The following is a 144,179-nucleotide window of genomic DNA, read 5'->3' as shown; positions in this document are numbered from 1 at the left end:
ACAGAAATTATTCAGCTTCTATACACTGTACACTGTACACTGTACACTGTAATTTGTAATTGTAATTGTAAGAATACATAACTTGAAATGTCAAGAGTTAATTTTTCTGTCACACTGATACTTCTTGACACACTAAGTTCCTCCAGTAGATTGCTTGTTGCTCCAGATTCCAGTATCTGTGGAAGAAACCAGCATAAAATAATCACCTATGTCACCAGTCCTCATATGTCACCAGTTCTGCACAACTTTCACGGGCAAGGTGGCAAAAAAGTATTGGCCGGTGAGATAACTCCTTGAGCTATTACTGTCTTCCTAATGAAGGTTCATTGTACCCACACAGGGTTGATAAGTCAGGGCTTCTGGGATTTTGCCCCAGCACATGCTGGAATAGCAACACAACATTACAGCACCCTTTAGCTCATGACATTGTGCTGACTTATATCTTTGGCTTGGCTTCGCGGACGAAGATTTATGGAGGGGGTAAATGTCCACGTCAGCTGCAGGCTCGTTTGTGGCTGACAAGTCCGATGCGGGACAGGCAGACACGGTTGCAGCGGTTGCAGGGGAAAATTGGTTGGTTGGGGTTGGGTGTTGGGTTTTTCCTCCTTTGTCTTTTGTCAGTGAGGTGGGCTCTGCGGTCTTCTTCAAAGGAGGTTGCTGCCCGCCGAACTGTGAGGCGCCAAGATGCACGGTTTGAGGTGAGATCAGCCCACTGGCGGTGGTCAATGTGGCAGGCACCAAGAGATTTCTTTAAACAGTCCTTGTACCTCTTCTTTGGTGCACCTCTGTCACGGTGGCCAGTGGAGAGCTCGCCATATAATACGATCTTGGGAAGGCGATGGTCCTCCATTCTGGAGATGTGACCTACCCAGCGCAGTTGGATCTTCAGCAGCGTGGATTCGATGCTGTCGGCCTCTGCCATCTCGAGTACTTCGATGTTAGGTATGAAGTCGCTCCAATGAATGTTGAGGATGGAGCGGAGACAACGCTGGTGGAAGCGTTCTTATATTTATCTACTCAAAAAACCTAAATCTCCTCTACCTCATTACCCTTTATGTTTTTCTCATCCTTGTGCCTGTCTGAGAGTCACTTAAATGCCCTTAATGTTCCATCCTCTGCCACCACCCCTGGCAATGAATTCCAGGCACCAACAACTCTCTGTGTAAAAGAACTTATCTCTGATGTCACCTCTAAACTTTCCTCCCTTCACTTTGTACAGATGGCAACTACATTAATTGGACTGGATGCCATCCATAATATGTTCGCTTTAAGGACTGGCAAAGTGTGCTGATAAGGGCTACTCTAACAAATGGCAAATTTCATTAATTTGACACTGTTCGCTAAATTTAGGCCAATTATTTTCCAATTAAAACAAATGCCAGTTGAACTGATTTCCTCCTGTGACCCTCACCCTTCCCAAATATGTTTGTGGTACACTTGTTCCTAATGTAGGGAGTATCTTTGAGAAAAAAAAATTCTGATATAAAGAGAGTGGCTTTTTTGCATTTTTGGTCATTGTTGCAGCAGGAGCCTCATTTGCAAGTCACACTTACCATCCTGTCCAATTCCATTGGTTTGATGAAAGTGGGAAGCTGCAGGTGGTGTGTGCCATTATTCAGCTGCGGTTCCTGTTCCTTCGACAATGCTCTGCAGCGGGGCTCGCAGAGGGATTTGTCCGCCCATTGGTTCCCTGTCACTGATCTGGGGCTTGTCGTATTAGATGAGAGCACTTTTTGCAACACCTCTCATGAAGCAGAAATATGGGGGAGTTTCAAAAGGGGGACCAGCACTTTGATAACAGGAGCAGCAGGGTATCGCAAGAAAGACTATGATAGCCAAGTGCAAGATTTCAACAGCTATGTGAGTGATTTCTGCTCTTTTTAAGTTGATTTCCACCAGGACCAAATAAAATGCCCTTGTTCTTCAGCCTCACCACACTGACACTCTCTCACATGCTTAGCTTTTTCATTATGCCCTGTTTTTATTTCAAATTTCTATCACCTATTGTATTTTGCTGTCATTTTGTGCATTTAGACCTCTGTGCCAGTGGTGAAAATGTCAGAAATAATGATGGAAGTTGCTGCAAACATGAGATGGAATCATTTAAGACTAATTTACCCGTATCACCTCACAAGCAGGTAAATGACTCGAGCATCAAGTTGAATCTCAAGCCTCAAAGCTCAATGGATAGAAAGTTGTCAGGGCATCCATGATAATAATCCTCCATTGAGATTCTCCACTTTCTAACCAAGGAACGAATGTGCCCAATAGACCAACGTGACTAGTCTTAACTGTGATATTTTATCAAAAGCTCTGTCATTTTTTTTCCATGAGCTCAAACTTGGAAAGATTTTCAATTATCAATTCTTGACGTCATTTCCTGTCTCTGATTCATTTCAATTCATCCTTACGCTTCTAAAATGCACTTACCATTGAATTCCTATATACAGCATTGCAGGTGAATGATGACAAACGCACCAAAAATCTTGCATTGGTGCATGGTTTATGTGAGGATTTGCCATTTCAATTCTTTTAGAGTGAAATTTTCTTTCCTCATGTTTTCCCTTCAACAAAGGTGTATTTGCAGGTAGGATGGGGGAATTCCACCTGGGCAATTCCCAATATGGATATAGAAGAGGGAATTTATATTGGAAATTTATAAAAGTCAGGAAAACATAGAAGAACTCAATTAAGTACTTTACTTATGTCCTTGATTCTGAATCTATTTTATTTGGTGATTTCAGTTTAACTGCCCAGCAGAAATACCAATTAAAAAAAAGATATAGTTTTCAAGTGTAAAACTGTACTTTGGATAAAAAGTGCTCACCAGATTTTGCTTTCTCCTCTATAACAGTCACAGTCTTGCAACGTCATGAAGTCATGCATTTATTTGCTATTCTCTGAAGCTGGTAGCCTTGAACCATTTCCTTCTTGGTTTGTGTATTTCTTTGGCAATAGCTTCCAGTTACTTGCAATTAGAGATGGCACCAAACGGCGGTTGCCTGTAGCACAGACAAGTTAATGGGTTGACTGCTCATCAGTGATATCATTGCAAAAGACAGTTTCACGAGGCAAGATAGCACACTTTAAACTGGGTTTGCAGATCAGCTGGAATAGTTCAGTTAAATAGGTGAATTTACTCCTTTAATTTTAATTTAGAGATTTTAATTTAGAAATACATCATGGTGACAGGCCTTTCAGACACACAAGACTGCCCTGCCCAAATAGACCCATGTAACCAATTAACCTACTAACCCTGTACTTCTTTGGAATGTGGGATGAAATGGAGCACCCAGAGGAAACCCAAGCAGACACAAAGAGAATGCAAAAATTCCTTACAGATAGCACCAGATTTGAACCCTGGTCACTGGTGCTGCAGTTGCTAACCATGCTCTTCCTTCGTTTCATCGCCCACCACCGACCACAACCCCCACCCCCACAACACACACACAGCCTGCTTATCAGTATAGCTAAGCTTCCGGGAGCAATGTGCTCAAAAAATCTTCCATCAGCTCATGTTGTTGCGTCAAAAGCAAATTCCAGATCCATGGCATTATTTTTCAAATTGCTAAACTTTCAGTACATTTTGCACTGGCAATGACAAATGAATCCCAGTGTCAATCAGACTGATAGTTCAAAAGCCACTTACATGTACAGTGTCTTTAACACCCTTTACTGCTCTAAATGCTTTATGGAAGGAAAGACTAACATAGACCTGCAGTAATGCCGAGACTTCAATGAACTCATTGAAAACACAGTAGAAGCGAGAAGGCTTTGGAGAGATACAGGAAGGCCGAGGTGAGCAAGAGGTTGCAGCTTGTGATGTCTGAATGCTTTGTTATCCAGGAGGTTGGGGGTTGTGAATGTGAAATAGCCGAGTAAGGGAATGAAAGAGACTGAAGTGTTGCAGTGAGATCGAGAAGGAAAGGGGAATGGGGTGGGGTGGGGGGGGGGGTGTGTGCGTCAGATGGAGGGGGGAAGTTTGTCAGCAGAGTGAATCTTGAAATCACAAGGTACACATTTATCACGTTGTAATTTTCTTTGAGATTGCAACAACAAATCATGCATCTGTGTCACAGTGAAAGTGTGTGTCGTTTAATTACAACTTATCAGCTCATATTAATCATGTGGGAATTCATGAGGCTTAGACTACCTCAGGAAGTTAAGAAATGCAAAACCCCAAAGTAAGTTAAAAATCTATGAACCGTGGAGTTAACTATGTGCAAGGTCATGACTCTTCCTCTTAAAGCCCAGTGCGACTGTATCCTAGTTTCCCTCAGCAGTCATTAGACAATTATAATGTTATAGAGTCAATATTTTACAACATGGCACAACGTGTCCGCATCGAACAAGTGATCTACCTAAGCTGGTCTAATTTGCCTGCGTTGGGCCCATTTCCCTCTAAACTTACCCTGCCTCATGCTCACCATCATGTGACTTCTTTTCCATTACGGTATGGTCTCAATTGCCCACCATGTTTGTAATTTTGAGCATGTCAGAGAGAGAGGGTGTCACACACCTGTACCACTTCATTAAGTCCTGGAATCTCCCCTTCACTGCCCAAGAAGTCTGGACCATGACTGAGTCCTGCAGAGTCTGCGTGGAGTGCAAACCATCCATGTAGTGAAGGTCACTTGACCCTTCAAGTGACTCAGTATCGATTTGTAGGGACCACTGCCTTCCACGAATAAGAATGTCTATTTCCTCTCAGTTATAGACGTATACTCCCGTTTTCCTTTCTCCATCCCTTAGCCTGACATCTCCACCACCTCTATTATCAAGGCATTGGTGCAGATCTTCACCATGTATGGATACCCAGTATTCATCCACAGTGATCAGGGGTCCAGCTTCATGAGTGAGGAGCTGAACCAGTACCTGGCAGTGAGAGACATTGTGTCTAGTCGCACGACTAGCTTCAACCCCAGTGGCAATGGGCAGGTCGAACATGAAAACGGGGTAATTTGGAAGGCTGTCCTCCTGGCCCTGAAGTCAAAAGGCTAGTCCATTGACTACTAGCAAGAGGCCCTCCTCGAGGCACTCCACGCCTCTGCTCTTGTGCACGGCTACCAATCGGACCCCTCACGAATGCCTTTTCTCCTTTCCTAGGAAATCGGCAACTAGCGTCTCCCTGCCAGTGTGACTGACATCTCCAGGACCAGTACTCCTCCATAAGCACATGAGAACCCATAAGTCCAAACCTCTGGTCGAGCAGATGCACCTCCTCCATGCAAATTCAAACTACGCCTACATCAGGTACACCAATGGATGGGAGGACACCATCTCGGCCAGGGATCTGGCACCAGCAGGGACTCAGCTCCCTTACCCTGGCCAACCCTGGTCCATCCAGGACACCCCTGGGTATGATGTCTACCTACTGCCTCTCCACTGGCCCCCACCCCCATTGATCCACCCCACACCTACACCCCTACTCCGTCAGGCACCACCCAGCTTGTGCCACTGGCCGCCCTGACCACCCCAGACCCATCCGACCTTCAAGCAGCCCTGCCCCCACTGACCATTGACTAGGAGCCTGACCTGCAATGGTCCCAGCGACAAAGGCAACCTCTGGACCATTTGAACTTGTAAATACCCTAGAACATCCCCCACCCCCAGGACTCTTTTAAGAAGGGGGTAAATGTGGTGATACTACCACTACTATAGCCACACTCCTGCTGGCCTACTGCAGGGGGCAACCACTGTACCTGCAGATAGGTGACCTGGGAGGCTGGCCCCACCTGGCCGGCTGTCAATCACCAGCCCATATAAAGACTTGAGCTGGCCCCTTCCTAAACTAATCAGGCACATGGAACCAGAAGCTACACAGACCTGGTGTCTTGATTTAAGCTGATGAGAGCCTATAATAGTCTTCTCGAGTTTTGTGCTTGTTTGCTGCAGTTAGTCTGTGGGATTTCATGAAGTGGAAAGGATATCAACTCTGCAGGGTTTCACAAGTTAAAATTAAAATTCCTGTCCATGCCCCCTGGTTCCATAGGATCTCAAAGAACATTTAGGAAGACATCTTGCCTATTTAGATGGGGTTTAACACACAAAAAAACACTAAAATAGAAAGTGAATATACCTATGATTGACAAGCTTGGTTTTGCCATGAGAACAGACAAAGTGGAATTGTTCTTTATGGAACAGGGGTGATTAAAACATGATTTAGCAGAGGTGTTTAAAATCAAGAAGGGTTCTGCTGGGGTAAATGGAACATAACTGTTGCTTTGTGGGGTCAGATGATAACCAGAGGATGTGGATTTAAGGTAATTGCCAAAATGCCAGTGGGAAAAGCCTAGGCTAGACCCGAAACATTGGTTATATATCTTTACCTCTTATAGATGCTGTGTTACCTGCCGAGTTTGCCCAGCATTTTTGTGTTTTTGCTATATCACAGCCTCTGCTATCTTCCGTGTTTCACTCCTCAGAATGGTTTTCACAGTTTGGACTGCAATGCCCAAAAGGCCGTTGAAGCTGATCCAATAATAAGATTCAAAAGAGAATTGGATAAGTATTTGTAAAGGAAAGATACTGTGAGCGATGGAAAAAGAGCAGGGCGTGGGATAATTGCATAGCAACTTTTGTAAGCTGGCACAGAAACAGTGGGCAGAATAGCCTCCTGTGTCGAGTGATTGCTGTTCCATTGTTCAAAACATCATGAGTCACATTCCCTATAAATTTGCCTTGCAATGAATGTGTGTGGCTAGTACTGTGCAGAAAAGAATGCTGCATGTTTAATTTTACATCGTATCTTTAAAAGGTTGGCTCTTTTCTCAATGGTACATTTATTTAAACCCAATAAACAGAAAAAAAAACAAAAATTCCATTCTGCTGTCTCATGTGTTAATGTATTCAAGGAGGAGTGTTGTCAATTAAAATTAATTTGAATTTATTTTCCTATTTCCTCAGGCTGGCTCAGAAAAGAAAATGTGTATTATTGTGTGTTTACTCATAACACACACATATCCTGTCACTGCCTGCTGTTTGTAACTACACACAGAAAATAATGATGGTTCACTGCTTTCACCACAAAGGCTGCTAACTTCAACGAGTCAGCGCTGATACCCTGCTAACGCCTCCAGTCTTGGCGTGGGCTGTACAAGTCAGTTTATGTATGTAAAGAGACAATGTACTTTCATCATCTCTCCAGCATCCACCCACCCGTAACAGAAATCAAAACTGTCACCAAATTAAATCAGGTTGTCAATCTGCGTCGATCAGCCAGTTAGAACAGTGGGGTAAGGAATTAGGGCGAGACAAGAGAGGTTTGGGGCTACCTATTTTCCAGAGCAGCAAAGTACAAATTTCAGACATCCCGTTGCTCAATCTCCAGCACTTCAGTGCGGAGACTGGTGAGGTTGTTCCCTTGGCTCTCCTTAACCTGAGAGTGGCTCTTTGGCTATTCTTGTGGAGGCTTTATGCCCCGAATAACTTCCCAGTGGACAGCACCAAATACTTTGTCTGGTTGCATCATCACACTCTATTCTATTGATTTCAGTGGTACCGCATCGATCACACCCCTACCAGTCAGGGTGGGATTTTGTAACCAAGACCTGGTGGTGTCATCTTCCCCTCCATCACACTTCAATAATTTGAACGGATGAGTTGGAGGTCGGACCAGCATCCTGCTCCTCTCATGGCTTTGGTGTCTCTGACAATCATTGAATTGGTCAGGGACCAGTGTTGGAAAGAAGAGTGAAATGAGGAAACAGACAGCAAGGTGGAGGTGGGGGAGAGCTCTAGAGAAAGCCGGGAAATAAAATGAGCCAAAGGACTTCCTCACAGGGAGAAGCTGAGGGAAGCCAGTCAGGAAGACTGTGTGTGCATTAAACTCCCTTCCTGTACTTATTGCCTGTAATAAGATTTTTTTCAGCCACTATTTGTGGGTTGTCAAGGTTAGTGCAATGTTATTACTACAGCATCAGTGACCCAGGTTCGAATCCAGTGCAGTCTCTCATGCATTTGCACATTATCCCCATGTCTGTGTGGGTTTTGTCCTGATGTTCTTGTTTCCTCCCACTCTCCAAAAGCGGAGGTTGTAAGTTAGTTGGTGTGTTTGGGGAGCATGGGGTCATGGGCCCAAAGGGCCTGTTACCATGCTGTATGCCTACATTTTAAAAGATGTGACAGATCAGATGCACAGCAAGAGACAAGAACCCACCTCATTGACTTCAGACTGAATGGGATCAGAATGGGTTATGGCAAAGTGAGATTTTAGTGGGAAGAGCTGAATGGATGGATCAGAGCTGAATGGAAATCGCAAGATGGGAAAAGTTTTGACAACTTCAGGATATTGAAGGGAGCACGCTAACTTTGATGAGTTTGGTAAAAGGAGAACAGTGGTCAGAATGAGGCTTATCACCAAAGTACAATGGGAAATTGGTTGGACCAGGTTACTGAAATAACTTGATAGATAAACCAATGGGCAGCAAAGAAAAATGAGGGGATGAGGTTGATCCAACTTCACAGAGATTAAGTTGAAGAGGACAGGTGTTTGATAGGGTTAACATGAGGAATCACAAGGAATTAAGATGCCCATGTAATGTACAGAGCTAACTCAAAAGCTTTTTTGGAGGGATGAGAATATCCATAAAGTTGTTACCTCAATACACAAACATGCTGGAGAAACTCGTCAGGTCACACACCATCTATAAGAAGGTGTGTATTGCACTCAACCTCAGCATTTGCAGACTCGTTGGTGACTGAAAAGTCCGATGCGGGACAGGCAGGCACGGTTGCAGCGGTTGCAAGGGAAAATTGGTGGGTTGGGGTTGGGTGTTGGGTTTTTCCTCCTTTGTCTTTTGTCAGTGAGGTGGGCTCTGTGGTCTTCTTCAAAGGAGGTTGCTGCCCGCCAAACTGTGAGGCGCCAAGATGCACAGTCTCTCAGCCTCAGGACTGGTTAATGGGAAACATCCTCATCTCCAAGTTACAAGTTTAAAGCCCACCCCACAGTGTTGAGCTGTAAACTCCAGTGCTGCCCAATCTCATGCGACATTGTCAGTTTGAGACCTTGTTGGCAGTGGATTGGTGTCTGAGAAGCCATGGAAGATTCTGAAGAAAAATCAGGTATTTATCTCCGATATATTAACTGAGGCATATACCACAACCAACATGGCTAAAATATTGAACATCCGGCCATTCTTAGGATGGTGTTTATGGGAGTGCACTGATTAAACTGGACAATAAATATTTATTTATTTATCACCAAAGCCTTCGACACCGTGAACAGGAAAGGGCTTTGGCAAATACAAGAGCATCTCGGATGCCCCCCCAAGTTCCTCAACATGGTTATCCAACTGCACGAAAACCAACAAAGTCGGGTCAGATATAGCAATGAGCTCTCCGAACCCTTCTCCATTGACAACGGCGTGAAGCAAGCCTGTGTCCTCGCGCCAACCCTCTTTACTATCTTCTTCAGCATGATGCTGAACCAAGCCATGAAAGACCTCAACAATGAAGATGCTGTTTACATCCGGTACCGCACAGATGGCAGTCTCTTCAATCTGAGGCGCCTGGAAGCTCACACCAAGACACAAGAGCAACTTGTCCGTGAACTACTCTTTGCAGACGATGCCGCTTTAGTTGCCCATTCAGAGCCAGCTCTCCAGCGCGTGACGTCCTGTTTTGCGGAAACTGCCAAAATGTTTGGCCTGGAAGTCAGCCTGAAGAAAACTGAGGTCCTCCATCAGCCAGCTCCCCACCATGACTACCAGCCCACATCTCCATCGGGCACACAGAACAAAATGGTCAACCAGTTTACCTACCTCGGCTGCACCATTTCATCTGATGCAATGATCGACAACGAGATAGACAACAGACTCACCAAGGCAAATAGCGCCTTTGGAAGACTACGCAAAAGAGTCTGGAAAAACAACCTCCTGAAGAAACACACAAAGATCAGCACGTACAGAGCCGTTGTCATACCCACGCTCTTGTTCGGCTCCGAGTCATGGATCCTCTACCGGCATCACCTACAGCTCCTAGAACGCTTCCATCAGCGCTATCTCCGCTCCATCCTCAACATTCATTGGAGTGACTTCATCACTAACATCGATGTACTCGAGCTGGCAGAGTCCAACAGCATCGAATCCATGCTGCTGAAGACCCAACTGCGCTGGGTGGGTCATGTCTCCAGAATGGAGGACCATCACCTTCCCAAGATCGTGTTATATGGCGAGCTCTCCACTGGCCACCGAGACAGAGGTGCACTAAAGAAGAGGTACAAAGACTGTTTAAAGAAATCTCTTGGTGCCTGCCACATTGACCACCGCCAGTGGGCTGATATCGCCTCCAACCGTGCATCTTGGCACCTCAGTTCGGCAGGCAGCAACCTCCTTTGAAGAAGACTGCAGAGCCCACCTCACTGACAAAAGACAAAGGAGGAAAAACCCAACACCCAATCCCAACCAACCAATTTTCCCTTGCAACCGCTGCAACCGTGACTGCCTGTCCCGCATCGGACTTGTCAGTCACCAACAAGCCTGCAGCAGACGTGGACATACCCCTCCATAAATCTTTGTCCGTGAAGCCAAGCCAAAGAAGAAAGAAAGAAATATTTTCAATAGGTTTGCTTCCTGACAAAAATTCATTGGGGATTACGATAGACAACCTTAAATTGAACACAAAGGTCATTCCAGATTTGCTGTATCATGTAGGAAGTTCACTTTTATTGAATTCAGCATGTTTAATGGCATAATGACGCTGACACATTGCGTTAGTTCAACTGACCTAAAAATGTTTTGCCGCTGATTTTCATTTGTTCTCAGCATCTGACACTTCTCAATAGTCGGCCAACATTGATGGATTCCAGTTGCCCTGATACTACTTTTCCATGGTCACAATATCCTGGTGAAAAATTTTACCGTGTTCATCACTGTCTGCACCAAGATCAGCAGGGAAGACGTCCAAGTGCAAATGCAGAAAATTAATTTTCAATGACTTGTTGCGCTTCAGTTTTGAATACTTGAAGCATGTTGTCAATCAGCTGGATATAGTTTGGTAAATAGGTTATATAAAAAAAACAGTAAGTGATAGGAACATTTTAAGGTAATTTTCGTGATCAGTAGCATAAAATACACCCAAAGGTGTTCAGGGAGCATATCTTTGTTGTCAAAAGTGCTCCATTGTCTATAAAATACAATGGGAAATCATGGTAATTGCTCTACAAGTCAAGCCTTTCCTTTGATTTGATTGATAAACTTAGTAACTTTGACCAAAAAAAGTTTACAATAGTTTAATCATTAAATTTACTGCTGTTTACCTATTCCACGACACTATTAACAACTAAATATCAAATATTTTGCTTCCATTCCAGTAATTCGTAGAATCTTAGAATTGGAAAGTGGCAAAGGACCTGCATTCAGCTCATGGAGCCTGTCAGCTATTTTGAAGTTTCATCTAGTTATTTCCATTCCCCAATACTTGCTCCTACTTGTCCTTCAGTCAAAGAGGACAGCTAATTAATAGGATAACATAAAAGTCATTGTGTCAGTCAATTCCTAATTTTGTTTTATAGACATAGATAATAAAGTGTGGTGTAGTGTCTTACCTTTAGGTGCCATGTACAGTATCATAGAGTTGTTAGAATTTATGTGGATCAAATGGAGATCATTTGGCCATTAATTAGGGTGATTCCATTCATCCCTTTCTCCTGTTCTTCCACTGGAATCCAGCAAATTATTCTCAATTTATGTCCAATTAATTCCTTTGTGAAATTCCTGATTAATTTTGCTTAATTACCCTTACAGGCTGTTAATTCCAAATTACATCCATACTCCATGTAAGATGGTCACCTTTTCATCCTCCTCCTGTATTTTCCCTAAGAGTTTTAAATCTGTGCACCATCGGCCCTTGAACCATCTGCTAATGGAACTACCTTACTTCCATCCTACTCAAACCTTGATTTGATTTCCTATCATCCATCTTGGCTCGCAGGAGAATAATTCCAGATTTTCCTGTCCACATGAGCACCTGAAGTATTTTCTGCACCCTCTCCAATATCTTTTAATCCTTCCTCATATCTGGTGGACAGAATTGGATGCATTACCCCATTTCTGGCATAACCAGGAGTTTGCACAGGTTGCACATAAACTTCTCTGATTTAATTCTCTGTGCATCAATTTATAAATATTCAGAATTCCATGCTCTACGTTGTCGAGAAATTATAGTTCATGAAACCTATTTTTTTTTGTTGCTACCTGTTCCAAAATTTATTTCAACTTGGAGAAGATCACTTCAGTAGCCAAAATCTGACAAAAATTGTATTTGTCACAGTTGCTGTTGTATACTTTGTTCAGGTGTTGTGTATTTGTTTATGTGTTTTGTGTTTTTTGTGTTTATACATGTGTATTGTGTGTGTATGCTTTGTGTGGGTTCTTGTGGGTTTTGAGTGTGTGCATGCCGTGCATTTGTGTGTGTGTTGTGTTGTGTTTGTTCATGTTGTGTGTTTGTTAGTGTTTTTTGTTTGTGGGTATATTGTGTGTGTGTGTGTGTGTGTGTGTGTGTGTGTGTGTGTGTGTGTGTGTGTGTGTGTGTGTGTGTGTGTGTGTGTGTGTGTGTGTGTGTGTGTGTGTGTGTTGCATAATGTGTGAATACATGAACTACATGTTGTTTCACTCTTCCATTTGCTGGAGGAGCAGTGGCATATAGCTAGGGTAGTTTTTCAAAAGTGGCGCCTTCCTCCCTCCTCCTCCTCTGCCCCTTAGTCTGATGCAACCACTGCCCACCCTGTCCGATGCTGCCGTCATCCCCCCTGCTCTGATCCCACTGCCACCTCCCCGCCCTGATGTTGCTGCCACTCCCTGCTACACCTTCTCCCACTCCGATCTGCCCCCCGCTCTAACATTATCACTCCCGCACTGATGTCATTGCCCCCCACCCGCTCTCACAGGGCCACTGCCACCCCCCTCTCCTCAACTCTGACGCTGCTGAGAAATAAGTGTGGCCCTCCATTCAACCACCGACTCACCATCTGGCATGTGTCAGTATGTGTCGTGGCGCCCGTTTTACGTGCTCACTCCTGTGGAGGAGACTTCTAAAGCCATCTTCCCCAGATTATTTTCTTGCAGATCCTATCTGTCTTGTCATGCAGGAAGTTTCTCCTCTTGTGTATCTTGCTGACCAAATCTTCCATGACCCTTTGAAAGTCTCAGTGACTCAATTTAGGACCTCTCCCTCTCTCACTGCAACCATTTGATGTGTTTCTGGACCCCAGCTGCTTTAGGGCTGATGCTCTTCACAACTGTCCGACAAAGTAGCAGAGTCTGTATTCAATTGATTCCAGTGACATCAGGGAATTTGTATCCTATTTTATCATTTATTTCTCGATGTAAGCCACCCTAATTATGTCTTTATGATCGACCTTATGATTTTTTTTCAAAGTCACCCAGTTTGGTGATATTGCCAAACACATCAATAATTTTGTGCACCAATTAAGGATCAAATTTATCCTCTATCAAAGGTTAAGCACATGTGCTCCCAAGTCTCCCTGCTCCTGCACACTTTTGGAAATGTGCCATACATTCTTTCTCTTTATTCTTTCTGCCAAAGGGGTTCCCTTCACCCTTACCTACTTGAACCTTCATCTACGACTTGCTTGTCCATTCAGCCAGCCTCTCTTTGCCTTGCAGTCTATCACCTGTACCTCCAAAATGTACATCATCTGCAAATGAGAAAATCTTACCCTGAAGATTCTTGTCTGTCTTGCAATCCAGGCTGGATAATTCTGTGGATTTCTACCAGCAGACTTGTCTGATTTTTACAACTAGTTTTAGGCAACTTTTAATGATATCAGGTTTTTATTTACAATTTTTTGTTAATTTATTTTAAATTGTAAGACCTTTGGTGGATTTCTGAATTCATAGTTAATTCTCTGTCTGATTATACTAGGTAACACATCTGGTAGCACAACCACAGCACAAATTTACCTGTTAACATGCTTGCTTCAGAATAGAATGGAGTGTGAACCATGCTGAACATGACAAAATCCTGGCTGGATAAAGAAAGCACAAAATCAGATATAAATTTGTTCTCTGCTAATGTGCTAAAGATGTAATATCTGTAACACATCTGTAACAGATGTATGATGTAACACATCTATTATAACATCCATACATTTTGTGCATTCAATCCAGGCTAACACATTTCCAGTCCTTTTGCAGCCTCTGACTGTGACCTCTAAAAACATATGAACCCAGCAGCCTTATCAAGGAATTTCCTAGTTATTTACTGTAATATTGTTGGAATTATTGGCAGAACACCCATTTATGCAGGTTTACGGGGTGTTTTGTTGAGATTAGAATGATCAGTTAAGGTAAATCTCAGTGAAGTTCTGAGCAACTGAACCTCTTCCCACCAAAGGCATTAGGAACGGAGAATATCTGAACTTCCACAGCAGAGCTTCAACTGTTCCATTGAGCACCTCTAGCTTTCTGGCTGCAGACTGAAATGGAGAGCAGACAGATCATTTCCCTGGAGAAACATCTATCCTTTGTGATACCATGTCCTTTCCAGATTCAGGAATATGATGCAGACGGTAGGTTTGGCAGGATGGTGAACACCACTTTCTTTCAAACTCACAGAAGATTCAGGGGTCATTTGTAGGATGACATGAGATGGAAGGCAAACTAGAAAAAAAATGTACACCTTCAGAACAAATTGCGGGTATCTTCTGACCACTTGTTATCCATTAATACTTGATTGCCTATTTGTTGAGAAGAATGTTGCAGTTCTTCAGTTCACCACATGATGTCTCTCTCCCCCTAGTTTTAACCTTGTGCCTTTCTCCTTTGCCCACCACCTTCCCTGGAGCCTGCCACTCACGGCCCAGACCCATTCATCATCCTGAGAGTCATTGGTCTTTCCACAGACAATGAGTTAAAATCAGGCTTTTGAGGAAAGACAGTTTGTTGTTTACACAAAAGAGTTTGGCTGTTAACACATGTAAGGTAATAGGATCCCCCACTGGTTCCTTACAGGGTCTGCACAGGCTTAGTTGACGGATTACCAGGCCATTTGTCTAAATCATGTCACAAGCAATAAGCAAACTCCTTAATCTGCACAAATGAAGGCTTGAGTTTTACTGCCGACACTTGTCTGGGCTGCTCATCGCCACAATTACTGGCCACTCAAGGCGATGATAAACTCGGTGCCCACCTTTGACCTGTTCTGGCACATGGCAGGAAGCTGACTGCAGGCTGCAGCTGCAACCCAGTGGGAGTTTGTTGCATTTGGCAGGCAGGCAGTCTGAGGCAAAGCCTGGGGCAGTGAGAGCTGCTAGGCTAGGTTGGAGCCAGCTCTGTGGTTGTCAGTCAGCATGGAGTGGCGAGTGCTTCAGAGGGGCACCTCACTGATCTCTTGCTCTGCAACTCACCTCAGTGCCAGGCTGCTCCAGCTTCTGGCACACTCTCACAGAAGCCTCTGATGGTGGTAGAAGCTGTCAGCATTCGGGAAATTCCTCAGGAGCTATCTGGCTCCTCAAGAGGCCACTGAGTGGCTTGGAGTCCTCCAGCAGAGCTAGGAAATGAGAGGGAAGGTTTTGAGAAACAAAAGGCCCAGAGATAAGAGAAAGAAACATTGATCTGCAAAGCTCCACGTATGCAGATACACAAATTGTAACAACAGCCACATCCTTCTCCACCTCTTCAAAGTCTTTGGGTCAGTAACCTATAACTATGTGCCCACTTGACTGCCAAAAATGCTACAATTGTTCAGGTGAACAAGGAAATCTGTAGATGCTGGGGTCTAGTGCAGTACACACAACTGCAGGAGAAACTTACCAGGTTACACAGCATCCATAGGATTTCCAATGAAGGGTTCAGGCCTGAAGTGTTGATGGCCTCTTACTGCATGACCTGCTGACATTCTCAGCTCCTTCGTGTATTGCACTCGATCCCAGCATCTGCAGACTTTGTTGTTTACGTGCCAGTAGTTCAGCTGTGTCATTTTGAGTGCCGGCTACCATTCGCTCCCTCCGCACTCGGTCAGATGAAGTTCTTGGTTATTCCTGATCAGAAAGGGGTACAAGGGTAGGGAGAGGATGGGAAAAAGCAAGGGACATATCCTACCACAAAGAAAGGAAGTGGATTGTGAAGAGGAGGATTAGGTCTGATCACAGTCACAGCTTCAATGATGTTGGACCCCCCAGGGGTCATGCACTCCAGGCTGATGCGCCAGTAATAGCTGTCACTTTCACCTCTAGATGGATATGTGCTTGTTTCACCACTGTTGCAATAGGGTTGCTTCCAGGCAACTTTTCAGACATTGTTTTCAGACATTGTACCCCCTCTAACAGAGGGAAGTGTGTTAGTGCGTGGGAGTGCTGGAGGTGACTCTGAGGGGATACTCTTTTGTGTTTCCTTCTCTGACTATAAGTGGCACTTCAGGCAATTTCTGCCAATGGGAAATCTGCCTGCCTTACAGCAGGCAAAAGCAATTCCATGTAATATAACATTGTTTTATTACATGATGATAAATTGAAGCTTGAATCTTGAGACAAACTTGGATTGTTTCTCTGGAGCATTAAAGGTTGAGGAGTGATCTCAGGGAAGTATCTAAAATTATGAACGGTGTAGAGGGGTTGACACTCAGTCTTTAGGAATTTTTATGGAGAGAAAAAGTGAATGTAAATACAGAGATTTTCCCACTTTACCATCGCTGCACTTAACCTCCATAAAAGGTCCGAAGGCGGATGGACTGCTGGAATATGCTCCAGCTTCCATCCGCCTAAGGAGGTACACTTAGAGGTGAAGTTGCGTAAAATGAATGCCGATCAAAGCAGCTGCAAAGGACAGGGATGATGATGTCGTCAGCCTGTGACCCAAGCACGAATTGTTAAGCTCTCAGTGTGTTCAGGGCAATAGATTTGTCTCTAAGGGTTCATTACTCTATTCATATGAGTGATGGCTAAAGCATTTTTGGGAGGGAAGGAATGTCTATATTAATTTTTCACTTGCTGGCACATATGTTTGATGGCACGGTGACAGGCAGCACTACTCCACCACTCGCCCCACCTCTCTCAGCTCCAGAGATGACTCCTGCCTCTGCTCTCCATAAAGGCAATGCTGGATCTGCTTTATAGGTCATCACCTAAAAGATAAATTCACCTTTTTTACTTGAGCCGGCATTAATGGGGAGTGGGGGTTGCACCATAAGAAAGGCTTTTGTTCCCAGCCTGGAAATATCATAAGTTTGAGGTGAAGAGAAGGGGAAACTTAAAGGAGGTGTGTGAGGCAAACTTTTTACATGGAAGGTGATGGGTGCCTGGAATGTGCAATCAGGGATGGTGGGGGATGCAGATGCAGTAGCCACATTTAAGAGATGTTTAGACATTGAATAATGGGGTATGATCATGAAAGTGAGTTTATTGTCATATATATCTGTGTATATCTGCATGAAAATTCTCAACTGCTACAGCCGAACAGGTACTTCATCATAATTGAGCTAAAAAGAGACAATAAATACAAAAGATAGCTAATAAATATTCACAGTTAGCTGAGCGCAAAAAAAAAATGACTTTGCAATTATGCTGGCAGGCTATTTGTGTTGTCGGAGCAGACCATTAGTGTAATAAGGGAAGTTCAAGAGTCTGATAGCTGTTGGAAAGAAACTGTTCTCGAATCTAGAGGTGCTGGAATTCAGGCTTCTCTACATCCTGGCAAAAGGTAGCAGTGAGAAGAGGTTGTGACCAGGGTGATGTCCGTCTTTTATGATGTCGACTACCTACTTGAGGCAGAGCTTCACATAGATACATTGAATTCTTGGGAGGTCAGAACCTCTGAGGGACTACCTTCTGGAGCCTTCTGTGTTCCTGGGCACTCAAATTACCAAGCAAGTCCGTGTTGCAACCAGTCAGTGAACTTTCCACAGTGCACCTGTTAAAGTTTGATAGAGTATTTGAAGACATGCCAAATCTCCTCAAATTCCTTAGAAGGTAGAGGCATTGTTGTGCCTTCTTCCCATTTGTCTTAATGTGCTTCTCCCAGGAGACATGTTCTGAAACATGGACAGATGCGATTGGTTTTATGGTTGACACAGATATGATGGTCCAAAAGGCCTGTTCCTGTGCTATGCTGTTCTGTGTTCAATGCTCTATAATATCCACCTCCCTAAGGGTTATTACAGCAGACAACTTCCTCTGACGAAAGATTCCTGTCCCATCAGTCCTCTGATCCAGATATTACTGGTGCATCACCTATCCCTGATGATCAGTGTTCCATTATTTAGCTGAACCGTGCAAGAGCATTGACCACCCACCAAGCCCCCTCCTATCCCCTACCCCAACACCCAAATGTGGCTCTGGGATGTATCTTGCATATTCCAGTGGTATGTTGCCCTGATATAGGAACATAGGAACATAGGAAGTAGGAACAGGAGTAGGCCAAAAATGGCCCATCGAGCCTGCTCCGACATTCAATACGATCATGGCTGATCTAATTTATGACCTAACTCCACCTACCTGCCTTCTCCCCATATCCCCTAATTCCTCTATCATGTAAAAATTTATCTAACCGAATTTTAAATATGTTTAATGAGGCAGCCTCAACCACTTCCCTGGTTAGAGAATTCCAAACATTCACTACTCTCTGGGAAAAACTATTTTTCCTCATCTCTGTCCTAAATCTACTCCCCCGAATCTTGAGACTGTGTCCTCTCGTTTTAGTTTCCCCGGCCAGCTCAAAAACCCTTCCTACATCTATCCTATCCATACCCTTCATATGTTTCTATAAGATCTCCTCTCATTCTTCTGAACTCGAGTGAATACTTCATTTCAATGACCAATCCCACATAACATCACTATAATCACTAAATATTACTGCTATTTTGTCCAAATATTTCTTCATGAAAACATTACGCTGTGAACCTCCTGCCTGAAAACACTCCAGCAATATCAGCAAGTCCTCCTCAGTGAAATGTTACCATAGTGCTGAACCATCCTTGCATTACCGATCCCTGCAACTGCAACATTAGCTGTATTCCATACTGAAACATGACTGCATTAGCCAACTGCCACTCAAACAATACAACCAGTTTGGCATGCAATATCCAACACCTGATGCAAAATGTACCACACTTTACGAAAGCAGTAAAATCAAATCCCTCACCCAAAAACTTTGATATTGTCGGCCTTTCTCACTGCATTTCATTCGATGCCTGATGAAATTATTCAACCTCTTCTCCAAAATGTTGCAATTAAATCTTACCCCACTGCAAATCCCCATCAGGAACCATATTAACAAATTAATCCCCAGCAAACAATCACCGTATCACATTGATTATCTATTAAGAAACTGAAATAATTCCAACAACCTTCAATGACCTAAAGTGAAGCTGATCGTATACATTGCACTTCCACTCACCTGGAAATGAGTCTTTCAGTGCTATTAGAATTGTTGAGCATTATTAAACATGCTTGTTAACTTTACTGCTTCTCAGATCTGTGATAAAATGTGGAACACACTATTCGATAAAACCACAGAATCAATGATACTGAGTAGCACCCACGGCAGGTGCCAGACTATTTTGCGGCCTGGGCAAGGCCAACAACTTGCACCCTCCCAAAATAAATGGCCAACTTCCATTTTCAAAAGCAGATGTTTTGTCGAAAAAATGAAAAGCACAAAACTTGAAACTGCTAAATTCATTTTAGATTGCAAGAATAAGTAATATCTTTGATTATCTTTTTCAAATACAAACAAAACATTTTGGCACACAAATCATTGTGAACTAAAGGGAACTCAGTAAAATGCATATCTCTGCCAAGGGCAACACAACATTAAAACCTTTTACTTCAAGCATCTTTAAGTCTACATACCTTTTAAGGTTACTTGGCGTAACCAACCTGTTATGTTACGACAATATTTTGCTTACAGTCAGACAGAGAAACAAACAAAAATAAAACAAACAGGATTAAAAACATCACCTCCTTGTCAGAGGCAATAATCTTGTGAATTGTGCTGTTAAAATATAAGTCTCATAGAAGTTTAAATTTCAGGCACATCAAAATCTCAACTTGCCAGCCTTTTCCTTTGCAAATTTTTGTCACTAGTTCAATCAGATCAAGTGTTGATGCCTGGGCATAATCAATTGATATAGTTGCCAAGCCATCTAGTCTCTGTGGCAACATTGTTGAGCATATGAACGTTTTTATAGGTTTGCGCTTTGAAAATCATTTAGCAATGCTCGCAGATGCTAAACGTATACCCCCGTACAAAATTCCTACTGTGAAGACTTAAAACCTCAGGTTCTCATCTCAGAGTGGGGTATTTTCCCTGCATATTTTTAATACATATTCCAAAATATTGATCATTATCAGCTGATCTTTCAGCAATGGTTATACTAGCAAAAATGCCAAACAGAAATAAAACCTACTTTTTCTGTTTGGTTATTTTAGTTCAGCAAATGCAAGGCAGGAGACTGTCATTCTGAAGCTTACTTACTTTGTGGCTTCAACACCAGTTGTTCTCTGGTGTCTGATCTAGATGCCGTGTGTGATAGTATGGGATCCTATCACCTCTCTATATAATTGTATACATTTGTATATCGTGCTAATAATTGGCTGAGAGCTGTAGCCACACCTACTGGCCAGGTCATAAGGAGCTGCACCTAACCAGATCCAGGTCAGTCTGGGCTGGTTGACCTCGATGTACTATGCTCTAGTCTTTTGGTAATAAAAGCCTTGGTTTGAATCTGCAAGTCTTTGAGTCATTCGACACACTACACTGTGGAACTGGGGAGCCTCCGAAATCACACCCTTAACTATCCCGCATGTGCCAACCGACCTACCATACGTAAATCTATCGCACATACGTCAATCGATACCAGAAGGCCAAGCTACTGCACATATGCCAGCAGGCACTCATGCAAGCACACAAGAATAAAAATGGCTGCACCCAACCAACGGACCTCAAGACGCCAACTTATGTCAGGTAAGTATGCTTTTGCACATATGGGCCCTGCACCGGATGTCTGACGACCCTGATAGTGTCCCTCTGAGGTCTGTGCCCAGGGTGGTTGCCTAATTGGCCTAGTGGTAGCAACTTGTAACCACACTGGGAAACTACTTAAACCCAGAGAAATGCAGACTCAGCGATTTACATCAGTGTTGGTGCCTTCTGGACCACAGAACAGAACAATCAAGTCCTAATACTCAGTTAAATATTCTTTTTATTATTCATTCATGAGCTGTGAACCTGACCTGTGAAGATTGATTGTCCATCGCCAATTGCCCTTGAGAAAATGATAACGACACCCTTTTTGATAATTGATAATTCTCAGTCAACTGAAAGGACGGCCATTGCGAGTCTGTAGATGATCTTGCCACAAGGGGTTTGTAGTAAGTTTGGTAGTTTCGTGAGCACTGTGAACAATTTTTGCTTCTTCTTGCATATTTAAAGTGTATGTATTCTAGGTGTGGTGGTGAGATTTGATTTATGTTCAAAGATTTTTAATCTAGGTGAGAATGAAGAGGAAGAATGAGAATATGGAGTGGATGACCCTCACTCATGTGCATCCACCGTAACCACTTGGCAAAGATCAAAGCCAAAATTACTGTTATGTGTGACAAGTCCCCATTACACGAAAGCATATAAAACTCTCGTCCTGGAGAACTTGAAACCCTTGTCTGATGAACCATGTTAATGAGTATTTGAAGGTTAAACAGTTCAGTACATCACTGAAAAACAAGAACAAAGAATGGTGATAGCTGGGCAGAGAAAACACATAAAGAGAAGTGCAAATGGGAGTCATGTTTCGGCAACAGGATTTCTCAGAGTCAATTCCACCATCAGACTATTAAGTCAAGTTAGTCAATTCAGTGTGTATTTGTATAACCTTAAAGACTGACACCATAGTCCATATTCTTTTTTGAAGTATTTCATCTGTTGTTTGGTATTTAGAAATATTAATCATTCATAAACATTCTCCATGAAAAAAAAATTCATTATTTCTAAAATATACTAAATACTTTTATGTTTAAATTTTAAATGTTATTTATAACACAGGAAAATCTAATTCCAGTCGTTCAAACCTGCGTTGCCCAATTACAACCAAATTTAGCTATCACCCTGTATGTCAGTGGTTCTCAACCTTTTTCTTTCCACTCACAAACCACCTTAAGTGTTCCCTATGCTATAGATTGCTTAAGGAGGTATGTGGGTGGAAAGAAAAAAGTTTGAAAACCACTGTTTTAATTGTACCTAATTGACTCGTTATGTACACGATTTCATAACTCCAAAGGAAGTGGCCCAATGACAATTTTTCTCAAAGTATTTCAGTAACAATTGGATCTGGAGCAGTGATTCTCAACCTTCCCTTCCCACTCACATCCCACCTTAAGCAATCCCTTACTAATCACAGAGCACCAATGACATAGGGAATACTTAAGGTGGTGTGTGAGTGGAAAGAAAAAGTTTTAAAACCACTGTGGTACATCATGAAGAGTGGGAGGAAGCTGGAACAATCAGAGAAATCCTATGCAGACACAAGGATAACGTATAAACTCCTTACAGACAGGGCCGGATTCTGGTGCTGCATTGAGTCATGCCAACTGCTACGTTAACAGAGCTGCAGTGGGTAAATGCAAGAAGCAAACCGGAGCAGTGGTGCTCCAAGCAACTGAAGCTATCAGAGGGAATAATTTTATCACTAATTGGTGGGAGCGCCATGTTATGAGGACAGTGAAGTTAGAGGCTTCTGCGTTGGTAGCATTTTATTTTGTCACAGAGTCCATTCTCAAAATGCTGACTCACCATTTCTACCTGCGGAATCTGCCTGACCCTTTGAGTTCCTCCAGCATCTCAATGTTTGTACGGAGATTGTGTGTCTGACATTCATCATTGACTTTCCAGAGACTGGATAAATACCCACTTCTCCAAAGTCTTTTAGCTTCATTGAGACATGACGGATTGATGGAAAGATGATTGGTGCTCCAATGATATACGGGAGGCTTCCCATCCAGGACAAGACAGCTTGTTTGTTTGGTGCCCCACCAACGATTAATTTCATCCACCATTAGAGTAATGCTACTGCAGTGATAGCATTTATGGGAAGAGTTATAGCAGTTTGACAACATTTCCCAAAGTCATACCCTCTACTGGCTATTAGAACAAAGGCTATAGGTAGGCACTCAAGATTACAACCTCTTTTAAGTTCCCCTCCAAGTCACACATCATCCAAGCTGGAAACAGATCATATTCCCTTGTCATTGCTGAGTTAACAAAAATCTTTGATAGCATTGTGAGAAAGTCTTCAGTAAATGACGTGCAAGAGTTCAAGAAGTCACCTAATCTTCCCAAAGGCAATTACGGAGGAGTCATAAATGCTGACCTTTGCCAGCATCACTGACATCCCAGCGATAAAATATCTATAATGCTTGCCTGATTCTATCGTGTTCTATTCAATAATTACCATACACCAATCCCAGTCCCAATCCCAATCCCAGTAATACCAGGGATAGCGAGTCTAAAGAGGTGGATCAGGATCAATATTGATACATAGCTTAGATCCAGACGGTCTGAGGTAGAGGATGTGCAGGACAGAGCTCTGAATCAGTTCTTGCCTCTGTTGCAGGATCTGGGGAGAAGATCTCAACTCTCCAGATAGAAGGGGGATGTTTGAAGGCTGCGGCTATGATTATTTTTTTTTACCATTTGCTGTGTTTCGCACAAATCTACAAGCATTAACATTCCATCAGTTCTTTCCCACTATCAATGCCAGCCATTGAATCATCAAGCCATAGAGATGTGCAGCACATAAGCAGGTCCTCTCCCCACCATCTCCATGTCAACCGTTGTACATGTATACCAATCCTATATGTCTATATTTAGCCTTTAGATTTTGGGGTATTTATTCAGTTTTATTTATTCTCATCAACTGCACTGAAATTGCATCTGCAAAGATTTCTGCAGCCTATTTTTTCCTCTTTGTTTCTTTTGCATTCTCTTCCACCAAACTGGCACTTGATTCTTGCTGAGTTATCTGATAAAATAAGGGGACATTAGAAGAGAATATAATCTTCCTTTTGTTAAGCAGTGAACTTCCCACATCTCCACCCACTTGTCTGCACATAGACCCATGTTCTCCTCTTGGTCTCCAGGGAAGCTGGACAATGATAACACAGGCTGTCTATTGATTATATGAAAATCAATAACATGAGCAAGCAATTCAAACTGGAAGAATATTTGACCCCATTTTGATCAGTCTTTATACTTGCGATCTCTGACTAGAGTCATCGTAAGTCGTCTTCTTGAGTGAGAATGAAGCAACATTTTATAAACCGAACTTAAGGTTCATAAAATACTGCATGGTCTTAATTGAGAGGGACTCTATCTTTGAAATATCTCTATCATTTTTTTTATTGAGGGCAGGATGTTATGATATGTTCATTGATTGATCCCAGGTCACCACAGCCACAGAAAGAGAAAAAGGCTTTATGGGCATTTACTGGTCACATTGGCGATTTATTTGTTCAGATCCAATTTAGAACTATGCTTGACCTTTCTGATCAATGAGAGCCTTTAGGTCTTGAATTATTTTCTTCTTTCAGACTCTGTTTTCAGTCCAGGTTTTATTCCATTCATTGTCACTGTTCAAAGTGATGAGGTGGGGTCGAAGTTGCAGGGTAGATGCAGCAAGTTGGAATGTCAGAGTCCCAGCGGATTGATGGATTCTAATGGGTCACAGACCTCTCTGTGTGTTACAGCACCTCAACAGCCTAAAAAGGAAAGTCCATGTCAAGAAGATCTGTGCTTGAGTTGAGCTGAGTTAGTGTGATGCAAGATGGCAGCCTTTTCATAGCCTTAACTAATGTAGCAAGTAATTTCAGTAAATCAGTGACCAAATGTTAAAGAAAGATCCCAGTCAATGGAACAACTGTTGACATCGACCAATAATTCCATTCTCTTGATTTTGAAGCTGCATTGATCGTATTGTCCTTCTGACGGTTTCTGGTCTCCGTTTTTGGGCCCTAGGCCCTTCCAGCTCAATGGGAGCCAATCTGTAAAGCTGTATGCTTGATACAGAACTTCATGCTATCATTTTTAATTAATTCTGAGGAAGGCAGAGTGAATAGTCCAGGGAACAAACACAAAACTATTTGGAGTATTACGACACTGCTAATAATTTTAAATTACTCTTCATCTGACAAGGAAATTGGATTTATCATAATTGGATTTGATTTAATGTGAGTAAATGACAAGGTGTAAACCCCGTGTAATTATTCAATGCACTCCTGAATAGCCCCGGGCCGTTACCCAATCATGGCTCCTTGTTTGCTTTAACAGGGAAACCCCACAATTAAAAGAGAAAAAATAAAATTGTTGAATAATTTGGTTCTCATTTCTCCAACATTATTTCCTCTGTATTATGTTTCAATACAAAGCATATTGTATTTTATCGCCCTTAATTACACTTACATGATTCATAAAGCCTTTTGTCGCTTGACAGTTTTCTCTGATGGCTAACCTATAGCTTGTCAGCTTCGGGAATGAAGTCAAATAATTAGCTCCATGGCTGGTAATGTCTCAGAAAAAATATTCAACATATTAATTATTTGTCCATTATTTGACCTTTAACCGATCACATGGTCCATAACAACCATCATCCCCTTCTCCGAGGGGATGATTGGATAGGTTGCAGCACTGACTAATTCTTACCTCGTCGAGAGGCGCACGTGAAGGTGATAAAATAATTACATTCCCGTTTGAACTTTCCACGTTCTTAGAAACACTCCCAGTCACTCACTCCTTAATCCAGCAAGTGGCTCTGAGCTGTGCACATCAGTGAATCTCCCAGCTTCCATCTCTGTTCCTCACATTGGCCTTCGGGTTTTGCAAGAGATCTTGGACTCTGCAAACTAATGTCCTCCCGCCACTGAACACTGAAGGACTGGGTCATGTGTAACAGCCTCTCAAATACTTGCTGAGTGAATTGTTCAAAGAGGCCCCAAGAATGGCACTGGTGCTTTGCAACCACAATACAATGGTTCCTGGACACAATGAATGTATCGATCTGAAAGGTATGCATTGTATTTCCTGCACATATTTTTTAATGGATAGAGGTTTCTTTTTTAAATAAAAAAGAAAGCTTTGTGGCTTAGAGAAGAAATGAATGTGAACCAGTGTCCTCCACAATTTTAATTACTGTGTGGAGGACAGTACACAACGCAGCTGGTTGAGTTGCTACCTCATGGTTCATGCAGTGCTACATCAGTGGATTAGAATATTCTCACTGCAACTGTGTGGATTTCCTCCAGTTGCTCTTAGGTCTTGAAAGTGTGCGGGAGGGTAGGTTAATTGACAGCTACAAGTTGCCCCGAGAGTGGAGATAAGTGGAAGAATCTGGGGGCAAAGTGCTAGGAAGGTAAAGAGCATAATGTAGGATCAGAACAAGGTTAGTGTAAAAAAAAGTGATTGAAGATTTGCACAATGGATTTCCTTTCATGCTGCATCTCTCTATGACAAATTGCTATCCATTGTAGCTACCCGTGAATCAAGATGATGCAGCAGGTAGTACTGCTAAAGCATGGCTCTAGCAATCCTGGTAAGAACTACCACTATCTGTGTGGAGTTTGTATATTCTCTGTTACCCAGGGGTTTTCTCCAGTGTACCAAACACATGCTGATTGGTAGGTGAATTGACGGGTGAGATTTGTTCCCACTAGAGGTAAATGGTATGAGATCTGGGGAAGGGGGGAAACTGCTGGACATGTAAGACTCAAATGGATTAGAGGGAATTAAGTCGACGATGGGATTGATGGGGTGGTATAGGCTGGGTGGGGAATGGCCTCCTTCAAAGTCAGTGATGGATCATAAAGTCAGCATCGAGGAGCTGCCGAGTTCTGCATGGTCCTGTGAGATAAACCTATATCCAAGGAGAATATTTGTCCTATCTTTAGTAAGTCTGCCGTGTGTGGAACTGTGCTCTAGCTTAAAGTGAAAAAAGGGGAGGGGAGTAGATGGAAGAAGATTGCTACTCGTTACATTAAACCTGTGCACAACTCAAGAGAAAGCTGAGGAAATATGAATCGACTTAGACGGCAGGATAATGGCCAATTAAAAGAGCTTTACTGTCAACTGTTCAAATAGAACAATGGGCAACACATATGACAGATCAAAAACAGGCCCATTGTTACATTGTGATAAAACATGGGAATACAGGTAGGGGACCTCATTGGTTTGCTCAGGCTGGCCCGCCTCTAATCTGGTAACTCCTCCTCGAAGTTTCCCATTAAAGCCTTTGACTATGTGCTTCATGTCTGTGTGTGGTTATTGATTGTGCTGCAATTTAATGTCCTGAAACCTCCAGCATGCAACAACATGCTTCTGGCCCAGATCCAAGGCTGGTACTGAGGGAGGAGATTCAGGTTCTCAGCCTTTATTGGGAAACTATAGGGAGGAGTTACCAGGTCAGAGTGAGGACCCCACCTGCATTACCGTGTTCCACCATATACATTGTACCCTGATATCACTGCTGGAGACCAATTAATTTATTAGGCACCTGTATATCATCGATTTATTGTGCATTTAAAGGCAGGTTTCTTAATCTCCATCATTAACTTTAAATGTCTCACACAGACTCAATGGAATGTGACATTTTTGGAACTCTGTCCTTGAAAGTACATTGGAACCCAGATGACCACCTTATTACAAGAAGTGATTGTTTGCAGAAAGATTTTTTTTGCATGAAAACAGAATGGTATCAATTAGAAGACAATGCTTGCTATACAAAGCCCAGAATTCTCATTGACTAGGCAGTGCAAAGGAAAGTCAATGGGCAGCAATTTGAGAGTAAAATTCTATATATAAGGGGTGAATGGAGTAAGGATTGACCTTCCTGAGATTCAATATTATGGCAGTGAATGGAAGGAATTTGATCCATTGGGACTCTATACAATGGGATAAATTGGAAAGGATTTGTAAAGCTGTATTATAAAATGTGAAAATGCTTTGCTGCATTTGGATACCAGACAGACAATAAACAGGAAATGTCTGGGTGTTACACAATATATTTATATTCTGAATCTACTCCCTTCAGCTCCATAAATTAGTTGGTGAAATTTAGTGATTTAAATTTTGATAGTGACTAGTTTTATTGCCAGAATATAAAAAGCATTTCTGGAAATGCCAGGAAATATTTAAATAAAGCCCCGAGGATCTTTGCTTTCAAGGGTTCTGCAGATCAGTTTAAGTGTAGATTTCCACAAATGGCAGAGTTCTGCTATGAAATTTTATCTGATATTTATTTCTGAAAATTTAAAAATGACTCTCAGATATCGCTACGTGTCACTTTGACATACAGGATGAGTTAAATTGTCACTTTGAGATGCTGTGTCTGAAATTCATTTAAGGATGCCCGAGAATGATTCCAAGATATCTGTCTGTGACAATTGCACTTAAGTGCCACATCACCCTGTCATTTAGCACTGTCTGAAAATGATGGTGTGTATCTCAACGTCACATTTTGTTGACACCGGAAATTAACCATTTGATGATCCTTTAAGACCGTTTTCACACCTTGAAGGATCTGCGTCACGGTCCTAAAATGCATCAGAAGCCAGGACAAAATTGTGGTTGCTTGGATACTAATCCTAGACTACGTGTTCTCTGGGTAGTACCCTGGAGGTAATCAAGTTTTCACTGGAATGGAAAAAAAAATCAATTGTGGGGTGATTGCCAGGAGTTGCACAACAAATTAGGGCTAATCCTAAAGAAGTTGACCGTCACTTTGTTGAACTCTTCCCACGCCTGCCTTACTTCTCGTCGTTTTCAACATGGTCAAAAGGAATTCTAAGAATGGAACTGCAAGGATGCAAGACATAGTGACTTGCAAATATCTGTGAACCTCAAACACAACTCTGTTAATTTGGGATGAAATGTGAAGCTCTCGCATTGGGAAAATTGTGAAGTGGTGAAAATGCATCCACTGACCTCTCGCTCCACCCCACCCTCATGCCTGGTTTACAACACTAATAGATGTTTTCAGCAGAAACTGGGGATTGATACTAATCACTGCATTGCCTTTAGCTGGGAAAGATCAGAAGGACTTATCCCTTGCATTTCCTTGAGTATGCAAATCATTAGGGCAGAGCAATTAGTATAGTGGTTCCTTCTATGCTATTACAGTGCCAGCCTCTCAGGGTTTGAGTCCAGGGCTTTATTTAAGGGGCTTGTATGTTCTTCCCATTTCCTCCTGGGTCTCCAGTTTCCTCCCACCTTTCAAAACGTAGAGTGTTGTAGGTTAATTGGGATACTTGGGCAGCACGGGCTCATGGGCCGAAAGGCCCTGTTCCCCTGCTGTATATCTACATTTTTTTTTAAATTAAGACCTGACGCTAAATTACATAGCATTCGCCTCATCTTCACCTTTCACAATCTCTCTGCTTGCAGATCAATCTGCAATCAAACATCTAGTCCCAGACGAGCCAAAATTGACACCATTAAGCATTGGGGGGGTCCAAAGCCATTATTTTCACTCCCATGATACATTCTCTTCTGTTGTCACCAATTCCATCCCTCGGGTCTCTGCAGCCTTAAGCTGTTATCATATTCCGTTCATCTCGAAGGCTGCCATCTCCATAATATCGTCATGTTTACCTCTACTGTCAAACCCATCATCATGTTTTTATTACATCAGTTGAGTATTCCCATTGTCCTCGACTGTACTTTCAGTTCTCATATTCCAGAGCCTTCAACACGTTCAAATCGTTTTGAACACATCCTAATTCACACTAACTCCTGTTCTCACTGACTGCACTGTCTAAGCAATATCTGGATTTTAAGAGTTCTCCATCTTTTCAAAATCCTTTTGTGACTCACCTTTCCAAAGTTGTTCACCATTTCTTTCTGTTTTCCTCCTATTCTGGCGTCCCACGCACATTGAGTTCCTTCTATATTATTTCTAGAGGTTTGTGTATTAACTTCATCAAAATTCCCTGCAAAGTGTTTTGGGTATTCAAGGGACAAAGTGACAAAGGGTAAATTGGAGAATAATGGAAGAGGGCAAGTGAAGCTTTATCTTGAGAGTTCTATGCACATCTCAGTCCGTGCACAGTAAAGGAAGGATGTACTTCAAATTAATACAGGAAATAAATGAAATAAATCATATTATTCCTGTTAGGGATACGCTAACCAGAGGATTATCAAGCAGGTCGGACAGGAAACTGGTCCAAACAAAGGAATATCCATATGCTTGCTCTGGGACGGACACCTGACCAGCCAGGCAGTAGGCAGGTCAAAGGTCATTTCCCATGTCAATCAAGGTTAGATCCATCCATAGGTGAGGCTGCCATGCAATTGGTTCTCCTAGGTCACGTGGTCGCAACTGTACCGGCACCTCCAGATGCCATTTGTCCTCGCAATTTACGTGGGTGTACCTGAGCCAGCCCATCTAGCCAGCTACGTGGACCAGACCATTCTCTTTTGGCCTCGAGACAATCCCTGAGTTCCACTCCAGGTTGAGAGCTACAGGCGACGCTGTGAGAGGTCCAATCCAGGTTGCGGGCAGTGGGTGATGCTGAATGACCAATTGTAAGGTGCATGCCGGTGCAGGGTGGGGGCTATATGTGGCATGCACCCGGGGGAGACTGGTATCTCACCCGTTGTAGATTGTAACCAGATTTATACCTTTTAGTTACTCAGTCTGCCATGCCTGCTGGTGAGAGAGGGGTGGTGGTTGGTAGGTACTGTTTGTTTAACCCTTGTTTCATAATCAGGAGATTCAATTATCAGTAAGTTATGTGATTATTAGTAATTAACCTGAATCCAATAACTTGGGCTTTGTGTATTATTGCTGGAATGTGTTCCCTGTTGCAAATTCCCCCATGAGCAAATATAGGTCTCCTCAACTTACGATGGATTGTATTCTGGCAAACCCATTGTAAGTCGAAAAATCGTAAGTCAGAAAAGAATACTGCACCTACCATTTTTTATACAGTAATTAATTTTGAATACCTCTATTCTACACTGAGGAAAAAAAACAACATACGCAGCTGAAAGCACACTGGGCATGAAGAATGTTTGATGCATTGAACTAAAATTAATTGCTGGATGGTGAGGAGACACACGTTGGTGTTTAGTGGACATGTTTACAGTGCACTCGGTCACGTGATCACTACAAAGACTGCAAACTTGGTTGAGTCTGCATCGCAAGAGTGTATGCCATATGATACTCAAGATTCAAGATTCAATTCATTAACTTAGTAATAAAGCAATGTCGTAGAACATGAATTTTTTTTTCTGCCTGCTGCAAAGCAGATAGATTCGCCACCAGCAGGAATTGCTTAAGCCCCTCTTACAGTCAGAGAGAGAGAAGCAAAATAGAGTTCCCTCAGTCACTTAGTGTCCATAGATTCACCTCCAGTGCTTCCACGGCCCCCATAACCACACAGGGTCCAGTCCAAACCTCTTGCGTGATGCTGCCATCGCCCAGGTCGAGAGAGAGTAGTGTACCATATCTCACAAACATGGGAACAGATTGGAATTCAAAATCGAAAGTATAGATTAGAACCATCGTTACTTCGAAAAACTGTAAGTCGGACCATTGAAGATGGGGGAGCACCTGTAATGATCAGTTTTCTACCTCTCCAGGACTTGTTACTCTTTGAACCCGTCGAACCTATTCTCATCATCACAGGATATGATGCACATCAGAGAATATTAAAGGGAGCAATCAGGCACAAAGTGATAGTCAAAAAGAGATGAACCCCTTCAGCCCACTGAGCCGATGTTGACTACCACCTGCCCATTTACTTAAATCCTACATGAATCTCATTTTAATTCTCCCATCATTCTCATCAAATTCACTCACATTCTTAGAGCAATTTATAGTGCCTGATTAACCCACCCATAGGAACAGCATACAAACCAAGGTGTGTGGTGCCGTGAGGCAGTGGCTCTACCAGCTGCCCCACTGTGGTGCTCATAATGTCTTCATGTCCTGTAGTATTGCTAAACTACTGCCTTGGAGCTAGAATAATTGGAGCAGGTGTTGCAGCTTCACCCTTTAGATCGTGCACATTGAAAAACAAATGTCACAAGTTCAAAGTACTGGGCAGTGGAAGAAAATGTTGAAGTGAGGGGATATATTAGAAAACATACAGGGAGGGGAGAAGAATGGTGAGATATTTTCACAAACGAAACATACGACAGCAAGCCTCAAAAAAGGTCCCACACCCGAAACAATGACCAGTTATCGCAATTAATGCTGCTTGACCTGCTGACTTCCTCAACCTGTTTATATCCCAGAAAGTGACTGGAAAGGATGTGGGCAAAATGACTGTGTTACATGGAAGAGTGTGGACTGTATCAGAATATCACAAAGAGGGTGGAAGAGTCATGCAAGGGAATTATTGTGTATTGTGTGAAGAATACAAGAGAGTGATGCATTCCAGCATACCCTCATCCCAGATTGTGACATCCCCAAACCATTCACTGAGACAGTGAATTATGTCAGGGATTATTACTGTCAAGGTGTACTTTGTCTGAAGTTTCTCTCCAAAAAGCTTACTTATTCTTTTTTGGATAGACTTGACAATGTAAGACCTTGAAAGCATCAGTTCAAAGAATGAATGTGAAATTTTGTTCCTTCCTCTATTGACTTTCACTGGATGAGATGAAAAGGATAAGATCTCCTTATTAAACACCCTTTCATGTCTTTCTAAAACTTTGAAAAGTGAAGTCCCAAATCTCCTCACGGTTCAATCACACAGTCACCCCTCTCATGTGCTGATTATTTTATAAATCTATAAAATATTGATGTGTTGCCAGAGGTGCTATTGAGTGACACATTTAGGGCATTGTTTCATGGTGTCTAGGCAAACTGTCGCCAATTTGTGATGGCACCGTCACTGTCTGTTGGGGGTATTCTGGTATTTCAAATCTTAGCTTATTTTTGCATGGAGATTTCCATGATGTTCAAATGCAGTCAAAATTTGTTTGAAGATACTTGGAAACTTACGCTCTGTGATTCTGAACCTCCATTTTACCCATTGAGTTTCTCAACTCTAAATCTCTGTTCAGTTATGTGTATTTTTTTTTGCTGGGGAAAGCATTGCATGATCGTAGTTCACCTTAGATTACAAGGTAAAGGAGCAGAAGTAGGTCCATTGGCCAATCAAGTCTGCTACACCATCCTAATCATGAGCTGATCCACCTCCCACTCAGCCTCACTCCCTGACTTTCACTCTGTATCCCTTGATGCCCTGACTAATCAAATACCTGTCAATCTCTGTCTTAAATACACCCAAGGACCTCATTCCCACAGCTGCCTGTGGCAACAGGTTCCTCAGACTTGCAACCCTCTGACTAAATAACTTTTCCTGTATCTGTTTTACATTGACATCCTTTTATCCTGAAGTTATACCCACTTGTCCTAGAATCCCCTACCATGAGAGACATCCTTGTCAGGCCTTTCAGCATTTGAAATGCCTCTAGCAGGTCCCCCTCAACCTTCTGCACTCCAATGAGTACAGTCCAAGAGCCAAAAATCATTCCTCATATGCTAACCCATTCATTCCTGGTATCATTCTGGTAAATCTTCTCTGAACCCTCTCCAATGCCAACATGTCTTTTCTCAAATAAGGTGCCTTAAACTGTTCACAGTACTCCAAGTGAGGTCTAACCAGTGCTTTATATAGTCTCAACACTACATCCCTGCTCTACATCCCTGCTTTTCCTCTGAAAATGAATGACAACATTGTATTTGCCTTCTTCAACACCGACTCAACATGGAGATCAATATTTAAGGTATCCATTGGCAGCTCAGAATTTTTGAATTTCCTTCCCATCGAAATAATAGTCTGCCTGTCTATTTCTTCTACCAAAGAGCATGACCGTACATTTTCCAACATTGTATTTCATCTGCCACCTCCTAATCTATCCAAGTCTCTCTACAGTCTTTTGGTATCCTCACTACCACTTCCCCTACCACCTATTTTGGTATCACCTGCAAATTTAGCCACAAAGCCAGAATCCAAACCATTTATATACAATGTAAAAAGAAGGGTCCCAACGGCAACCCCTGCAGAACACCAATTATAACCGGTAGCCAACCAGAATAAGATCCCTTTATTTATTCCTACTCTGCTTCCCGTCAAACAGCCAGTGCTCTACCCATGCTAATTTCCATAAACTATCATCTTGTTTAGCAGCCTTAATTCTGGCACCTTGTTGAAGGCCATTTGAAAGTGCAAATACACAACATCCACTGCACCTCCCTTTGTGATCTCTTCAAAAAATTGTATTAGGTTGGTCAGGTATAATTTTCCTTTAAGGAAGCTATACTTCAGCCTATCTTTTCATACACCCCCAGGTATTCTGTAACCTCATCATTGCACGGTTACAAGGCAATACTGTAGAGTTATGGTCTCTTTACCAAAGGAAGAATATATATGAACAAGCATTCACCAAACACATTTCTATTATCAACTCATGGTGTCTGTGATAAATGACTGAGTAGGTTTGATTTATATTCTCTCGTGTAAAAATGGCTAAATAGATGGTCAGAGGAATATCCACGAATGTTATTTATTTGCAATTTCCAATGCATTTGTTCAGGTTCCTCGTAACAAACTGACAGGTGGAGCAAGAGCATGTGGAATTCCTAGTCTGGATGGGATGATGATCAAGTGGTAGAAGACCTCCTCAACTAATGTCTAAGTAGTGATGATAGGCTGACTAGAATCAGTGAGATTGCCGAAGAATCTGTTACAGATCAGTGACTAATTGCTATATTTATGAAGATTATGATGATGAGAGGAAATCTATTCATCCAAATGTGCCAAAATTAGAGGACAATGTAAGCAGTACTATGGAAGGAAAGGGTGATAAGTGGTAAGCAATGGCCATGCACATCTTCTGGCTCTCCATCCTATAGAACGATGATAGTTCCTTTCAGTCCATTTGTGGGGTTTGATATGTGCATCCTAGAGTGGCTGTACAGGCCAAACCTTGACAGGCCCTGCTTACACATACTTGGCAGATGAGGCCTGGAGGGGCAGCAGGAGCAGAAGCTCTGTTGTGGTGCTTCGTGTACCACAAACGATGTAGTCAATGACCATCTTCAACAGAGAGAATCTGTTCCCCACCTACCTTCGACATTTAATGGCATTATCATCATTAAATTCACACGTCAAAGACCAGAAACGGAACTTAATCAGTCTTTTGAAATTTCCAGGTTTTTGCTGTGACTACATGAGTTTCCTTTGGGTGGTCTGGTTTTCTTCCACTTTCTAAGGTTGTGCGGGCCAGTAGGCTAATTGGCGATTGTAAATTAACCTGAGTGTGTAGGTGAATTATGATAATCTGGGGGGAGTTGATGGGAAGTTGAGAAAAAATTGTGAGAGGGAAAATTTGCAAGCTGGCATGTATTTAATGTGTTGAAATAGCTTCCTTCTGTGTCATAAGAACATCTAGTAATGCATACAAATATCATAGCAACAAGAGTAGGTCAGAAAGGCTGGAGATACTGTGGTAAATGATTCACTACTCAACACCCCAGTGATTTTCCACCATCTCTAAGACACAAAGTAGTAGTGTGGTGGAACGCCTTGACTCAGGTCAAAGCATCCTGCCTGATTGGCACTCCACCAACATCTGATGTTGTCTGAAGTGTGGACCATATACAAAGTGCCATGCAGTTACTCACCCAAGTTGCTCTGATAATACCTCCGAAACCCATCATTTTTATCACCAAAGGGTGTCAGGTGAATAGGAACACCACCACCACCTGTCAGTTCCCCTCAAGGCTATGGACCATCCTGACTTGAAAATTACTGCTATCCTTCATTATTGCCTGATCTAAATCCTGGAACTCCATTCCAAACAGCACTGGGAGGTTCCTTCACAAGGTATAATCCTGGATTCTGAGACTGTGGCTCATTAGCTACTTCTCAATGATAATTAGGGATAAGCAAGTAATATTAGTCTTACTGGTGATACCCAACCCAAATCAACATGGAAAATAATAATGGATTGAACATATATAATGGATTGAAACAAATGAGATATGAATGTACCTGGCAGGGTACTTGAAAGGGTACAGGAGGACCTGGCAGGGAACTGAAAATCTGCGCCAACCATCTATCCAGAGCATTCATGGACATTTTCAACCTCTCATTGCTGCAGTTAGTGTTTCCCACCTGCTTCAAAATGGCATCAATTGTCCTGGTACCCAAGAAGAGTAGTGTGAGCTGCCTCAAAGACTACCGCCTAATAGCATTATCTTCTACTGTGATGAAATGCTTTGAGAGGCAGGTCATGGCCAGAATTAACATGTACCTCAGCAAAGATCTCGACCCACTGCGATTTGAATATCGTCACAATCGCTCCACAGCAGTTGCAATATCGCTGGCTCTCCACTCAACTCTTCATCAACTACAGCTCGGCCTTCACTACCACTATTCCCTAAGTGCTGGTCAACAAGCTACAAACATTAGGCCTCGGTACCCCACTCTACAACTGGATCCTTGACGTACTCATTGGAAGACCACAGTCAGTATGAATTTGAAACGTCTCCTCCTCACTGATTATCAACACAAGTACATCCCAAGGATGCATGCTTAGCCCACTGCTCTTCTCATTATATATCCATGACTGTGTGGCCAGGCACAATTCCAATGCTATCTACAAGTTTTCTGATGACACCACAATTGTCAAAAGAATCACAAACGGCAATGAGGAAGTGTACAGGAGGGAGATAGAGCAGTTCATTGAATGGTGTAACGACAAAAACTTTGTGCTCCACATCAGCCAAACCAAAGAGGTGATTGTGGACTTCAGGAGGAAGTCAAGGGAATATAACCCAGTCCTCACTGAGGGCTCAGTAGTGGAGAAGGATCCAAATTCCTGGATGACAACATCTCCAGGAATCTGTCCTGGAGCCTGCATGTTGATGCAATCACAAAGAAGGGTTGCCAGCAGCTATATTTTGTGAGATGTCTGAGGCGATTCAGTATATCACCAAAGACTCTCATAAACATCTACAGGTGTACCATGGAGAACATTCTGGCTGGTTGCATCACTGCTTGGTATGGAGGCACCGAATCTCTGGACAAGAATAAATTCCATCGTATTGTTAACTTGGCCTGCGACATCACAGGCACCAGACTTCACTCCATTGAGGACATCGACATGAGGGTGTGTCTTTAGAAAGCAACCTCTACCCTCAAAGATCCCCCATCACCCAGGCCATGCCCTCTTCACTCTGCTACCATCGGGGGAAAAAGGTACAGGAGCCTAAAGATGAGGACTCAATGGCACAAGGACAGCTTCTTCCCCACTGCCATCAGCTTCCTGAATAATCAATTAACCAAAGACACTGCCTTACTTTTTGGGCACTATTATTTTTATTAATTTATAGTAATGTTGTAAGATAGTTAAAATATGAATGTTTGCACTACAATGCTACCACATAACACTGACTTTCATGACAATAAAATTCTGATTTTGATTCTGATGTAGGCAGCTTTGGACTGAAGAGGATGGAATAGAATACTGTGCTCTAGTAAAAAAAAAACTAGAAACTTCCAAAAAGCCCAATAAAATATAATTTGGATTCAAGAGAGAGTTTGGTATATTCTTGGATGCAAATATGAATAAGAGCAAAGGCAATGAAGTGGCAAAAATAGTTTTGAAATTCAGCCATGGTCTTCAGAAATGGTAGAGCAGGTTTAACTGATCAAATGACGCTCTCCCACTATTATTTGTAACGATTTTGAGTTGTCAAACTGAGATGGCACCTTGAATCTACGAAATGTGAACAGAGGAGGTGAACTCTTCCTGACTTTTGCACTGAAACCAGGCCTGTGCTCAGTGGGAAGAAAGGGGCCACACAAGGACATCACCATTGAGCCATAGTGTGAATGGGGATGGCAGTAAGACACAGCACTGAATTAATACCACAAAGATTGAACAAGGACAATTGGAGTAGGAAAGTCAAGCCTCCATATATGTTTAAATGAATGGGAATTCTTGGAATTCACTAAGAAGTAAAAGGTTTGTGATGAGGTTGGTGTTCTCCAGAACTCTAGGAAATGTGTCCACTTAATCATGGTGGCCGAAGGATGTAGACCCTGACTACAAAACTCAAGTAGTATAAAGACCCATGTGGCTGCCAGGATATATTCACTCTATTCCACAATGAAACTAGATGTGTCTGATACCCCCTTTCTCCTCCAGTTTGATGCACACTTGCTGCTGCTGGTCCTTCTGTTTCTGATACATCTCCTTGGGTGTGCAGAACAAACCAGCAGTACTGCATTTGCCATTTTGAATTCCCTTCTCTCACTCCTGTTGCAACACTCATCAGGTTTGGTTCAGGGGGTATTTGCAGTGGTGGTTTACCAGTTTGTGTGTCACCTGTCAACCTCTCTACCAATTCACCTCCTTCTCTTTCTTCGAGATGCTCTGAAATCTACTTCTGTGATGAAGCTGTTGTTCATCCTTCCTAATTACTTGGCTCATTGTGCAGTTTTTGATTACACTTTTGCAAAGTGCTTTCCCACATTAAAGATACTGTAATAATTAATGTTTTTGTTCATCTTGTTGTTGCGTGGTAACTAGATGCATTATAACCTTATCTCATTAACCACGTTCTACATGATTTGTATCAAAATATTTAATAACGTGGCAGTCTGGCATATCTGTGACGAGAATACAGACCACAAAAAAATAATCCTCCATTCTGCTAATGCCACCCTGAATACACCCTGCTAAATGCATGGAAATGAGAGAATCATTGTTTGGGTCTGTACAATTCTCCCATCCTCTCAAAAAAAACTAGCTATGCACAAATTGTATCAACATGCTACACAAATAAACAAAAGTACAATTTGATGTTCTAATATACACCTTTTGCCTTATCTGTATAACTGTTCAACATGTGTAAAATAGCAAGAATATGATCAAATCCTGCATGTTAGTAAATAAAGTGTACATGATTTCAATCTTCCTGTGCATTTTATTTCATGTGTAATGCTTTCCTTCATGGGAATTCTTTATGCTATTATTGCTAATTCTTTCTGATAAGCTTTGATTATCAAGGATTGCTAAGTTTTGGCCTCTTTAAGTAAATTTCCAAATTGTGGCAAATTAGGAACAATATTCAGATTTCAGATTTATTGACAGAGTACATACATGACAACACTGAGATTCTTTTTCCTTCAGCCGAGGCAGAATTGCCTCTTACTGGTTGTACAAAAAAAAACTATATTCAACGTACACATGTAAACAAATAAAGAATTGTAAACAAACTTACTGTGCAATACAGAGAGAGAGAGAGAGAGAGAGAAAAAAATCATCTCATCCATCATTCCAATATTGTCCCATCCGTAAGAGTTTGGGTTATTATATTAATGATTTTAAGGAATAAAGCTTGTTGGCGAGTCTTCCAACATACATTTTTCACAGTCTAAGGAGCAAACATAGCCAAGTCACAGAGATTAAAAGAACAAGTCCACCATCACTAGACCTACTGGTATATTCACCACTGAGAGAAATTTCACTTTCTTTGGAAATTAGACAGAGCTATTTGAACACATGAGAGCTAATTGTTTCTGAGGTCTAATGGCAATAATTTTGTCATCCATGATGATAAATTAATTGTCATACACATTCTACAATGTACATATTCACTGAAATTCTTACTTTCTGCAGCCAGATACTTGTAAAGAAAAAAAAAACAGTAAGAGTGATCTGATTGAATTCAATTAAGATAATAAATATAAGAAACTGATAATTATTCACCGTAATCCTTCTACAAAAGAATTGACTTGCAGACAGTCCTTTTGTGCTGTTGAAGCAGTCCCTGATTAACGTCGCAAGGGGAGGTTCGGGTGTTTGCTAGCTGTGGGGAAGAAACTGTTCTTGAACCTAGAGCACTTGTTTTCCGACATCTGCACCTTCTGACTGAAGATAGAAGTGAGAAGAGGTTGTGACCAAAGTGGTGAGTCAATGCTGAGTAGGCTTCTGCAGAATGGTTACTGGAAGGGTTGAAGGGAAATTTGGACAGAGTGGCAGTGGTTTAAAAGTTTAGAGGGATATAGATGGAATACAAGCAAATGGGAATAGCTTGGGATGACAAAATGGTCAGCATGGACAAGTTGGGGTCAAGGACTTGTTTCCCTGCTGTAAAACTACGAATTTGATGTTTTAACTGGTTGAGACCTCGGCATTTTTCTGTTTCGAGGCTTTAATGTGAAGAACCACAGAATATCAAATGGTGCAGTTCAGGAACAAGCCCTTTGGCCCACCTTATCTGCACTGATTATGATGCCAGTCGAAACTTACCTCATTTGCTGGGATAAGTATCCTTCAATTTCCTGTGTGTTCACATGTGTATCTCAAACATGGCTATGGTATCTGTCTCTACCATCTTCCTGGCAATGTGTCCCAAGCATCTATTATTCTCGATGTAAAAAAAATGCATTTCACATCTCTTTTAAACTTTCCTGCTCTCCATACCATCTGATATTGCCACTTCCAAGCTGGGGAAAAGAGTTTGGTGATTCACCATATTTATACCTCTCATCATTTTATATACTTCTATCTGTTCACCCTCAATATCCAACAAATAAAGGAAAAGTTTGTTTCCTTGGAGCTAAAACATTTTAATCCAGCAACATCTGAGTAAACCTCTTCTGCATCCTCTCCTAAGTCCAAATATGGAATAACCAAAGTTGTGTACAAATGCAACATGAATTGCTAACTTTTGGATTCAATGGCTTGACCAATATAGACAAGAATGCTGTACGCCCTCTTTACCACTCCATACACCTGTGTTTCCCCTTTTTGGGAGCTATAGACCTGTTCTCAATGACCCTTTGACTATCAGTCCTCCTAAAAGTCTTGCCAATTACTACATACTTTCCTCCAGCATTTGATCTGTCAAAATGCATCATCTCACACTTGTGCAGTGTAAATTTTGTCTGCCATTTCTCTGTCGTATTTCCAACTGATCTTCATTCTGCTGTATCCTTTGATGTCCTTCCTTGCTATTCACATCTCCACCAATTTTAACATCAGATGAACCTTGAGCTCTTGGTGAAAACATGCAAAAACTTTAACTTTTACATTTAAGAAATTATAATTAGACTTTTAAGAATGAAAGCATTCAATCTTAAAAACATTTGACCTCTGGAAGATAAAAATTTCCTAGCTGACAGACGGTGGTATTTAAAAAGGGTGTTTTTTTTGTGCAAATTGAATAGTTGGAAATGAAAGTTACCTTGAAGTCCTCTGCCCTTTTTGATCTGTGTTTTGTTGTAAAGGTTTTAGTTGAGACTTCTACTTACCCCATTTTTCTTCTGATATTCTGACAAGATTTAACCACTTATTTGTCACTGGCATTCTGTTGAGCTTATGTTCCTCCTGCCTTTAAACTCACTTGTCTCCCATTCTGCATTAAACCACCAGGCCTCTGTGTCCTTCAGCAGCTTCAGACCCTATGTGAGAAGGTTGATTGTAGATTGCCAGAGTCAATCATCTCCAACTTCAGACCACCTGTCCTCCAAGAAACGAGCAGCAATAACCTGCGGAACATTGACTGAGCCAGATAGAGGCAATATTAGAGGCAGAAAGCTGAAAGATTCCCAGTGAAAGGATGCTTGGTCATCCAGAAACCTGTGTCTGGCAAGAGAAGAGGTGGACCAGGTTAAGAGGCTTTTAAGAAAATTCAAGGCAGGCTATGGCATCAGATAGCTGTATGGGATTTCATACTGCCCCAGGAGTTGCACTGGGCATCGGGTTTTCATTCCTGCTTCACTAATCCTGATTTACAGGGGAGAGGCTGCAGGTTGGGGCCTCTTAACTGAGCTGTCCAGGCAGCTGATTTGCCATCACTGAAGACGATGGTGCCCTCGAGACGGGACTCTACTGAATTATTCAAATGAGCAGCCACAATGAGAGAAGAGCCACTTGCTTCACATAAATAGCTTTTACCAGATTCATTAGCATGCAAAGAGCTGTTTCCAAGCTCCTCCCGGCTTCAAAGAGGTCAAACATCACTCGTGGATATGGAAACAATGTTGATAATTTGTAAGCACCTCAGCACTTTAATAGAGGATCCAAAATGACATTCTTACCTTCCTCTCCCTGAAGGGAGAATTTGACAAACAGTGCAGGAGAAGAGCAAGACAAGGTGATGACAACCCATGGGGAGAGAGAGAGAGAGTGTGTGTGTGTGTGTGTGTGTGTGTGTGTGTGTGTGTGTGTGTGTGTGTGTGTGTGTGTGTGTGTGTGTGTGTGTGTGTGTGTGTATGAAGCATGTGTATATAACATGTCTGTGTACATGTGTATGTATACAATACCATCAATGTGTGTATATATACATGTATGTGTGTGTATACAATACATGTGTCTGTATATACGTGAGAGAGAGAGATGTATGAGATGAGTGAGAGCCCATGATCAACTGTTTATTAACTCTCTCTGCTGCTGGGTTTGATTGGAACCAAAGACCTTGTGAGAGAAAGGACCTATTTAATGCTTTGGAATGTCCCTAAATACTTTATTGCCATTTCAGTGACTTTTCAAGGTTAGCCACTGTTTTAAATTAGGAAACCCAGCAGCCAATTTCTACACAGTAAGATCCCATGAGCAGTAATAAATACCAGATAATCCATTATTGCAACTTTAACTGAGGAAAAATTTTGATCAGGACCAATAACAAGGGAGGCCAGAAGGCCCTTCAGGTAGCCTATTTAGGTAAAACATAGAACAGTATAGCACAGGAACAGGCCCTTTGCCCGGTAATGGCTATGTTAACCATGATGTCAATTTAAACTAATCCCTTTTGCTTGTGAATGATGCACTTCCGTCTATTCATTGCTTTTTCATGTATCTATCTAAATGTCTGTCACCTTTCCTGGCAGCATGTTCCAGAAACCTCCTACTTTCTGTGTATAACCTTGCTTTGCAAATCTGCTTTAAACCATCTCCTTAATCCTATGCTCTCTAGTAATTGACATGATCATCCTTGGAAAAATGCACTCATAATTTTATATACTTCTTTCAATTCACCCCTTAGTCTTTGGCGGTCCAGAGAAAACAATCTAAGTTTGTCCAACCACTCTTTCGAGCTAAAAAAAATTACAAACCACTTTCTCCAAAGCCTCCACATCCTTTATACAGCATGGCAAGCAGAACTGCACACAACACTTCAAAGTGGCCTAACTCAAGTTTTATATGGCTACAACATGCCAATTTTTATACTTACTACCCTGACTGCTAAAGGCAAGCATGTCATCTGCCTTCTTTACCAACCTATGCACTTTTGTTTTAATATCAGGAAGCTATGGAATTGACCATAGCCAGTGGGCTGATATCGCTTCAAGACCCTTCTGTACATCAGTGCTGCCATTTATTTCATATTTTTGGATTAAAGTAAAAACACAAAGCTGGAGAAACTCAGCAGATCAAGCAGTGTCCTTTATATAGCAAAGGTAAAAATACATAACTGACATTTTGGGCTAGAGCCCTTCATCAAGATATGGAAAAGTGTCAGTGGGCATCTGAACAAACGAGTATGGGGAAGGGATTATTGCAAAGGCAGAAGGTGATAAGTGGTGATGGGAGGGACAACAGTGATCAAGCGGAGGAGGGATGGCGAGGTGAAGGGAGGGAGGAGAATTGGAGAGGGAAAGGGGGAGGGGGGAAGAGGAAACCAGGTTATCAGGAATCAGAAAGATCGATGCTAATGTCATCTGGCTGAAAAGTGCCACACAGAAAATCACATATCCAATTTGCGGGTGTTCTTGGTTGGGAGAGTGCACAAGGCCATGGACAGACATGTGAGTATGAGAGTGTGACACAGAAATTAAATGGTTGGCTATTTGGAAGGTCTCTGTCATTGGTGTGGATGGAGCAAAGGTGCTCAGCGAAGCGACCTCCCAACCTGCACCCAAATTTCCAATCAACATATAGAGTATCTTGCTGATTCCTTTGACAACTGTCCACATTATCCACAACTCTGCTATTTTCTAATCACACTTTCTCTAAGTCAAAGAGGTAGCTTTGGGTACCTGCATGGGTCCCAGATATGCCTGTCTTTTTGTTACCTATGTGGAACAATCCATCCAACAAGCCTACACAGCCAAGGCTGCTCAACTCTTCTGCCACTATATTGATGACTACATTGGTGACACCTCATGCACTCCTGATAAGTTTGTTGACTTTATCCGCTTTGCCTGCTGACTTTTACGTTGGTCTCCAATTCACTTAGTCCATCTCTGGATTCCCTCTCACTTTTCCCAAACTCGCTGTCTCCATTTTGGGAGACAAACTTTCTACAGACATTTTTCTACAAACCCACGAGCTCCCACAATTACCTCAACTATACCCCTTCACACCCTGTCCCCTGGAATGATTCAATTCCTTTCTCTTGATTCCTTTGTCCCTGTTGCATCTGCTCCCAGGATGAGGTCTTCCAGTCCAGATTATCCAAGATGTCCTCCTTCACAAAAACGTGGCTTCCCCTCTACCATCATCAACTCAACCCTTAACCCATCACCTCCATTTCTAGTGGGCCTCTAGATGCAACAAGAACAGGATTCCACTGCCCTCACCTACCACCCCACCAGGTTCAGCATCCTAAAGCCTTCTCCAGGGACTGCTCCCTCTTCCACACATCACTTCCCATTAATTGCCTCCCTTTGTACCTACACCTGTGACTGCAGGAAGTAACACACTTGCGCCCATACCTCCTCCGTCACCATCTTTTGGGGTCCCAAACAAAGTTTCTAGGTGAAGTAACAGAATCAGAATTTATTGTCATGAACGTGTGACAAAATTCATTGTTTTGCAGCAGCCACACATTGCAAATATATATATATATATATATATATACATATATCTTTTCTCTTTGGCTTGGCTTCGCAGACGAAGATTTATGGAGGGGGTAAATGTCCACGTCAGCTGCAAGTTCGTTTGTGGCTGACAAGTCCGATGCGGGACAGGCAGACACGGTTGCAGCGGCTGCAGGGGAAAATTGGTTGGTTGGGGTTGGTTGTTGGGTTTTTCCTCCTTTGCCTTTTGTCAGTGAGGTGGGCTCTGCGGTCTTCTACAAAGGAGGTTGCTGCCCGCCGAACTGTGAGGCGCCAAGATGCACGGTTTGAGGCGATATCAGCCCACTGGCAGTGGTCAATGTGGCAGGCACCAAGAGATTTCTTTAGGCAGTCCTTGTACCTTTTCTTTGGTGCACCTCTGTCACGGTGGCCAGTGGAGAGCTCGCCATATAACACGATCTTGGGAAGGCGATGGTCCTCCATTCTGGAGACGTGACCCACCCAGCGCAGCTGGATCTTCAGCAGCGTGGACTCGATGCTGTCGACCTCTGCCATCTCGAGTACTTCGACGTTAGGGATGAAAGCGCTCCAATGAATGTTGAGGATGGAGCGGAGACGACGCTGGTGGAAGCGTTCTAGGAGCCGTAGGTGATGCCGGTAGAGGACCCATGATTCGGAGCCGAACAGGAGTGTGGGTATGACAACGGCTCTGTATACGCTTATCTTTGTGAGGTTTTTCAGTTGGTTGTTTTTCCAGACTCTTTTGTGTAGTCTTCCAAAGGCGCTATTTGCCTTGGCGAGTCTGTTGTCTATCTCGTTGTCGATCCTTGCATCTGATGAAATGGTGCAGCCGAGATAGGTAAACTGGTTGACCGTTTTGAGTTTTGTGTGCCCGATGGAGATGTGGGGGGGCTGGTAGTCATGGTGGGGAGCTGGCTGATGGAGGACCTCAGTTTTCTTCAGGCTGACTTCCAGGCCAAACATTTTGGTAGTTTCCGCAAAACAGGACGTCAAGCGCTGAAGAGCTGGCTCTGAATGGGCAACTAAAGCGGCATCATCTTCAGCATGATGCTGAACCAAGCCATGAAAGACCTCAACAATGAAGACGCTGTTTACATCCGGTACCGCACGGATGGCAGTCTCTTCAATCTGAGGCGCCTGCAAGCCCACACCAAGACACAAGAGAAACTTGTCCGTGAACGACTCTATATATTTATATATATATAATATATATATATATATATAGCCCAGCTTACAAATTTTTATTTATTTTTAAAGTGCAAGAAAAATTCAAAGTGAGGCAGTTTCTCCAATTCATTAGCCACTCAGGAATCTGATGGCCGAGGGGAAGAAGCTGTCCTTGTGCCACTGAGTGTTTGACTTCAGGCTCCTGTACCTTTTTTCCCAATGGTAGCAGATTGAAGAGGGTATGGCCTGGGTCGTGGAGGTCTGTGAGGGTAGAGGCTGCTTTCTAAAGACACCGCCTCTTGCAGATGTCCTAAGTGAAGTGAAGACTGGTACTTGTGATGTTGCTGGCTGAGGTAACAACCCTCTGAAGTATTTTTCTTGTCCTGATGGTTGGCAACTCCATACCAGACAGTGATGCAACTGCCACAATGCTCTCCACGGTACACCTGTAGAAGTTTCTGGGAGTCTTTGGTGACTTACCGAATCTCCTCAAACTCTTCACAAATTATAGCCGCTGGCGAGCCTTCCTCATGACTGCATTGACGTGTCCGCCCATGAGATGGCATTGAGTTTCGAAATGGATTGTTATACATGGTGAGCGCGCAGTGAAGGGAATGGACTATTGAGAATGTTTCCACTGTGGGAGAAATAACCACAGCCCTGATAACTGTTATTACAAAAAGGCTAATTGTTATTTGTGTGACAATGTGGGACACATGGAGTCAAAGTGTCCCAGAGAGAAAGAAAAGAGGGAGAAAGAGGGTCACAGGAGGAAGAAAAACAGAAATTTAAGTATAAAAAACAATCTTCCAAAGTTAAAAACATCATGGGAAAGGATGGCAGTGAGCCAGAATACAAAATTGACTCCAAGGATAACGGGGCATTAGCATTAATGTACATCTGTTGTGTTTTTGATCTCAGATCAGAAATTCTTGTTCGTATTAAAGATAACAACAAACCTGTCCAGATGAAACTCGACTCAGGGGGCGGCTGTGTCATTAATGCCGAAAGATCTGAAACTGCCCAAACTTAAAATGAAAGAGTCGGGCATAAAGACAGCTAGAGGAGAGAAAGTTAAAGGAAAGGTGAAGTGGACATCGAGTATAAGGGACAGACAAGGAAAGGACTACCTCTCAACATAGTAAATACTAAAGGACCCACCTTGTTTAAAAGGGATTGGTTGTCGCACATCTGTGATAGTACAGATCTATCACCAATGTATATAGTTACAGTATCTAGACTGTGCTTACAGCGATTGGCTGAGAGCTTAGCCACGCCTACTGTCTGGGCCTTAAAGTGTTGTCTCCCTAGCCAGGTCGGATCATTCCAGACTGGTCGGCCACCTGTGAAGAGCTCCTGTCTTTTGCTAATAAAAGCCTTGGTTTGGATCAACAAGTCTTTGATTCTTTTGACGAGCTCTACAACATCCAACTTGATTGCAAGGTGATTGGTGCCATGAAGAACGTACGAGCTACTGATGATGACAAAAAAATCAAAGCTGAAGTTGGTGCTTCAGAAGTACGAGTGTTTGGGAAGAACCTGGGAAAAGTTCAACGAGTCTAGGTCAAATTGCAATTGAAACCGGAAACCAAACCTAAGTCCTTTAAGCCAAGGGTGGTACCTTGCGCTATATATAAAAAAGGAATTGAGACTGAACTCTTAGAAAGTGAAGGAGTAATGGAGTACCTTCAGTACAGTGACTGGGCAGCTCCAGTCAGAAAACCCAGTGGTGACATTCAAATGTATGCTGTCTATAAGGTCACAATTAACCAAGCCTTGCAAGTCCCTGTCCATCAAGTTCCTAGAATGGAGGAATTTTTCAAGCTCTGAATGGGGGGAAAAAAAATTCATGAAACTAGATTTATCATAAGCTTTATCAACAAGTCAACTTGGATCCTGAATCGAGAAAGTATGTTGCTATCAACACTCATCTGCGGTTGTTCACTTATACCAGGATGCCGTACGGAATATCATCAGTCCTAGCGATGTTTCAAGCTGTTATGGACAAATTATTGCAAGGACTGAATGTTGCCTGTCCCCTGAATGTTATCATCATTATGGGTCATGACAATGCAAAGCATCTAACAAACTTGGAAAAGGTCCTGTCCCGGCTAGAACAAGCTGAAGTTCAACTGCTTCAAGACAAGTGCGTGTTTATGATACCCTCAGTAACATATTTGAGATTTACAATTGATCATGAAGGAGTCAGGATGGATGCAGCTGGCACTGAAACTGTTTGCAGTGCACCCTGTCCATCAAATGGAGCTGAGTTGCAATCGTCCTTAGGTTTGGTTAACCATTATAGAAAACAAGTCCCCAGCATGTCAATACGCTGCAGCCCGCTCAACCAATTATTGAAAAAAAATGGAAATAGTGTTGGAATGCTGAGACCGACAAAGCTTTCAATCGTTTAAAGTAACTGCTGACCTCATGGGAAACAATGTTCTCATTCACTATGACCCAGACAAGGAAGAGACCCTGGCTGTTGATGCTTCACCTTTTGGTTTAGGTGGCATCTTGTCACAAACCACAGAAATGGGAGAACAACCAGTTGCATACGCTTCCTGCTCTTTGACGGAATGAAGCTATGCGCAACTAAAGAAGGAAGGACTGGTCATAATCTTTGGTCTTAAGTGATTCCACCATGGTAGGAGGTTCACCTTAGTGACTGACAATAAACCACTGAGTTTGATCTTAGGCCCCAAGAAAGATATTCCAGTGCAAGCAGCTGTAGGAATTTAATGATGGGCGATGGAGCTCACGGCATATGATGATGATCTAAAGCATCGCCCTGCAGTCAAGAACATTCATGCTGATGCATTATCACACTTACCTCTGTCTGGATCAGAATAGCTAGAAGGGAACATTAATTGGTCGGCAGAAGCCACAGCTCTCAACCAGGAAGAACTTCACCACTTGCCCATTACAGCTAAGGCAATCAGTAAAGAGGCAAGAAAAGAAGCCACACTATCAAAGATTTTGTACTTCACCTTGAATGGGTGGCCTGAGGCCAACAGTATTATCCCTGACTTGAAAGCTATTTATACTCATTGAAACAAAATCTCAATTGAAGACAGATGTGGGGGACAAGAATGATTATCCCCAAGAAATGGCAAGAGGCCATTTTAAAGGTGCTCCACACTAATCATCTAGGAATGATCCGGATGAAGGCTCTGGCATGCATGCACATCTGGTGGCCATCGATTGACGTAGACATTTAACAGATGGTGCGGAGATGCCACACCTGCCAAGAAATTCAACCGATGGCACTCCAAGCAGAAGCTAACCCATGGAAATGGCCATCACAATCAGGGCACCAAATTCATATGGATTTCGCTAGTCCATTTATGGGGAAAACATTCTGATTATTATCGATGCACACTCCAAATGGCTGATTGTGTAATGAGGGCAGTCAACAACAATGGAAAGGACAATTGAGAGACTACAACGTGTGTCTGCAGGTTATGAGCTGGTTTCAGACAATGGACCTCACATGGCTTTCATGTAGTTCCTGTGAAACAACAATGGATGGCACATATTATCTGCACCCTACCATCTGAGTACGAATGGGGAAGTGGAGCGCTTCATTCAGACCTTTAAACAGGCGATGAAAACAAAAAGTCATTAAAAACATCATAGAGTCATAAAATCGCAGCATTTCTCTCATCATGCAGAACAACACCGCTCTCCACTACAAAACGCATGCTGGCAGAACTGATGTTTGGATGCAAATTGAGAACCCAACTTGCAGCGGTGCACCAAAACATCAGACTTAGTATTCAGCAGTCAACATCCCCAAGTAAGTCAACAAGATCTCTGGAGATCAGAGTACACATATTGGTGCAAGATTACAGGGAAAATAAAGAAACATGATTAAGAGGTGTGCTTCTCAAGAAACTAAGTCCATATTCATTATCTGTTCTAGTGGGTGACAAGAAATGAAACAACACATCAACCTGTTAAGAGCAATAGAGGATCCTATTTCAGTGCCAATTTTGGATGATCCTCCTGATGTTCCACCTTTAGGACAACCTGACTCTACTGCTCCATAGATGGCCCTGCTACCAGTTACCAAGACATCATCCTTAGTGGCTGCACAGGGGTAAGGTACCAGCCAAGCACCTGACACACAGCCAGTAGTGTCAGACAGCAATGAGAGGCTATCTGCTGCAACAGAAGTTCATACTCCTGTTCTTTGAACTTCATTCCTGAGAAGATCCAAGAGAGAAAACACCCTTCAGCACATCTCAAAGACTATGTGCAGTGTCTTAAAGACTTTATGCATCTTCTCAGTTTAATGCATTTTCAAGTTTGATTGTTTGGTACTTCTAGCTAAAATAATTAGTAGAAATGGAGCTTAAGTTTCACTGCATTGACCACAAATGTTAACATATTTAAGTTAAACTGTCTATTTATTTACAAGAAAGCACAATTTTATTTGTTTGTGGGGGAGGAGGGTTACAGGAACACGCATGTCTGAGTGACATCATGTATAAGTTACATTCAATAAGCTTGTCCAATTAGACCAATTCTTGATCAGAATAAAGGGTGATCACACTTCCTATCATGTGAGATACCCAACAGAAATTACAATCGCAGCATGTACAGACTTTCTTGTTTAACTCTATCTGCTATTTTTGTGTTGTTTTCAAACTTACTGATCAGACCACCTACGCCTTCATTCAAATCATCCGTATTTTGCAAACAACAGTGACCCCTGCACTGATCCTTGCAGAACACCACTGACTGTCACAGTCAGAAGAACACCCCTCTGCCACATTCCTGAACTTTCTACATTCTCTTCATGGACCAATCTCATGTTTCCTTCCTCCAGAAAGCCAATTCATTATCTCTTGACTCTTTTGTATACCCTGGAGTTGTGGCTTTGGGCATAATCAGGTGCAAATTATGCTCAAATTTATAGTCTAATTCTCCTCAAGCTATTTTGCAAAATGTTGAATATAAATTCTGCTGTGAATAATCATCACTGGGCAGCATTTTCCAACTTGATTTACAAACGAAGAACCTTTAAATACTTCACTGATATATTTAAGACTGAGCAGTTTCATTAACATGGCTAAAAATAAGCACATCACAAAGAGGAAACATTTTAATCATGGTTTCTTATCCACCACTCAAGAGTGACTAATTTTAAATAAATGAAAATTAGGTTTTAAAATCTATACAGAAACATTCAACAATTACATCATTATTTACCATAAATGTTAATGCTTTTGAAATGTTCCTATTAGCATATTCAGATCAAAAGAATCACCTTAACATTTGAAACCTCCTGAAACTAAAACAATTAACATAGACACACATTAATATTAAATCACTGTGAGAGTGTGATCAGTTTTATGGGCAGGGATCACTTCCAATGTGATAGTTTCTGAAGCAGCATGAAATATTATTGAGCCTTAATTTATCGTGATCATAACATGCACTTATCAATCTGTGCGACGTTAGTTGTTTTCTGGTTTTCTTTCCCCTTCCATCCATTGAAGAGGTCAGAGATTGCACATGCATGGCAAGGTGAGGTGAGAAGGGGATAGAAATGGTTTGAAATGGAACAGTGCACCCAGGAAGTGACAGAGGAAATGATCACAACAAAAAGCTGAAAAGGACAGAGAGGAGATGATGTGGCAACTACAGGGAATGATTCTTTTAAAGTGGAGGCCAATCTTTACCAACAATATCTTTGCTCTGAATTTCTCACACTGCACCAGCTGGGGATTTAAATTTTAAATTTAAATATTCAGCGTGGTAACATGCCCTTCTGGGTCACAAATTACACCCAATTCACCTACAACTCCCCCATTCATTTTAGGGATGGAAGGAGACCAGAGCTTCCAGAGGGAACCCACACAGACAGAAAAACAAACTCCTTGCAGAGAGCGGAGAATCTGAACCCAGGTCGTTGACGCTGTAACAATGTTGCGCTAACCACTACGTTAACCGCGCCACCCCAAACGATGCAAAGAAAGCAAAAGAATCTCTTTATTTGGTTGTTGAAAATAGTGAAGAACTATTGTTCTCTAATGGAATTATCTATAGTCAGTGCATTGATTACTCCCAGTAATGGTTATATCCCTGAGTACACAGAATGAAGATCAAGCTCAAATCCTTGGGGCAATCTGAGAAGGTTAGCAGAGTATCACATAAGCACTGATATTAGTAAACCTAATGAGAAGGCTGTGAAATTATGACCAAAACTCAACAAATTTGTAAATGCCCTTTAGGGAAGGAAAACTTTGTCCTTTTCCAGTCCAATTCTATCAGTTACTCCAGTCCAAATCCTTACTATAGTTAATTAATTCTCTATAGAAATGGCATCAAGCAATTTTATTAGCACCTTTCCTAGACAACAACAGAAGCAACAACAGACTACAGCCTTGAGTGCAATGCCAAGAAGCAAATCTGAATAGTAAGGAGTGATGGTTTCACGTAAGGAATAAATGCAGCATCCCTGACAATGTATGGGAGATTTGGATTATTGACCGACTTCTGCTTATATGGAGAACAGCACTCATTCACAGATGGTGTTATGTGACTTATGATGGACATCGAAAACTGAGCACAACTTGCATCAGGAAGATTTCAAAACTGACAAACTTTGCCTTTGATGTGCAGTTTATAACAAAACAAAATGTGGCAAATAGGTCCAACTTTTGTTCCAAACGTTCTCTGGGAAAAAGTAAGAGAATGGGAAATTAAAAGGGAATATCATTCCAGGACCTGGATGGGGAGCCTCTAACTCAGTCCAGGCTGGTGAGATCATTAACCTTTTCTGACCCTGATCGAAAAGGAGGGGGGGGGGGGGGGACAGGGGTGGATATTAAGGAAACAATGGAAAGTTGGCTTTACATTTTGAATGAGCAAGATGAATAAGATTTAACATGAATAAAGATTAATAAAGATTAATCAGGAATTGAAGCATGCAGCAATGAGGGACAGACTATCCTCAATTAAAGTAATCACATTTTCAAGATTGTTATAGTACAATAATGAGAATACAATAAACGTTTTACATCTGAACTTCCAAAAAAAATCTTAATTTGATCATGTGGAATGTAAGAGATTTATTATAAAATTTAAGACCTGATGTTAAGACATATTCCAGGTTTAAGAATAGAAGGTGGAGAACAACTAACTAATTCTCAGATGCCTCAAGAGATTAGTGTGGAATTATTCTCCAGTAACTTCAGCACTGACATTGATTTTGCCAAATTAAAGAAGGCTGCGTTTAGAGAGAACAAAGTTCGGAGATTGCAAAAGATGAGTTATGAGATTGGTGAAATAGAATGATGAATGCAACAAGACATGAAGTGAAGTGAAGTAGGGCTTGGGAAAATGGATCAAAGAATATAAATATGTCTGAAATTCTGAAAGATGTGCCAGAACAGAGAGATTTTAATGCTCAGTTACAAAGATCTTAAGAAGTGAGCGTGAAGACAGAGAAACGTCATGAGAGAATCATATGAATTCCTTGGATTTCTATGTAGTGAGAAAAAGATAAAAGTACAGAACTGGCACTGAATGATTATGAGCCTGTGGCTAGGACAATATCAGGGACAGGAGAAGATACCGATAAAGAGAGACTTGAAAGGTTAGAACAGAGCAGAGAAGGTTACAGACATTTCATACAAGCATGTCACAATCTTGAATGGCTTCATGATGGTGAAATTTCCCCTCGTGATGAATCAGTAAAAATAAGTACAAATGATAACATCAGCCCACCACACAAATAAAAATAGAAAATGCTGGAAATGCTCAGCAGGTCAGATTACAACTAAGAAATGAAAAACAGAATTAACATTTCAAAAGGTGAGTGTTGGAATGTGTCAGGGACAGTTCGATTTTTTAAAATTTTCTGAAAATGAGGAGAGGAGGGAGTCAACTCTGTGAAAAGGTGGAATCAAATTGAATTGTTGAATTGAACTGTTTATTGTTATGTGCAGCGAGATAGGAATTTAACATGGTCCCCAGACAAATTAACAAGGTGCAAAAGTAAAAGTATGCACTGAATTAAAAACAACAGAACAAAAATGCATGGTTGAGGATCACCCAAAATAAAAGTGTGGTGTTAAGGAGAAAAATACAATCAAACAGTGCAAGGCATCATCTGGTTCTGATGGGAGGTCTATTCAAGAGACTGATAACAGCCCTTGAATCTGGAAGTGCATGTTTGGAAACCAATGTGCCTTCTACCCATAGGGACAGAGGAGAAGAGGGATGGGATGCGTCCTTTAATATGTTGGGTGCTTTCCTGAAACAGTGGGAAGTGAAGGTTGGTGATGGAGGGGAGCTTGGCTTGTGTGATGGCTTCATCTTCATTTACAACACTCGGCAGTTTTTTGCTGTGTTGGCCAGAGCAGTTTTTATTCAAAGCTTTATGAGCCAGAAAGGATACTTTTTTTATAAAAAGGGTGATGCTACAAAATTACATCATTTTTGTTCATTCTGTTCCTTTCTCCACAGATGCTGTTGGATTTGCTGAATGTTTTCTAATTTTATTTCAAATTTCTTACACTTCATGCTCCTGCAACACCAGATCCAGCTCTATTAGATTCATCAAGTTTGCAGATGACATGACAGTACTTTAACCTCATTAGCAACAACGAGTTGCACTACAGAGAAGAGATGGAAAATTTTGTGATATAGTGTGAGAATAACAACCTGAGTTTCAACATGGACAAGACAAAGGAGATGATCGTGGTCTTCAGGAGGACCAGGAACGACCACCCTCCACCACACATTAATAGCTCAGCAGTGGAGAGATTTAAGAGGACCAAGATCCTCTTGAGTCCACCTAAGAAGTGGCCTATCTTGGTCACACAACATCTCCTCACATGTCAGGAAGGCTCAACTGCACTTCCTGTGAAGACTGAGTTAGGGGAGGCTACAGGCCACTATCCTGTCAACTTTCTACACGAGCTCCATCGAGAGCGTCTTGGCTGGCTGCAACACAGTGTGGTATGGTTGCTACGGAGCATTGGATCGGAGGTCAATCCATAGCACCATAAAAGTGGCAAAGATGATCATTGGGGTATCACTGCTGCCCATTGATGTGATATACCAAGAAGGTTGTTTGAACAGGGCTTGCAAGATCATTGAGGACCCCTTCCACCCTGCACACAGGATCTTTCAGCTCCTCTCATTGGGAAAGAGATACAGGAGTATCAGAGCCAGAATCACCAGGCTAAGAAGTAGTTTCTTCCCATGAGCAGTGAGACTGCTGAACAACTGCTCATACAATCCCTCTGAGTGACTTTTATTTATTAAACAATATTTATTTATTTTTATATATGTATCTGCATATGTATCGTTCGTCTGTGTGTGTTTTATGTGTGGATGTACGTTTGCATGTTTTGCACCACGGACTGGAGAACGCCGTCTCATTGGATTGTACGTGTACAATCAGATGACAATAAACTTGACCTTGAAGTGAAAAATGTATTAGATATAAGAAACAGAATATTTTGCCAAAGGAGAGACAGTCAAAATATAGGAATAAATATAAGAATGAAATTTATTGGTGCTTTATGAAGAATACCGGGTAGTCACGACTATGGGATTGGTAGATTAATTGGGTGTAATTGAATGGCATGGGTTTTAATGGGTAAAATCAGTTTCTACCACATTATACATATAAAAAATAGATTACAGAATTACCGATCACATAAAAGAGCTATTTGATTACTTGTTTTTAGTAAGTTCTGGCTGATGGGCAACTTTGAACTTCAAATTTACTTTTGAACTAATGCCACAGGAACTTCTTGATTAACCTGAAAGAGCAATCAAGGTCTTCAACATTAAGACCTAGCTAGAGAAAAAATAAAGTGCCTCTGACAGTGCAGTGCTTCCTGAGATCTGCAACACAGCATTCACATAAAAGGGAGTGTTTCTCAGAGATTGAAACCTACAGCCTTGTGATTCAAACCTGAGTGTGCTCCAAGCTAGGCCACAGCAGTCACTAACAATGGCAGATGCAATGAGGTGAATAATATCTTTCTGCACTGATATCCCTTTGGTTCTGTGACCTGTAATGTGACTGACTCATCCGGATTTATTGAATCTCCTCAGGGAGGTGACTAAGTACTGAGAAAACTTCCAGTGAAATCCATTTCTGACTATAAAAATCAATGAAGAAAATCTCTTGGCTATCCAATAAAAGCGGCTCATTTCTGATTACCTTCATTCCAGACACAGAACTCACATGGGGCTTACAGAACTGAGCGTATTGTGTTCTTTAAAAAAAGCTTGATTGTTTTCTCTCTCTACTTCCCCTTGGAGATCTGGCATTCCCATTTCTTTAACCAAACTTCCACTCCAGTCCTTTCTAATAGCAGTCAATCCCTAGTGAGTTTCACTGAATTTCATATTCCTGTATCTACCATACAACAGTAGGATAAATGCAACACATTGGGGAATTTCCCAATAATACATTAGCAATTGGCTGGGAAATTCCATGCTTGTTTAATCAAATAAATTGGGGAAATTACCCTTGGATGGTATCAAGTTTCTATCATTTGGTAATTTTCCAAATTTCTTTTGTTTCCAGACCCTTCCTCTGACCTGAGTCTGAAGCAATTTATATTTTATATTTCATATTTCCTGACACAATGAAGGAAATCATTCCTATTCTTCCTATATCCCCCAAGTATTGATTGAAATCTTCCATCAAATCATCCCTTGATGTTCATTATTGCGGGGATTACTGTTCTGTCAATCATTGTGGGATCTGCTATGAAATATGGGATCAAACAACAAAATCCATATGTTCTTTCCTGACCTTGAATATTTTAAACTTACCTCTTTAACTGAAGCATCTTTTCTGAGGAGTTAAGTAATTTGCTTGCTTTCAGTGCTATCCCAGAACAAGGGGCAACAAGAGGCTTCTCATTTTGTTCTTTTGCTCTGATTACTTGAGCAGAAATCTAGGGGCATTACGTGACCATTCAGCCCCTCCAACCTCTTCTTCCATTCATAGAGGTATCAGGACTGACATGTGAATCTTCTTTGTCTACTGTATTTTAATACCTTTGATTAATAGAAATTTATCATTCTCATGTTTACAAATGATTCAGCTTCAAACATTTGCAGAAGAGATTTCAAAATTGCTACCATCTTCCACAAGTAGAAATACACTCAAACAACTTCCCAGAGTTAATCTTCACATAATCCAAGACTGTGAATGTTGATGGATAAAATGGAATTAGAATAGAATTAGTGAAGAAGTGCATGCTTGATGGTCAGCATGGACTTATTAGGCCGAAGGGCTTGTTTACCTTCGTATCTCTATATGACTCCATGACCTCGAGTGGATTAAATGTAAGTGCTTCTGTGAGGATTGAGACAAATTAGTAATACGCATACAGTTCCTGATGCTGTGCAATACCTTGCTTTCATGGATCCGGGACCACCAGCTAGGTATGGGTTTTATTAAAATTGCCAATTCCTCTTAAACCCATAGAACACTACAGCACAAACAGGCCCTTTGGCTCAAGTCCATGCCAAACTAGCATTCTGCCTAGTCCCATCGACGAGCTGGAGCATAGCCTCAGTGATCCCATTCATGTAGCTAACCAATGTGCTCCCAAATGTTACAATTAAGCCTGTCCACTCTGCTGGCAGCTCACTTCAACCTCTCTCCAACCTCTGCGTGAAGAGGTTCTCCCAAAGATTCCCCCTAAATATTTCACCTCCACCCTTAATGCATGCTTTCTAGTTCTTGTCTCAGTCAAACTCAGTGGGAAAATCTTGTTTGCATTTACCCTTCTCTAACCCTCATAACTTTGTATATGTCTATCAAATATCCTCTCATTCTCCAATGCTCCAGGGAACAAAGTCCAAACCTCTTCATCTTCTCCTTAATTTCAAGTCCTGATACCATCCTTATAAGTTTTCTCTGTACTCTTTCCATCTTATTGATCTCTTTACTGTAGTTAGGTGACCAAAACCGCACAGAATACTCCTAATTTGGCCTCACCGTCTTATATGAATTCAACAAAACATCCCAGCTCCTGCACTCAAAACTTTGATTTATGGAGGGCGATGTGCCAATAATCTCTTTATGGCCCTATCTACCACTGATGCCACTTTTAAGGAATAATGTATCTGCATTCACATAGTCCCTCCGTTCCTACCACACTCCACAGTTCCCTACTGGTTACAATAAAAGTCCGACCCTGGTTTGTCCTTCCAAAATGCAACACCTCACGGTGGTCATCTGCCATTTTGCAGTCCATTTTTTTTCCAGCTGGTGCAGATCCCATTGCAAGCTTTGAAAGCCTTTGTTGTTGCCCCCCACATCCCCAATCTTTGTGACATCTACAAATTTGCTGATCCAATTTTCCACATTGATCATTGATTATAGATGACTAACAGACAAATAATTTACTTCCTACCTCACAGATTTTTGATCTAATGGGAATGGCTCCCTGTTCGCAGCAGAAGACGACCCTCTGTAAGAGTTGGTTGCAAATACTCACTAATCTGACAACACTATTGCTTAGGTGGCACCTTTCAAATTAAGAACACTGTCGAAAGAGAGGGAGGGCAAATCATCACTGAGAGGTTTACACTTGTCTATCAGTGTAGTGGGTGCTTCACTAGAGCAAGCTGTCTGCATTTACAAAGCTGTGATAAATGCCACAGTGGTCACTGGAGAGTTAACAGCAGAGAGGTTTCCTTGAGAAGCCCACAGGGGGAAATAAAAGGAAAATAGCACATCGAGGAAAGTGATCAGCTCTGAATGGAAGTCGACAGCTGGCTGACCCTTGTAGATAAGTGTCAGCCGCTGATGGGTAAGGTATCAGAAAGCCCAGTTTGAAGCTGTATCGTAATACAATTGCAAGAGGTGAAATCAATGCTCTATGTAATATCATCCCCAACCATTCCAAACCTTGATGGCTGCTTCTAACAGGGAATAATCTCCTGAGGTTCTCCCCAAAGCCTGTGCTGTGAGTTAAAAAAGTTAATCCCAAGAGACCTTGGCAGATACACTACTATGGTACAAGATATTATAGATGTGGATATGGCCTTCGGCTGGGAAGAAGCAATTTTTGAAACCGATGACTTACACAGGGGAAAAAAAAATACTCATTTCACATCAGTGTATTCCCTCACATCTGTGACCTTAGCTACCGAATCAGCTTTGAGTCAATTACATTCTGAAGTTGTTGCCTGCTGAGGTAACAGCATCAACCTCACTTCAGACAGTTGATAGAAGAAACCTTCTCCTTGGTTGACAAGGGAATGGGTACCTGAATTATAAGAATGAGGGGGAGAATCCTACTCCACTAGAGCCAGGAGAGATGAGAATCCTTCCTGGATAGGATGAGGATCAATATCTCCTAACTGAGTGATGGAACAAGTGTTCAATGAAATCCTAAATAGATGAAAGGGAGATTTAGAGAAAGCGCTCTTTCTCACTAAGGTTGTGACAACCATAAGAATATCGGACTTCAAACCCCCTTCTTTAAAGAGAGCACCAATGGTAACGTTGCTTCAGCAAATAGCTCAGGCTGTGAAGCAGGGAATGTGTCATCAAGTCCTTCCCTTAATCTGCAGATTACAAGCCAACTCCTGTTTGAAGTCCAGTTTGAGAGCTGTTATGGTAAGCATTGCACTCTGACTTGGTGAAGATGGTAGTGGACAGGTTGAGTCTGTGGTGATTTTCCTCAGAAGGATTATGGCTGACGGGTCCTCCAGCACTGCTTGATGTAAATAGGTTTTAACGACCAAGGCTGTACAAAGTTCATCTTTTTGTTAAAAATCATAGCAGCCTTGTGTTGTCCACTGTCACCTCTGTTATATCTTGGTTGAATGCTTCCATATGAAAGAAAGTGAAAGACTCAAGGTTTTATTCCTTGCTTCAAAGACTCCAGTGATTCACTGGGTACAGAGACAAACAAATAAGCCACCCCTGCATTTGACCCTGAGCCAACTTAGCTTATCTCAGCTGAGGTCAGAGAATTAAATTAGTCCAGGAGCCCCAGAATAGAGAAGATTAAAATAATATGAACATGATTTCTGCTCTTCCCCACTAGAAAGAGAGGTGGATTCGAGATTGCACATGGATACACATCAACCAGGTAATGTTAGGTAGGATAGGGCAATGAAGACACCCAGTGGAAAACTAACTTACTGAAACTCCCTGTTTAAGGTCACCTAGGGCCAAGAAGCTGAAATACTGAAGAATGTTAAGTATCTGTGGAATCAGATTTACTCAAAAAACAAAGTTCACGGTGATTTAAAAAAAAAGGTTTTGTCTCAAGGAAATCTTGTATTTGAATTATGTTTTTCAGATTGTCCTAAAGTGCATATCAGCCAATAATGAGCTTTTGGCATGAAGTCAGTCACTCGTATAATGAAGGAAATACGGCAACAAATTTGAGCATAGCAAACTACCACAGAAGGCAGTATGCTTTTTGGAAATGATGATTCAAGGATAATTGTGGGTCAGGCCACCAGGTATAAATTTTTCCATAGGTAAACAATAAATCTGCTGATGCTGGGGTCTAGTGCATTGCACAAAAATTGTCGAGACACACAGTGGTTCACACAGCCTCCACAGGAAGTAAAAGGTAGTCGACGTACCACAACTGTGCGCCTCATCGAGAAGCTCCTGACAAAGGGTTTAGGCCTGAAATGCCAATTGCCTTTCACTTTCTAGGGATGCTGCGTGACCCACTGAGTTTCTCTAGCACCTTTGTGTACTGCACTAGACCCCAGTATCTGATGATTTCTTTTTTGAACTTGTGTCAAGGAACATTTTTAATGCGTTTGAAACAGAAGAAGTGGCCTTGTTTCCATGTCTCATCTTAAAGTCAATACCTTTGACCGTGAAGTAGAGTGAGTGGACCCATAATACCGCACTAAGCTGTAAGGCAAAAAAAAAATTCTTTTGCTTTATTTTTCATTCTAAAGGAGAGTAAAAGTGTTTTATTGATATATCGGAGGAGTCTCTCTTGGCTTTTAAATGAACCTCAGATGTCTTCTGTAGGTTTGAATTGGTTAACGTGGTTACAGTTGGCTGTACCGAACAGATAATCACATTCTTAATCAGTCTGTCTTATCTTATGGGCAAGGTCAAAGGTGACGGTTGGTGGAAAGAATCTCTCAACGGCAGGATCACCTTTGCAATGGGTCAATGACATGCCTTCCTGTGGCTGGTCTAATGAGCCCAGGCTTGGATAACACCCAACAGGGTAGGAACAACTGACTCACTGACCTGTAGCTGGCCACCTCACTGAGAACACTTTAGGGGGTTTGAGGTAGTCATAGTTTCCAGGATTTAATTGGCCTAATTAAGTGATAATTATAATGTAAATAGTTTCTCTCACTCTCCTGCCCCTAGGGTGCAATGATATATATTCAGCCTGGCCTGTTTCCGAGCCACTTAAATACCAGCAGTTGAAATGCTATCTCAAGCTGTAGCTGCCTACAACATCAAAGCTCAAGAGGCTCTTTTCCATAGTTGAAAATAATTAACCCTTTAGAAATGTTTTTTTTTGGGGAGCGGGGAAACAGTTCACAACAATTGGCCCAAATAATGCTGCATTGGGAATAAAGGCTGCATTCTGAACAAACAAGACAATAAATTGGCTTCTGTCATTGACAGTATTACTTCAAGAGGGCTTCTTCCTGGTGTTAACCAAAAACGGATTTGGTACGTCACCAAAGACTCTTCAAAATTTCTTCTAGTACCATGGATTGCATTCTGACTGGTTGCATCACTGTCTGGTATGGAGGTGTCAATGCACAGGGCAGGAATGGACTGTAGAGGACTGTAAACTTGGCCAGAGCCATCATGTCCACTCAATTAAGGACATCTTTAAGAGGGGGTGCTATAGCGACTTTGATCCAATTAATAGTCACTTGAAGGATAGATGAAACACTTGTTCATGACACATTTCAATTATTTCCAATACAAATCCAGATGTATTTAAATCCTTTATTTAACATTCGATGAAATGACTATAAATAAATCCATTAAAGCTCTGTGAATGCAGAGAAGATGGTCAACAAAAGTTGTAATGATCTCATTCATTCTTCTTCTACACTGTTGCCATGTTTATAATACTCTTTAAAAACTCCCGATACTGCGCACGCTCCAACTGGAACTCCGATACATGAACACACCGTGCATGCTCCAACTGGCACTCCAATACACGAACATACCGCGCATGCTCCAGCCAACACGCTAATACACTAATGCACTGTGCATGCTCCTGTGAACTTGCACATGCACATAAGAACAAAGATGGCGTGGAAAGCCAAATGAACTCAGGATGCCTCTGACGCTTGCAGGGCACCTACCAAACAAGGTGAGTAAACAAATTACACATTTTGGCTCCTACAGGTGCCTCGAGAATGTAGCTTCTATCATCATGAACCTTCATCACCTAGGCCATGTTCTCACTGCTACCACCAGGAAGGAGGAAAAGAAGCTGAAGATATAAACTCAATCTTATAAAACCAGCTTCTTCCCCTTCGTCATCAGACTTCTGAATGGACAATGAACCTATGTACACTGCCTCACTTTTTTACTCTTTTTTGTACTCGTTTTTTTTAAACCTTGCATTTATGGAATTGTATTTATTGTAATTTTGCCCCTTGTTTTGCACCATAGTGCTGCCGCCAAACAACAAATATCATGACACATGTTCATGACAATAAACCTAATTCTGATTCTGACTTAAGGCAAGTAATACAAGTTAATAATCATGACCTGCATCTTCAGGAATGGTGCACAATTGCCAATGGCAGAAGGCCCTGCCCCCCAATAGATTGCCTAGGGATATGGTGACCTGTTTATTGGTCTACTACAGGATCAAGTACAGATTTAAAATGAAGAATAACCTCAACACATTTCTGAGCCTGAGTATAAATGTGATATTTTATTTCAGGCTGGTATAGGCTCTAATCCAAGCCTTAAGGCTAAATGATTGCCAAGGAGATATAAATATATCTTTATCTTTCTTTCTCCCTCCAACTAGACTCTGGGTCCACTGTAGTCTCTATTTTCAGTAGTGTTTTATCCCCTGGCGATTAGCTCAGTATCAAACATTGATGAAGAAAAGGCATGAAAATGATTGATTCTGAAACAGTTGTTTCAACCTCTAGTGAAGGAAAGTGTAAGCAAGAAGGCAAGGAATCAACTAAGAGATTAAGCATTAAGGTTAAAATAAGTAATTGGCAATGAGCTACAGAAAAAGAAAGGAAATACAAAAATAAATTTCACTTGGCATGGATAAAATGTGAAACATTTATAATTTATTTGCCACTTTTTTCATCATTCTGGATTTTTTGGTGTCATGTTCAAAGGTCCAAGGCTCAGTGGATATTTAAAAGAGAAAGTCAACTCACCATTTGATACAACACCCCACAAATGGAATTGGATACATGGCAAAAAGCCGCTTTGCCATCCATTGGAGAAAGCTTACCTCTTCTCTGAATGATATAGTTGTATTTTCCTCTTTGTATCCATGTTGCATTGCAGCTAATGAAGCTAACATTAGGTTCCAATTGTTTTGTCACAGTCGGTTTAAGTCCCACTGGAGTAAGGAGGCAAAATCAATGAGTGTCTGGTCCTTGTGTTACTAAGTGATCTGGCCAGAAAGATTCATGTGGGACAATGTTAGGAGAAGAAAAAAAATGATGCTTCAAAGTTTTGCAAGCAATTATCAATAATGCTTTAACACTTAAATTGAATTATGATTTAAAGTCATATTTCAGCATTTAAAGTGAAAAATAAAACAGACATCTGAATAAATTTTAAAAATATTTTGCAGAATGGAACTATGGGCAGAGAGAAAAATAACATCTTTGAGACAGATAAATCAATGGAGGAAGATTGTAAAAAGAAAAAATATATAGATTAATGGGATCAATAGCACCTTGCATACAAAATGGAGAGATCTGATCACTTGGAGGGTGAACAATAGGGAAAGATTGGAAGCATAATAAAGGCAATAAAATAAAGAGAATTGATACCATATAGAATTATAGAAATAAAGTATTATCTTGCTTTGTTTTCCTGAGTTAAATGTACAACTTTAGATTTTTCCAGATTGTGATCAATTTACCATGCCCACGTAACCAAATTTTTAAATATTCTTTTGCAGCTAGAAACTTCCTTCTTCAGTTCCAACCACACTGATAATTTGAGTGAAATTGGAAAATTTTTGATCTGTAGCCCATAAATTTAAAACCAAATCATTAAAGCATATTACAAGAAGTGCAGGGCCTAGTTCCCAGGATTTCAGTCACCAAAAATCCCATTGAGCATTCATCTTTGTTTTATCACAGAGAAATCCAAATTCCCACTGTTCATTGCCACTTTTACTGCTGAAACCCACATAAACCACATTCTCTCTTGACCCACATTGTTATTTCATGTAGTCAATCATTTCAGTAGGACATAACCTTCTCTTAACAAACCTACACAGACCACCACCCACCCCACCCCCCCCCACCCCCCCCCCCCCCCACCGAACAACCTGGACCTCTCAAAATACTGCTTTATGTTGCTCCCTGGAATATTTCCAACATTTTTTTCCCCGTCAATTTAAGGCAAAATGACCTGTTAACGCTTGTCTTTTGGTTTAAAATAAGAATACTTGGTATTGAGAAAGAATGGAACAAGATAGAATAACAGAACGAGAGTAGTAGGGTAAAAGACACAATAAGAAGTAATTGAATTTGTAATATTAGGTGAGTGTAATATAACGAGAAGAATTTAGATTTAGAGAAGAAATTTTAATTTCTCAGAAGCATAGTTATTTTAAAAAGTAACTAGAAGAGATACTAATTTTAACAGAGTGATAAAATTTTAAGTATATACACCTCTCTCTCTCTCTCTCTCTCTCTCTCTCTCTCTCTCTCTCTATAGATATATATATTTATATATTTATCTATCCATATATACACATATCTAGCTATATGTACAGTATATACATATATCTTAGCTATACATCTGCAACCGTGTCTGCCTGTCCCGCATCGGACTTGTCAGCCACAAACAAGCCTGCAGCTGACGTGGACTTTTACCCCCTCCATAAATCTTCGTCCGCGAAGCCAAGCCAAAGACATCTAACACACACACACACTCACATATATAATAGTGAGACAAATATAAATGAAGACAATAGAATGAGTACAAATGAAGAGATTATATGATTGAACAAAAGATTGATGGAATATTATACAAATAAGAGAACTATAATGAAGGTGCAAATTGAATTAGAACGGATTTTTTAGAAAATAAAATGTGAATGGAAAATTAGCTACTTATGGTTTACGAAAAGAGAGTAGAGATTTTTTTCAACCCAACCTGTCACTGGCCTTTAGGCTTTTTCTTTTGTGATGAGGGACTTGACAAATGTTTACTGCTATCAATGTAACTTGTTACCTATCACGATTTTGCAAATACCATCTATTAGAGTCCTGTTTGAGTGTGATTTCATATTCATTGCATTTTCACAATGGAGAGAAGAAAGAAGAAAGTGGATCAAAGCACAGGTTCCATTTGAATCTGACTTGGCATGTTGGTCAAAGATAAAGCACTCAGAGCATCTACACCTCAGGTTCAGCTGACATTCTCAGTCATATCTTAATGTCCTAAAGGAGGCCGTATTCAGCCTGACAGAGTGTTCCAGAGGTCAGCAGCTTGAAAATGAGGTTGGCTTCAATCAATTATCAATGAATCACAGATAAATAGGAAAACATTACCTGGAATTAAATGTCAGAGATCAGGGAGGCTTGAATAAAACACGGATGTGCACTCTCATTTCCCCAAATTCATGTCTGCCACTGAACAAACAAATGCATTTTATTATTTGAACATTGTATTACAGATCAAATCCACCAATAAAAATGGAGGAAGATTCAGCTAGCCCAGTAATTCCGCATTATCAGAGGCGGCCAGCTTAGTTCCTTGACCCATGAATTTGTAACATCTCCCAAAGAAGTGAATTTCCATGGAGCTTCAAAGCTCTCCACAAAATGATAACAGAAGTTGAATTTTGGAGGTGTGGAATTATGTTACTCACATTAAATTAAAAATATTGAGGATGAGACTTTCAAATTACCCATGTGGACAGTCTTGATATGGGGCTTTAGGAGGTGCTGAGAACTCCTGACCAGGTGAATATGGACAGTTTCCTCATGGGAGAATCAAGAACCTCAGGTAAAATACATGGTTTTGCTCATTTCAGACATAGATGTTGAGCTTTCTTTCTTAAATGCCAGTGAATGCAGAGTTTTCCAGTAGTTTTATGACAGAGGAATATAGACTCATGATTAACAAGGAGCTGAAGTCTACCAGTGGTTGTTGTAATATAGAATTGAGTTTGGATTCAGATCACCCATAACATTGATTTTCAAAGCAGGCAGAGTTACCAACTCATGCTCTTAATTTAAAGGACAGTATGTTTATATATTATTAGTCTGTGTGCAAGGTTGTAGACCCCAAATGAACCAATCAAAACTTTCTGCTATGACTGGAAATAGATTCAGTTATCTAAAACGGCCATTATGTGGCCTAAAGATACATAATAGACTCTTCAATAAAATGTTTGAGATTTCAGTCTTTCACAATTGTAGCATTTTACTTGTGAAAATGAGGCAATGGCGTTAAGGAGATCAACAGAAATCATTCAATAAATTTAATTTGTGACAGTGGAGGGTTGTTGGGATAAAGCTGTGCACTTGATCAACCTACCATCTCAAAGACAGCTTGGGGACGAATGAAGCTCGGGATATGAATTCTGGATTCACTCTCTCGCCAAAGCAGATATGCTCATTTTCATGAAGCTGATGTTCTCATCAATAGAAATCCTAATCAGTCTGTGGGCCATGCTATTTTTCCACAATGGGGAAGGTGCACTAAATAAGCAACATGTGGTAGGCTAAAGTTCGCTTAGTGTAAGGCAGGGGTGTCAAACTCAAATTCACGGAGGGCCAAAATTAAAAACTTGGACTAAGTCGAGGGCCAAACTAAATATTTATTGAAAATTTTCAACAACATCTGCATGTTTTCTCTTCTTTCAATATATGTAATGTTAAACTTTAGGATATAACTTTAGGAGGATAATGGTACAGGTCAGGAGTAGGTAGCTCAAGTTCACCCTTTGCTTGACCTGAGGGAAACATATTTGGTCCCTGTGGAGATGTAGTCAGCATTCACAGGCTGTGTCCATTTTGGCCTGCATCAGGACTCAGCATTTCCTGCTCACTCCTCAGGCTCTAGGCCTCTATTCACCCTCGACCCACCATCCCTCTTCCTGACCAGTCCTTTCCCCAACCTCTACTCACCCCTCACTCCACTCACTTTGCCTCTACCCACCCCATCCTATACACGCCCCTCTACTGGCTCTCCCCTCAACCTGTTCCTCCCTCTACCCATCTCTCACCCTCTAATCACCCCTCCCCTACTTGCCCTGCCCCTCCCCTTTTACCTCTTCCCTATCCACCCCTCCTTCTACTCATCCCTTCCTCTAACTGCCCCTCGCACCACCATAACTTCCCCTGCCCATTACTCCTCACCTACACCCTCTGCCCACCCCTGCTTACCCACCCACTCAGGCCCAGCGCGCTGCCAATCAGCCTTTGTGGACATCCACCATCTCTCTCTTCACATGCAGGGCCGAACCAGCTGTCCCTGGGGTTCGCGCGGGTGCAAGCGCTGAAGGCCGTGGCAACCGGGAGAAGTGCGCTCGCGCTGTGGAAGGGCTGTCCGGGGCCAGTCGCGCGGGGCTCGCGCTGCCCAGGGGCTGTGCGCAGCCTGCCATGCCCGTCGCGCCGACAGGAAATCACAGGCGCTCGCCCATCCACCGCACCGCTCGACAGGTAGGAGAAGTGAATGGTTGTGCAGGGAGCCTTCCAACTGGCTTGCCGGCTGATGACATCGACAGACTTCTCGTGTTACAATTTCTCGTGTTACAATGCAGAAGGATGTGCAATGAAGGGGGAGGATGGTGGGGGTGACATTACCAAAAAACAGCATCGGCTCTCGCTGCAGGGCAGGCCACCTCTAATACATTTTTGAAATGATCTTGCGGGCCAAATATAATTATATCGCAGGCCAAATTTGGCCCGCGGGCCAGAGTTTGACATGTGTGGTGTAAGGGCTTGGTCTTACAAAATTTCAATGCAACAAGACTCAATGCATTTTCTCCACTTCGAGTCCCAGAGACTTCTTTCGTGGGACCAAGCCCTATCCACTCCATGTGACCATCAGCCACTAATTTACACTTGTCCTGAATTAATCCCATTCTTTTCATTCTTTCCACATTCTTAACGACTAGCTCCAAACTCTTACACTTGTCCACACATCAGGGATAATCTATAGTGGCCAGTCCAAATTCTTACACTTGTCCACACATCAGGGATAATCTATAGTGGCCAGTCCAAATTCTTACACTTGTCCACACATCAGGGATAATCTATAGTGGCCAGTTAATTTACCAACCTGCACCTTTTTTGGGAAGTTGGGGGAAACTAGAGCACGTGGAGCAAACCCACACAGTCACAGAGGAAGTGTGCAAACTGTATCCAAAATAAAGCCTCTGGTGTCCTGAGGAAGTGGATTTATCAGCTATGGAACCGTGGGGTTTACTTTATTGTGGAGAGAGAAGAAAAAAATTGGTGGGTGGTAAGCACAGGAAGTAGGGAGGATCAAAACATCAACTGGGGAGGTAAGGACTTGAAGGCACAGAGAGTGGGAATCGCACTCAGTGGCAGAATGAGGGGAATAGGGAATTACAACTATCAGGTGATTGAGGCTTAGTTGTTGAGATGATGGAGTCTAACGCATTCAGGCAGAGATAAGGAGGTGGAAATGTTCCAAGGAGACCTGAGTGGAGAGTAAAATTTTACACTTATTGGGCACTTGCCTATACTGCCCCAGAGTTTATGAGCTGAGAACTAAATGGGCAGATCCTCTTTAAGTCATGACAGAGTGAACTTCACATTGGTTGACCTCACCATCTCAAACAGAATTAATTGCAAACCATGCCAATTGTACGCTCCACATCATTGGAGAACACTGAGTTCCTACATGTTAGCATATCATAGGCACCGAAATTCTAAAAGCAACTTTCTTAACTTTAAATTAGTGCAGTTAGTACATGATTTAATTCAATAACAACCCAAAAACAGTGTACAATTCACCAAGATTTCTAGACCAAGTGTTTTCACATTATCGCTCTCTCATCACGAACAAACCACTGAAGATGTCCATATGTGGAGTAGTAACTCCTAAGGTCTTTTTCTGCCCATGAGCCAACATCCAAACAGCTTAATTAGTTTGTGTGCATTTCCTACACTCTATCCACTCCAGGCATTCAAATCTGTAAGTTGAAATGAGCATCTCAGTCACCTACCATGTAACATTCAATTTCGCCAAGAGTAGTTTGCATCCCAATCATTCTGGAATAAAACTCTATTGATTTTCAAACGGAGCTATGACCTTCTGCCTGTAATCAAACTAGCATCTGACATTTTATGGGCATCTGATGTGTGCTTATTGTGCCTTGCATTCTTTCTGCTTAAACCATTGTAAATTGGAGTTGAAAATCCACTCTGCAACTGTCGCAAAGTAGTTTTAGTAAAATTCAACAGATTGCATGCGTTCATTATTTTGGCCATCATTTACTGGAATATCCATCCTACTGATACCAGGAGATCTGACTTGGGAGCTTTCAACTTCACTGCAGATTGCTCAGAATCCTTTCAATGTCCATGAAAAAATGTGTAAATGAACATTCTTTCTTTGCTTTTTGATACCTGCTTTGATGGTCATTCGATAACTGCTCTGTGCTGACAATGCCAGTGGCACCATTGTAGCATGGCTGCCCACTCAGAGTGGATCAGGGACACAGGTGAAAAGCTACCATCAGGGAAGCAACTACTTCCCCAGAGTTTGCAGGCACATCATATCCTTCCTGATAAACAATACATTGGCAGGCTCAGATTTTCCAAAGCAGCTATCATGAAGATAGATGCCATTTTGGAGGAAGGCAGTTGACCACACCTTTGAGTTTGGACTCCATTCTCCATGGAATTCAAAGTAATTTTGACTCTGTATCTCATTTAAAAGTTTATTGTCTTCTGATTGCTCAGTTCAACCTGTCGAAATAGCATTCTCCTCAGAGAACAACATGAAAACGCACAACCAGACATTATCCACATACAGACAAATAATACACATGCAGGACAAGTGTTCATATATGCAAATAAATATGTTTAGTAAATATGCGAGTCTCAGATGGTTAGTGTGAGGAGTTCCTATGGTCATTTGGCATTCGCAGTGCCCATGGGAAGAAGTTGTTGCTCAATTTGATACTGCTCTATCTCTTTCCCATTGGGAGCAACTGAAAGATGCAGTCTGCATTGTGGAAGGGGTCATTAAAGATTTTACATGCCCTCTTCAGATTGCAGTCCCAGTAGTTCAAGTCAATGATGGGGGGGGGGGGGGAGAGAGACTGCAGTGATCCTCTCTGTTACTCTTATGGTCGCGTGGATTGACCTCTGATCCATTTCTCTGCATCTACCGTACCACACTGTGATGAAGTCAGCCAGGGCACTCTTGATAGAGCTCCTGTAGAAAGTAGACACGATAGCGGTGAGTAGCCTTGCCCACCTCAGTCCTTTTGGAAGCGCAGTCGCTGTTGCGCCTTCCTGACAAGTGAGGAGATGTTGATTGTCCACGATAGGTGCATAGCAGCTGGGTTTGTCTGGGACCCTGCAAATACCAGGAGAGGAATGGAAAGCCTGACATCTCCTCATGTCAGGATTTTGTTGGCTGCACCTGATTGGAGGCATCCAGCAGGAGACGCCAAACATCTGTAGAAAGTTTGTCATCATGTGCTGTTTTTATGCATTGTCACAAACTGCTCATGGCGACTCTTTGTAAGCCTTATGGCAGGTAAAGGTTATTACATTTTGAATATTATTGCATATGAAGGAAGACTGAAGATGGAAGCGATTGTAAGAGGATGAGCAGTAGAGTCCCAGAGACTGGGAGGTGGGGCTCGGGAATCTGTAGTGCAGAGGAGTGTTAGGGAGCAGTTAAAATCAGGGACAAGGTGGCATGTTCCCTACTCAGAGGGCAGAGCTTCATCTCCCAGAAGAGGTGATACAGCCAATTTAATGAGAACAAAGTGGGAGGTGTTGAACGGGGGCCATCAGGAGATTCATGAATGAGGGAGGGATGAAGGATGATGAACAGCTGGAAAGGTAGAGGGTAGAGTTGAGGCATTGGATAGGTGGGTGTTAGACCGAGAGAGAGAGGGAGGCAAGAGAAAGAAAAGGGGGTCAAGTGGGAAGGTAAAGGAGGGAGGGTGAAATGGAAACAATCGTTGCTGATGCTGGTATCTGATTCCCATTTTAATATAATTCTTGGTCAACTTTGCAATTATTTGCTGTTTTGGTGCTATCCTGAATGTAGCTATGTTTTCATGCACCAAAAGTAGGTCTAATTCAATTTCCAGGGATCTCAGCTATCTGCAGTTCAGAGCAGGGATTCAAAATGTAAACTAGTCATGATCCAGGGAAAGGCTTCTTTTTATTGCCTGAACTCACATTCAGATTTCTGATTTCAGATTTCAGATTTATCATACATACATGACATCGCATACAATCCCAAGATTCCTTTTTCCTGTGGGTGAGGCAGAATTACCACTATTTGGTAGTGCAAAAAATAAACTGTACACTGCATAAACATGTACACAAAGAACAGTAAACGGATAACTAATGTAAATAAACTGACTGTGCAATACAGGGATAATAAAAGGAAAAACAAAAAAGTGCACGAGTTTCTTAAATGAGTCTCTGATTGAGTTTCTCATTGAGGACTCTGATGGTGGAGGGGTAGCAGCTGTTCCTGGTGGTGCGTGTCTTGTGGTACCTATACCTCTTTCCTGATGGCACAGAGCATGTGAGATGTTGATGATTGCTGCTGCTCCCAGCAGCAGTGTTCCCGGTAGATGTACTCAATAATGGGAAGAGTTTTGCCTGTGATGTCCTGGGCTGTGTCAACTATCTTTTGGAGAGCTTTACACTCAGGGGTATTGGTGTTCCCATACCAGGCCATGATGCAGCCGGTCAGCAAACTTTCCACCATACCTCTGTAGAAATTTGCCAGGGTTTCAAGTGTCATACCAAACCTTGGCAAACTCCTAAAGAAGTAGAGGTGCTGATGTACTTTCTTCATGATGTTATTGGTCTGTTGGGTCTAGGAAAGATCCTTCAAGATAGTGACTCCCAAGAACTTAAACTTCCTCACCCTCTCCACCTCTGATCCTCAATGATCACTGGATTGTCTACCAGATGTTCCAAGCTGACTGTATCTAACCATTTGTGCCAGTGTGCTGTGGTCTACCGCTCTGTAGGCATTATTCGGATTCACTAACATAACCTGTCATCACAGCAGATGGATCATAAACTGCACCTGCAAAACTTGTCCACAGATGTGCCTTTCATGGAATAAGATCTCAAGTGCCTAATCTTTCATAAAAATAATTTTATGCAATACAGAGCATTTTTTAAATCATGGAATGATTGATATTTTTTAAGAAGGGAGCCATTCGGCCCATTGATCATATGCTATTTCTAAAAAGTCCTTGAGCTTGTCTCAGCCATGAGCTCTTTCCCTATCATGCCATTATTTTCCCTCCATTTAGATCCTTTGTGAAGATTAAGTTTGCTTCCACCAGCTTCGCAGAGAGTTACTTCCAGATCCATTACCCATTTTATAACAAAGCTTTCTCTCCTAAATTGTCATCCTTGGTTTTGTATGTCAATCGCAAATCTTTCCTTCTGACCTTGAAATAAAGATTTCTCTTTATTTCACTTTGGACCCTTCGTGGTCTTGATCACTTTTATCAAATCACCCCTCAATTCTCCCAAAGAGAGCAACTCTTTCACCTGATAAATCTCTAGATTAGCGCACAAATGCAATTTTCATCTTCAAACATTCTCCAGCAACGTGTACGTTCACAACAAAATTGTGCTTCATCCCTTCCCATGGCCTATGTGCATTGCATCAAAAAAATGGGACTTTAACCCAGTACCAGGACCCAAGGCTTTGAGCTGAATGTAGATAGCCCTTTCTTCCTTACTCTAGATCCATCTTCATCTCGCTTCCTTTTGTCTGGCAGGAAACTGCCCTTGCTGCACCACTGAAACCTCCAGTCAAAATCCCCATTACCATCTCTCTGCTGTCATTGGGTGAGGATTGCTTCTTACTTGCAGTTTAAGATTGTAGTCAACCAATTGAGAACAGGTAAATCCTCACTCAATGACAATTGCCTTCACACCATCATAATATCTTGACATTGCTGAGAATTTGGAACATTAAAGATGAACTTTAATCCAGGAATCAAATATCAGGTGAGACATATTTTGGATTAATTTGAGTTGGATGTTGTTCAGTATTAAAAAAAAAGCAATGTTGAATACATTTACAAATATATCTTAGAAAGCCCTATCTCCATTTTGCTAAAGAATGGTGGGGATGGGAATAATGTATGGTGAGTGATATCCTATTGGGTCATTGGGAGGAGAGCTGGCTTTCTAGCGGTTGATGGAGATATCAAAGAGGAAAGAGTGACATTCCTTTAGCTCACTGCAATAATGCACTGCACTGTATATCCACACATGATGCATTACGCATGTGGCTAGAGCTGTATCGAGATCAGGACTAATGAGCTAGACCTCGTGATTTGAAATGCCGGCATGGAAGATTAATTTAAATTCAATTGACTGAATAAAACTTATGTCACTAATGGAAATAGTACAACAAAAGAACCTTCCAGGTTTTGTGACTTTATTGGGGAGGGTTTCTTACAGTATTTAACCAAGTATAATTCCAGACCAACAATGTCACATCTTCAAAAATGTCCTACGAAGCCACTCAGTTTTCAAGCAATTTAGAATAGACAATGAATGGTAGCCATCCTCATATTTTGCAAATGAAATGTTAAAGGGTGAGAGAAGGGCATCCTATTGCTACTGGAGAGTCTTCCCTTTGACCAACATCTACATTTTCAGAATCTCTGCACTCATATCTTTTTGATATTTCAAGTTCTGCATTTCACACATAAATTGAAGGAATCAGGTTTAAATAAAGATCTTACTGGTAAAACTCTCCAGAGCTTAATTATTTTCAGTATTATAGCAGCCTTATTCCGGTCACCATGAGTTGATGTTATTGAATATGTATCCACTCTAACTGTAATTTTTATTTTGAACATGAAAAATTAGCTTGGCATCATGAGGAAAGGAAATACAAAGAAATAACAATATAGAGGGACATACACCTACGCCCACACATAAATACAAACAGGCAGAGATACATTCTAATTTAGATAGATACACACACAGATTAATGCATACAGACACGAAGACAGAAAGGAGCAGATAAATGGAACACAGAAAGCCTGGCAGAAACAACAACAGAGAGAGAAAAATCAGTCTTGTTTTTGTGTTATTAAGTAATGCTTTCTCACATCTGGTCCTTTGGGATTTTTGGTCTTTTTAAAATGTTCTGTAGATCTCAAATGTACCTGATGTCAAACATTACAAATTAAAGAAATAATTATTTCTTAAGACACACATCATAAATTTAATCTTGACCCAAACTAAAAGTGATAAACTTCTCTACATGTTTCAATCTAGGTATATCGCCAATTAGAAATGCATTTATTAAAAATTAATCTGGAAACTAATTAGGACATTTTGCAACATTCTTATTGCTATTTAGCTTGGGAAACAGGTTTATGCAAAGTATATTGACTTCATCATAGCGGTGTCTTTGAAACTTAAATCGTTCATTGCAGAAAGCTTGACTAAAATTGACTCATTTTTCAGTGCAAAATTTGCAAACAGCAATTTTCAATAAATTTTATTTAGATGTGTATGACTGAAGCACAAAGAACAACTGGATCATCCAAGCACAGCCCATCTAGTGCCTATGCAAGATTATTCTATCCCAGGGTTTCCCCTCCTACTAGATTCAAAGGCCAGGATGGCAGGGAGGTAACCTTATAATATTTAGATGTGAATAGGCTAACATACTGCATGCAAATGCTGAGTGGAGGTGACAGAATATAATCACAATTCATCCTTGGTTCAAGATTGTTTAGGAAAGAGTTTCAATAACCCTTTGGCAATCCTCCAGGCTTGTTTTCATCTCTGCCAAGTGTGAAAAAGAAAAATGCTGGACTTTAAGATCCAAACTTAGGCTGATGTAACTATTTAATAGAAAAGCCTAAAGCCTCTTATGACAGTCAAAATTCCCCAAATGCAGCATTATGAATGCAATTACACATTAATATAGTTATTAATTGAACCTGCAACAATCTCTGGTAAATCTCAGGAATCACCAATCTCTATTTGGGGGATAGAGAAGGAGCAGGTGTGATGAGTGGGTAGATGAGTGGGAAGTAAAGGTAAATTGTCAGAAAGATAAGCAATTTAGTATCCTGTGAAGATTCTTTGGCATAGAATTGGATCCCTGATTCTGTGTATTGTGCTGAGTAGTTGGAACTAATTCAACACACTCAGCCAGTCAGAAATCAACAGTCAGTTGCTCATAGTGTAAATGTAGAAATGATATAATGAAATACATCTGCTATGATTCCATTAAACATTCTTGATATTATAAATGTTATTTAAATGAATCTGCATTCAGTTTAGCTATCAAAGTCATAATTCATAATTTAGGTTCTGCCTTATTGAAGAAATTATGGGGCCACTATAATGCACGATGCCCAGAATACCGTTTTCTTCATTAAGGTGGTTCTGTTTTGAGTCAAGAGAGTAGTGAACAGCTAACAGAGAAGCAGATAGATACTTTGGAAATGGCAAGCCTAAAATACTTCATGTTTGTCTGGTTAATGATGTAAGACACAGTGAACAATGACAATGGCTGTTTTGAAAGAAAATATGTTTGCCCTGCATTTGGATTTCAATCAGAATGCTGTATGCCACTAGAAAATTTTTCATTCAGAGAGCCAGGGCTTGTTTTCAAAGCAAGCAAGTTAATGATGATTAGCGGAAAACTGGCAGCCCTATAGTCTCTGAACAACTTCTTGCTGGCAAGTCCAGTCTCACTGTCCAAGGATATGCGTGGTGCAGCCATAATTTCCATTATTTCAATGATTTCGTTATTTCAATGCAAAATGAATACACATGAGACTAGTGGCATCATCCTGAGGGGTCAAATCCACCAATGCAGCAAATCAGATAGTCTGAGAAATGATGGCGTCTCCTTATTTAGGAGTTTTCCCTGTTTGACAATGCAAATTGGGAACTGCAGCATAACTGAAGCTCAGATCCCAGAAAGTTATGAAATCCGGCAGCATTACCAAGATAACATTTTTAGGCATCTAAAACACAATGGAGTTTCCAAGTTTAGCAAGCACACAGTGAAATCTGGGAACTACAGCAATTCCAGAAAGGCAAAATATTTTATTTCATTGATAAATGTAATATCAAGAATTCATGTCATGTATCCATACCTATTTATGTCATTATGAAAATCTATATTCCACCTTGTCAGTGAATAAGATGATAGCAGGAACCTTTGGAAACACATTTTTTATGATTTTTATCTCTGTCTTTTAATGGCAATTTCCATTAATTTTGCAAATGTTATTTATTTTACAGATTATTACAGTTTATGCTCTGAGGTTTTCTAGTTTCTATTGGTTATTTTCACTCAGCTGCTGATTGTTTTTACCACATGTCTTACACATCAACAAATCACTGAACTTCAAAGTGTTTTATTTGACGTGAAACACCTCGAGATAGTTCTGAAAAAAAAATGCAACACAAAACAAAAAGTTCCACTTCCTCTACCCAAACAGCGCTCGGTCATTAGGGGAGAGAAGAAACAACTTTCTTCTTTTGAATTTAACAGGAGTCAGACATAAGGATTTCAATTAATTTTACCTAATTTAATGGAGTGGTGGGGCTTTGATTATTTTCAAAGGAAATTGTTCTCATTAAATGAGCAGCGTTTTCAAATAAATTGGTTTTAAACTCATTTGCTTCTTTGTGTTTTTATTTCTTTAAAACCAGATGCAATTCATTCCTTTGGAGAGAATATCAAATAGACTGAAGTGTGACCAATCTTCAGAGCTTTACCTTCTGCCATACTTAGATAAATTTAAGTTTAAGGAATTGTTGTGTTCATTTCATTTTGTGAACTCAGTGAACAGGATTAGATAGGTCAGGGTCAGACATCAGAAGCCTTCCACATGTCAGTCCTTTGTTTCAGTGGTCAAGATCTGACTATTCCAGTGTCTGGATTTCTTACTCTCTCTTCACATCAGATCAATTGACCTCTGGCATCACACCCTGTGTTCTTCTGATGCACATCCTTCAACTGGAACAATGATCTAAAATGGAAATATTTAGTAATTTTGCCAAGGTTGGTACAATATTTTGGAGATATTTCAGTGACTCTCCACCCCTTGATTCACTGTTCCGCTCTTCTCTGCGTTAATGGAGCAAAGTCATATCCTTTTCCTTCATTGCTCTGCTGCTTGCTGACAGCATTTATCTAATAAGAACTGAATTTTCATTGTCAATTTAATTTCCCTCCAAGTTTTCATCCTCAACATTTTTATAATCCTACCAGTTCAACAATTCCCACAGATATCAGTTCTCCACCAATTCTACCCCAATTTTAATCACTCTACAATTGGTAATCATGCATTTATCCAGTTAGCTCAAGAAATCTGGGGTTCTATCATTTAACTCCTCTGATTCTCCTTCTTCCTTTAAAATGCTCATAGTACATAGAACATTACAGTACAGTACAGGCTCTTTGGCCCATGATGTTGTGCTGATCTATACATCTTATTATAAAAACACCCTTACCCTCTATTTTTCTTTCATCCATGTACCTGTCTAAGAGTCTCTTAAATGCCCTATTGTTACAGCCTCCACCACCAGTCCTGGCAATTGTATTCCAGGCATCTACAAATCTCTGTAGTAAAAAAAAGGACCTCTGATATCTCTGCTAATCTTTCCTCCTTTCACTTTGTACAGATGTCATCTGGTGTTCGCTACACCAACCCTGGGGAAAGGTGCTGACATCTACCTAATCCATGCCTCTCACAAGCTTGAAGACCTGGATCAAGTCACCTTTCATCCTTGTTCATTCCAAAGAGATTTCTGCTAACCTAGCCTCATATTTTCCATTCCAAGCATCATCCTGGTAAATTTCCTATACTCCCTCTCCATAGGTTCCATATCATTCCTGTAATAAGCTGACCAGAACTGAATACTTTGAAGTGTGGTCTCACCAGAGATTTAGGGAGTTACAACATTGCCTTGCCACTCCTGAACTCAATCCCCCAATTACTGAAACCCCGCATACTTAACTGTCCTATCAACCTGCCTGGCAACCTTGAGAAATGTATGGATTTGGACTCCAAGGTGCCTCTGTTCTTTCAAAGCTTATTCCTCACCAACACACCTGCTTCCATATCATTGGATTTGATGTGATGACTCTCTTACGAAGTTAGTGATGGTTATAAATTAAAGTTACCTTTGGTATTGTCATGTCCCTTAAAAGAAAACAACTGCAGACTAATATTTTGCCTCAACTCATGATTTAATTCACAATCTTTGTAACTTGTTAAGGTCAAAAGCAAAAAGCTCTCCAATTGTGATTTAAAAATTAAAGATTTTAATAAACATTTTATGAAGTACAAGAATCTCTTGAGATGATCTGGCTAAACTCGATGGCATGATTTGAAGCAGTGAACTTGAAGTTAGGCTTGGAAAATATCATTGTTTTCACAATGACTGTTAGTCTCCATCTCTAAATCTATGTCCCTCATTCTTGTCTAAATATATTCTATGAGTATCACACATGTTTTGTTCAAGCTGTCTTTCAGTGTGTTTTTTTTCACCTGAAATTGAAACATAGGGTGTGGTGGGGGAGGGGGGGGTGCTGGAATCTGAGCAGGACAATTGGACTTTCAAGTTTGTACTGCTCAGAAACTGTTTGCCGAAAAATGTCTGAAGTAATCAGGAATGCAAAAAGAAAACAACAACTTAATTCTGTACCTTACTGAAGCCACTATCTAGATGCAAGTCTGTTCTTTCTTAAATACATTTCATCTGTAAGGTGGCAAATATGAACAAGGCACATAAGATGGTTCATCAGTTCCACAGATGTTTATTATTTGAATTTCAAGTAATTTCTTTGAAGCAGCCATGCAACCAAAATGTTCGCAGTCTTAGCACCTTAGTAAACGATGAGATAATGGATTCTAACTGCTATTCTCCTCCCATAATAACAGCCTGCTTATTATAACAGCTGACAGTAATCGGAAATTAACATTTTTGTCTCTCTCAGCACACCAGGAGGCATCCAACTAACAGATTCTATTATATCAAAGAGAGTTCTCTAACTGTGTATCAAAGTGGTTCAAATTTCCTGCTTGAGTTTTGCCTGTTCCCTGGCAGGATTCCAGCTGAGTAAAGTGCAAAATATGACTGCACCAGCTACCTTCATCCTCCCCAGCTCCTGGTGGAGGTGAAGGGTCATAAGTAGGGGAGAGCATTGTTGTGAGTACTTCTTACTTCCACACCTGGGATTTCAAAGTTACTTTTCTGAAATGGAAAACATTTTAAACTTACATTTTGCTTTAATGTGTTTTTTCTTCTTCTTTCTTTCTTTGGCTTGACTTCGCGGACGAAGATTTATGGAGGGGGTAAAAAGTCCACGTCAGCTGCAGGCTTGTTTGTGGCTGACAAGTCCGATGTGGGACAGGCAGACACGGTTGCAGCGGCTGCAGGGGAAAATTGGTTGGTTGGGGTTGGGTGTTGGGTTTTTCCTCCTTTGCCTTTTGTCAGTGAGGTGGGCTCTGCGGTCTTCTTCAAAGGAGGTTGCTGCCCGCCAAACTGTGAGGCGCCAAGATGTAAGGTTTGAGGCGATATCAGCCCACTGGCGGTGATCAATATGGCAGGCACCAATAGATTTCTTTAGGCAGTCCTTGTACCTTTTCTTTGGTGCACCTCTGTCATGGTGGCCAGTGGAGAGCTCGCCATATAACACGATCTTGGGAAGGCGATGGTCCTCCATTCTGGAGACGTGACCCACCCAGCGCAGCTGGATCTTCAGCAGCGTGGACTCGATGCTGTCGACCTCTGCCATCTCGAGTACTTCGACGTTAGGGATGAAAGCGCTCCAATGGATGTTGAGGATGGAGCAGAGACAACGCTGGTGGAAGCGTTCTAGGAGCCGTAGGTGATGCCGGTAGAGGACCCATGATTCGGAGCCGAACAGGAGTGTGGGTATGACAACGGCTCTGTATACGCTTATCTTTGTGAGGTTTTTCAGTTGGTTGTTTTTCCAGACTCTTTTGTGTAGTCTTCCAAAGGCGCTATTTGCCTTGGCGAGTCTGTTGTCTATCTCATTGTCGATCCTTGCATCTGATGAAATGGTGCAGCCGAGATAGGTAAACTGGTTGACCGTTTTGAGTTTTGTGTGCCCAATGGAGATGTGGGGGGGCTGGTAGTCATGGTGGGGAGCTGGCTGATGGAGGACCTCAGTTTTCTTCAGGCTGACTTCCAGGCCAAACATTTTGGCAGTTTCCGCAAAGCAGGACGTCAAGCGCTGAAGAGCTGGCTCTGAATGGGCAACTAAAGCGGCATCGTCTGCAAAGAGTAGTTCACAGACAAGTTTTTCTTGTGTCTTGGTGTGAGCTTGCAGGCGCCTCAGATTGAAGAGACTGCCATCCGTGCGGTACCGAATGTAAACAGCGTCTTCATTGTTGAGGTCTTTCATGGCTTGGTTCAGCATCATGCTGAAGAAGATTGAAAAGAGGGTTGGTGCGAGAACACAGCCTTGCTTCACGCCATTGTTAATGGAGAAGGGTTCAGAGAGCTCATTGCTGTATCTGACCCGACCTTGTTGGTTTTCGTGCAGTTGGATAATCATGTTGAGGAACTTTGGGGGACATCCGATGCGCTCTAGTATTTGCCAAAGCCCTTTCCTGCTCACGGTGTCGAAGGCTTGAGATCACCAGGACGTTTACACTGTAGCTGCCCCCTGTGACCTCCCTGATCTAATGCCAGATTGTTATTTTACATACATTTAGCAATGGGCTACATAATGGTGCTTCTGTGTTTAAAAATGTACGTTAACAGGCGAGAATTTGACTCTCATCATGGTATGTGTGGGCACCAGGTGGAAATGCTTTTAAGTTCCTTTCAATTCATTTAAAAGAGCAATCCACATATGATGTTAGCAAGCTACACACCTACAAGAAGTGTCCCTCCTCAGACCTCTGGCTTTGGCCCTCTTTAGAATTACTTGGCTTGGAATGGGAGGTGCAAGGCGGGTCTGCTTGCATCTGACTTGGCTCTGGAAAATAACATTGGTCCTACTTCATCAAGACTATTCTCCATTTATTGCCATAAAACAATTCTGTTTTATCACCAATTCAGGTCCTATCCACATCATAATGTGCTGATCCCTACGTGGCAATGAAGTTCCTGGCCAATTCACATGGCATTGTGTCTGTGGAATCCAAATGGAATCAGGATGGTGGATGACATTATCTTTGATATCTGAAACGATTCTCTGAGTTTCTCCAGCACTTTTGTATATTTATTACAACCACAGCATCTGCAAACTCGCTTGCATCATTCCATCCTCTTATTATTGTGGAGATTAAGTTAAGCACCAGCTCCATGAATTCTGGTTTGGTGACAATTAGGGGAGCATGCATTACTTCATCAATCTGGTTCTAAGGATATCTGAAGACATTTTCCACTTATTGCCTATAACCCTTGCATTATAAATGTTAAGAGTTTGGGGTTAATATTTATTTGATAGTGCCTGAATCACCATCCAATCAATCTCCTGAATAACACTGCACTGGATTTCTCAGCATTGGTTATCTGCTGAATGCACATGGCTTTGACAGGAGAGGGTAGAGCTTGAATGATTACAGTTTGTTAATTTTGAAAGGCAGATGCCCAATTTATTGGAAGATAGGGAATAAAATTTCCAGAGATGCAGAAATCTCAAGATGCAAATTGCATCTCCAAATTTTCCCACATATTCCTAGGAATATTGTGGTTTAGTTTTCCATGTGAGGGAAGAGGAATGGGGTCTGATCACCATTCACCATAACTTTGGCAGTAACCCCATAAAACATTCCTTCAAAGTTACATCAGAAAAACCATGAGGGAAATCTAGCCCTTTATAATTATTTCCACTACAGTATCCAAATGAACCTGATAAAAAGATTAAGAAAGTGCTGCATAAAAAATAATAATGAAAATAAGTATTTATCCAGTGCTTTTAATATCAAATCATACAGCATGGAAACAGATCTCTGGCTTACCAATTCTGCTCCAATCATAAAATATGCATTAACACTAAACAAATACATCCTGTTTACCCTCCTCTACTTCTCATCTACACATTGGGGTCAATTTACAGTAGGCACTTATCTACTAACCTGTATATCTTTGGAAAGGGGGAGGACACTGGAAGAACATATAGCATTAATGGTCAACATTGAATCCTGAACAGAAGTTCTGGGTTGTACATAGAAAGGCATTCAAATAACTTCACAGGAGCAATAACAGATAAAAATTTGAGGCAGTATCACAGAAGCCAGGTGTCTGGTTACTAAGACCAAAATATATTTAAAAATCAGACACGTGCAAAGCTTAGTTAAGGAAAGATCACATTTTAAGAGAAATATTGAAGGGATGGGTATAGAAGCAGAAAGGTTTGAAGAGGGAATTTGAGTTCGGGGTGATGATAGCTTAAAGCATAGATCATTCCATTCACGGATGATCAAGAATTGGAAGGGCACAGAGATCTCATTGGGATTGGGGAAGAATGTAGACATCTGGAATAACAAAACGAGGTTGAGATTCAAAAACAAGAGTTTTGTTTTCAGTAAGGGATTGCCAGGACAGGAGCCAATACAGCTGAGGAAGCTCAGGGGTGTGTGGTCTACACAACCCCAGGTGCTCCTCACTCCACTTGGGACTTGCACATCCTGATTCCAGCCAAGAGTTTTGGCTCCTGTGATCACGTTTCCAGTGTGTCTGACCATTTGATTGATTCCTGGTCAGTACTTGGAGAAGAAAATCACATCCCATCTTGACTAACTTAATACCGACGGTAAATCCCCCATTATTTTGTTCGATTTGCCACGTGCCATTTTTCAGAGTAATGGAACTGAATCCCATGCTTTTCCTACTTCAATAAATGGAGGAAATCCCAATGTGGTATGACCTCCACTGAGCTAAAAGAATTTGACATGAGTCAGTTTTTCCATTTCCAACTATTACTCAAAATAAACCAACTCTTATCCTCTATACCAAACGAGGAAAGGCTGTGATAAAGAAACAGTTTAGAATTCCTCCTCTGGACCTTTCATAATAGACTCCCTAAGGCTGAAAAATGTTCCTGAAGCTTTCCGTACAGTTCACAAAGTTGTCTTCCATCAGTAAGATTCTGAAGGAATGCTTCAAAAGGGGAATCAGAATTAAATTAATAACTTGAAGCCTCAGAGCTGCATGGTCTTTTCCAAAATGCTAATTAGATGAGTAGTTTGAAGAATAAGTAGCAGAAATGGTTCTTTTGCAGTCAGCTAATCTCAGTCATAATTCCAGAAAAGGCCTCATAAATATGTTAATAAGACAGATAAAACGTATATATTTAGACTGTCGTTGTGCTGCATGTAAATGTCACAGTTAATACCATGTGTAGTTTATTGCTTATTTCTGTTAATACATCAGTTGTACAGGTTTTCAATAAAATTGTTGGTGAGGAAGAGTGAATTAGAGTATTTATTGGAACTCTACTTAACAGATTTTTATGTGGCACTGGTTTTTTAGCATTTGGAAGGAAGTACAGTATTCCAACATTCCCACTTTTATAAAGAAAGGGAAAAAAAACATGTCATATTATACCAGATTTATAACAGAAAGGAATATTGCCAATCCAATATCTTTGTAAAACACCCATTTATTCTGATAGAATTCTTTGCCACGTTAATCTCAATAAATGTACTACATCCCTTGATTTCCCAATTCAGAGAGAACGACATATTTTATTCCCAACATGGAGTGCCCTACCCTAAGCGTAAAGAATATAATGTGAGTCAAATTTGTTCATTTCAACCATTACTCACTGTAAACTATCTTCCATGCATGTGTAAAAATGCAAGGTAAGGCCATATCATTTTGGGTGGGGTGCTGATCTTAGCCTAGGATTAAAGGGAGAAGGTATGTTATGTAGGACTAGATATGTAATGAGGGATATTAACATATAGTCCATTTAAAATCAAACCAATGCAATGTTTCCACTTTAACTGCCTGTCAATCAGTGTCCAGTTAAAATTGACTGCGTTCTTTCCTAGAATTGCACGTTGTGTACTTTTTATCTGGCAGGATAAAGAATCTTAGGGTATGTCGTATGTGATGTCATGTATGTACTCTGACAATAAATCTGAAATTTGAATTCTAAAAAAAAAACTGAACTACTGATAAATTTTACTAAACATAATTCAGAGTAATCCATATTCTACCAAACTTCCTTCCCATTTCAATCTAAACCAGTACTTCAGTGGGTTGATGGAATGAGTCAGATCAGGTGCAATCACAGGTAAATGTTACCTGTTTCAGAAGAAGGAATGGAATCAGTTTCAATCCTCTGGGACTGTGGAGTCCCACCTCTGCCTGATGAACAATGGCAAGAATGGGTCTAATTGTTAAACCTTGGCACATAAATGATTTGCAAGTCCTCTTCATTATAGTCACGTCTGCTGGCAGAGCCTAAATAGAAGACAAAAAGTGTTGGGGATTGATTTTTAACAGTGCTTGACCTGGTTTGTGGTACATGTCCAACATTGGATCATAATTTTAGACTTCAGTATTTCAACAACAGGGAGCAGTTTCACATCCTGTAACACCAAGTTTTGTGACTTTCAATTCAGCAACACCAGAGAGAGTTTAATAACCTAAATATTTGAATGTCAGTTATTGTGATCGTAAAGTGTGATATTGGACAAGATTTTATACGAGGAGACTTGCAGAAGACTGCAGATGCTGGAATCTGAAGCCAAACACAACCTGCTGGAGGAACTCAATGGGTCAAGTAACATCAGTATGACAAAAAGAATGGTCGACGGTTCAAGCTGAAACTCTTCAAGTCTGAGGAAAGTGTACCCAACAATGCTCCTGTATATTTTCCTCAGTCTGTTGAGCATACATTCTTTGGGGTGGGGGTGGGGGGAGGGAGTAGAATCTCCCATCCTTGTCTGATCTAGCCCTGTTTGGTCCCAGACACACCAGTGTGAACGACTCTGAAACACTCTGTGAGCTTGCATAGAAAGCCACTCATCTCATGGGTGACTGAGGAGTGACTCAGACAGTGATATCTATACCCCACATAAGAGCACATAAAATAAAAATTGCTCAGGAAGATTTCTTCATCTTTTGTTCCAACGTAATCAGGACAAAAGATTGCAACATACTGTCGTTATGCATTGACAGTTTATTGATGTTATTCAAAGGGAGCAAAACTTCATGAATAAATTAAATATTTAATTGTTTTATTCTGCTTTTCCAAAGATTCATATTCTGTTCTAAAACAGGCATTCCCATGTTGTGAGCACTACCAGCCTCAACCAGTTGAAAGTGGATGAGATGAGCACAGCAGATGCATGGCTGACACAGAGCTTGTCAATCAATCCCAGACCACAGCAAACTCTGGGAATGCGACACCAAACAAAACAGCTGTCAAGGAAAATCCCAACTCAGAGTGGCACTCCTGTAAAACTGATTTAACCCTGTGTGTTCAAAGAGCATCTCTGGCAATATCAAATGAAGTCCACAATAGCCATTGTGCATTCCGACCAACCAACAGAGGACACATTAAAGATAATCTAACAGTGCATTTTTATTAGGCAACTATCACCAACCAACACCAAGACTTCAATGGATAAAATAGAAACCAGAGGAAATGCTCAGCAAGTCAGGCAGTATCTCTATATGTGGAAAATTAAAATCTCCCATAATTACAACCCTGTGCCAAGCATCAGTCTTAATAATTCAAGATAATGGCATTTTATTTCTCGGAAATGTTGAGATCAAAGATTGAAGGGCTCAAGCCCGAAATGTTGGCTTACTATATAAAGTACATTGTTTAACCTGCTGAGTTTCTCCAGCATTGTGTTTTTACTTCATTCATGGTGACTGCAGACTTTCATTTTTTACTCCTGTGATTCATAGATTGACGGGTTCTTTTGGTGGACATCATCTTTAATAATAGGGGGCTCTGAAAGCAAGCGGGAAAGTTGGATGGACACTGTAAGGTCACTGATCAGAAACATTAAGTCTCTTCATCAGTGTCATATTCATAGAGTTTACTGTGGTTTGGTGTCTCATGACCGGTCCTGGGTCAGTCATATGACTGTTTTGCTGGTCTCAACCAATTTGACTGCTCACAGCCTGGCTTGGGAATAGAATTTGTGTCTCAATGACAACATAATAAAATGAGAAAATGCAGTCTGACCTTCTGAGTATTTCCACAATTTTCAGTTTTGTTTCAGATTGCTAGCATCTGCTGTATTTAACTCTTGGCTTTGGTTATTATCAATTTGATGCTGGGGGTGGGGGGGGGGGGTTGGGGGTGAGCTTGTTGAGCATAAATTAGCTGCTGCAGTTCGTGCATCACATCAGTGATCACTCTTCAAAGTAAATCACTGGCCATAAAGTGTTTTGGGACTTCGATAGGGGGTCAGAATAGTTACTATTTATATTCAGGTTTTTTTTTCCCAATAAGTGCTGCTAGGGGAATTCCATTGATCAAAAAGTCTTTGGCTGCATATGTTGCCCACTAAGCTATCAGGAATGTGTTGAGTTCAATGGCTTGAAATATTTTTGTAGGAGATCAAAGATTGTTCCATTCCTATCTCTCTGAGAACCTATCCTGTTGTGTATTCCATGTATACATGTATCCGTGTCCCAGATATCCTAAAGTGGGAGGGACAGGAGCCAGAGGTCGTGGTACATGTAGGTACCAATGACATAGGGAGAAATAGAGAAGAGGTCCTAAAAAGTGAGTACAGGCAGTTAGGTAGGGAGTTAAAAAGAAGGACCGCAAAGGGAGTAATCTCTGGATTACTCCCTGTGCCACGTGACAGTGTGAATAGAAATAGAATGAGGTGGAGGATTAACACGTGGCTGAAGGGGTGGAGTAAGGGGCAGGGTTTTAAGTTTCTGGATAACTGGGACCTTTTTTGGGGGAGATGTGACCTGTACAGTAAGGACGGGTTACATTTAAATCCCAGGGGGACCAGAATCCTGGCAGAGGTATTTGCTAGGGCTACTCAGGATCCTTTAAACTAGAATGGTTGGGGGGAGGGAACAAAATAGTACAGAGCAGTAAGGAGAAGGTTAGAATGCAAACAAAGAAAGTTTGTAGTAAGTATTTGAATATGGATGGGCAGGTGATAGAGAAGGGAAATGCTCTGGAAGAAGATGAAGGGCAATTGGCAGGAAAAGTAAATAATGTTGTTATTAAAGATGAGGGAAAACAGGGATTAAAAATTGGGAAATCTCTGAAATTCATATATTTTAATGCCAGGAGTATTGTAAAAAAGGTGGATAAGCTGAAGGTGTGGATTGATACTTGGAAGTATGATGTGGTAGCGATTAGTGAGACATGGTTGCAGGAGGGATGTGATTGGCAACTGAATATCCCTGGGTTTCGTTGTTTTAGGTGTGATAGAGTCGGAGGGGCAAGAGGAGGTGGGGTTGCATTGCTTGTCAGGGAAAATATTACAGCGGTGCCTAGAAAGGATAGATTAGAGGGCACATCCACGGAGGCTATTTGGGTGGAACTGAGGAGTAGGAAAGGAGAGGTTACACTTGTAGGGGTGTATTATAGACCACCCGGAAGGGACCGAGACCTAGAGGAGCAAATCTGTAGGGAGATAGTAGATATTTGTGATAAGCACAGGGTTGTAATTATGGGAGATTTTAATTTTCCACATATAGATTGGGAAACACATTCTGTGAAAGGACTGGATGGGTTAGAGTTTGTGAAATGTGTGCAAGATAGTTTTTTACAACAATATGTAGAGGTGCCGACCAGAGAAGGAGCAGTGTTAGATCTACTGTTGGCAAATGGGATGGGTCAAGTGACGGAGGTTAGTGTTGGCGAGCACTTCGGGTCCAGTGATCATAATGCCATCAGCTTCAATGTCATTATGGAAAGAGAGAAGTCAGGGCCAAGGGTTAAGGTTTTTGATTGGGGAAAAGCTAGATTTGAGGAGATGCGAAAGGACTTGCAGGGTGTGCATTGGGACAATTTGTTTTATGGGCAGAATGTAGTAGAGAGATGGAAGTCTTTTAAAGATCAGATTTTGAGAGTGCAAAAGCTTTATGTTCCTGTTAGGTTAAAAGGAGGAGCAAAAGGTTTGAGAGAGCCGTGGTTTTCAAGGAATATTGGAAACTTGGTTCGAAGAAAAAGGGAGGTGTACATTAGATATAAGAAGCATGGAGTTAAGGAGATGTTTGAAAGATACATTGAATGTAAGAGGAATCTTAAGAGAGGAATTAGGAAAGCTAAAAGAAGGTACGAGGAAACTATGGCAAGCAGGGTGAAAACTAATCCAAAAGAGTTCTACAAATATGTTAATGGTAAAAGGAAAGCTAGAGACAAAATTGGTCCCTTAGAAAATCAGAGCGGAAAACTGTGTGTGGAGCCTAGAGAAATGGGGGAGATATTGAACAGTTTCTTTTCTTGGTATTCACTAAGGAGAAGGATATTGGGAGATGTGAGATAAAAAAAAAAGCAAATTGGGTAAATATGGGGAATATAGAGATTACAAAAGGTGCAGTTTTAGGGCTTTTGAAGAATATAAAGGTGGATAAGTCTCCGGGACCAGACGGGATCTCCCCCAGGACATTGAGAGAAGTGAAGGAGGAAATAGCAGAGGCTCTGGCGGTAATTTTCCAAATGTCATTAGATATGGGGATAGTGCCGGAGGATTGGCGCATTGCGCATGTGGTTCCGTTATTTAAAAAGGGTTCAAGGAGGAAGCCTGGCAACTATCGGCCTGTAAGTTTGACGTCTGTGGTAGGTAAATGAATGGAGAAAATTCTTAGAGATAGTACTTATAAACATCTGGATAGACAGGGTCTGATCAGGAGCACTCAACATGGATTTGTGGGAGGAAGGTCATGTTTGACCAATCTGATTGAATTTTTTGAAGAGGTGACTAGGAATGTGGATGAGGGTAGCGCAGTGGATGTTGTCTATATGGACTTCAGTAAGGCCTTCGATAAGGTACCACATGGAAGGTTAGTTAGGAAGGTGCAGTCTTTAGGTATAAATTTTGAGATAGTCAAATGGATTGAACATTGGCTGAAAGGGAGAGGCCAGAGAGTGGTAGTGGATAATTGTCTGTCAGGTTGGAGGCCGGTGACCAGTGGTGTGCCTCAAGGATCTGTATTGGGCCTATTGTTGTTCGTTATATACATTAATGATCTAGATGATGGGGTGGTGAATTGGATTAGTAAATATGCAGATGATACTAAGATAGGTGGAATAGTGGATAATGAAGAAGGTTTTCAAGGATTGCAGAGGGATTTGGGCTGCTTAGAAAAGTGGGCTGAAAAATGGCAGATGGAATTTAATGCTGATAAGTGTGAGGTGCTTCATTTTGGTAAGAAGAATCAGAATAGGACATACGTGGTAAATGGGAGAGCATTGAGGAATACAGAAGAGCAGAAAGATTTAGGAGTAATGGTACATCGTTCCCTGAAGGTAGAAACTCACGTGAATAGGTTGGTGAAGAAGGCTTTTAGTATGCTGGCCTTTATCAATCATTGCATGGAATATAGGAGTTGGGAGGTGATGTTGAGATTGTATAAGACGTTGGTGCAGCCTAATTTGGAGTTCTGTGCGCAGTTCTGGTCGCCTAATTAAAGGAAGGATATAAACAGAGTGGAGAGAGTGGAGAGAAGGTTTACCAGAATGTTACCTGGGTTTAAGCATCTAGAGTATAGGGAGAGATTGGACAGATTAGGTCTTTATTCTTTGGAGCGTAGAAGGTTGAGAGGGGATTTGATAGAAGTATTTAAGATTATGAAAGGGATAGACAGAGTGGATGTGGATAGACTATTTCCGTTAAGAGGAGGAAAGATTAAAACAAGAGGAAATGAGTTAAGAATTAAGGGGCAGAGGTTTAGAGGTAACATGAGGGGGAACTTCTTTACTCAGAGAGTGGTAGCCGTGTGGAATGAGCTTCCGGGAGAAATAGTGGCGGCGGAGTCAATTGTATTATTTAAGAAAAGGTTGGACAGGTCTATGGATGAGAAGAAGATGGAGGGTTATGGGCATTGTGCAGGGAGGTGGGACTAGAAAGGGGTGTTTGGTTCGGTGCGGACTAGAAGGGCCTAATGGCCTGTTTCCGTGCTGTAATTGTTATGTTATGTTATATGGTCTAAGGCTTAAACCAGTCTGCTCTTGAAGTTTGGCTCTCCTTAGATTTATCCTCACAGTCACCTGAGAAGTCCAGGCTAGTGTTGGTTGACAGATGACCATGTTCTGGAAGGCTCATTCCCATGCGAAGCAGCCAAAGTCAGCACTTCAGTGAATTTTAAAAGTAAAACCATAGGTGGTGCAAAATAGTGAATCAACATCAGGGCTGATTTAATCTTCCATTGAAAGAGACATTGTGTGCAATTTTAAAAGGACAAAGATTTACTGCCAGTTTGCTTTACAATATTGCTTGTGACCAGTTTAATCTCTAGTTGATCCGACCTGCCTAGATAGAGGAAATGTAAGGACAATATAGGCCAGTATGTGATAGAAAACTATAGCACAGTATAGGCCCTTCAGGCCTCAATATTGTACCAACTTATATATATTCCTACCAAAAAAAAACCAAAAATCTTCCCTACCTCATAACCCTCTATTTTTCTTTCACCCATGTGCCTAAGAGTCTCTTAAATGGCCCTAATGTTGGAGCCTCCACCACCACCCTTGGCAAGGCTTTCCAGGACCCCACAACTCTGTGATCTTTGGCTCATCAATCCAATTCTCTGAAAAATATACCTTTCAAACTTACTCTCCTACCTGGTGATGTAAACTGTGATTACTTCGCCTTGCACTTCATCTTACCTGACCAGCATTATAATAACTCTATGCCCTCAGATGGTTCAGAGTAATCCACCCTAGATTGCCCTTGATTGTCATATTTTCCTGGGTTTATGGCTGGTTTATCACTGGAAGCCCTGTACATCACAGCATCATAAAATTTAATAATCATATATAGGCAATATATGGATGGCCTAAATTTACCACATTTATATTTCCTTACAGGAATGAAAATCAGCTGTGAGGGATGTCTGTGTACTATGATTTAATTTCAATAGTCTTCCCCTTTATTAGATTTTTTTCAGATGGTAAAACACAGTCATTCCACATAAAAATAATGTGGATCATAAATCAGAGTTAATTGTGAAGAGGCAGAGGGGGTAATGAGAGGTGGAATAAAGCTGCCATGCACACAATTACAATAATTAATCCTTGCAACATTAGAATTCCCATCTGTTAGGAAGGTCTTTGGTGATACCAATATACTGTACATACTTAGTCGGGGCATAACGATTATTTGATTTTAAATAATGATCCAATGCCAAATCCTAATGAAATTGTTAGGCATCTATGGTGGATCTCTTTTAATGTGAAAAGATGGCTTGTCCTTAGACAAATTTACATGTCTAATTGGAAGTAAGTTGGCCGGAACAGTCTGAACAACAACAGAGATCACTTCTCGACCATTCCTATTTTAATTTTATTTCAGAGTTGAAATTATGTTCTAATGAGATTCACGTCACATTAAAGCAGCGGGGAGAAAATAAATAGCCATAGGATAAAGCGTGATGTTCTGATAAAATGACCCCACCCGACAGGGACTTGTACTACCAGCTTTCTTTCCTTGTTCCCTAACTCATGGGAAAGGCCATTAACCAGTGAGAAAAGTGGACCAGCTGAAAGGAAAAACCGATGGCATTGCAAATTTCTTCGTACAATGATGCAGGACCATTTTGTGGCTTGGTATGTACATTCTTTATCTCCCATTACAGCACTATTCGCTGTATTATCTAAGGCAGCATTCTCAATTCCCACAGGTGATGTATCGGAGAGTTAGGTGGCTTAACAGACCTGCTGTGATAATGACCCATTTATATACTTTACTGATCTGGCGAATGTGCTTGTAATATAGTTTAAAGTTGAATTTAAATTTAACTGAATATTTTACCTCTGCATAGTACAAAAGGGGAAACTCAATTCATATGGTACATTCTTGTGTCTAAGGAGGGCTGGAGTGAGGTGGGCAACAAAGGTAGAGGAGATCAAGGTATTTGCTGTGATGCTTAATAACAACTGGAGTGTTTTGCTGGTATATGCAATATTGGTTAGTTTCTAAAGGTATTTCATCTCTTTCTTCAGGGGCATCTGATTGATGAAGATTTGGGTTGATTTAGTGACTCATCTGCTCTCTTTAACTTCATTGATGCTGAATTTTATTTAGAGTAAAGGTTAAATTTCTTTTGTGAATGTGATATTTGAAAAATCATCCTCATAATTTTCCATTATTTTAATAACCTTTACCTCTTTCACCTGTTTCCTCTCCAACAGCAGAGCTGTATCTTTATGTGCTAACTTGGGTTGGAATGCACTCTTGATATAACCATATAACCATATAATAATTACAGTACGGAAACATGTCATCTTGGCCCCTCTAGTACACACTGATTTAAGTGAACTCCTCTGGTCCCACTTACCCACTCCCTGTCCATAAACCTCTAATCCCCATACATCCATATACTCATCCAACCTTCCCTTAAATGATAAGATTGACCCTGCTGCAACCACCTCTTTCAGAATGTCATTCCACACAGCCACCACTCTCTGAGTAAAGAAGATTCTAAACTTTTGCCCCCTAACCCTTAACTTATGCCCCTCGTTCCAATCTCACCTATCCTCAAAGGGAAGAGCCTATTCACATCTACTCTGTCTATCTTAAATAACTCTATCAAGTCCCCCCTCAACCTTCTACACTCTAATGAATGAAGACCCAGTCTACTCAATCTTTCTTTGTATTCTAGATACTGCAATCCAGGCAACATTTTAGTAAATCTTTTCTGCACCTTACACCTTATTGATAACCTTCCTATAATTTGGGGACCAGAACTGCACACAGTATTCCAAGTAAGGCCTCATCAATGCTTTGAACAGTCTTAACATCACAATAGACAATAGACAATAGGAGCTGGAGTAGGCCATTTGGCCCGTCGGGCCAGCACCGCCATTTTAGATCATGGCTGATCATTACCATTAATACCCCTTTCCAGCCTTATCCCCATAACCCTTAACTCCGTTACCCACAAGAGTCTTATCTAACTCTCTTTTGAACATAGTCAGCGAATCCGCCTCTACCACCCTCTGTGGCAGAGCATTCCACAGATTCACACTTCTCTGGGTAAAAAAATGCTTTCTCATCTCCGTCCTAAAGGGCCTACCCTGTATTCTTAAACTATGCCCTCTAGTCCTCGTCTCGCCCATCATTGGGAACAAGTAGTCAGACTTCACCTTGTCTATCCCCCTGATGATTTTGTATACCTCAATCATGTCCCCCCCTCATCCTTCTAAACTCCAATGGATACAAGTCCAGTTTTTCTAGCCTTGCTGCATATGACAACCCTGCCATTCCTGGAACTAACCTTGTAAATCTGCGCTGCACACCCTCTATAGCTAGTATGTCCTTCCTCAAGTTTGGAGACCAGAACTGGACGCAATACTCCAGGTGGGGTCTCACCAGGGCCCTGTATAACTGCAGAAGGGCGTCTCTGTTCCTATACTCCAATCCCCTCTTTATGAAAGCCAACATTCCATTTGCCTTCTTCACAGCTTTCTGAACCTGCATGGTAGCCTTCAGTGACCGGTGAACAAGTACACCCAGATCCATTTGCACTTCCCCACTCCCTAGCTTGTCTCCATTTAAATAATACTCAGCTTTCCTATTACTTCCCCCAAAATGAATAACCTCACATTTGTTCACATTGAAATTCATCTTCCATTTAGCCGCCCACTCCTCCAGCCTGTCCAAGTCCCTCTGCATTTTCCTTACATCCTCCTCACACCCCACACCGCCACCCAGTTTAATGTCATCTGCAAATTTGCTCATGTTATTTATAATCCCCTCATCCAAATCATTAACATAAATTACAAACAACTGAGGACCCAACACCGATCCCTGAGGCACTCCACTCATCATATCCTGCCATTCTGAAAAAGACCCATTTACTCCAACCCTTTGTTTCCTATCTCTTAACCAATTTCCTATCCATGTCAGCACCTTACCTCCAATACCATGCTCCCTGATCTTGCCCACTAGACTCCCGTGCGGTACCTTATCAAAGGCCTTCTGGAAGTCCAAATACACCACATCCACTGGCTCTCCCGAGTCCACCCTCTTTGTCACATCCTCAAAAAATTCCAGAAGGTTAGTCAAGCATGACTTACCCTTAAGGAATCCATGCTGACTAGCCCTTATACTATTATTACTGACTAAGTGTTCTGCTATTTCTCCTTTTATGATGGACTCCAATATCTTCCCCACCACTGATGTCAGGCTAACCGGTCTATAATTTCCCGTTTTCTCCCTCCCTCCTTTCTTAAAAAGTGGCACCACATCAGCCACTCTCCAATCCTCAGGGACCTCCCCAGAATCTATGGAACTTTGGAAAATGTCGACCAGTGCCTCCACAATTTCCATAGCCACCTCTTTAAGCACCCTAGGATGCAACCCATCAGGCCCTGGGGATTTATCAGCCCTCAGTCCCAACAATTTACTCATAACCTCCTGCTTCTGGATCCGGATATCCATTAGATCCCCTACCTCCCCAGTAAAGTTCCCCAAGTCTCTTGGTACCGCATGACCACTACCCCCTAACTGACTATAACCTATATCCTCCTTGGTGAAGACAGTTGCAAAGTATTTGTTAAATTCCTCTGCCATCTCCTTGTTTCCGGTAATAATTTCACCCTTGCCCATTTTCAAAGGGCCAATTTTAGACCGAACCAATTTCTTCCTCTTCACATACTTAAAAAAGCTTTTGCTATCCTCTGCAATATTATCTGCTAATTTCCTCTCGTACTTCATTTTCCCATCTCTTATGGCTTTCTTAGTTACCCTCTGATGTTCTTTGAAGGTTTCCCAATCCTCTAATTTCCCACTCCGCTTCGCTATCTTATAATTACTCCCTTTAGACTTGATAATGCACTTGATTTCCTTAGTTAGCCAGGGCTGCCATTTGCATCTCCTAGAGCCTTTCCTCCACTTTGGAATAAATTTGTCCTGAATCCTGTGAAAAATGTCCATAAAAACCTGCCATTTTTCCCCAGTTGTCCTCCCAGCTAGTGTATCTTCCCATTTTATTTTGGATAGCTCTTCCCTCATAGCTGCAAAATTCCCTTTATTTAACTGAAGTACAGATGCTTCCGACTTCCTTTCCATTTCCCTTTCTAATTGCAGCTTAAAAGTAACCATACCATGGTCACTATTCCCTAATGGCTCCCCTACATCAAGGTCACTTATTAAGTCTGCGTCACTGCACAGCACCCAGTCCAGAATCGACTTCCCCCTGGTAGGTTCCTCCACTAGCTGTTCCAAGAAAGTATCTCGTAGACATTCTATAAACTCGCTCTCTTGTGTTCCTGCCCCCGTCTGATTATCCCAGTCCACCTTCATGTTGAAGTCCCCCATAACTACCGTATTGCTACCACTTTGACACCTCCCACCTCCCAGCTCCTATATTCTATGCTTTGATTTATAAAGGCCAGCATACCAAAAGTCTTCTTTACCACCCTATCTACACGAGAATCCACTTTCAAAGAACAATGAACCATTATTCCAAGATCTCTCTGTTCCTCTGCATTCCTCAATGCCCTCCCCTTCACTTCATATGTCCTGTTTTGATTATTCTTCCCAAAATGGAGCACTTCACACTTGTCAATATCTGCCATCTTTCAGCCCACTTTTCTAACCATTCCAAATCCTTCTGCAGTCCCCAAAAACCATTGTCACCATTCACAACTCCCCCTATTTTTGTATCATCCTCATACTTACTAACCCAATTCACTACTCCATCATCCAAATCATTAATGTAAATGACGAACAACAAGGGACCCAACACTGAGCCCTGAGGCACACCGCTCATCACTGGCCTCCATCCTGACAGGAGTTATCCACCATGATTCTCTAGCATCTAACTGAAAGCCACTGTTGAACCCATCTGACTATCTCAACATTAATACCTAGTGCCTAAACCTACCTTACCAACCTTCCATGTGGAACCTTATCAAAGGTCTTACTGAAATCTATATAGACTATATCCACTGCTCCACCGTCATCTACTTTCCAAGTCACCACCTCCAAAAAATTCAAAAGGATTTGTCAAACATGACCTTCCCCTCACAAACCCATGTTGGGTGTCCCTGATCAGTCCCTGCCTCTGTAGATACTTATACATATTATCTCTAAGAAGGCTTTCCATTAGTTTACTGACCACCAACATCAAATTTACTGGCCTATAATTACTGTGTCTACACCTGGAGCTATTTTTAAACAGAGGAACCACATTTGCGACACGCCAATCCTGCAGCACCATGTCCCCCCACCAGGGGCTATTGAAAAATCACCAACAGAGCCTCTGCTACTTCCTCCTGGACTTCCCTCAAGGTCCAGGGGAAAATCCCGTCGGGACCCAGAGACTTATCCACCTTTATACGCCTCAAAAGTTCCAACACCCCCTCTTTCCTAATCCCTACATTTTCCATAATGTTCACTCAATTCGTTACCTTCTCACTGCACTTTGCATGGTCCATTGAGTGCACGCAGGCACCTCATTTGAATCACAGAACAAATAAAATTAATAGTTCTACTCTCTTGTTATACAGGTTTATGGGTTGGAGGGATATAGGCCAAATGCAGGCAGGTGGTACCAGTGTGGGTGCAATATTTTGGTCAGTATGGGCAGAAGGACCTGTTTCCATGATGTATGGCTCCATGACATGCCGAGCTTGTCCACATGAATCTGTCTTAACGATGCTCCTCTTGTCCCTCCTTCACTCTGACTATGCACTGCATTAATATTACTCCAGACACTGGTTGAAATTCTTTGATGCTTTTAGAAGCCATTTTCATTGATGTGGTGCTTCATTGTTAAGTTTTCCATGCTCTTGAACTTGCTCATCTAATAAACCACTCAGGAGCTTGTCCTCTCATGCTCAGTTCAAGAAAGTGCCAACATTACACTGTTGTTTCAAATTCCTTTACATCTCAAAATGATTTTGCATGGTTCCTGGTCCCCAAATTTGGAACATTTTCACTCTTGAAGATTGAAGTTATTTTACAATCTCTCTACCATCTCAATGAAAAAAAAAGATCCTTTTTCATGAGTATCATCAGAAGTTCTCCTAAGATATCATTTGCATTGGATTCTCTTTCTGCTGCATTATATTATTGTATGCCCTCATTTAGAATATCCACCTTTCCTTTTAATTATATATCCAACACAGTTTGAATGTCACAATTGCATTTGCTTTCACTAGGCAAGGATCTGTTCTGGGACCCTGACACTTGGTGATTTTAATAAATGTCCTGGATGAAGAGGCAGAAGGATGGTCAGTAAGTTTGCAAATGATACGAAGGTTGGAGGAGTTGTTGGATAAAGCAGGGGCATAACCGGGTTATAACGTTAGGGCGAGCGGCACACAAAAAAGGTGCATGCCAGACGGTGAGGAATGGTGGGCCGTACTGATTTTTCAGAGCCGGGGGAGGTGGGGGTACTCTCCTGGGTTTGTCGGAACGCAAACTTCCACAAGAGATAAACGGAGATTAGTCCCATACTTCAATGCACATGAATGGTGAATAAATGATTGGAAACCACAAACCACAGGTATATGCGTAGTCTTGCAGGGTGCATGGCATTTTCGTGAAATGAATGATACTCTTCACTCAAATAAAACACAGAGAAAAGCATTGGGAAGAAATGAGCAATGTCTTCAAAACTGAGAGAATCCTAATTCTGTAACTGATTATATAAATTAGAAAAATCCTGTATTGTGCCGAGACTGATGTCAGTCCTGCAATGGATGCTAGGAGCTGTTGATCTCTAGGACCTGTTGAGCTGCACTTCCTGTGGACCTAGCACCGAGGAGTCCATCGAGCTGGAAGCCCCTTTTAGGGCTTCAGCTGGTCTGCACACATAAATAAACAAGGCCATGGGGGAAGAGTTCTTAATTTTCACCCCAACTTCTGTGATGCCCTGGTGGCCCACCAGCGCATCACAGGAGATTGAGCAGTGATGAGCACACAGTTCAAAAAGGTGCCACATTTAAAGAATATGCTCAGGGGGAGTGATTGCTGCCCCTGCACCCCAACTAGATACTCCACTGGGATGTAGCTGAAGGTTGTCGAAGGTTACAAGAGGATATAGACAGGATGTAGAGTTGTGCAGAAAAGTGGAATTCAAGTGTGAGGGGATGCATTTTGGAAGGACAAACCAGAAGGCTGAGTACAGGGTTAATGATTGGTTACTTTAAGTGTGGATGAACAGAGGGACCTTGGGGTTCAAATCCATACATCCCTCAAGGTTGCTTCAAAGGTTGATAGGATAGTTAAGAAGGCCTATGGAATGCTGAGTTCAAGAGGCAAGAGGTCATGTTGCATCTCTACAAATCTCTGGTGAGACCACACTTGGAGTATTGTGTTCAGAGCTGGTCACCTCATTATAGGAGGGATGTGGAAGCTATGGAAAGGATGCAGAGGAGATTTACCAGGAGGTCACCTGGATTGGGAAACAAGTCTCATGGGGCAAGTTTAGCAGAGTTGGGACTTTTCTCTTTGGAGTGTAGAAGGATGAGAGGAGACTTAATAGAGGCCTACAAGATTATGAAAGGGTGGACAACCAGCTCCTGTTTCCCAGGGCAGGATCAGCAAACACTAGAAGACGTGTATAAAGTGATGGGAGGGAAGTTTAGGGGAGATCAGGGGTAAGTTTTTTTAAAAAACACATAGTTGTGGGTGCTTGGAAAGCCTTGCCAGGGATGGTGGTGGAAACTGAAACATTAGGGGCATTTAAGAGACTCTTTGACATGTACATGAATGGAAAAAAATTAGAGGGTTTTGGGTTGGGAAAGTTTAGTACTTTTTTTAAAGAATATATATGTGTCGGCACAACATTGAGGGCCGAAGGGCCAGTACTCTGCTGCAGTGTTCTATGTTCTAATCTGCTTATCAGTGTATTCTGGGCTCTTATCTGCATAAGGAGATTTCCTGATTTTTTTACTAATCACCTTCATTTTATATTCTCCAGTGCTTGACCCTCCTGCCCAGGGAAATGATTTCTCTCAATCGACTTCATTCTCTATTCCAACTTCTCCAATGGATCAACAGAACAAACTTAAATCAACCTTGGAATCATTTTAATAAATCTCTTCTGCACCCGTCTAATTTCAGGCATTTTGCACAGCTCCCTAAGAGTGAGCACAGAAATGGACAGAGTACTTCAGTTCTGGCCAAGTCCGTACGTTATAAATGTTTATTATGATTCCCTTGCTCTTGTGATTGCTACCTCTATTTATAAAACCCAAGATCCTATTTGCATTTTAATTTCTTTCTCAGCCTGCCTTGCTGAATGCAATAACATTACAAATGTATCCCCAGACCACCCTCCACCACCCCCCTCCATTTCTGAATTCCCATTAGAATTATATCCTGCCTCTCCAGGCTCTTCCTACCAAAATGTGGCATTTCATATTTTTTGTGTCACCGTTCTTCTTTGACAATATTGCAAGACATGAATGTGGAGTGTACACTGAAAACACCGAACATTCTCAGAAGGTAAGACAGCATTTGTAAAGGAAGTTGATGTTTCAAATTAATGAACTCTTAGCAGGCACTGATGAGGCCTCACTTAAGTAGGCCAATATTTTCCACTTTTTTTCCAGATATCCATTGCATGTAATATTTTGCTTTTGTATCAACAATGACAATACATCTCTGTCTTGGTATTTTGATGGAGCTCCTCTGTGCTACTGATGGGAATTCCTAGCTCCATTTACCCTTCCAGAAACAAAGGGAAAGAGCAAAGGAAAGAGATTTCCATGAAAGCTTGTAAAAGATTTGCATAATGGCACAGCTGATAGAGCTGCTGTTTCATGGCTCCAGCCACTGGGTTCAATTTTCACCTCTGGCACTGTCTGTGTGGAGTTTGCATGCTCCCCTTGTCATTGTGAAGGTTTTGTTTCCAGGTCCTACATCCCATTTGCAGTTTTTTTTCTTAAGGTTAATTAATCGCTGCAAGTGTGTGGAAGTATGTGGTAGAACATGAAAGGAATTAAGGGGAATGTGGGGAGAATTATTATAATTGCGTGGTTGATGACTGGTGTGGGCTCAGGGAGATAGAGATGGGAGAGGGGCCACCTATGGTGAAGATTAGATAAGGATTCCATAACTGAAGCTTCCTGGATTAATCCAGTTAGTATAACGTGATGTCATGCTGCTTTGCTTTGCTTTCCAAAGAGTTCCTTCTTTCTTTTCATTCCTGGCACAAGTTGAAAGTGGAATAACATCTAATGCTTAAGAAAAGTGCCTTACTGAATTGCAATTTTTAGCAACAATCTTTGCTCATCTCTGTCATGCACCAGCACATGGCAGTTCCTTGGCTCTTGAGGTTTGTGTGTTTGGAAATAGGACAATTGGTTCCATCCCACAAAGTGAAAGAGGCCCAACTACCCAATGAAGATTCAACTTATAAAGTAGATCTGGCTGATAATCAACTTAATGGTCGGTGTTTCGTTTAGTTCTAACTGGTTCAAGCTCAAAGTAGAGTGACAACTAGAAGTAATGTAGAGTGTCAAGGGAATGAAACTCATCAAATTGCCATCTGTATACCAATGAGGATGGGGGTTTTGCTAAATATAATCTCTTAGCAAAACATATTAAGGATATTAAAGTCAAGTTATGACACACAATGCACAAAATAACTTTCATTTCTGCCATGTTTCTGTGGGAGACAGACTGTTTATTCTTCGAGCATTACTGCGCTTTGCATGTCCCTGGTCACATACTGGCAAACCTGCTTGTCTCTATTAGACAATATAAAGCTATACTCAGCAAATGAGGCGTGAAGAACAAGCCACGCTCGAGTAGGTTTGCAGCTGAGGATTTGGGTGTTAAGAGAAGAGAACTGGCAACCTCCACAGAGGGCCGCTTCAGCTTCATTTCCTGAGCCACACGGGGCAGACATTGCAAGAGGGTGATTTCATGCAAGCTGCAACCTTGAGCTGTTTTTATAGGAACTTTGGATTCCAAGCAGACAAATTGAGGGTGCAGCCCACCCTCGGTGATCAGTGAGAAGGCGGTCTCCAATGTGAAAACAGATATTCCATATGCTCAGCAAAGATAGGTATGCTCTAACTTTCACTTTAACCACTTCACGGCTGGGTCATCAACATTACTGCCCTAAAAGAAGTTTAATTGCTAGACTTCAATAAAGTTAAATTTCTCAATGGAAAGTTATAATTCTCTAGGATGGTTGTGCCAGCCCTTTTCAGAGGAATGGAATATGTTAGCCAAGGCTCTATTGCTGAGCGCCATCTAGTCCAAGCAATCAAATTGACTGGATATGCTATTCGTCACCATAAACATTCATTCCCTCCCCCACATGAATTCTATGAGTCCAGTAACTTACTTCATAAGATTCACAGGAATCTTCAAAACATCTCCCAAACCTGCAAGTACCATCTCTTGGAAAACAGAATCACCAACAATATGGGAACACTACGATGACTATGTTTTCTTTTCAAGCCACAAAATATCCTGATATGGAAATCCATTCATTGCCATAGGTACAAAATATTGGCAGTCCCGAGCTAACAGCATTATTATCACATTGACTGTAATACCTCAGGAGGATGGTTGACACAATTACTGTAAGGTGACAAGAATTGTTATTGAATGCTGGACTTCCCAGCTGTGTCCAAAATCCATTATAGATTACTAAAACTTCTAACACCTGAATGGTGTTAACCAGAGTTTGTGGTCTGGCCCCTGAATATTGCTACCCTGTGCACAGTAGCTGCTTGTACATTCTATTGGATATTACTCCTCAGCTCCGGTTTATGGGAGGCTAAGGTCAAAACAGTCAAAGGCGTTGATTTGTGCTACTGAAAAAAGTGCTTCATTTTTAACAAGGTTAAAAGTTCCAGGGATGGATGGAGAGTAGTTTCTGTACCTGAGCTCTTGTTAGTAATATAAGTGGATATTACCATGAGGTTGGTGGTCAGAAAAGTCTGTCAAGCACTTTACTTTCAATTGCCATGTTATATAGTTCATGGGAAGGAAATGCAGGCAAATCTCCATTACCCCATTCGCTTGCTCTAATTAAATGTTTTGACCACTCTCACCTTTCTGATAGTGTAGCATCTGTGTTATGGGTAAACTAACACACGACAGGCACATAAAAATGCTGGGAAATGCAGTAGACAGAAAGAAATTACAACAGAAAATTGCTCATTGAAACTAAACCGCACCTGAGCTGCCAACTGACACTAAACCCATCTAACATGCAGAGGGAAGTTAAGAGAGGCCTCCTCAGTGACAACATCTTAGCTTTGGGTTTATCTATTGATGAGATTTGCAATGGGTTGAGGAGTGAAAGATTGCAGAAGGAAGAGCTGGAAATGACAAACAAGGAAAAGGCTGAGAGAGAGAAAGACAGAAACTATGGGATTAAAATCCAGTAACTCATAATGCGCACACTGTATTCAATTGTTTACATGGAAATTAATTCTTAAAAATGCTAAGTGGCATGGATGCTTCCCAAGTCTTGCTCTCTGGTCACACTCACGGATAGAGCAAAAACCCTTGCCATTGATAAGAGTCATTCAGAATAGAAAGGCCATTCAACCCACCATGTCTACACTGAGCATTGGGATCACATTCGCACTAATCACCTCTTCTAGATCTTGGGCTTAGCATTTAATGTCTGAACAATTTAAGAGCTCATCTACACCAGATATTGGGATCACAGCACATTTAAGGTTGGGAGGAGGACATGGGCTAAGATCATAAAAATATTTGTTTATATTTTTATGTAGTTGGTAGGAGAAAAGTATAGAAGAAACCAATTAAAATTTGAGCAGAGTCCTAAGGGGGCCATTGCCAAAAAAAAGTGGAGAATGCTTGATCTATAGACTCCTTACTAGCTGTCAGTTAATCTATTTCCATCATTTCCTCAAGTAGTGCATTCTGGATATTGCTTCTCTCTAAGTGAGAAAGGTTTCCCTCAGATCCGCTCTAAATCTCTTGCTGCTTGCACAAAGTCTTTGTCTATAATTCACCTCTGATAAGTGGAAAGAGTGTACCGTGGAGAGCATTCTGGCTGGTTGCACCACTTTCTGGTGCAGAAGTGCCAAAGCTCAGGATGTGAAATTATATAATGCATTAAGGGAAGGGTTTTCTGTTGTTGGATGTAGGCTAATGGTGATTTGCTAGTCTTGCAGATGAAGAACCACGATTAAGAAATATTTGAGCAAGGTTGCACAAATATCAGGTCAAATGACATGGGTGAAAACAAAGCCACAAGACCATGGCATGACCTGACAAAGGCAGCTTGACCGAACCTGAGCAAGATTAGCGTATCTAAAGTTGATAAGGCTGCAAGACAAGGTCAAGATGTATCAAAAACAAGAGTAACCAGCTGCAAGATCAAAAACAACCAGCTTCAAGAAACATGTAAAGCTGCACGTAGCACCCATCTAAAAGATTACATAAGATTAACTAAACTGCTGTATGAGTTGAGTAAGGTTCAGTGCAGGGAATGGGTAACACTGTCTACTCATTCTTTGTACCCCCTGCTTCTGCTAGTGTAATGCAATAAAGATGGCTCTGCTGTTGTTTTATTATAGTGTGGGTCATCTTTAACAAGGACATTGAAAAACTCCAGAGGATTTTTAACTTAGCTTGTGACTTCATGGATGCCAGTCTTCACTCTATCGAGGACATCTACGAGAGCAGGTAGCTTAAGAAAGTAACCTTTATCCTTAAGGACCTCCATCACCCAGGACATGCCCTCGCCACTCTGCTACCATCAGGAAAAGGTACAAGAACCGAAGACGATCACTTAGCAGCACAGAGAGGACAGCTTCTTCCTCTCTGCCATCAGATTCCTGAAAGAACAATGCACTACCTCACTTTATCTTTTTCTTTCTCCATTCTTTTGTGATGTGGTTTATATATAAATGTTTACACTGACACTATCACAAAACAATACATTTTGTGACATTCATAACAATAATTTCTGATTCTGAGTTCAGCATGCTGATCATTAATTTTTCTCTCACTAATGAATCACTGAGATCCACCAGCAAAATCACAGGGGAATTAGAAACATTCACAAGAACAAAAAGGGAATTTTTAAAGATTTTTAAAGAATGATTGTGTTTAATTTTGAAATTAAGGCAAGAGGTAAATTATAAAGGGGTAAGCTGAAAGGGTTTGAGATTGGTGTCAGACTAACACCCTCTGTAATTTGCCTGAAGAGAGCCCATTGAGACTAATGGCTGAACCATTGCTGTCAGCCAAATAAATCTGTCATACAATTGTACTGGGCTCATTTCTTTACATATAGCCTGTATAGGATCTGCCAATAGAGCTGCTTCTTCTCCCTTTGGGATCGAAGGGAGCTGAGTGGTGTCTGGGATTCTACGAGTGCCAGTATTTAGTATGGGCAGCATCTTTGAAGTCTCTGCAATGCTCAGTAAAATACAGATTTGTTTTATGTCTTGGGTGAAGTGAAGTTTGCAACATGACTTGTAAATCAGTGTGGAGAAAGCCAAACACACAGAAGAGGACATTCAATCAAATGGATCTTGCCTGGTTCAGATGAGACTCTGACTATTATCTCATCATCTGAGCAGAACAATTAAATTTCCTCAGATGTTTATTTGGCTTTCCATGGAATGTATAAATACCTTTGGATGAAGATGGACTCAAAACAAGACAGATCTATGAAACCCATACATTTCCTTAATAACAAAGGACAAACACAACACCTCACTCATCAGCTCAGTCATTTATTCCTGCAAGGAATAGTTGAGCTTTACAGGACTACATAAAAAGCATCAGGTCATCTTCTTGACCTGTGCACTGAGCAACAGGTCTCAGTTTCCTTTTGCTAATGAAGAATAACATAATTGAAAGGTCAGAAGCATTCTTACCTATGACATCTGACTGTGAGGTGGAACTGTAACTTCTGTTCTTTTAATTCTTTATTTCCAAATTGAAGCAAATCTAACTATTGTGGTCACTTAGAGTGATACACTGATATGACAAAGTGTGTGTGTGTGTGTGTGTGCATGCGTGTGTGCATGCGCATGTGTCTGTGCGTATCTGTGCACATGCACATGTGTGTTTGCAATTGTGTGCGTGCGTGCATGTGTGCGTGTGTGTGCGTGTGCACGTGTTTGCGTATGTGTGTGTCTGTGCACGCGTGCGTGTGCGTGTGTGTGTGTGTGTGTGCGTGTGTGTGTGCGCGCATGTGTGTGTATGAGTGTGTGTGTGCGTGTGTTTGAGTGTGCATGTGTGTGTGTCTGTGCGCATTTGCGTGTGTGTGCGCGCGCGTGTGTGTGTGTGTGTGTGTGTGTGTGTGTGTGTGTGTGTGTGTGTGTGTGTGTGTGTGTGTGTGTGTGTGTGTGTGTGTGTGTGTGTGTGTGTGTGTGTGTGTGTTCTAAATTCTGTTCCTGGATTCAGAAAGGCAGTGCTAAAATGATACAATTTGATGATACAGTAGAAATCCAAAAATCCAGGCTGCACGGAGATTGGGTCGGTTTGGATTTTTGGGTAGTACTTTTAAAACTCAAATTTAAAAAGGAATAAAGAAGAATTGAACAGGTATATTTTGATACTTTATTCATTAGCAAATGCAGCATGCTTCATTTATCAAAATGAGCAGTTTTAAAGAAAAATAAAGTTAGGACTTCACAAAAATGTAAACAAATTTTTTCACTACATGAAATGATATGTAATGCTTGAAATTATTAGAACAATATTGCTTACATAACATTCTAGTTTCTAAATTATTTCAAGTTTATCACTCAATTTCAACGTGTTCTTTATCTCCACACTACAATGTTTATCTACTTTAGGATCCATTATTATGGGTATGTAAATACAAATCATAATGTTTGATTGCTCATATCAAAATGGCGACAGTGTGATCGCTTGTTGCTGTCATGTATCTGTGTTGCTTTCGCATGCATGCATGCACACAAATGCCCACTAAATTAAAAAAAGTGTGAGAGTTTTCGAAAAGTCCGGATTTTCGAATGGTCCAGATTTCTGGGATCCAGATTTTGGACTTCTACTGTGAAGCTAAACAGTAAGTCATCATAACCTTGAATTCCCTTGGCCAGCCAAGGGAGTATAAGCCAATTCAATATGGTCTTAGAGGGGAATTGGGTAACAAAGTTTAAATATTTGGAGTACTTTGGGAGAAAGTAAGGAAAGAAACTGATTAGATTGTTCTTACAAAAAGCCAAAATAAATGATCAGCCAAATGATCTCCATCTAAATGCATCGTTCTAAAATGCTAAAAGATGAAGATGCTGTACATCTGAAACAAACCCTTAACATGGCAGAAGAACTCAGCAAGTCAGGCAGCATCTGCGAAAAGAGTCAACGTTTCAGGTGGAAAAGTCAGAAAAGAAGCACATTTAGAAATATGGGGAGATGGAGTAGTGACTGTGTCAGAGGTAAAGTTTGTGATAGAACGCAGATCCAAGTTGTCCAGGGAACAATTGCTCTAGGTTTTAGCAGCTGGATGACCACAAGAAAAAAAATACGATGAAACAGTGAACTGCAGAACATAGTAGCTAAACTGACTCAGGATATGTAACCCATAATATTCTTCTAAAGTAAACAAAAGGACACAATACAGAGAAGTGTGAAGTGAAACACTTTGACAGCAGGATGATTGATAGATAATATTGACTAAATGGCACAGAGCAAGAACTAAGTGAGCTGGCTGCATGTCTACATAAATCCTTGAAAGTGAAAGGATGTTAGCAGAATAGTTGGTGAAGTATATATGATTCCAAGATCTATTGAGAGATACAATGCAAATGCAGGGCAATTATGTCCAGCATTTATAAAGCATTAACATAAGGGTATCATTGGATTATTGCATGGAATTCTGGGCACTGTGTTTTGGGAAGGATGTAGTGGTCCTTAAAAGGGTTTAGAAAAAAAAGAATAGTTCTGGAAATAAGGGAATTCAGTTATTAATTTAGACTAAATATCCCAAGGTTGTTCAGAGTTTAGAATGTTGAGAGCAGAATTTGGACAGGTGTAAAAAATTATAAATGATTTAGAAGTAGTTAAAAATGAAAGCCATTTACGGACCAGGAGCACAGATAACAAATAACCAAAAGCTGCAGGAGTGATGTGAGAGAAAAAAAAAACTATTCTTATACAGAGAACCATCAGGAATCAGGAATCTGCTAATTTAGGAGTAGCACCAAGCAGAATTAAAGCTTTCAAAAGGGCATTGAATAGATATGTGAGAGAAATAATTGGCAGGGCTACATTGAACAGGCAGAGAAAGGAGAATGGCTGAACTACTCTACTGGGAGCTAGCATAGTTTCAATGAGCTGAATGTCCTCTTCTTTCAACAATTCTACAATAATTGTGTCATATAATGAAGCCCATAAACAATCTCCAGGGGAGCAGTATAAGGGATTATGATATTGACATCCAAATAGAGAAATTGAGGTAAAATCCCTACAAAAAAGAAATTACGATAGAGGGGCATTATGATCACTCTTAATTAAAATGGGCCTTCCTAATCGTAATTATCTGGTAATGTGCCACCAAGCATCTTAAAAGCTCTCCATGATTTCAATTGCTTCATTGCTTCCCATTTCAACTAAAAGGCCAGAGGGAGGTCAAAGGGAGGACTGCCTGTAGGATAGATCAGCTGTACATTAGATGGCTGATTCAGAAAAATCATTTTAATTAAATTTTAAATTACTAATGGCAGCATCAGCTCTCCATGTTGTTAAACAGTTTTGCACTTTTGCCATTATACAAACAAAAATTTGAAAATTAGTTTATTCCAGTGATTAAAAACTTTGATTTTGTAAAAAGGGATGTGTTTTCTCTCATTCCACCAATCTACCTGCATCCCTTTCCTTTTTTTCCACCCACCCTCCACCTCTGAATAGATCAAAAGAAAGGAAGGAAAAAAAGGAGAGAGTTTGGAGAATGTAAAAAAAAGCACAAATTCTCAATAATAATGGAGCTGGGGGTTACCAACAGGATGGGCTTCCAGAGAGTCCTTCAAATTTTCAAACCAACGTATGGTAAATATGGGTGCCATATTTTCCAAAAAAAATTGATATTTATTATGTAAATTATATTTTCTCAAGTGGAATACAAGTACACAATTCAGCATGCCACCTCTCCATCCCTAAATCTGTATCTGATTTTCAATTAATGGCTATGCTTTTCCTAGAAACAACTAAAGCTAGTTTGTAAAAATTCAATTTGATACATAGTTAACCTTAATTTAGGTCTAATCCCTTTAATATTACCCAACAAAAATAACATCAAGTCCTGTGGGAGTTTAATTAATATTTTCTCCAAAACATTTCCTACATCTAACTAAAAAGGTTTTACTCTTGAACAGAACAAATTAGAATTATTGATATGCAAGGGTGGTTTGAATAAGTTTATTTTGGTGATGTATAAATTACTTCAAAAAGCTCCCAAGTTAGGAATTCATAAATCAAGATTAAGATGGGAGGTTGATTAAAATAGACGAAGGTATGAAAAATGATGGGATGCAATTATGTAAAGAAAACATGACGAAAAATTATTAATGTTAGGTGTAGACGGGTTCAATATAAATTTTTTTGCATCAATTATACTTAACTCCTCAAAAAAAATTTTAAAAATTGAATCCAATATTATCAGATTTATGTTTTAGATGTGCTCAGGAAGTTGGTTCGCTTTTTGCATTCTACTTGGAAGTGTCCTGGACTAAAACCTTTCTGGATCCCTTTCCAAACCCACCATTTGTAAACTTTCTTATTTTACACAAAATTGCTGGAGAAGCTCAGGCAGACATGCAACATTCTTTAAGTATCAAACATAACTAGCACTTCAGGCTTGAGCCCTTCGCCAAGGTATTCTGATCAGCTTCTTCTTGCTGGTATTAATTTACTTAAAGCCATGTGACTCATTGTTTCATATAAAATCAAGGAAGTACTGTAGTGGCCAAAATTTAAAAAAAGCATTCAGCCTATCTGTTGCTTCCACACCCCAAAGGCCTTGACTACAGTCAACCCAGCACATTTAATCCACAAATATGTCAAATTCAACAAACTCCTCAAAAACTAAGTTGCCATATCATGATCTGATTTGTATATAAATCAGGGGCATAATCTTTGAATGATTATCAAGGATTGTCTGATTTTTGGATTGCCTCCAGTAATTGGCTCCTGCATGGATTAGAAAAATGAAGGCCACATAGCATGGGAGCACATAAATTGTGAGGTGAACACTCCAGTTGTTCAGGGGCTATCTTCCCAAGGCAGCCTGTGATAAAAGTTGGGACCATTACATACCCTGAAGTGCAACAATGCAGCTTCTTCAGGTGGATGTTCAGTCAACCACAGGACACACTGGTGCACAGCAGTATCCCAGGGTATAGCCGCATTCCTGGAATAACAAATTGGGCTTTGCAGTGCCCCTTTTTCTTTCATTTTTAATATTTTTATTGAAATTGAAATTGAAGGTTTACATTAAAAATGTAATGTCCATTTTTAACCTTAATTATTCAAACAAGATTATCCATTCATTTTCTTCACTGCTGTACATATCATCTGTGTTTTTTCACAAATTAGCTGACAAACCTTCCTGCACTACAGAGAATGATGAAACACTGTAGGGCCATCAAGGGTGGTGCAAGATGAAAGTTCTTTATATTTTGAAAAATGCTTTTTTTAAACTTTAGACCAATGGTTCTCAACCTTTTTCTTTCCACTCACATACTCCTTTAAGCATTCCCTATATCATAGGTGCTCTGTGATTAGTAAGGGATGGCTTAAGGGGGTATGTGAGTGGAAAGAAAAAGTTGAAAACCACTGTTTTCAACATACTTAATTGACTTGTTATGTGCAAGGTTTCCTAACTCCAAAGGAAATGGGCCAATGGTAATTTTTCTCAAGCAAAATACTTCAGTAACAATTGGTTCTCAACCTTCCCTCCCCACTCACATACCACCTTAAGCAATCCCTTATTAATCACAGAGCACTTATGGCATAGGGAATACTTAAAAGTGGTATGTGAGTGGGAAGAAAAAGGTTGAGAACCACTGCTTTAGACATTTAGCATGGTAACAGGCCCTTCCAACCTACATGCTTGTGCCCCACAAATACACCAAATAACCCAAAACATTGTACATTTTTGAAAGTTAGGGGAAACCAGAGCACTTGTTGGAAACCCACGCAAGCATAGGGAGAACATTAAAATTTTCTTACAGACAGAAGTGGATTCGAAACAAGGTCGCAGGCACTATAATGGCATTGCACTAACTGCTATGCTATCCATAGAAATAATTTCTCTTTCAAAATAAACATGAAAAAAGGAATATTCACCCATCTGCAAAAGTCCACAGGCAGGTTGACTACTTTCAGAAGATACAGCTTGGTGGTCTAATTCAGCTCGTTGAATGGTGCAACGACAACAACCTTGCACTCAGAATTAGCAAAACCAAGGAATTAATTGTGGACTTCAGGAGGAAGTCAGGGGAGAATAACCCAGTCCTCATCAAGGGCTCAGAAGTGGAGAGGGTCAAGAACTTCAAATTCCTGGTGTTAACATCTCCGAGGATCTGTCCTGGAGCCTCCACATTAATGCAATCTCAAAGAAGGCTAGCCAGCGACTACACTTTGTTAGATGTCTGTGGAGATGCAGAATGACACCGAAGACCCTTGTAAACCTCTGCAGGTGTACGGTGGAGAGTATTCTAGCTTGTTGTGTCACTGTCTTGCATGGAAGTGCCAATGCTCAGGATAAGAATAAACTTCAGAGGGTTGTTAACCCGACCTGCAACATCACAGGCACTGCACTTCAGTCCATCGAGGACATCTACAAGAGGCAGTCTTAAAAAAGCACCCTCTATCCTCAAAGACCCCCACCACCCAGCCATGCCCTCTTCACTCTGCTACCATTGGGGAAAATGTACCGGAGCCTGAAGACGAGCACTCAGCGGCACAAAGACAGCTTCCTCCCCGCTGCCATCAGATTCCTGAAGATTCAATGAACCAAAGACGCTGCCTTACTTTTCGTGCACTAGTATTGTTATTTTTTTATATATAGTAATGTCATACGATATCTATAATATGTATGTTTGCTCTATGATGTTGCAGCAAAACACTGAATTTCATGATTTGTTTCTTTCTTTGGCTTGGCTTCGCGGACGAAGATTTATGGAGGGGGTAAAAAGTCCACGTCAGCTGCAGGCTCGTTTGTGGCTGACCAGTCCGATGCGGGACAGGCAGACACGATTGCAGCGGTTGCAAGGGAAAATTGGTTGGTTGGGGTTGGGTGTTGGGTTTTTCCTCCTTTGCCTTTTGTCAGTGAGGTGGGCTCTGCGGTCTTCTTCAAAGGAGGCTGCTGCCCGCCAAACTGTGAGGCGCCAAGATGCACGGTTTGAGGCGTTATCAGCCCACTGGCGGTGGTCAATGTGGCAGGCACCAAGAGATTTCTTTAGGCAGTCCTTGTACCTTTTCTTTGGTGCACCTCTGTCACGGTGGCCAGTGGAGAGCTCGCCATATAATACGATCTTGGGAAGGCGATGGTCCTCCATTCTGGAGACGTGACCCATCCAGCGCAGCTGGATCTTCAGCAGCGTGGACTCGATGCTGTCGACCTCTGCCATCTCGAGTACCTCGACGTTAGGGGTGTGAGCGCTCCAATGGATGTTGAGGATGGAGCGGAGACAACGCTGGTGGAAGCGTTCTAGGAGCCGTAGGTGGTGCCGGTAGAGGACCCATGATTCGGAGCCGAACAGGAGTGTGGGTATGACAACGGCTCTGTATACGCTTATCTTTGTGAGGTTTTTCAGTTGGTTGTTTTTCCAGACTCTTTTGTGTAGTCTTCCAAAGGCGCTATTTGCCTTGGCGAGTCTGTTGTCTATCTCATTGTCGATCCTTGCATCTGATGAAATGGTGCAGCCGAGATAGGTAAACTGGTTGACCGTTTTGAGTTTTGTGTGCCCGATGGAGATGTGGGGGGGCTGGTAGTCATGGTGGGGAGCTGGCTGATGGAGGACCTCAGTTTTCTTCAGGCTGACTTCCAGGCCAAACATTTTGGCAGTTTCCGCAAAGCAGGACGTCAAGCGCTGAAGAGCTGGCTCTGAATGGGCAACTAAAGCGGCATCATCTGCAAAGAGTAGTTCACGGACAAGTTTCTCTTGTGTCTTGGTGTGAGCTTGCAGGCGCCTCAGATTGAAGAGACTGCCATCCGTGCGGTTATAATTCAAATAAACCCTGATTCTGATTCTGTGTAGTCATCAGTATCAGATGTCAGGAACATCAAAACATGGAGTTTATTTTATTGCAGACTAACTCCAATACACATGTTTCAATGTCTCATTTATATTGTTGTCACACGTAATCATTTATATATGTACATAATATAAATCACAGCTTCCAGAGAACATGATCATTTCAGTCTGTTTACAAAACCTCAGTCCTCAAACAAACCAATAGTTATCTTACAATGGTAAAAGACTGATCACCACATCTTGTTTATCTATACATAGACAGTTGAAAATTCTTTGTAGATGTTTAACAAACTCCTTTTGGAAGGTGTAACTTGAGTCAGAAGTGTTGCTTTTGCTGGTGGTCACAATCAGAACCAGGTTTATGGTCATGAACATGTGGCACTAAATTTGTAGCTTTGTGACAGCATTAATGGTGTAAAAATTGTTATAAGTTACATTGAAAAATCAATGAGCGCAAAAGAAGAGAGTGTCTGTGGTTCATTGACCATTCAGAAATCTGATGGCAGAGGGGAAGAAGCAGATCCTTGTACGGCTGGATGTTGGTCTTCAGGCTCCTGTCTCTCCTTCCCAGTAGGGAAAGGGGATGGCTTAGGTGCTGAGGGTCCTTGATAATAGAAGCTGCTTTCTTGAGACACTGCATCTTAAAGATGTCCTTAATGGAATGATGACTAATGCCCTTGATGGCACTGGATGAGTTTACAACCTTCTGTCGCCTGTCCCTGTCCTGTGCATTGGCACCTCTATACCAGACAGTGATGCATCCAGTTAGAATGCGCTCCAAGGTACACCTGTGGAAATTTGAAGAGTCTTTGGTGACCTACCAAATCTCCTCAAATTCCTAACAAAATAGAGCCACTCTGAAGCCTTCTTCATGATTGCATCAACATGATGGCCCCAGGATAGGCCTGAAATGACACCCAGGAATTTGAAGTTTCTTACCTTTGCACTGCTGACCCCTTGATAAGGATGGGTTTGTGTTCTGGTTTCCCCTTCCTGAAGTCCACAATCAGTTCCTTACTTTTGCCGACCTTGAGTGCAATGTTGCTTTTGTGACACCACTCAATTAGTTGATCTATCTCACTCCTCTACGCTTCCTCATTGTCGTCTGTGATTCTGCCGATGACTGTGGTGTCATGCGAGCAGTGGGATAAGCACGCATCCTTGAGGTGTGCCTGCGTCAATTGTCATTGAGGAGGAGATGTAATTACTGATCCACACCGACTGTGGTCTTCCGATGTGGAGATTGAGGATTCAATTGCAGAGGGAGGTACAGAGGTGTTGAACCTTGCTGACCACTACTGAGGGGATGATAGTGTTGAAAGCTGAGCTATAATCGATAAAAAGCAGCCTGATATAGTTTTACTGTTGCCCATGTGATCCAGGGCTGAGTGGAGAGCCAGTAAAGTTGCATCTGCTGTGGAACGATTGTGGCGATAGGCAAATTGCAATGAGTCTAGGTCTTTGCTTAGATACAAATTCATTCTAGCCATTAAGGCATTTCATTACAGTAGATGTGAATGCTACTGCACGATAGTAATTGAAGCAGCTCACCCTACAATTCTCGAAGCCAGTGGGAACCTTTGACTGGTGCAGTGAGAGATTGAAAATGTCCGTGAACTTTCCATCTAGTTGGTTGGCACAGACTCTCAGTACCCTGCCAGGTGCACCCTCAGGGCCTAATATCTAGTGAGGGTTCACCCTCTTGAAAACTGTTCTGACATTGGCCTCTGAAACAGATATCACAAGGTCACCACTGGTACAGTTGAATTCTCCTTTTCAAAGCAAACATAAAAAGTGTTCAGCTCATCGGGGAGTGAAGCATCACAGCCATTTATGATGTTAGGGGTTTTCTTGTAGAAAGTAATGGACTGCAATCCCTGCCTTAGCTGGTGAATAGCTGATTTTGTTTTTGCTTGATTGCTTCTTTGGTGTTAAGATAGTCTTGGTCATACCTAGTCTTCCTATAGAGATCTGGATCACTATTCCTAAATACCACCCATCTAGCCTTCAGCAGGCAGTGAATCCTTTGGGTTCCTCCACAGCTTTTGATTGGGGTATTCATGGTACGTGCGCTTGGGCACATATTCAACCATGAAGTCGGTGACAGCAGTGGCATATTCATTCAAATTTGAAGATGATTCCTTGAATACTGTCTAGTCCACTGATTCAAAGCAGTGCTGCACATGCTCCTCTGCCTCCCTCGATTATACTTTCACTGTCGTCAGCACTGGTGCTGTGGTCCTCAGTCTCTGCTGTACACCAGGTGTAGCAGTACAGCCAGGTCACAGACTTGCCGACGTATGGTCATAGGATGGCACGGCAGGCATTCTTGATGGTGGTGTAACAGTGGTTAAGAATGTTGGCTCCCCTAGTTGTGCAGGTAATGTTTTGGTGATAGTTTGCCAGAGACTTCTTCAAGGTGGTTTGGCTGAAATCCCCTACAATGATCAGGAAGGCATAGGGGTGTGCTGTCTTGTAGATCTGATCACAGTCATCGGCCCCTCCAGTGCCAGCCTGATGTTAGCCAGGGACAGAATGTACACAGCAAGCAGGATGATGGAAGAGAACTCCGTCGGTAGATAAAATGGACAGCACAGTCACCAGATGTTCTGAGTCGGGGGAGCAGGACTGAGACAGAACAGTTACATTTGTACACCAAAATGAACTGATGATGCCTTTACCTGACCCCAGTATCCAATCTGTATGCTGGAAGATTTTGCCCTCGGGCTGAGGAGCTATGTCCAGAATCCTTCTTTCAGCCTTATCTCAGTGTGTAATGAATTGGGATTCACTAAATTATGCTGTACTGATGACTGGTCCCGCCTTTCAGCTCCTCCCCCTGGGGTCTGCATATAACCCTGGTTTCCCGTCTTAACCCAGAACCCACCTGAGGCCTGTTTGTGAACTCTACCTTTGTTTTAAGTGAATAAAAGTGTTTGTTCTCCCTCCAGTCGAGTGTGAGCTTTTAGCTATGCTACAATTTTATTAGCTTACAAACAAGGATGGAGGTGTTACTTAAGCCCAGTATGCTGTTGATAGACCCCCAGTCTCATGACGCAGCTGAGGAGTTTGCATATTGGTTAGACTGCTTCCAGTCCTACCTGAACATGACCAGGGACGTCTTCCCTACAGTTGAGCTCTGGAGGTCGACGTTCATCTCAAGGGTAGGGATGAAGGTGTAAGAAGTCATCCGAGTCTGCCCGACGTATGAGGCTGCATTGAGGTGCAGAAGGCCCGCTACATGAATGCCCTGAACAAGGTCCTAGCGAGGCACCACTTCACCCCATGCTGCCAACCGCCTGGAGAGTCGATTGACAACTACCGGCTGAATCTGTGGACGTTAGCTAAGAAAAGCAGGTATGAGGCTGATTTGGGTCACGTCCGGGAAGATAAACAGCTCTGGGACACTCTAGTCACAAAGGTCCACTCGAAGTTTGTGAGGCAGTGACTGCTCGAGTCAAGAAGGAAGGTCCTCGCTAGCTATGTCGAGCTGGCCAAATACTGGAACAGGCTAGTCTTGAGAATGACAACCTTGAACATTGGGTGAGGGTCTGCTGTGCGAAGGGAGGTCCGGGGAAGCCCATGGCCAATACTGCTCCTGGGTCCGTTTCCAGCCCAAAGCCATCTACCCTGGACTCGCCCAAGATCACATGCTGTGTAACCCACTACCTATGGAAATTATGCTAAAATGCTTGGCAGCCATCTTGCAGTGGCCCGATTTTGAATTCAGCGCCATCATCATCGTCAGAGGAGGAAGTAGGGTGGCCATCTTGCCATGCCATAAGGTCAGCACCATCTTACCTGCATAGGTCGACTCAGAACAGATGGAGCTACTCGAGGGAAGAACACGGCATTTCTGGCAACCTGGCATCGCTGGTCCTCGACCAGAATAGACCTCACCAGCTCAGCAAATCAATGGTGATGGTAATTTGACCAAGTGTCTGATTGACACAGGCTCCATGGAAAGTTGCATAGACACATGGACTGTGCAAAAATATAACTTAAAAATGTACCCCTTTAATTGTCAAATCTTCCTAGCTTCCCAGTCCCTTTCATGTACAGAAACATTGTACAGTTCATTTGTCATTTGAAGGGGGAATTTCTGTAAATTTTGCATGTACATTTTAGATGAATTGTGTGTTCCAGTATTGTTGGGTCTGGACTTCCTGTGTCACCTTAAAAGCGTGACTTTGGAGTTTTCTGGTCCTCTCCCCTGGTAATGGTTCGGAACCGAAGCCCCTCAAAATCAGGACCAACTTGCAGCCTCTTCACGCTGAGTTAGCTGGGCAGCTTGACCAATGCCATTTTAGGGCTGTTAGTCTGATGCTGCCCCAGCTTCTATCCCAGCCAGTTCGTTGTTCTGAGAGTCACTTTAACGATCTCTGTCCACATTTGCTGCCGCGCGATGTGCCAGCCCAATCTCTGCAATTGCGGGCCACCACATGATCCTCCCCCAGAACCAACGTTACAGTTTATAGTGTCCGTAGGTATAGTCTCCAAAGTCTTTTATGGTCTGCCTCTGCGTCAGAGGTGTTGGTGTCTCCACGGGTTCTGCTGGGTCTGTGTGGGCAAGCTTGAGTCTATCTGTAGTGAAGACCTTTGGTTTACCATGGATGTCCAGCTTGAAGGTGGCTCCTTTGTTCTGGATGACTTGAAAGGGACCTTCATATGGCTTCTCCAATGGAGAACAGTGGGGACTCTGCGTACAAATACGTACTCACAGTTCTGGATTTCCTTGGGGATGTTGGACTTGGCTTGCCTGTTTCTGGAGGGTGGGATCAGAGCTATGTTACCGACCTTTTCACGCAGTCTGTCCAGGAAGGTGGTTGTCACCTCTTGCTGTCCTCTGGTCTGTAGAACAAAATCCCCGGGAACCATGAGTGGAGCTCCATAGACGAGTTCAGCAGAGGATGAGTGGAGGTTTTCTTTTGGCACTGTTCGGATGCCCAGTAGTGCCCATGGTAGCTCATCCACCCAGTTGGGGCCCTTGAGTCTGGTCATGAAGGCGGTCTTGAGGTGCATGTGGAAACGCTCCACCATGGCGTTGGCTTGAGGGTGGTATGCCGTCATATGGTGTAGCTGAGTGCCCCACAGGTTGGCAATGTCGGACCACAAACTGGAGGTGAACTGTGTGCCTGGGACAGAAGTGATGTGCTGTGGCAGTCCGAATCTTGCAATCCAGGATGTGAGGAGTGCTTTGGCACAGGACCTACTGGATGTGTCAGCCAGGGGGATTGCTTCTGGCAACTGGGTAAAGTGATCGACTACCGTGAACAGGCAGCGGAAACCCTGAGAGACTGACAAGAGTCCCACTATGTCCATGTAAATGTGGTCAAACCTGCATTCTGTTGGCTTGAAAGGCTGTGGGGGTCCTTGGTGTGTCACTGCACTTTGGTTGTTTGGCACTGCATACATGCCTTGGCCCAGCCCTGGACTTGTTTCTGCAATCCATGCCACACATACTTGCTGGCCACCAGCCAGACCATAGTCCTGATGGATGGGTGTGCCAGCCCATGGATGGAGTCAAAAATTCATTGCCACCATGCCATTGCTTGCCCGGTGGCCACATCGCACAGGAGGCTGGTGCCGACTAGAACATCCTGAAGCTGAAGGCCTATGACAGCGGTCCTGTATTGCGGGATCTCGTTGTCCTGCTGCTGTGCCTCTGCCAGTGCTGTGAAGTCCGGACCGTTGATCAGGGAGTGGATGCTGTGTCTTAACAAAGCATCCGCAACCATGTTGCCTTTGCCCGAGATGTGCTTTACATTGGTGGTGTACTCCAAGATGTAAGATAAGTGTCTCTGTTGGCGGCTGACCAGGGATCGGAGATTTTATCCAGGGCGAAAGTCAGTGGTTTGTGGTCCGTGAAAGCCATGAAAGCCCTTACGCCAAGAAAGTACCAGAAGTGGTGGATGGCTAAGTACAGCGCCAGCAGCTCTCTGTCAAAAGCACTGTACTTTAGTTCAGGGGGCTGCAGAGGTTTGCTGAAGAAAGCTAGTGGGTACCAACTTCCTTCTATCTGCTGCTCCAGGACTCCACCAATCGCTGTTCCTAAGGTATCAACTGTGAGGGCTATAGGTGCATCTGGTCTGGGGTGGGTCAGGAATGCAGCTTTGGCCAGAGCTTCTTTGGTTTCCACAAACACACATGTGGATTCATCATCCCAGGTCAGGTCCTTCTCCTTGCCGGACATCAGGATGAACAGAGCTGCTGGGATAAACCTGCAATAAAAGTTTACCATGCCCATGAACTTCTGTAGACCTTTGGTTGTACTGGGCTTTGGGAAGCTGCGGATGACCTCTACCTTGTCGGGCAGTGATGTGGCCCCGTCCTATGTAATCTTGTGGCCCAGGAAATTGATGGTGTTCAGGCCAAACTGGCATTTGGCCAGGTTGATGATGAGGCTGCACTCCTGGACATGACTACAGAGATTTTGGAGGTGCTGAAGGTGTTCCTGTTGGGTTCTACTTGCCACGAGGATTTAGTCGAAGTAGACAAAAGTGCCATCCAAGTCTCGGCCCACTGTGTCCATCAGTCGCTGAAATGTCTGTGCCACATTATTGAGCCCGAATGGCATCCTCAGGAACTCGAACAGCCCAAATGGAGTGATGATAGCCATCTTAGGGATGGCAACAGGATGCACTGCGATCTGGTGATATCCTCACACGAGGTCCACTTTTGAGAATATTGTTGCTCCGTGCAGTTTTGCTGCAAAATCCTGGATGTGTGGCACGGGGTAACGGTCCAGGGTGGTGGCTTCATTGAGCCGGTGATAGTTGCCTCATGGTCTGCAGCCCCTAGTTGCTTTAGGCACCATGTGCAGGGGTGAGGCCCATGGGTTGTCTGACTATTGAACAACACCCAACTCCTCGACCTTGCAGAACTCCTCCTTGGCCAGTCAGAGCTTCTCCGGGGGAAGTCATCTCGTCCTTGCATGCAGAGGTGGGCCCTTGGTCAGGATGTAATATTTGACGCCATGTTGAGTCATCTCTGCTGTAAACTGAATGGAAAGGATTGCCAGGAATCCCACTAGCACCTTGGAGAACTCATCCTCTGAGCTGTGGACGGAGTCCAGGTGCATTGCCGGAAACCTAGTGCCCCTCAGTGCGATGGTCTGGTAGGTCTCGCTGTGGACAAGTCACTTACCCTTAAGGTCCACTAGGAGGCTGTGGGCTTACAGGAAATCCACTCCAAGGATTGGTTGTTCCACTGCGGCCAGCATAAACTCCCATGAGAAGTGACTGCCCCCGAACTGCAGCTCGGTCCTACAAGTGCTATAGGTCCGTATACTGCTGTTGTTGGCAGCCCTCAGCGTGGGTCCTGCTAGCCTGCGCCTAGTGACCAATCCTGTTGGGGGTATCACACTGATCTCTGCTCCTGTAACCACCAGAAAGCGTCTGCCGGACAGGCGGTCCCAGACATACAGGAGGGCCATCAGCGATGGCTAGCCTTGTTGTTTCCCTGGAACTTGCAGGGGGATTGGCAGGTTAAGCTCACTCCTTTATTAGAGCTGGAAAGGCTGCTTTTATATTCACAAGTTCCCACCACTTTTGCTGATTGACTGAGTCAGCCATATGAATAATAGCAGGCGGGAACATACATGCATATAAATGGCCTTCTTCCCCAGCCTGTTTCTGCTGAGTTAGCTGGGCAGTTTGACCAATGCCATTTTAGGGCTGTTGGTCTGATGCTGCCCCAACTTCTTCCCCTGCCAGTTCATTGCCCCGGAAGTCGCTTTAGCGATCTCTGTCCGCCTCTGCTGCCGCGCGATGTGCCGGCCTGATCTCCGCAATTGCAGGCCGTCACAACCATCTACATTTTACACACTTGGGTAAGTGCCGCAATTTCTGAATGTGCGTGGATGAAATAGACAATAGAATATTACAGCACAAGACAGGCCCTTTCGCCCAATATGTTTTATTGACCTATGTAAATCTAGTTAGTAAGGCCATGTGTTTGTAAGAATCTGACAGGTGATTAAAGTGGGAGTAGACAAAGTCCTTGGTGGAAATGCTCTTGGCTGCCATGAATTTGTCAGAGTGGGATTGGATAAAGTCAAGGACCCCCCCTCCCCCCCCTCAAAGCTGTGGAATTAGCAAAGGAAAATGTGGTTGGAGATGAAGGAGAGAGATAAGACATTGTCAGAGAAAATTTCACCTGTGCATTACTTGGAGTCCAACTTGAAGGATTCAAATGGAAGCTTCAAGTTGTTGACAAGAAACTGAGAAATTAAAATCATTCCAAAGAACTTGGAGTAGAATTGGCATCCAGAGGGGTCTGGTAGGATGTTTGATAACTACAGTATAAAACAATATTCCAGGGCAATGGCAGCTGTGCTGGAAAAAAAAACCAGGGAGTGAAGTCAGAGTACATGTGAAAACTGATCCTGAAATGTTGATCCATGTTCTGAGTTCTTTATGCATTATATTTAAGACTTGTATCTCTCATTTTAAGACTGGGTCAAAAAATCAGTTTTGCATATTTTACACTATTGATCTGTGAGGGTTATGTTGATAGCATATTGCTTTAAAGAAGCAAAATGGGGATCAGAAAATCTTCTTCTTTGGCTTGGCTTCGCGGACGAAGATTTATGGAGGGGGTAAATGTCCACGTCAGCTGCTGGCTCGTTGGTGGCTGACAAGTCCGATGCGGGACAGGCAGACACGGTTGCAGCGGTTGCAGGGGAAAATTGGTGGGTTGGGGTTGGGTGTTGGATTTTTCCTCCTTTGCCTTTTGTCAGTGAGGTGGACACCAATTGACGACTTTGAATGTGCAGGCGTATTTATTGCTATTTCCAATTAAGCTGTAATTATAAGAGAAAAGAAGTTCATTTATTAATCTGATTCAATGCCCCATCTTGTTAAATAATGAAAATATGTGAGAAAACCCCTCCAAATGAACAAGCAATAAAACAGATTAATTCAAAACCTAATTTGAATGCACTTATGAACTAGCTACAGGTTGGTAGCTTTTCCCCATCCTGTCACTTTTGGGATCTACTGTTTTTCAGAATCTGTACAAAGTGAAGGAGGTTGGGGGTGGGGGTGGGGGGGGGACATAGTTTTTTTTTACACAGAGGGTTGTGAGTGGCTGGAGTGCCTTGTGGTGATGGAGGCTAAAAATTTAGGGACATTAAACAAGCACAAGGATGGAGAAAAAACAGAGGGTTACAATTAGGAAGCATTTAGCTTTTTTTGGCATGAATACATAGGGTATACAGAGGGTTACAAGTTAGGAAGCATTTAGCCTTTTTTTTGGCATGAATACATAGGTCAACACCACATCAAGGGCCAAGGGGTCTGTACAGTTCTGTAGTGTTCCATGTTCTAATATATTTTAATCCCTAAAGCATTTTTTAAAATTACTTAGTTGTTGTTATGGGAGAAACGCTGACTTTGCAAGATTCTGACAACAAGGTGCCTGTTGTCCATGCTTATTTTACTGGGACCTCCTCAGTGTAAGTTACTGAAACAGAATTAATGATATCCTTACAGACATCTGCTACTTGCAGGTTTTCAAACAGCAGGAGGATCAAGAGTAGAAAAGTTGACTGGCATGTTTGCGCCTGATCGGATCAGTGAGAACCTCATGCTACCTGTTATGGGAGCGTGTTACATCATCACGCAATTTATATGGGTGACAGGGTTACATCAGCGATGCGGTAAGGGCGCAGTTCAGTGTGCACCATTTTGTTTGAAGATTAAGCATGCTCATTGTTCAGCAGTGATTAAATGAATGCAGATACGACACTACCAACCACAATTACATAGGCAATCATCCCTGGAATGAACTTTGCCACAGGAAGGAAACAGATCTGCTGATTAAATGGCATGGGCCACTCGCCAAACTAGCTCAGTGAGTGGCCTTAAGGTCAGAATCAGAATAAAAATTTATTTCATGAACAAGTCCCAAAGTTCATTGTTTTATAGCAGCGTCACATAGTGCAATCATTCATATAAACCACCTTACACAAATAATTTAAAAGAGTGCACGAAAAGTCAAAGAAAAGCAGTGATCATTCAGGAATATGATGGCAGCAGGGAAGAAGCTGTCCTTTTGCCGCTGAGTTCTCATCTTTAAGCCTATGTACCTTTTACCCGATGATAGCAGAGTGAAGAGGGGATGGCCTTGATAATGAGGGTCCTTGAGGATACAGGCTGCTTTCTTAAGACTCCACCTCTTGTAGATGTCCTCAATGCAGTGAAATCTGGTGCCTGTGATGTCCCAGCCGAGTTAACAACCCTCTGGATTTATTCTTATCCTGAGCATTGGCACCTCCATACAAGACAGTGATGCAACCAGCCAGTGTGCTCTCCACGGTACACCTGTGGAAACTTTCAAGAGTCATCTGTGACATTGCCGAATCTCCTCAAACACCTCACAAAGTATAGCTGCTGACGAGCCTTCTTCATGATTGAATTGATGTGAAGGCTCCAGGACAGATCCTCAGAGATATTGACACCTTGGAATTTGAAGTGCTTGACCTTCTCTACTACTGAGCCCTCGATGAGGACTGCTTCATGTTCTTCTTTCTTCCTCCTGAAATCCATAATCATCTCGTTGGTTTTGCTAACATTGAGTGCAAGGTTGTTGGTCTGACCCTACTCAATGAGCTGATCGATCTTCCTCCTGTACACTTCCTTATTGCCATTTATGATTCTGCCAACATCCGTGGTGTCATCACAACATCAAATTATTTTTATTACTGAGTCCGGACTATCAACTATCACATCTTTCAGGACATCATTGTGAAACGCAAGAGACAATTGGCTTATTTCAATTAACTTATTTTTCATTTAAAAAATAGTCATGCTTTCCCTTCTACTGTCTGTTTGAATCTTACAATGCAGGTTAATAATATGGTTAAGATCATGGGCCTCAATGAACAATACTTCATCACTATGTAAGTCCCTGTACCTTCCGTTACACACCATTGATGCATGTTAATCCCTACTGCACTGGCAGTTGCCTTGATTCATACATTTTATACCATTCCATGCTCCCACCATGATTTCAAGAACTGAGAGGTTTGCACATCAGGGGGGCTGGGGATTTAACTGAAATCATGTCCCACCTTACTTGGTTTCATCTGCTTACACCAACCTCACCCCTCCCTCTCACCTCTTTATACTGACCTTTTCCTCTCTACACTCTCAATCCTAACGCAGAGCCTCTTTTCCTTTTTTTTGTTTGACCTGCTGAGTTTTTTTTAATTCCACACACCAGCATTGCTGTCTCTCTTGGTTCTGCCTTAAAACTTACCTGACTTAGGTAAAGAACCTGCCTTTGTTTTATTTTACATACAAAAAAAGATTCCCAAGATTTTCCTGTTGTCTGGATGCATGTAACTTGTTCATATGTTCATACACACATACATACATTAACACAGCCACAACACACATTATTGCACATATGATCACACCAATACACTCACATGTACACATTTGTTTTTGTATATGCACACACACATGTGAACACACAGGCAAACATACTCGTGAACATAAACACATGAAAACATACACACAAATACATACATGTAAACACACACATGTGAACACCCACACGTGAGCATACACACACACACACACACACACACACACACACACACACACACACACACACACACACACACACACACACACACACACACACACACACGTGAACCTGCACATTCAACGTACCTTTACACAAAGAAGCAGCAGGCAATTATTTGTAACTTTAAAACCATCTAATGATCAGAAAGTAGAGATCAGAGGTCACTCATTTACACCTAGAAACCTAAAAGCTTTCATCTACATTTAATGTGCATGAGGCTGTGCTCCATTAACAGCACACTAATTATCGGACAGTGGCAATTAGACTGCATATTCTTCGCACCATCCATCCTGATTCTGACAGCTTCACACCACCGTACACACTCCTTCCATAACATGGGAAGCAGTGATTACAGGAAGCATTGCAATTGCAACAGAACACACACCCTCCCATTAAAATTATAACTTGAACCAGTCTAAACCCTTTAAGAATAAAATTCATCTGGTTGGAGTTGAGTCACTTTAAAAAAAATAAACACTTCTGTAGCAGAAGAAATTAAACTAAAAATTTAAAAGAGAGTTGTTTAAAGTTTAATTTGTAAAAATGGGAATCTAATTGAGAGTTTGAGCGTCTGCAGGATTTAATGAATATTGAGAGGTCAGTTGTCAGTGAGAATTCCAAGCAGCAATCCTCAATTCTTTCATTTACCACGAGCAGACATTAGTCAGAGATTAGCAGGACCTTCATTGTTCAATTCAATTAGCGAGTAACAAATACAGTAAAATAAGATTTGAACATTTGCAAGAGAAGGTTGTAAAATTATGATAAATGCAAGTTTTAATTGGATTGATGACTTCCCTTAGATTGTGAGATCCTGGCCCTACACCTGTCTTTGGATGATTAATAATAACTTGGTTCAATGCAATGCACAAATGTGCTGGAGAAACTCAACAGGTTACACAGAATCCACAGGAAGGAAAGAGTAACAAATGTAACAGGCCTACACCCTTCAGTGGTCCAATGGCTTTTGCTTAATACACTTTGATAAATAAAATGTGGGTACATAGTCACTCTGAACTGGACACTGATAATGTCCTAAATCACAATGCCTTAGAGCCAATAGTAATGGAGGAATATGTCGTCTCTCAGTGGTTGGCGCCACAGCAGGTGTGTACGTAGGGAAAGGTAGCTGGCTAGATTGCGGTGGCCAGCTGCCTTCCCCGAAGGAGATCAGGTGTGGGCTATCTGCCCATCGATTATGTCATCAAGCCTAGCAGCCCACCAGTGGAGCAGCAATGGTCTGAAGAAAGTATCCTGCTGCACTTTGCATCCAGCTCACACTTTACTGCAGAGAGGGATGGAGTTTGAACTGTCATCCATTCACCTGAACAGCATCGTCAACCCCATGGAACACGTGCAGGTTGCACTTGACATATTTCAATATTTTTGTTTATGTGTCAGTATTTGAATGACATCTAGTTTGCATTCAAAATGATTCCATATTTAATTATTTAAATCTATTGGGATCATCTTTGGAAGGAAAGCTTGTAAATGATTTAAACCAGTGAGCCATCAAAGGCAGTCAGAGGGCTCCAGGGCAGGGTCTCAGCGTAAATTGCCGGAAACCTACTTGCCATTTGCCCTCACAGCTGAATCTATTATTTCTCAGCCATTTAGAAAAGGTACCAAAATTAGAAAGAATTTTTCAGTGCTGAAACTCAAAGGTACAGAAAATAATGAAATGCCTCTTATTGCTGGAAATTCTGAGAGTGGCTTCAATCAGATAGTCTTCTGGTTCACAGAAATGGGACTGTCTTCAGCCCATGGTGTTGGATGCCTCTGGCCCTTCCTTTCAAAGAGCTTCCTACGATGGTGGATGACCTTATTGGCTCTCCTATGGGCCTTTCACATTGGAAGTTTCCATGCAGATATTCTGTCATAGGAACAATCAAACAAAAAATGATTTATTGGTTTGATTAATGTCCGAACATAAATCATTAAGTGATGTTGAAGGAGTGTGATTATTTGATACTCAGGTGATGGAAGTCCCTGGCATTGTGAGTAGCAAAATCAACCAAGCAGATGTGTGTTTAAAATAATTTGGTAGTGTTGTGATTGCCATTATTCATTTGTACTTCATGTTAAAAAGGCCTGAATTTATATTTCCTTGCTTCCAGAACATTGATCAATAGTCATAGAGTTAAAAGCTTGCATGCTATTAAGTGCAATTTGTATTGTGGCAAAAAGTCACTGCACTTTGAAAATGAGCAAAACTAGCAATGAGAGGAATAAATGATACTAGAGATACAAATATTGTTTTGGGAAAAGCTTCCCAATTCACCAGGATCAGCTACAACAGAGCTCAGGTCTAAATACCCGGTCCATCGGAGACCATTATCAACGATGCTGCACTCCCTCAACTCTGCACTGAAGGATCAATCCAGATTCCCCACCGCCCTGACCATTATCTATCTTATACTGGTATCAATCATTAATAATGGTGGCATGGCAAATTCTGAAGTTTCTTTCCTTTCTGCTGCAAATGTGTGTCCAGCAGGAGCTGACCAAATAAAAAGATTTGAATTTGTAGCACCTTCAGAACATCCAAGGAATGGTCGCATGGTGATTAACGTACTGGTCCGACTTCTGGAGGCCTGGATGATTCATCTAAAATTAAGAGTTCAAATCCATTCACAATACTAGGATTTACATTCAAATAATTAAATCCTCCTTGAATAATAACATAAATACTTTTAAATAGCAATCATCAAACTATTGGATTGTCATTAAAAAAAAACTGTTTCACTGATATTCTTTGGGGAGGAAGTCTAACCCAATTCACCCTATATGAAACTCCAGAGACATTAATGTGATTGACTTTTTACTGGATTCTGAAAAGGGCTCAGTTAAGGATAATGATAATTTCAGGCCTTTCTGGTTACATCCAAACATTTAAACAAATTTAAAAAAAAACATGTTGGGAGAAAATTCCATCTGTGATTCCCAACTGCTGTGAAAGTTCATTATCAAGCATTAGGAACATGACTGCCATCTTCATTTGTTCTTGTTTGCTTTCCTTCAGAACCCATGAAGGTTTCCCATTGAATCTTCTATGCTTCCGCTACAGGAACAAGAACTGATCAGTGATAGCAGCTAATATCAACCCCAAATGATTTTATACGGCAAGTAGTGATATTGACTCCTGAACAGAATACATTGGTTGGTTGTTGAGGCCTTTATAGGGCAGGTTGTATTGACCGATGGTCTTCAGGGCTGTTGGACTGGCATGAGTTGGTTGATCGTATGATATAGCAAAACAAAAACACAGCATTCTGCCTACCACAGGTTAAATTGGAGACCTTTCATTCTGCACTTCTTAAAACTGCTGTAAGCCTTCCCCCTTTCAGAGACACTCCCCTCTTTCCTGAGGAGAGGGCAAGGAACTCTGACAGGACAGGAACTGGATTTTTTATCCCTTAAATGTGACTTACCTCCTAGAAGCTGCTTTTATTCAATGAAGGGTGTCACTGGAAAGGCACCCTTCATTTCCCCCTTGATTGAAGTGCCCTGCTCAGCTATTACTTCTGCACCAGTTAACAACCAACCACGTTGGTGGGTCCACACACACACACATCAGACCCAGTAAGGCTGGCAGATTAGTGAACCAGATGGGTGTTTACAACAATACAGTAGCATTGTAATCACTCTTATTCGTTTGAATTTCAGAATTATTAAAAATGTCTGGATTTATATTCCCTGCTTCCAGAGTATTGATCAATAGTCTACAGCTCTAGGTACTGATTCTATGCCTTTAGTCATAAGGCCATTTCCTGTCAGGCCTGCGCCTGGAGGCCGATAATCTGTGTTTCTAGCTGCATGAGGGATAATGGGAAGGGAAGACGGCCATTGTTCTGCCACATTTTGAGCCAGAGAGAATGGCCCCAAAGACCAAAGCAGAGCGATAAGGATGTCACAGCCTGCACCAGCTGCCCCTGACGGTCTCTGCCGGTCCCCACTGCCCTGACAGCTCCCGCTGCTCCACCGGCCTCCGCTGCCCCGATGGCCCACTGGCCTCTCCCCCCCACTGAACCAATGGCTCCCGCTGCCCTGACGGCTCCCACTGGCCCCTGCTGCCTAATGGCTCCCACTTGCCGCCCCTGCCTTGAGGGGGCATGGAGGAAGAGGGGTGAGTGGAAAGATGGGCCGTGGGTTGACAACGTCATCAGCCCACCCCTTTAACCAGCTGCTTGCAGCGACTGTACATTTAGGTCAGGTAGCGGAGTGCAGCGCTCTACTGATTATCCTTCCCTGAGAAGGGTTGGAATTGGCACCTCTGAGCCGGCCACGGCTCATTCAGAAAGGTACATCTTTAGGCGCAAGGGTGAAGAACCTCCACCTTTACAGACGGTTGTTTAAACTGCTTGAAAGTGCCTATAGAGTGAAAAGCTCACATGCACTTTAAACATGAGCACAACTGGCAATGAAGGGAACAATTGATACTGGAGATACAAACATTGTTGTGTGAAAAGCTTCCCATTTCACTGGGATTACCTACATCGAAGCCGAGGTCTAAATACTCAGAGAACATTATCAATGATGCTGCACTGCTTCAACACGGCATTGAAGGATCAATCCTGATTTCCCACCTTTCTGCATGGATGAGGCGATTCCCAACTGGACCTAGCAAATTGGGTGCACTCACTACATAAACGTACCATATGTAACATTCTATCCACCTAATTAACATGTTTGTAATCAAGCCTGTCTACCAACATGAATTATTCATAGCCTTCTTACATTTAACTGCTTCTCCCTTTAATAAACTGCAGTTCTCTTTCAGCTAATCAGTGCATTCCACAGACCCCATCTTAGCTCTCTTCATCTAATTAGTAAAGGGCTGCAAACACTCACCACTGACACTTGCCAAAATGACCCCAAATGTACATCGGAATAGTTTCCCTCAGTTAACAAACAAGAACTGAAAATAAGTACCAAAGCCTTTCTGGGGTCTATTTTCCCATTTGAGTGCACACCCAGGGGTTATTCTGAGCATGTGCAGGTACCTAGCTCTTTAAAGATAACAGAATTATAAAGAGAACATTTGGGATAATTGCCTTCATTGGTTGAGCAATCGAATAGTAGTATTGGGACATCATGTCGACATTAAACAAGACGTAGGTGAGGCCACATTTGGAATATTGTGTAAAGTTTAGGTCGCCAAGCTATAAGAAGGACACTATAAAGATGGAAAGGGTTCAGACAGTTTACAAAGTTGTGGCAAGGATTAGGGAAATTGAGCTATTGTGAGAGACTGGAAAAACTAGGCTTGATATCCTTAGACCATCGAAGGTTGAGGAAGGATCTTATTGAGGTCTATAACACCATGAGGGGCACAGATAAGATGAATATTGACAGTCTGGTTCCTTGAGTGAGAAAACCCAAGATGAAAGGCCATAACTATAAAGTGAGAGGGTATGATTTAGAAGGAACATGAGGGGACAATTTCTCACTCTGATAGTGGTGAATGCATGGAATGAGCTACCAAACAAAGTGGTAGGGTCAGTACAACTTCCATTTTAAATAAACACTTGGATAATACATGGAAGGAGGAGTTTGGAGATGTATGGGTTTAAAGTGGGCAAGTGAGACGAAAGCAAGAAGGCCCATTGTTTGGCACAGACAAGCTGGACTTATTTCAATGCTAAAAGACTCGAAGGCTTTATTCTTCTGCAGAGAAGGGCCTTACACTGGGAAATATGATTCTAGCATCTTCTGCAGAGCAGGGCCTTACACTGGGAACTGTAACTCTGGATCAGAAATTGAGGGGCCTGAACAGTTTCCCATTGTGCTGCTCTGACCACCGCGGGCTGCACCTTCATGTTGGAGCTAATACATTTATGTGTCCTGTTCTCTTCACATCCCTTGAGCTTCCCAATGATGTTCTTCCTCACCACACCCAGATTGACCCTCAACTTTGTACAAGGTCTCAACACTTAACCCCATGTCTGAGTAGCTTCAAGCATTCACCAGCTCACTGCCATGTCAGATGTACTGTGGATTGAGGACTATATTATTAGACCAGGCTTCTCATTTATTGTGGCTGACAGTAACTCTGCCCCCATACCTATGATGGGATTGGGCCATATTGGAAAGTGATGGAAAATCCCACAGTGACATTAACAGGAAGCATGTTCTCAGCACATTAGGGAGGAAATTCCCCCATTTTAAATCCACGTGGATAAAAAGAAATAATATTGATAGACAAGTGTACATTTTCTGTTTCCATTGAGGGACTATTAGATATAAGCTATTATTTATTGTCCATGTCTGCTTGCTCCAAACAGTGGGGAGCAGGCTTATTGAATAATTGGCAGTGAGAGATTGCTTTGCTGTACTGAGTAGGAGAGCAGATTTCTGTTCCTCATTGATATTAGTTGGGTTTTGGGAAATATTTTACCCCAGATTTATTTTCTGATTTTGAAAAACAAAATACAAGTCTCTAAAAACTATGCAATGATTTGAAGAATTATTCATGCTGCCTTCTTAATTATTTACCATTCTCCTGTATAGACTCAAAATGAAAGGGAGATGCCCTTGAGTAATTCAATTGCAGCCACACAATGATCACAGTTAGACATCAATAAAGCTCTGAGATAGGAGAGGTGCAAAGGCAGATGACTGTACAGGATAACATAGGATACAGTCGAGTACAGCACAGGAACGAGCCCTTAGGCCCACCATGTCTGAGCCAAACGTGATGACACATTAAACTAAATCTCTTCTGCCTGTGCGTGAGCCATATCCCTCTATTTCCTGCATGTCCATGTGTCTATCAATAGGCTTCTTAAATACTATTGTCATGTTTTCTTCCATCACATTCCAAGCACCAACCACTCTGTAAAACTTTTGCCCTGCACACCTTTAAACTTTCCCTTCTTCATCTTAAATGCATGTCCTCTAGTATTTGTCATTTCTGCTCTTGGAAAATGATCCTGACTGTCCACTTCATCTATGCCTTTCATTGAAATATAAAACATTTCCATTTGTTTATCATTAAGGACAAGGCAGAAAAATGGTTCGGCTCAGACTAGAAGGGCTGAAGGGCCTGTGTCTGTGCTGTAATGTTCTACAGTTCTGTGGTTCTCTCTGCCGTACTTTTTTAATAAATTATCTGCAATACACTAAAATAGTTCAAATGCACTCACATTAAGGACAAATAATGTTCTTGATTGTGTACCCAAGATGAATGTAATAAACAAGTTTAATGTACAACTTGAATCTGTACCTTCAAGGTGTGAGTCAATAGATTTGGAGTTTCTGAAGATTCTCCAGGAGCTCTACTTGATGGAATTTCTTTGCTTCGTGTTCCAAGGCCCATGAATAATGCTAGGTGTCCAGTCGTGGCTAAGATGACACCAACAAGAATGTCACAACTGAAAATCCCCAGAGAATGATTATCTCAGCTGCTGGATTCTGCAAAAAGCATTCTTGTCAGTTCGAACACTCTGTCTAATTTGGTAGGTGCTGAGCCGCCGCCATCAGCTATAAAGTTAGTCATTCTGTGACATGAGCAACAAACTGGCATGATGTGATTCTTGTTTGGGTGAAATTGTTCCGCAACAATCTTTTGGTGAGCATTGAATAGAAATACACGTTGCAGCAATGGTAACATCAGAAAATGCACAGCTGGAAAGCAAATTACTCAGGGTAAATTTGAAATGGATTGCGTGTCATTGAAAAATCAGCCCTGAAATCCTCTTTCTGGAGTATTATGTTAAAATTCTGTTTTAGTCTTTTCGAAGGCTGTCAGAGCAAAAAAAAACAAATGCAAGGTAAATGATAATGGAGGCAAAACTGAAATGCATGGCATGGACCAGTGATGGAAGTTCAGCAATATCATCACGCTCAGCCACATCTGATGGGAGTGTGAGCTGCATGTGAGAAGGATTGGACTCTCTGACACATACAGGGCACCATCCCTAGGGGGCAGGAGTGCAGCAATTCTTAACAGCATGGTGCTGGCAGCATGGAACCTGAGTTCATATAGCACCTACCACACACTCAAGATGTCCATTAGTGCTTTATAACTCAATTTTGAAGTGTAATTGTGGAAAATGCAATTGGTACTCATTAAGCCTCCATGACAGGAAAGATGATACTTTCCAATATGATGCTGTAGGCAAAATAATGTCTGGATAGAGGTAGAGAATTGCTCTTCAAAGCTTGGATAGGGCCTTTGCTTGGTGTCTCATCCAAAGGAAATTATTTCTGGTAGAGCTGTAGCCCTGCAAGTGATTTGCTGCAGCAGGGCTTGTAATTGCTCTTTACATACACAGAAACACCGATGGGTCCATTGCCTAACACAGTGGTTCTCAACCTTTTTCTTTCCACCTACATGTCACCTTAAGTAATCCCTATGCCATCGGTGCTCTGTGATTAATAATGTTCTAGACCCATTGTTTCTGAAATATTTTGCTTGAGAAAAATTGTCATTGGCTCATTTCCTTTAGAGTTACGAAACCTTGCACATAACAAGTTAATTCGGTACGATTAAAACAGTGGTTTTCAAACGTTTTCTTTCCACCCACATACCACATTAAGTAATCCCTTACTAATCATAGAGCACCTATCGTATAGGGATTGCTTAAAGTGGTATGTGAGTGGAAAGAAAAAGGTTGAGAACCACCGGTCTAATAGGTTGCAGGGCACAATTTCACTTTTAACACTTTACTAAAAATCATGATATCTTTGGCTTGGCTTCGCGGACGAAGATTTATGGAGGGGGTAAAAAGTCCACGTCAGCTGCAGGCTCGTTTGTGGCTGACAAGTCCGATGCGGGACAGGCAGACACGATTGCAGCGGTTGCAGGGGAAAATTGGTGGGTTGGGGTTGGGTGTTGGGTTTTTCCTCCTTTGCCATGATATAATGGGCAGGGTAATAGCCTCATTGGGATGGGAATAGTCTATCAATGGATAGCCAGACCAGTCTGTTACTACGATTCAATGGGAAAGGAAAAGAAGCATGCTGAATATATCCAGGTGGTCTTGATTTCAATTTTGAGTAGAATCTCTTTTTCATGGCCACTGTCAGTTTAGTGAATCAGATATCACAGAAACAGATGGAACAGCAGCTTGGACAGATGGTCTTACTTTGGTATATGACAAGTCTTAGCAGACAGAAGCAAAATAATGCAGATGTCAGAAATCTGGAATAAAGAGCTGGGAAGTGTTGCAGGTCTCATAGCATCAGGTGAGAAGAGAAAGTGAGCTGAATTTTTGGGCCAATTACCTTTCATCAAAATCTATCATCATCAAATATGGTTTGTAAAATGGCCCAGAACCAGCACTGACATATATAAGTTACTTCCTGTGAGTACTGCTGTGCGAATGATTCTGACACCACAGACTGTACAAAAGGTTTTAATTAGATTAGACTTGTACACCAGTCTTAGCATTTTTGCTGGCTCCACGTGTGTCTGACTGCCCTTTTCTGGCTCCACGTGTCTGATTGTCCCCCGAAGGGGCCACCTCGAGTCTATATACGGGCCGGTGATTGACTCCCAGCAGGTGGGGCCAGCCTCCCAGATTGCCTACCTACAGGTACAGTGGTTTCCCCCTGCATTAGGCTGGTAGGAGTGCAGCCAGTGTAGAGGTTGTATCACAAAGCTTACTGTAGCTAATCACCTCAGGATCCTTCCATACAACACCATATAACAATTAAAACACAGAAACAGGCCATCATGGCCCTTCTTGTCCATGCCAAAACACTTATTTTCTCCTAGCCCCACTGTCCTACACTCTGCTCATAACTCTCCATACACCTATCCATTTTTCTTAAAAGATAATATTGTACCTGCCTCCACCACCTCCACTGGAAGCTCATTTCCACACAGTCAGCACTCTCTGAGTAAAGAAGCTTCCCCTTGTGTTGCACCTAACCACAGATGGTTTATCATTCATTACTTTGCCGTGAAAGTTTACACTATAACTTCCTCATGGCACTTGTTCAGTTCCAAAATCTTTACTTACAGATGGATTTTCAACAAATTAACGGGCAATGTTTCACAATTATAGCTTCTCGATACTTTCATATAAAGAGAATCTGAGAAAGATTAGAATCAGAGTTTATTGCCACAAAATTTGTTGCTTTATGGCAGCATTGTCTATAAATATTCCCATAAAATTATATTTAAAAATAAGTAAATTAGTGCAATAATAAGAGAAAGTGAGGTAGTGTCCATGGTTCATTGCCCATTCAGGAAGAACAAATGAAATTATTAAATTAACATGAGGTAAAATATTGCTTTTTCTTTGCTGGTATACCAACAAAAGTGAACAGCTCTATTCTAAAGCCGGTCTGAGTTTGTTTTCATAAGTGATTAAAAAGATTTTGATCTAAGACTAATGGAACTTTCTTCAGTCAAGTGGTTAACTTATGCCCAAAACAGATGGTATCTCACACAAACCTTCACTGAAATGTATTTTTAAAAATTAAACTATGTCTCTGTTTCAGAAAGGCTTTTGGCTTTTCTAAAACAGTAGTATGAAAGCAACACCCTGTGCAGACTTGTCACGAATCCAACTCCATGAAGAGCAGGCAGATTTTCTCACACCTCCTCCCCAGTACTGCTGCTTCTGAACTGCTGAGCTCACTTAGTAACTGGCAAATAAAGACCTCAGTGCTTTGATGTGTGTACATGGGTTAGAATGGAGTAGGAACTAGTTTGGTGAAATATTAGTTTCCATATAATGCATTCAGCGATTCTATCCTATTATCCTGTGGACAAATCCACAAAGATATTACAGGAGAATCACCAGAATTGAAAGGAAAAATACTTGAAAGATATTAATCTGTAATGATTTTATCCTCCTCTTTGATGACAGCAAAGGAAAGCATGTCTGGGATAAAGCAAGAAATGTTGGAAACATTCAGCAGGTTAGATATCATACTTGGAAAGAAAAGAGAAAAAGAGAAAAACATTTGAGGCTTCATGTTCTGGTCTTTTGGAAAAATTACTTTCCAACTTTATCGGTCATATTTTTAAGGTTAAATTAGAACCCTGCCCCTTTAATTCCTTTATTTGGTTTTTCTCAAGAAGAGGAAACATTATTTTTTGACCATCTCAGAAGCGAATTGTAGCTTTTACCTCATTAATAGCTCGACAAGCAATTTTGATGAAATGGAAAGATAGTACTCCACCTACTCATGCTCAATGGTTTCAGGAGGTCATGTTTAGAAAAAGAAAATCAGATATAATGTTAAAGATGTCAAGGTGAACTTTTATAAGACGTGGGACCCATTCATGGAGTAATATCATAATTTAATGGATTGGGGTGTTTGGATGCCCTTGAGCAGAGCTATCTGGTCTCCAAGTGTTTCCTAGTTATATTAGATACACGTTTGCCTTGTTTAGAGGGAGGGGATTTTTTTCCTTTTTTTATTTCTTTTTTAATAAAATAGGTTTAATTGGGAAAGGTGTATACAATTTTGTACTATGTATAATCAAGGTTTTATTTGAGAAGTACATTGTACATTTTTTGGGGGGTCTTTTCTTATATTCCAGCTTATGTACTAGATAGTGTGCATTTTTTTAAAATTAAACTCAATAAAGATTTTGAAAAGGGAAAGAAAAAAAAGGTTAACTTTTCAGACTCTAGGCCCTTCAACAGAACTGAGAATTAAAGAAAGCAAGTTAGAGCTCCATAATAAAGAAGGTAGGGGAGGGATGAATAAAAGAAAGGGAATATCTCTGATAAGGTGAAACCAAATGATTTAAAGTGACATAGAAGCGTATTATGCACCTTTATCCATGTTATGTGTGGCTAACAGCAGGGCAATGGGCCTGTTCAGCCAAAGTGACGACGGGCAGAAATAGCTAGTCCTCATACAGATGGAGTGAGAAAACAATCATCTGAAGTTGAAAATGGTTTGGAAGCCTACAACATGCACACATGGAAGGTGAGGTATTACTGTTCAACATTGCATTGGGTCTCATTATAGGAGGCAACAGAGAGATAGGTCAGGGTAGGAGTGGGTGGGACATTTAAAGTGACTTGCAACGGGCACCTCACAGTAGCTTTCCAATGCAGAATCAGAATTGAAATATATTGTCATGAGCATGTGTCACAAAACTCATAGTTTTATGGCAGCATTACAGGTGCAAACATTGATATACATTACAGAAAAAATGTTCATACTAAAGATGAGATAAAGGGCAGTAGTGCCCATGGTTTATTGTCCTTTCAGAAATCTGATGACCAAGAGAAAGAAGCTATCTTTGTTCTAATGGGTGTTCTACTAGGTCTTCAGGTTTTGGTACCTCCTTCCTGATGGCAGCAGTGAGAAGTCAGCATTGCCTGGGTGGTGAGGGTCCTCAATGATAGTGGCTGCATTCTTGAGGCATCACCTCTTATAGATGTCCTTAATGGAGTGAAGTCTAATGCCCTTGATGGAGCTGGTTGAGTTTGCAACTCCCTGTAGCTTCTTCCTGTCCTGTGCACCGGCCCCTCCAACCCAAACAGTGATGCAACCAGTCAGAATGCTCTCTTTCGTTAACCTCTAGAAATTTGCAAGAGTCTTTGGTGGCGTACCAAATCTCCTCAAACTGCTAACAAAAAATAGCCACTGGTGAGCTTTTTTCATGGTTGCATCAACATGAAGGTCCCAGGATAGGCTTTCAGAGATGTTGACACCCAGGAATTTGAGCTTCTCATTTGAAGCACTCACCCAATTTGCATTTGGATTCTCTACTGTAGAAGAGACTGCTTTGCCTGGAAAGACTTTGTGGGGATGATGGAGAGAGCAGAGAAGAAGGTAGAAATATTGCATCTCCAATACATGCCTGGGAATCCTCGCAATCCATAAGTTATGGTGTGTGCGAGCACTAATTAATCTTGTGTTAGCCATTGCTCATTTGATATGGAATCATAGAACTCTACCATAAATAAAGAGGCAATTTGGCCCATCTAGCCCATGCCAAACTATTTTGCTGCCCAATCCCATAGCCCTCCATAGCCTTCACGTCCATGTACCTATCCAAATTTTTCTTAAATGTCAATAGCAAACTTGCATTGTCTACATCACCTGGCAGCTTGTTTCACACCCTTGTCATTCTTTACTAGAAGAAGTTGGTTCAAGTATTGCCCCTAATATCATTCATGTCCTTAGGTTGAACAATCATCAGTATAAATCCTATGCTCGAGATTTAATACTTAACTCTGAGGAGATTTGAGGATCTCCCAGAGAAACATCATTAGGATAAGATGTTAAATCAAGACTTTATCCCCCACTCAAGTGGACATTGATCTTCATACAAGATTATTCTGTGAAAAGCAGTGCACTTCTGCCTAGTGATATAGTTAATATGTATATTTTATGCAATATTGCCAGAACAGATTATCATTCATTAAGTAATTGCTGTAGGATTTAGCTGTATAATAATTACTAATCTTGCTTCCCTCTTTACTCTGACGATCTTTCAAGCGCTAAAAGGACATTTGGGCCAACGTATGAAATAAATGTGAACCAACCTTTCCTCATCCTCACACATATAAAATCCTTTGGAATGTATGCTCAACGTTTTGAAAGCGAAAGCCACCAGACAACTGAAATAAAAGCTGTCAAAAATCCAGTTTCTGTGGTTTTTGCCTTTCAGTTGTTGATAAGTAGTAACAGCATCCCCTTAACACAGATGGGTGTGAAATAGACCTATTTATTCCTGAATACATTCACAATTAGCAGACATTTTTTTTTAACAGAGTCTCAGGAAGACAGCTGCACAGGTTGGCAGAAACACTTCTCTCATATTCTCTGTTAATTGACCTCCAAGTGGGCTTTGTTTGTTCCGACAAGCCTCAGCCAGTTACAACGGTGTGCGAGTGAATTCTGCTCTCATATCTTATTATCACTGCATGTACACATAACCTCATCAACAGTGTCCAAGATCCACAGCCTGCAATGTCCATTCCCTCAAGGTCACGCATGTGGAAGATGACTGTTAAATCAGCTCAGAATCTGAACAGTTTGCCTAACTCTCTGCCCACCACTCATTTCCTCTGAAGTTATGGCTGCAACTTTCATCATTAACATGCCGCTTTGATGCCTAGTTCCCACGTCAAATCCTGTATGATGTTGATGTGTGCGGGGTTGTGACTCTGCATGCTCTAATGACATTCGTCTTAAAGGCATATTCCCAAGATAGAGTTAAGTTGCCTGTGGGCACGGTGCTCCCTCTCAGTAATGGGGAAGAAGTTGGTCATCAGGTGTGAGGTGCTCTCAGGACTGCTACTCAGGTGTGGTGATACCCCACCTGCACCATCGCACTGACAGTCACCAGACCAGTTTTCCAGATTATATGCTGATCTAAGATGAAGAGAGTCTGATGGGTTACCTTGTGATGGTAATGTTGACAGTCACCAAACATTTTGCTGAATGCACACAGAATGAGACATCCAGAACTGCTGGAGGACCATCAACTTAGTGACAGATGCACTTTGATCTGCCCAAATCCTATGGGTCTTTCAGCACATGGAGATGTCAGTGAGAAAAAGCTGCCAATGGGCACATTCCAGGCTGCATGAGTAAGTGCTAAGGGACGCATAGAGGCTTGGTGCATCCAATACAAGGGCACTGTGGGGAAGGACCACAGTCTAGAGTCCTCCTATTGCTGGGCACTGAGGGGCTGAGACCAGGAGAAGTCCCTCAAACAACAGAGGGGGGTGGGGGGGGGGGGGAAGAAGCTACAAGGTACTACAGGGTAGTAACGGTGAACAAATGTAACAATGTATATTGATAGGAATGTATAGCTATGATTGACATTATGTGTGTGAAAAGACCTTGAAACGGTTTTCTCTTTTGTAAATAATTTATTGTGAATAAGATCTATTTTTGGGGAAAAAAAATGACGTGTCTTTTCCTCCAATGTTCTCCAGTGAAAAGTCTCTGGCTGGGCAGAGTTGAGCTGCCAAACCATGAGAGGGAGATGATAATTCCCATCAGGAGGTCAGAAGACTGGGTGGCTGTGTGAACATGTGGACCAGATTCTGCCAGTCCCCAGAAATGACCTTCACTCACTGTGCTGGCCAGGCTTCACATCCCAGCCACTCAGAGGCCCGTCCAAACACAGCCTTCACTGGCTGCCCACACTGAACCGTGGTGCAATCTGTTGCTGGATTTGCCACAGGTTCCTGACACAGTGGTGTGCAGAAATGGGAAGGGCAGTTGTTCACAGCAGGTTACTGATCGAACAGCATAGACAGAACACATCTTTCTCTTTAACATATAATGAAAAAATGGTCCTACTTTGTGTTCTTGCTCTCGGAATCACATTCAGTTTACCAAACCAGTTTACAATCTCTCAGGAAATTTGTTCAGTGAGAGCCAGACAATTGCATCCACATGTATTGTGTAGGGTGGCCATGGAAGTGTGCATCAAGGGAAATTTCAGCAGACAATGAACACTCCAACTGCATAACCTTAAGAGGGTGAACATGTCTTATAGAGTGGGGAGGACTAGATGGGTTTTGACTTGGACACCAATCATTTTGTCAGATAAGGCTCTTTAGTTGAGAATGGAAATATCTATGCAGCTGTTGAATTACATGATGTGCAAACATGGAATGCAAACTGGTAAAATATTGTTGGTTAACACTGGCAGCCTTTAAAAAGGGTAGCACCCTATCTGCTACACCTAACACCTTTATAAACTTGCAACCTGATGGGAACCCATTGTCCTCACAGATAGCTACATTGGCAGGCCAGTCCTCCACTCCTCAAAAATGCAACAGCCATGAGCCCATGAAGGCAATCCCCTTTTGTGGTCTGAGCAATATAACACGTGCCTCAAATCCTAGGCTGGTAGGCTCCAGAGGCAGAAACATTCAACCCAACTGTCGCCATTTCAGCATATCTCTGGGCACAGTTTATCCACACATAGCTCCTCAATCATCAACTCAAATGGCAGACTCTTCTGATGGATCTATGGTATCCATCACTCCCAATCCCAGCTCTCCAACCTCATCTTTAGTAGAGCCCACCAGCAGGCATGATGGAGTTCCAGGATTCTTCACTGGATCTTCAAATTGTTCACAGAATGTCACTTCCAATGGGACCTGACGGATAAAAGAGTTTGGAGTCCTGCCAGAGATGATGTGCGAACTTTGCATCATGGTTCCTCTGCCTGTCTTCAACTACTTTCCAGTTATCCTTTCTGAGAAGGAAGACATAACCTAGTGCAATATTTCCAAATACTGCTTCACAAGGACTTATGTCTCGTCCACTAATTTGCAAGCAAAAATGAAACAATGTATTGTTTGACTTTATTGTTTCTTGCTGTACATGCATGTTAACTTCCTATGATTGGGTGGAAAAGATAATCCTTTTGAGCATCAACACCTTTCAAGCAATATCTGCTTGGCAATTTTTGCCACCAATATGCATTTGTCAAACATATTTTTGCATTTCATAAATTCATGCTGATTTTGCCAATACACAATATCTTGCTAACACTTTCTTAATAATAGAATCCAACATTTATAGCTTTGGCATAAGATGGAGAGATGGGTGGAAGGCAATATTGGATGTCTCAAACAAGATGCTTTTACTTGGATCAAAATACTCCTCAAATTTTGTCATCAGAGGGTCCAACTTAAAACTGTCTCATCAACTGTTACAGATGTCCAAGGAATCTTCAGCCTTCAAGTGTAGAAACATGGATACTTTCCAATATCCATCGGACACTTCCACTCCACCAGTCTCTAAATAAATGTTAAATCACTGTTTGAAGTGTTTTCAATTATCAGTTAGATTGCTGGTAAATTGCATCTGTGTGGGAAAACTTAACCTATCGATGACGGGAACTATTTTCTTTTCTTACTTACTCACGCACTTCTGACACCATGTTATGCTTGTTCCTTGAAGAAGAACAACCTTGCATGTGTTTAACACTTCAATAATTTTATTTTTTCGAGCTGCCTGAACCAACAAAGCACTCTACCTTTTGTTTCCCGCCAACCGCGGACATTGCCTACTGGGAAATGATGTTCTTTATTATACACGTATAATAATACCATCACGTTCCTAATAATTCACTTTTGGTTGTCAGGTGTGTCACCTGCTACCACTCTTAGCACAAACCCATGAAAGTTGTGGGTTTAAGCCCATCATTTAAATACACTTAAACACATAATTTCTCCTGACCCTCCAATGCAGTGTTGAATGCTGCATTGTTTGAGGGGCCAACTTTAGATAAACTGATAAATTCAGGTTTCTCCAGAGTCTGGCCAACACTTGTATCTCAATAAAAATCACAAAAACAGATTTTATGTTGAAATGAGAGGATGAGCATTTATTATTATAACATAAGGACAATGTATAGCTGCATCAAAGTTCTTATTACTACAACTAAACAGGTACACAGGTAATGGTATAAATTAAATTACCACTCTGTGCAATGACAGATAAAGAGATGGTAACTAAAGATGAATAGATAAAAATTCCCAGATGCAGTTTGTGCAAGAAAAAGAAAAATAGATTTCAATCATGCGGGCAGAACTTTTGGTTGTCCTAGAGTAGTTTATGGTCAGGATTAGCCTAGTAAGGGGAGATTCAAGAACCTGAATAACTGTTGGATAAAAAAACCTGTTCTTGAGCTGAGATGTGGTGGACTTCAGGCTTCTTTACCTTCTGCCTGAAGGAAGTACCAAGAAGAGATTGATGTCCTTGTTATTGCTTTCAGAGCTTGCTGTGCACAAAAAAAAATTGGCAGGTTTCCCACAATCATGATTCACTTCAGAATTATATCATTGGTTGTAAAGCACAACTTTAAGACATTCTAAGGTTATGAAAGTGTTGTGTATATTTATGTTAACGTTCTATTTTTTTTCCCAATGAAATAAGTGTAGATCTGTGATTCATTCCTTGTGACTTCAGAGTCCTGTATTTACAAAATTATTCTCTTTGCCTTAATTGTAAGGTAGACCTTCATCAAGGTATTATTTGTATTTAAATGTGGCATTCTTTACTTCCAGTGGGCTTTGAATAAAATAAAAGCACAACTTTGGGGCACGTTGGTAAATAGAAATGCACATCAAAGTTCACCTTTTTACACTTTAATAGCAATGCCTCAAGATACATAAATATAACTCATGGATAAAGATTTAGTAGAGTATCAACACTATTTCCCTGCCTTTAAATGCTCTGATGCACAGCTAAAGCAAGTCCAGGAAGGAGGCAGAACTCCTAACAGCCTTTCGAAGGCCACTCCAGCCTATAATCAGATCTCAGTTAGGAGAAGGAAAAGACTTAAATTCAAGTCAGCTACTTTGAACTGTGAAATTATGAAAAGTTTCAGAAACATCCTGAAATGGTGCTGTCCCCATTCCCATGCCATAAGTAGCTTCCTGTAGCCCCCACACACTCGTACGTACCTGGACCAGATTTTAAAAAAAACATCTATCTTACTGGTCCTCAATGTCTTGAAGCCCAAGGGCACAGTCTTCATGGTAATCAGGCTGCAGGAGATGAGGCATGGAAGTTGAGACCCCTAAACACTCCTAATAACTGTTAAAACTAGGGCTGGAATTTTAATTTATATTTAATATTTTTATATCTAGACATACTGCACAGTAACAGGCCATTTTTGGCCCATGAGCCCATCCCATCCAATGAAATCCAATTGGCCTACAACACCCATTATATTTCTGGATGAAACCCACACAGACATGAGAAGCATGTACTAACTTATTGCAGACAGCACTGGATTTGAACCCCAGCCCTGATCGCTGGTGCTGTAACATTGTGTGCCAATTGCTATGCTAATTGTGCCATCCCATGTGGTCACTGATTTCGACAGTTTTTAAATGTCCCTGACTTTGAAGAATTTTTCAAAGTATCCAAATTGAAGTGATTAATTTTTTTTTAAATCACTAAAGGTTGCACAGAAATAATTAAAGTAGTAAAACAAAGCAAAACAAACACCTCACCTTCCCTATTACTTCTAAAATCTTGCCCAATAATCATAGGAAGATGGAACTCTTTTAGAGATTTTGCAGCGAGTTCTATACTAAAGTGATCCAAGAGATTTTGTTCCCAATCCTGACAGTAGGTTTTACACAGCCATTGGGTACTTAATACATGTTCCATGGCCAAGTTCCAGGTGATTGCCATTCATTTTGATTGTTTTGGGTGGGGTTAATGACACAAGGTTGGGAATAAGCAGTACATACATGTCAGTCAGGAAAATTCAGCTCACAGCCCTGGGTCAGCAATACAATGATCACCTTGATTAGACTTGTTCTCATCGCATCAAATTCTGTCTTCTTCCTTAATGAACACTTCCTGGATTGATAAATTAAATCAATATTAACGACAGCTCAAATGGAAAATATTTGAAACAAAGAGCATCCTTTAATCAGTATCAGGATTAATAAATGCCATCAATGAGATATTGCTCATGGCCAAATTGTGTGCAGATGGTGAAATGTTGATGTTGCAGAATGTCCCAAGGCTCATCACTGGAGTATTATTTAGAACCAAGTCACACCAGAGCTTTGGGCAGAAGGATTGTCAGTAAGGAATGTCATAATGGAGGAAAGAGGTAGACATTTCTGGGGAGAGTTCCAGAGCTTAGAGCCTCACTGACATTAAGAGGGCAGAAAAGATGGAATCGTTAGAAAAAGGCAGATATCTCAAAGGACTGCAGATTGCAGAGAGGGGTGAGAATATGTAAACAAGACCAAAAAGTGGTGAGGTATTAATTAATGTGGAGGTCACTAAGTACAGGAGTAAAGGGTACTGAAATTTAGGTAAGCCAGAATAGGTTGTATTTTCTTTTGTTTCCTGAGCATTGAGTGAAGGCATCAGGTTCAGAGTGTGTTGGTACAATCTGATCTAGAGATGATTAACGTAGGATTTCCACAGATTCCTCTTCACTTCCAATGGAATAATTCCAAAGAGACATTC

This window comes from Narcine bancroftii, chromosome 4 (genome assembly GCF_036971445.1).
Source record: "Narcine bancroftii isolate sNarBan1 chromosome 4, sNarBan1.hap1, whole genome shotgun sequence".
NCBI classification, from domain to species: domain Eukaryota; kingdom Metazoa; phylum Chordata; class Chondrichthyes; order Torpediniformes; family Narcinidae; genus Narcine; species Narcine bancroftii.
Note: the sequence above shows the minus strand (reverse complement) of the source record.